This window comes from Panthera pardus, unplaced genomic scaffold (genome assembly GCF_024362965.1).
Source record: "Panthera pardus isolate Hobbes unplaced genomic scaffold, ASM2436296v1 HiC_scaffold_10, whole genome shotgun sequence".
NCBI lineage: Eukaryota > Metazoa > Chordata > Mammalia > Carnivora > Felidae > Panthera > Panthera pardus.
This window is the reverse complement of record NW_026526655.1, coordinates 102,440,697-102,584,542: the sequence shown is the minus strand read 5'-3', so window position 1 is coordinate 102,584,542 and position 143,846 is coordinate 102,440,697. Positions and strand designations below refer to the sequence as shown.

General features: G+C 45.4%; 2 protein-coding genes and 2 pseudogenes across 11 annotated transcripts; 1 reads left to right on the top strand and 3 right to left on the bottom strand.

Moving 5' to 3' along the window:
- Positions 1–801: 801 nt before the first annotated feature.
- On the bottom strand, positions 802–8,132 carry TMEM177 (transmembrane protein 177). 3 transcript variants are annotated; one of them, XM_053909678.1, is made up of 2 exons: positions 6,300–8,132; positions 802–1,416 (listed from the first exon to the last, which is right to left on the bottom strand). In XM_053909678.1, exon 1 carries the CDS (start codon positions 8,118–8,120, stop codon positions 6,990–6,992), a length of 1,131 nt encoding a protein of 376 aa, XP_053765653.1. In that variant the 5' UTR covers positions 8,121–8,132; the 3' UTR covers positions 802–1,416; positions 6,300–6,989. The 3 variants fall into 3 exon arrangements, with proteins under 3 accessions (XP_053765653.1, XP_053765655.1, XP_053765658.1); XM_053909680.1 differs by having other exon boundaries at positions 6,518–8,132; XM_053909683.1 differs by having other exon boundaries at positions 802–1,338; positions 6,518–8,132.
- A 23,003-nt stretch (positions 8,133–31,135) lies between these two features.
- CFAP221 (cilia and flagella associated protein 221) lies at positions 31,136–135,624 on the bottom strand. 8 transcript variants are annotated; one of them, XM_053909647.1, is made up of 25 exons: positions 135,300–135,621; positions 133,628–133,813; positions 129,849–129,949; positions 122,472–122,558; positions 122,228–122,326; positions 120,216–120,316; positions 100,834–100,937; positions 84,330–84,489; positions 79,928–80,048; positions 79,732–79,843; positions 79,181–79,289; positions 75,758–75,845; positions 71,119–71,208; positions 69,009–69,107; positions 66,684–66,789; positions 63,540–63,673; positions 61,088–61,168; positions 60,321–60,428; positions 59,884–60,018; positions 46,871–47,029; positions 45,216–45,307; positions 39,449–39,541; positions 36,240–36,335; positions 31,283–31,394; positions 31,136–31,247 (listed from the first exon to the last, which is right to left on the bottom strand). In XM_053909647.1, exons 2-24 carry the CDS (start codon positions 133,764–133,766, stop codon positions 31,286–31,288), a joined length of 2,523 nt encoding a protein of 840 aa, XP_053765622.1. In that variant the 5' UTR covers positions 133,767–133,813; positions 135,300–135,621; the 3' UTR covers positions 31,136–31,247; positions 31,283–31,285. The 8 variants fall into 8 exon arrangements, with proteins under 8 accessions (XP_053765622.1, XP_053765626.1, XP_053765634.1 ...); XM_053909651.1 differs by having other exon boundaries at positions 135,206–135,338; XM_053909659.1 differs by lacking the exon at positions 135,300–135,621 and adding an exon at positions 135,192–135,281.
- On the top strand, positions 53,325–53,865 carry LOC128772526 (60S ribosomal protein L12-like; annotated as a pseudogene).
- Positions 90,328–90,421, bottom strand: LOC128772701 (U6 spliceosomal RNA; annotated as a pseudogene).
- Positions 135,625–143,846: the final 8,222 nt, after the last annotated feature.

Sequence of the window (143,846 nt, the reverse complement as noted above, 5' to 3'; positions counted from 1 at the left end):
ACAGCCAAAAGCAGTGATGCCAGAATCTGTCACCTTGATGCAGGGAGAGGGAGAGGGCCCATGGACCCCTCTGAATAAGCCTTCATACACAAGTATAAACATATACAGCAGTAAATCCTTACATATATTGAATGCATAGTCATTCCAAACTCCACGGGAACAGATTTACTTTCAACTTTGTGAATTTCTTTTTTTTTTTTTTTTTAACGTTTATTTATTTTTGAGACAGAGAGAGACAGAGCATGAACAGGGGAGGGGCAGAGAGAGAGGGAGACACAGAATCTGAAACAGGCTCCAGGCTCTGAGCGGTCAGCACAGAGCCCGACGCGGGGCTCGAACTCACGGACCGTGAAATCATGACCTGAGCCGAAGTCGGACGCTTAACCGACCGAGCCACCCAGGCGCCCCAACTTTGTGAATTTCTTTCCAGGTCCTACCCATGGGACATTATTACAATCATCATTGCAAGTAGCACTTCCTATTTTCTAAAGACTTGCTATTTGTAACTAATATTTGTACATTTCTATCATAACCTTCACAATTATGCTTTTTGGTGACCAAACAACATTCAACAGATGGATGTGCCATAATTTCCTAAGTCATTGCTGTTCAACATTTCTATTATTTTGATTTTTTTTTTTAATGATCACCGCTAATGTTCTTATGTACATCTTTGGGCATATACTATTTAGTTTCTGTTAGGTCGTAGCTTTCGGATAAGTTTCTAGGTTTCAAGTCACTGGCTCAAAAGATACAGTTTTGTGGTCATATCAAATTTTGCCAAATTGCTTTCTAAAATCATTATGTCAATTATGTTTATTATTTTGAGAGAGAAAGAGAGAGAGAGCATGCAAACAGAGGAAGGTAAGAGAGTGAGGGAGAGACAATCCCAAGCAGGCTCTGCGCTGTCAGCGCAAAGCTCAGTGCAGGGCTCAATCCCAAGAGCCGTCGAGATCATGACCTGAGCAGAAATCAAGAGTTGGATGTTCAACTGAGCCACCCAGCACCCCAAACCATTGTTAATTAATCATGTGCATTAGTTAGCTGTTGTTGCACAAAAAATCACCATAAAACTAAGTGGTTCATACAACCCACACTTATTGTCTCACTGCTTCTGTGGGTCAAGGATCCAAGCATAACTTAGCTGTGTCCTCTGCTTCAGAGTCTGTCACAGGTTACAGCGAAGGTGCTGGCTGAGGCTGTTGTCTCTTCTGAAAGCTCGACTGGGGACAGATTATCTTCCAAGCCTACTCAGTTGTTGTCAGAATTCAGTTCCAGCTGTTGTCAGAATTTAGTTCCTCATGCGCTGTTGGATTGAGGGCCTCAGTTCTTAGCCAGCTGTTGATCAGAGATGGCCCTTAGTTCCGTGCTATGGCAAGGCTCCAATATGGCAACTTGCTTTATCAAAGCATGCATCTGAGAAGACAATAGAGTCTGCTAGGAAGACAGAAGTCACAATCTTTTGTGACTTGATTACAGAAGTGATACCCCCTTAATGTTGCTGTATTCTGTTTTGAACCAGGGGAGTAAAGACAGAGGATGACACAAGGCCAAGAGCACCAGGAGTGGGGATCACCGGGGCCATTTTGGAGGCTGTTTACTACAAATGTCACCAAGAACATACGTTTGTACCAATTTCACAGCAACCACCCTAAAAGTGAATGGTCTAGGATTTTAAAATTACCAGTATAGTAGGTGTAAGACTATCTCCCATTTTAATGGCCTCTTCTCTGGCCTGGTATCTACACCAAAGGGACATGGGTCCTTTGCTCTCAGCTGCTGCCACGTAATTTCCAAAAAGTTGTCAACTGATAGCAACTCAGCAAAGGTACCGACCTACCTGGGACTTTGAAAAGCTCTAAGCACAGACTTGTAGTAGGCAGCAGTGAGTTCCCTGGGAGGGTTCCAGCCTCAAGGAATTGCTGGTATTTGGGCAGCAACTCCAAGCTCTGAATACCCTAGTACCTGTATCACTTAAAAAGCAGGGAAATTTAGGAAACCAATATTCTTTTAATTTTTTTTTTAACATCTTTTATTTTATTTTTGAGAGATAGAGAGACAGAGCATGGGTGGGGGAGAGGTAGAGAGGGGGAGACTCAGAGTCCAAAGCAGTCTCCAGGCTCTGAGTGTCAGCACAGAGCCTGATGTGGGGCTCGAACTCATGAACCGTGGGAACATGACCTGAGCCAAAGTCGGCACTCAACCGATTGAGCCACCCAGGTGCCCCAAAACCAATCTTCTTTAAAAAACATTTTTTAAATGTTTATTGATTTTTGAGAGGGAGAGAGAGAGAGACAGAGAGCGAGAGAGAGAGAGAGCGAGAGAGAGAGAGAATGAGTGGAGGAGGGGTGGAAAGAGAGGGACACACAGAATCTGAATCAGGCCCCAGGCTCTGAGCTGTCAGCACAGAGCCCGATGCAGAGGTTGAACTCATGAACTGTGGTATCTTGGCCTGAGCCGAAGTTGGACGCTCAACCGCCTGAGCCACCCAGGTGCCCCCAAACCAATCTTCTTTTAAAGCTTACTATATACTCTCACTGGGCTTCACATTTTGCAAACTTTATTTCACTTTCATTATCAAAATAATACTGTAAGCTATATATCAATATCCCCATTTAATAGAAAACTTGGGGACCAAGATGTGACATCACTTGTTCAAGGTCACTCTGCTAAAGTGGCAGGACCAGCATTTGAACCCACAGCAGGCTATCCTGTCTGTGTCCTCTCTCTGCTTCCTAAGGTAACCTTGTCCTCAGCTGGAGCCTCTGAGGGCTCCTAATGCTTGGTCCCTCCACTCCATTCTCACCTCAGCACCAAATATGACAAATCGGGTGTCCTTTCCTCTTCAGTTAGCTGAAAGGGTCTCCCCTGGAAGTTCCAGAAAGCTCTGCTCAATGACCATTTTCTCCTGATGAGAGGTGAGGCTAGAGAGTCACCTCTAACCAGCAGGGGAGAAAGGCTATAGAGGTTACAGTACAAGTTTATACCACAAAACCCTCAGGATAAATAGGACAGTGTAAACAAAGGGTTTGCAAAGGGGATCCGGACCCAGGCTCCTGACTTCAAATCCTTGTTCTGTTATTTTCAAAGCTTTGTGGTTTGGGGCCCATTTCTTCACCTTTCTGTGCTATTTCCTTGCCTGTAAAATTGAAATAACATTGGGGCGCCTGGGTGGCTCAGTCGGTTAGGCAGCCGACTTCGGCTCAGGTCATGATCTTGCGGTCCGTGAGTTCTAGCCCCGCGTCGGGCTCTGTGCTGACAGCTCAGAGCCTGGAGTCTGCTTCAGATTCTGTGTCTCCCTCTCTCTGCCCCTCCCCTGTTCATGCTCTGTCTCTCCCTGTCTCAAAAATAAATAAACGTTAAAAAAAAAAAATTAAAAAAAAGAAAATCGAAATAACATTATCAACTACCTGTTCCAATTTGGGGATCAATGAAAACAGACTCTAAGAGCCTAGCAGAGTGTCTGCTACATACTAAAGGCGCTATAAACAATACTGTAGGGATGGAGTGGGCAGGAGGACTCACTGGGTGAGGATCCACACAGGTCTCTTTCAGCCCCAGACTGTGATATACGCACACCTGGGGATGGGGGTGCCAGGCATGGCCACATGGGGCATGGCACTGTGGATACTGGCTGCTGGGGATGAGTCAGGCTGCTAGGGTCAGGAATGGGCAGAGCCGATGATGGCATGATGGCTCTGGGGCTCCCTTTCCTATATTCCGGCTGTGTGTGTGTGTGTGTGTGTGTGTGTGTGTGTGTGCGCGCGCGCTGCGCGCGCCTGCATGCGTGTGTGCACATGGGGTGGGGGGGATCTGTGTGCGTTGACAGAGCCTTGTCGGTCAGCCTACTTCGGAGTCTGAGCAGGGCTGTTGTTCTGGGTGGGGGGGTTGGGTATCTCTGCACATTCACACTCAGAACCAGGGTCATGTGGGAGGGGGGCACGACTCAACAGGACAATGTTCTCTTGGGATCAGGGGCAGAGTGCTGACAGCTGAGGTGTGCTGCAGGCATCTGAGAAGGAAAGACGCAGGGCCGCATTTACAGGGTACCTTCCTGCCACCTGGTCTGTTACAGAGCTCTGGAGCATGCTTTTTCATCTTTCTAGGATCAACACCCAAATCTGTGTGCGAGGGCACAATATATCACAAAATTTGGGGGGGGGGGGTGTGTGACCTATTTCCTAAAGCCTCTTGGAGGCCCTGGTGGCCTGAGTGGTAATCTGTGCTCTATAGAAAGTGACCAGAAGTGTCCTGGTTTCCCCACAGAACAACAATCACAGAAGATCCGGGCCAGGCCCTGCCCTTGGAAAGTCCCAAGTTGGGAAGACAGGACAGGGTCACCTATGATTCATATGGCCTCACCCATGTGTGCAGCCAGCCCTACAGTAAATGCTCTGACTCTAGGGAGCCAGGCCTGCCTGTTGTAGCTTAAAAGTTCCATTCATTTATTCAAAAATGTTATGGAAAGCCTCAGTGCACAGCAGTATACAAGACATAAACACTGTTCTTATAGACAGTACGTTTCAGTAGAGGAGATGGTAAGCCATTAGCTTCACGGTAACTTAATGTAGTTACAGCTTGCACTAAGGGCTCGGGACGGGTACAGGGTGCATGATGGGCGTGAATGGGGAAGGTTCCCAGGGTCAGGTCACTGGGTATTCCTGCAGAAAGAGCACTAAATAACAGAGACAAGGGCAAAATGGGAGAAAGCACCCCAGATCAAGGCACTGTGTGGGGAAGGAAGAGGAAAGCAGTGAGGGAACCAAAGTGCTCCTGAGTTTAGGATCCACAGAACCAGGAGAAGGGGACACAAGATGGTTAGAGAGGCCATTAGGTCCAGGCTCAGAGATGCAGCTCTAGCAGAAAGCAAGGGGATGTCCACAAAACGGGTTTTTTTTTTAATGTTTATTTTTGAGAGAGACAGAGACAGAGCACAAGTGGGGAAGGGGCAGAGAGAGAGGGAGACACAGAATCTGAAGCAGACTCCAGGCTCTGAACTGTCAGCACAGAGCTGGATGTGGGGCTCGAACTCATGAGCTGTGAGATCATGACCTGAGCTGAAGTCGGATGCTCAACCGGCTGAGCCACCCAGGCGCCCCTAGCAGAAAGCAAGGGGATGTCTGCAAACAGTTTTAAGCAGAATGGAACCCAGACACACCTGATTTTCCAAGAGCTGGGAGGGGTAGGAGGCTGGAGGGAGGAACTATCTGGGGACGGCAAGGACAGAGCTGAGGGTTGCCTGGGCCTGGGCGATGTGCAGAATGCAGCAGGGAGGAAGGGGAGGGGCAGCTCACAGGGTGGAGGCTCTGGGCCAAGGTCTGGAAATTGGGCCACACGAGGCATGCGTGGGGACCGGGAGCAGCTGAGGAGTGCAAAGTTTGTGACATGGACTAGAGGGAGCCAAAGCAGCAGCCATCTCAGGGGATCACTTCCCTTACCACGGGGGCTCCCTTTCCTTCCCTTTTGGGCAAGTCAGCAGGAATGCCTGGCGTGGCCATCCTGCTGCTCCTCTAGTATTGAACGCAGTGGGGCGGGGAGTGGTAAGTGGATGGAGCTCACCGAATCCAGACCCCAAACCACGTTTCTCCAGCCGAGATCACACAGTCATACATGGGGGCAGCAGCCGGGGGGACAGCCTGAGGGGCCCCCTGAAGTGGTACTTTCCAGAGCGGACATGCGTTCTACCACTCACTAACTCATCCACCTGCCTATGCATCCACCAAGTGTGTGCCCAGTGCCATCCCGGAGACCGGAGAGATGGGGTGTGTGGCCAGGCCGGACTTTGGGACCCACAGGCTGGCCCCATGGAGCCAGAGCACAGATCTGCAGCCACCGTGAAGGACCCAGAAGGAAGACATGCCACTCCCCCACCCCCCTCACTCTCCATTCAGCCTCCTGCAGGAACTGTCTGCCACTGAGTGTGCTTCCTGGCTCCCTGGGTGTGGCCTGATCTCTTTGCCCTGAGTTACCTTGGCAACGGGCTTGAATTCTTCCACTGTTCCGGGGAAAACATAATCGACAATGAAAAATAAAAATAAAAAAGGGAACCTGGCTTGCTGGCCACAACTGTCCCCACCTTTCCTGGGAAGGGGTCTCCTGTCCAAGGACCAAAAGTGGGGTCTGCTCCATCTGCCACTAGAAGGCCCAAGGGAAACAGAGCAAGGGTGCAGCATATCCTCCTGGGCCGAGTGTGACACCAGGCCCAGTCCATCGCTCTCCTCCATCCTGCTTCCTCCTGGCCCCTGAAAACCAAGCTCCCTCTGCCCCCACCCCTGGCCCTCTCCTCCCCAGGCACTGACCATGCATCAGCAGGCTCCCTCCCTGCAGAGCCTCAGTTCTGCAATGGCTTGTTCCTTCCTCTTCGGCCACAGGTCTCGCCAGGTTCCAGCAACACCTCCACTCCCCGTCAGGCCCAGGGGCTCTCTCTGAGCATGCCGTCTTCACTGGACACATCGCCCTTGAAGCTCTCCCTCAAGCTCCCACTTCCCAGCCTCTCAGGGAGACACTAGCTTCTCACCTGGGCCTCGAAGGTTTTCAATGTCTGCCACAGCAGAAGGAAATTGGGATTAGACCACCAGGTAAACTACACGGTGGTTGTTCACGTCGTGCAAGCACCTCCAGGGGGGAGAAGCGGCCTGACTCCCACAGCCGGCTGGTATTCAAACACCAAGGAGGGACATCCCATTTCTTCGAGGGATGTCCTCTCGGCCAAGCCCTTTCGTTCACAGCTCACACTGCCCCACAATCCTGCCAGGTAATTTACATCGTCCCCATCTGACAGCTGAGGAAACCGAGGCTTAGATTCAACAGACACTTGCCCAAGCTCCCCGGGATCATGAGTGGTGGACTGGGATAGAACCCAGGCTGTTTAATTCCAAAGTCTGACTTATCTGACAATGGGCTGCGGGTCCAGAGGCACCAAGAGAGCCCCCAGAGTCAACGGCAGGGTGGTGCCTGCAGGAGCCGCATCTGTCCTTGTGATGAGTCCCTCAGGAGCGGCCCGAGTTGAGCGTGGCCCTCCACATCTGCAGCACAGAATCCCGGCGGGTCGTGAAGGGTAAATGTTTGATGCGGAACCAGTGTCTGGGAACGATGTTCCCACTAGGTGTATACAGCTTCGCTCCGTGTGTGCCCAAGAGGCTGCGCAGGGCTACGTTGCCGGATAAAACCTTCTCATAGAACTCCACTCCACCCCGGGCATAAGCTGCAGACAGGGAGGCCGTGCGGCGGTCCAGCCAGGCTTCCAGGGCATGAGTGAGAGAGTCTGTGGAGAAGGCATAGGCCACAAAGCCCACCACCGCTGCGACCAGGTTGAAGGCAGCCCGTATGTTCATGGGGCCCCCATAGAGCCCCAGTGCATGCTTGGCACCCACGCCCAGTGCCCACGTTCCTGCCAGGCAAGCTGGGGCCGGCAGAGCCTGTAGGGCGGCGGCACTGCTCTCCAGGTACACCACTTCCTTGGCCAAGGCAAACTTCTGGGCGTCGCGGGACAGGGTCAGGGCATCTCTCAGCCGGGCACCTGCTGGGCTCTGCCAGTTCACTCTTTGCCCATGTACAACCACTGGATGATCAGTGTTGGTCAATGAGCCACCCAGGAAGCTGGCTGGGATGCCCACTACCGCCCCGGCGGGGAGTCTCGGGAAGCCAGCACTCACAGGCTGGAAGGTGAAGGTGGTGAAAGCCTCATAGCTATGGCCTGCGGGGACACCAATGTCCTGTAGCACCTCTTGGAAGAGCCTCTGCAGCTCTGGGGAGAGTGGGGCTGGCTGGCCCTGAGGCCAGTACTGGTATAGCCATTGGATCACGGGATCTGGGAAGACGTGGTATGAGATCTGGGCCCCAAATAGGCCTGCACAGGAACCCACCACCAGGCCTGTCCTGTGTCTCTGCACAAACGCTGCGGCCCGCCACAGGGGACCTGCCATGAGCGCTGCCACCGTTGTAAACCTGAGCCAAGAGAAAGAGAAGTCAGCCAACAGTTCCCTGGGTCTGCCTGCAGGCTGACCTATCCCAGGGCCACATCCTCTGTAACTGAGGCAATACAGCAAGGTGGGTAAGAGCATGAGCTCTACAGCCAGAGCTCCAATCCAAACTCCCTCTCTGTGCATCACCTTACCCATCTGCCAAACAGGCAAGGGACAAGGGCATCACTAGGGTGGCGGTGACGGGCATATGAATAAACATATGAATACGTAAAATAATCGGTCTGGCACAGCAGCTGACTCCTCTTGTGATAATGCATGATTATTACGTTTAATAAGCACCAAGTCCCCAACTGCCTCATGACACTAGTCATCCCATAGTGAGGCCCTATGTTCAACGTATGAAGTACTTCTTAGATGCTAGACACAACTCTTAGAGCTTTATATATATTATCCAACAATTGAATCCTCACAACTCTATGCCCAATTACTCTTGCCCCTATTTGTTTATTTAAAAAAAAATGTTTAATGTTTATTTACTTTTGAGAGGGAGAGAGACACAGAGTGTGAGCAGGGGAGGAACAGAGAGAGAGGGAGACACAGAATCCAAAGCAGGCTCCAGGCTCTGAGCTGTCAGCACAGAGCCCGATGCGGGGCTGGAACCCTCGAGCTTTGAGATCATGACCTGAACCGAAGTCAGACGCCCAACCGACTGAGCCGCCCAGGAGCTCCTACTGCCCCTTTTTTAAAGCATTGGAAACTGAGGCACGATAGGCTAAGTAAATTGATCAAAATCCCAGACTACCAAAGTGGCAGTATTAAAGGTTGAGTTGTGTTCCCTCCAAATTCACATGCTGAAGTCTTAACCCCTGCCAACCCCCCCCCCCCAAGAATGTAACTGTATTTAAGGATATAACTGTATTTAGAGATAATTAAGTGAGGTCATGAGGGTAGGTCCTCATCTAATATGACTGCTGTCCTTAAGAGAACACCTTAGGACACCCACACGGAGGAAAGACCATGAGAGGACACAAGCCACAGGTGACTATTTACAAGCCAATGGGAGCAGTCTCAGAAGACGCGTCATGCTGACGCCTTAATCTTGGACTTTCAGCTTCCAGATCCTGAGAAAACCAATTTCTGCCACCTAGTACTTGTCCTGGCAGCCCCAGCTGTGACTAACACAGGCACAGTATTTGAACACAGGCTATCAGGGGTCCACAGAAAAATTTTCATCTCAGAACAAAATTTAATGCTAAATTACAAATATATACAAAAGTAGAGAAAAGAGCACTTAGCCACTTAGCACTTCAACCAACTCATGGCCAATCTTGTTTCCTCTCTCGCCCACCCACATTCCTCCTCCAACTGGTTTATTTTGAAACACGTCCTGGGCGTCCTCTTATTTCATTCGTAAATATTTCAACAAGAATTCACAATTATTTTACTTTGGTTGAGGCTTACTGTCTTCCTGCCTCTGAAACGTGTTTAATTAGCAAGTAAGTTGCTACAAACAAGAACGTGGGGGTACCGGCTGGCCTATTTTAACAAAAAACTCCCAAAGGGGCACATCACTTGGGCCTATTTTCCCAATGGAGAAACTAAGGCTAGGAAAGCAAGGGTCCTGGCCAGGGTCCCAACGCTCCCAGGCCCACCAGCGCCAAGGCCACGCTCCAGGCTGGGCGAGGAGGGGCCGCGGGACCCTCGCGGAGGGCTCGTCGCCGGGCGTCCATCCCGGGCCCCAGGCTGCGCACCGCGGCTCGAAATCGCTGCTGGAGTGGACCCTAGGGAGGGGGCCCGTCCCCGGCTCCGCGAACCTGCCGTCCCCTCCTTGCGCTCACCTTTTTCCGCAACCGCCACCTAGCACACGGCGACACGTGCGCGGGGCGGGCCCAGCTCAGGGCGCGGCCGGCCTGGGCTCCGGGGGCGGGGACTACAGGGGGCCTGGCGCAGAGCAGGCTCTGGAGGCGGGACAGGGGGGCGGGACGTCCGGGGCGGGGCCTGGGGCGGGGACTAGCTCGCTGGCGGTCGGGGTTGGAGCTGGAGGCTCCTCCCTGACTGAGTGCCTTGGGGCGGGGCTGAGGCCTGCGGGGTCCTCGCCTTCGGCTGTGCTGCGTGGGCGGGGGCTTCCTTCTCTGTCCCTGAAAGGCGGCCTTGGTCGCCTGTTTAGCCCTCTAAGAAACGGCGGCCCCACGTGGGTTAGGAGGTGACCTGTGGTTGCGTTGCCTTCGGAGCCCAAGCGCACCTGACTGCCAGGTCCGTGGCCTTTCCTGTCTGGAAGCGTTCACCGCCAGTGGTCTGCTCTGGGCTTTAGTTTACCGTAGCAGCTGCCCCCTGGCCCATGCCCCTCAAGTGATCCATGCTGTACAGCCCACAGAGCAGCGTCACACCTGTCACTTCATCTTCCCAGCAGCGCTGCTCGCCACCTGTTTTTTGTAAATAAAGTTTTATTGGAGGACAGCCATACCTATTTCTTTACAAGTTGCGTATGGCTGCTTTCTCCCAGAAGGGCACAGTTGACTAACCAAGACAGAGACCGTCTGACCCAGAAAGCCTAAAATTTTAGCTATCTGGCCCTTATGGAAAAAGTCTGTGGACACATGAAGTACATTATTCCCATCTTACAGATGGAGAAACAGAGGCATTTAGCTTGCACAGGATGCCCAGCTCATATGCACCTAGCATGCACCAGAATGGCACAGGACTCCTGTCCCTGTACATTTCCCATTACATCTCCTGCCTTCATACAATTCAACCTAGTTGCTCTTGTCCATTCTCCCAAGTGGGTCTGGCCTCTGTGTCTGACTTTCTCTTCCATCCAAGCCCTTTTCTGCCACCCCCAAGGAGAGAGGAGGGCTTAGGTCCTGGGTGGAAAGGTGAGGCTGCCAGGGAAGATAAAGATGTAAGGAGACCCAGAAGCCTGTGGGCATTGGGGTGGGGTTTTGGATGGTTAGCAGGCTATGGGCCACTGTCTCTCCACACAAACCATCAGCTCTCTGCAGGGGTCTTGACCACGAAAGGGCTAGCAGCAATCTCAGTCAGGACCATACCTGATTCCTAGCTAACCCTCTGTGTGTAGTATCCCATGGAGACACCTTGGGGTTGGTGTTTCCCGTCTCAGGCTTGTCCCAGCAGCCCCTTCTGGAGCCATAGGCTGGCCTGGCAGAGATAACCCTACTGACACTAGGGAAGAACCTAGATCTGGTGTGGCTGCCCCTGGGGCAGACGTGGGTTGGTCCCTCAGCCCAGAAGCAGTGTTTACAGAGACTGAAAAAGAACTTTCTTAGGAGGCAGGGGGCTCTTGCCTAAAGGATGTCACCTGCCCTGGACCTCAGTTTCCTCATCTCTAGAGTGAGGATAATATCTACCTCAAAGGACCATGTTACCTCCTAATCCTAGAAGTTTCCTAGATACTCTCATCCCCATAACTAAAGAGGGGTCACTTCAAGTCACATGCTCCTGAACAGGACTTGGGGGTCTCCCTTCAATCTTGGCCTTGAAAGTCTGTCGTAAAAGGTTCTGTGACCAGATGTAAATCTAGAAATAGTGCAGCGCACAGAGGCTGACGCTAGACTGCTGGGGGTACATCCTGGCTCTACCCCTTACTAGCCATGTGACTTTGGGCAAGTTAACCTTTCTGGGCCTAGTGTTCTCATCAATAACACGGGATGAGAGTACCATCTAGCTCCTAGGATTACTGTGAGGATTCAATGGGTTCATGTACGTATGATGTCCTGCATAGTTTGTACCAAATAGCTATTAGCTATTATTACTGGGATCTGTTCTGATTCTGACGCCAACTCTGGCTGCTCATTTGTTTGTGTGTAAATGATGCTATAACACGCTTCAATATGTGACCTCAGCTAGATTCCGAAGGTGGGATAGTCTACAGGGCAGATGATGTGGTCTTTCTAACAAATCAATGGCCTAAAAAACAAGGGAAAGGAGACATTCACAAAATAAGAGATGTGAAAGACAGAGCAGTTAAACGCAAGATGTGGCTTTTGTTGGGATCCTGAATCAATAGTTTAAGTGTAAAAAAAAGACACCTTTGAGACAGCTGGGGAGATCTGAATATGGAGTGAACGTTAGGTAACATTAATGAATTGTTTATTTTGTTAGGTGGGATGAAGGAAGATATTTATGTAAACCAAAAAGTCCTTGTCAGTTAGAGATGCATATTGAAGTATCTAGAGGTGCAACGACATGATGTCTGCTATTTAGTTCAAAATATTACAACCAAAACAAAACCACCGCCATGAAAACAAAAACCAGGGGCATAGATGAAACAGCAACGAAATGTCGGTAGTTGTTGAAGCTTCGTGAAGAGTTTAGGAGGGAGTTCGTTATCCTGTGCTCTACATACGTTTGGAAATTTCCAAATAAAATGTGTTTTGTTAAATGTGTATTTGAAAGTACGCTGATCTGGGGCGCCTGGGTGGCTCAGTCGGTTAAGCGTCCGACTTCGGCTCAGGTCACGATCTCACGGTATGTGAGTTCGAGCCCCACGTCAGGCTCTGTGCTGACTGCTCAGAGCCTGGAGCCTGTTTCAGATTCTGTGTCTCCCTCTCTCTGACCCTCCCCCGTTCATGCTCTGTCTCTCTCTGTCTCAAAAATAAATAAACGTTAAAAAAAAAAAATTAAGAAAGTACGCTGATCAATTGAACTTCATCAAATTAAAAACTTTTGGGCATCAAAGAACATTATCGAGAAAGTGAAAAAACAGTCCACAGAATGGGAGAAAATATTGGGAAATCATAGATATAATAAGGGCCTAGTTTCCAGAATATATAAGAACTTGTAACAACTCAGCAACAAAAAGACAACCTAATTTATTTTTTTTTAACATTTATTTATTTTTGAGACAGAGAGAGACAGAGCATGAATGGGGGAGGGGCAGAGAGAGAGGGAGACACAGAATGGGAAGCAGGCTCCAGGCTCTGAGCCGTCAGCCCAGAGCCCGACGCGGGGCTCGAACCCACGGACCGCGAGATCGTGACCTGAGTTGAAGTTGGATGCTTAACCGACTGAGCCACCCAGGCACCCCAAAGACAACCTAATTTAAAAGTGGGCAAATTGGGGCACCTGGATGGCTTGGTTGGTTAAGTGTCTGACTTTCATCAGGTCGTGATCTCATGGTTTGTGGGTTCGAGCCCTGCTTCGGGCTCTGTGCTGACAGCTCAGAGCCTGGAGCCTGCTTCAGATTCTGTGTCTCTCTCTGTCTCTCTCTCTGTCCCTCCCTGCTTGTACTCTGTTTCTCTCTTAAAAATAAACATTGAAAAATTTAAAAGAAAAAAAAAGTGGGCAAATGACTTGAATAGACACTTCTCCAAAGAAGATTCACAAATGGCCAACGAGCACATAAAAAGATGCTCAGCATCCTTCATCATTAGGAAAATACAAGTCAAATCCACATTGAGATACTATTTCACCCACTGGGACGGCCATAAAAACAAAACAAACCAACAGAAAATAACAAGTGCGAGGATGCGGAGAGACTGAAGCTCTCATACGTTACTGGTGGGAATGTAAAACGGGTCAGCCACTAGAGAACACGGTCTGGCGGTTCCTCATAAAGTTAAGCGTAGAATTACTGTATGATCTGGCAATTCTACTCCTAGGAACACAGACAACCCTCTTAGCTGTGAAGGATGGGGTCTAAGAGGCTTTGTTTTGTTCGCCATGTTTATATGATAATGATCTCACTGAGAAATAGTGTATTGAGAGTATCTCATTGAGAGAGACAAATTGATGATGCCAGAGAGAGGGGACCCCTGTGGGAAAGAATTCCTTGGGTAGGTGAGAGGGGTTGGGTTCCAGGGCATGAGTGGGAGAGGGAGTGGGATCAGGAACAATTCTTCACCGTAACAAGATAAAGCTGCTAACGAATCAACACATTGTAACTTTAAACTTACAAAATTCTTTAAAAAGATTTATTTATTTATTTTTGAGAGAGAGAGAGAGAGAGAGAAAGCGTGAGTGGAGGAGGGGCAGAGAGAAAGCAAGAGAGAGAGAATCCCTCTTCACTTATAGGGTGGAGCCTGACACAGGGCTCGAACCCAGGGTGAGAGCATGACCTCAGCTGAAGTCGGATGCTTAACCAACTGAGCCACCCAGGCGCCCCAAACTTACATAATGTTATATGTCAGTTATATTTCAATAAAGCAGGTGGCGGGGGGGGGGGGGGGGGGAAGGGGGAAGCTGTGGTCAATGGGCCCAGGCTAGTGATTTCACAGGGGGAAGGTGAGGCTGTTCTTACCTGATTGCTTCTTTGTTTTCTCGGTGTAGGGACAGGGTGGGGAATGTATGAAGAAAGCAGAAAAGATGTGAAATTTCCACATGAAGAGGAGGAAGGAGCCCACCTGGACCCTGTAATGATTGTTGAGTGCCCATTTGGGATCTGGGTCAAAAACACAGCGTGAGGGCAGTTAATATGGTTGTGTGATTTTCTACAATAATGTTCAGATGCTTAGGTGCAGGGATGCGTGGATGGATAGTTGAGGGGTTTAGCCAGAGGTAGAGTTTGCCAGTCAGGTGTAGGTGGGGAGAAATGAACGAGGGAGGTGAGGGCGTTTGCAAAGAAGTGGTTATATAGTGATGGACCATGAACTCTAGGCTAGAGAAGAGGACAGTGAGGGCCCATGGGGATGATTTATGTGCTAACCACGGAAATGGTGGATACCACATGCACTTAGCACTGTTTCTAGGCCCTTTGCAGAAGGAAGGAGTGGCAAGATCATCGTCCCAGTGGAATGTAAGGATTGTTGGAATGGGGTCACCATAGTAAGGTGTGTAGAAGTATAAGGAGGTGGTGATTAGAAGGGGGGAGGTTGGAAATGGACACTTCAGAAGTGGTGTCAATATTGGTGATGGCAAGGTCAAGAGTATGACTGTGAAGGGCGCCTGGGTGGCTCAGTCGGGTAAGTGTCTGACTTCGGCTCAGGTCATGATCTCACGACTCGTGGGTTCGAGCCCCACATCGGGCTCTGTGCTGACAGCTCAGAGCCTGGGGCCTGCAGCCTGCTTCTGATTCTGTGTCTCCCTCTCTCTCTGGCCCTCCCCTGCTCACACTCTGTCTCTCTCTCCCTCTCAAAAATAAATAAACATTAAAAAAAATTTTCTGAATAAAAAAAAGTATGACTGTGGGAGTCAATGGCTATGGTGAGGCGAAAGATTACAGAGAATTGAGGAGGTGTATGACTTGTGTTTTTTTAAAAATTTTCCATATTTAACGATATTTTGACAATTTAGGGGTCTCGCTAATGCTGGAAAGACTGCCCCTCCCAGGACTAGCTAATTCCTAGAGAGAACAAGTGACTCCCTCTACTTTGCCCATAAACATACCTTTCACATGGGAAACCAACCGTACCCCCGACCATTTCCTTCAGCTCTCACACACCATGCCAGTATTTCCCCTGCCCTAAATGAATGACCCTTGAGTCAGGTACTGGACAACTAGAGACCATCCCTGTCATCCTGGAGGCGGCCAAAATTATTCAAGCTATCCAATCCTTAACTTCTTTAAACTTCCCTACGCTGCCTCACCATTCCTTCCCATGGAAACCACGGTAGAGGTTCTGGGCCATGCCTTCTACCTGCTCCTTTTGCTTCTGGACTGACCCCGCTACTTCCCATGTTGCCCCACGTGGCATGATGTGCTCCCTCCTCTCAGGAAATGTAAATAATAAATACTTCTTTCAATGGCGTTGACCTTTCCATGTTGCCCCTCAGTCACCTCTATACATTACATCTGAGGTACAATCAAATGTAAGGAGGCTCAGTTGCAAGAGGCCGAGGTCTTGGGTGGATTGTCTCTGCCAATGTTGAAGTTGGCAAGAATGGTGAAAAGGAGAGTGTTAAAGAATGCAAGGGTCCAGGTGCTAAAATAATTCAAGAAGGAGACAGAGAGTGACTAGGAGGTGGGTGGATCACGGTAGCAAGGCTGGCGGTGTATTGGAATGGTCTGACGGCACGGATGTCACAGGTTTGTGAAGGAAATGGCCATGGGGGCAAAGAGGACACCTGTTCTATCCTGACTTCCGCCTGGTGTGGGGAGAAGTTATGGTATCCTCACAAAAGAGAGCCAAGCTTTGGTGAAAGCAAGCAAGAGAAACAAATGTTCAGAGAAGGAGGTGAAGGTATGTGGAATTTGCTGATGGCGGACCAAGCATCCTAAAGGTTGCAGTGATGTCTGGGAGGCTTGCAAGGGGTGCATGATTGGGACTAGATTAGGGTAGAAAGAGGAAATAAATATATGGGGATAAGCACCCAGGGAATGACAGATTACAGGGCATCTGGTGGTTGGTATTTTTCGATGGTGGTAAAACACACATATTTTTAAGTTGTACAGTTCAGTGGTCTTTATACATACATTCATCATGTTGTACAAGCATCACCACTATACATCTCCATAATTCATCTTGTGAAACCAAAGCTCTATACCTAAAAACTCCCCATCTCCCCTACCCCCTAGTCCCTGACAACCACCCTCGTAATTTCTGTCTCTATAATTTTTACTAAGTATCTCATATAAGTGGAAACATACAGTATTCGTCTCCCTGTGACTGGGTAATGTAATGTAGCACAATGTCCTCAAGTTTTGTCCGTGTTAAAGCGTGTGACAGGATTTCCTTTCTTTTTAAGGCTGAAAAAGATTCGATTGTATGTATGCACCACAATGTGTTTATCCATTCATCAGCTGATAGGCAATTGAGTTGCTTCCACCTTTTGGCTATTGTGAATAGTGCGGTTATGAACATGAGGGTACAAATATCTCTCTAAGACCCTGCTTTCAAATCTTTTATATAGACCTAGAAGTGAATTGCTAGATGAAATGGCAATTCTATTTTTTCTCTTTGAGGGACCACCGTACTGTTTCTCACAAAGGCTATACCATTTACATTCATCAACAGTGCACAAGGGCTCCAATTTCTCTACATCCTCTCCAACAATTGCTGTTTTCTGGGATTTTTTGATAGAGGCCATCATAATTAGTGTGAGATAGTTATCTCATAGTTTTGATTTGCACTTTCCTAATAATTAGTGATATTGAGCATCTTTTCCTGTGCTTATTGGTCATTCACATATCTTCTTTGGAGAAATGTCTATTCAAGTGCTTTGCCCATTTTTTAATTGGGTTGTTTTTTGTTGTTGTTGTTGTTGAGTTTTAGGAGTTCTCAATAGACTCTGGATGTTGATCCCTTATGAGATATATGATTTGCAAATATTTTCTCTCATTCTGTTGGTTCCCTTTTTAGTCTGTGGACATTGTCATTTGATGTTTTTGTTTTTGTTTTTGTTTTTGTTTTTGTTTTTTTATAGAGTTTGAAAATTGTCACGAAGTCCAATTTGTCTATTTTCTCTTGTTGGCTATGCCTCTGGTGTCATATCCAAAAAATCATTGCCAAGTCCAGCACCAGGAAGCCCTATCACCATAGGACAACTGTGTTTTCTTCTAAAAGTTTTTATCATTTAAGTCTTACATTTAGGTCTTTGATCTGGTTTGAATTAATTTTTTGCATACAGTGTTAGGTAAGGGTCCAATTTCATTCTTTTGCATGTGGATATTCAGTTTCCCCAGCACCATTTGTTGAAAAGATTGTTCTGTCCTCATTGAATGGTCTTGGCATCCTTGTCAAAAATCATTTGGCTATATATATGAGGGTTTACTTCCAGATTCTCTCTTTTGTTGTATTGGTCTGTCATTATGCTAGTACCATACTGTTTTGATTGTTGCAGCTTTGTAGTAAGTTTTGAAATCAGGATGTGTGAGTCCTTCAACTTTGTTCTTCTTTGGCAACATTGTTTTGGCTATTTGGGATCCCTTGAGATTCCATATAAATTTTAGGATGGGTTTTCCTATTTCTATTAAAAATGTCATTGGGATTTTGATACATTGCATTTGTAGTTTTCTTTGAATAGTACTGACATCTTAACAATATGAAATCTTCCAATTCATGAACATGGGATGTGTTTCCATTTATTTATGTCTTTAATTTCTTTCAGCAATATTTTGTAGTTTTTATCATTATATAAGCCTTTCACCTTTTTAGTTAATTCCTAAGTATTTTGTTCTTTTTCTTGATATTATAAATGGACTTATTTTCATAATTTCCTTTTCAGATTGTTTATTGTTAGTGGATAGCAATTGAATTTTGTGTTGACTTAGTATCTTGCTACTTTGCTAAATTTCATTTATTAACTGTGTGTGTGTGTGTGTGTGTGTGTGTGTAATCTTTAGGGTTTTCTACATATAAGACCATATATCATCTGTAAACAGAGATAACTTTACTTCTTCCTTTCCAGTTGGATGCCTTTTCTTTCTGCTCCTTGCCTAACTGAATTGCTCTGGCTAGGACTTTTAGTACTATGTTAAATGCAACTGGTGAAAGCAGGCATCCTTGTCTTGTTCCAGATCTTAGAGGAAAAGCCTTTGGTCCTTCACCATTGTGGATGATGTTTGCTGTGGGTTTTTCATATGGCTTTTTATTATGTGGAGGCAGTTTACTTCTACTCCTAGTTTGTTGAGTGCAGGCGTGCTAACAACACTGACTCCATCTTTGGCTTTCCATCTTGCTCGTGACTCCACTTTAGATGACTAGTAGCACTCCTCTCAGGTGCACAGGTGGCACTATTTTAGATAACTACCTTGGGACCTCACCACCAGGCGTCTCCATTTATACAAGCTGTGGTTGCAGTCAGGGCTTGGTGGAAAATGGGCAGAGAATAACTGCCTAGCACCACTTGGATTGGCAGCCCTCCGGATTGCCCCCATCAGTAAACTGTGCAACCAGTATGAAGTGGCTTGCTTTGTGTTTCAGTATTAAAGTGAAACACTTTCTCCTTCTGGAGGACACGTACTTACTGACCCTCCTCTACCATCTAACAATTGTGTGTCAAATTTTATAGAAGTTGAGATGATCAATTGGCTTTTTTTCTTTATTTTGTTAATGTGGTGTATTATGTCGATCTGTTATGTTGATATGTTGAGCCATCCTTGCATTGCAGGAATAAATCCCACGTGGTTGTGGTGCATAGTCCTTTTAATGTGCTGAATCCGTTTACTAGAATTTTGTTGAGGGCTCTTGCATCAGTATTCACAAGGGATATTTGTTGAATTTTTCTTGTAGTATCTTTGTCTGGCTTTGGAATTGGGGTAATCCTGACCCACAGAATGAGTTACGAAGTGTTCCCCCTTTGGAAAACATTTGAGAAAAGAAAGATTGGTATTATCTCTTAAAAAAATTTTTTTAATGTTTGTTTATTTTTGAGAGAGAGAGACAGAGCGTGAGCAGGGGAGGGGCAGAGAGAGAGGGGGAGACACAGAATCCAAAGCAGGCTCCAGTCTCCGAGCTGTCAGCACAGAGCCTGACTCAGGGCTCAAACCCATGAACTGGAAGATCATGACCTGAGCCAAAGTCAGGAGCTTAATCGATTGAGCCACCCAGGCACCCCCTTGGTAGAATATTGAAAACCAAATAGACTAGTGAGACCATCAGCTCCAGAGCTTTTCTTTGTGGGGAGATTTTATATTTTCATTTTTTTTAAGTTTATTTATTTTGGGAGAGGGAGAGAGAGAATCCCAAGTGTGGAGCTGGATGTGCGGCTTGAATTCACAAACTGTGAGATCATGACTTGAGCTGAAACCAAGAGTCAGATGCTTACCCTACTGAGCCAACCAGGTGCCCCTTTTGTGGGGAGATGTTAAATCACTGATTCAATCTCCTTTCTTGTTATTGGTCTACTCAGGTCTTCTATTTCTTCATTAAAAAAAATTCTGAAAAAAAAAATTCTGAGGGGGCTTTTGGGCACGATAGAAATATTTAAAAGTTCATTGTACTTTGATTATTATTTAGTTGATTAAAATAGCAAGCTCCAGAGGTGCCTGGGTGGCTCAGTCGGTTGAGCGTCCGACTTTGGCTCAGGTCATGATCTCGCGGTCCGTGAGTTCTAGCCCCGTGTCAGGCTCTGTGCTGACAGCTCAGAGCCTGGAGCCTGTTTCAGATTCTGTGTCTCCCTCTCTCTCTGACCCTCCCCCGTTCATGCTCTCTCTCTGTCTCAAAAATAAATAAGTGTAAAAAAAAAATTTAAAATAGCAAGCTCCAATATCCCATGTCTTCTAAGCCGAGAACCTCAATTTACAAACAGAATCTTAGTAAGAAATCTAGTATTTTTTTTAAATAAAATAAGAATTTTTTTCTACTTGTTCTGTGATTACCTTTTAATTAAGTATGGGCTTTACAGATTAAATCTTCCTTAATTATATCACATCCCTCCTGTACTTAATTGATCAAATTCCCTTAGACATTTCCAACCATACTTTCAAATTTAATTGAGCTGATTCTTTTAAATACACTCTCCTCAGACTGCAGCCTTTCAAATCCAGTAAGCAAAATCTTTCAAACAGTGGAATGAAACTCCTTATTACAGATAGCCTAACCGGCACCGAAGTACCAATTCAGGTAGATTTCTTTATTCATCCTGACATTACAAATGTCGTCTCCCAACCCAGGTGTCCAGAACCATCCTCTCAAGGCACTTCACACTGCAGTGCTCTGGGTCAAACTTTCAGTGGTATGTTCTTGCCCAGGACGGGTCCAGAATGATTTCCGGGGTGATTCCTCATGAGTTCGTTTATTAGGTTGAGTATCGGTGGGGATAATTGGACTTCCCAAACCTCTGTGGGGTTTTTTTTTTTTTTTTTTTAACAGTAAATCTTCCACAACTTTTCATTGCCTGAGGAGAATTGATGCGATGCTGAATCCCCTGCCAAGATTGCAATCCATCTTTTAGCTGTTTGATTTGTAATGATCAAGTTTTGATGTTATATTCAAAACCTGAATATAGTATATACATCATTTTGGCTTTGTCAACATACTGTAAACATCATTAAAAAGTTGTACCTGCCTTTTTTTCTTTTTCTTTTTTCAGTATGCCTCATAGGGTTGTGCAGAGAACTATTGCTATCTTTCTAATTGTCACAATTTGCTCAGTGGGAGCCCTTTCAACTGGCTCCTTTATCCTTTAAATTGCGTTGGATCACTTTGGAGGCATACTTTCTTTCTGGCAACAAAGTGATACCCCACACCCATCTGAATGATCCTTGCTCCAGGATATAGAATCAGAAAACTTTCCAAGGCTCCTTGGTTCTTGCTGGGGAACTGTAAAGACTAAAATCTAGGTGTTTCGGGCACAGGTTAGACCGCTCTACTCGATATTAGGGGTGGACTACAGCATAGCAGACTATTTTAGAGGCAGACCCAGAAAAAATATCATGGAAGGGGCGCCTGGGTGGCTCAGTCATTTAAACGTCCGACTCTTGATTTCTGCCCAGGTCATAATGTCGCGGTCATGAGTTTGAGCCCCGAGTTCAGCTCTCTGGTGGGCATGAGGCCTGCTTAAGATTCTCTGCCTCTTGGGGTGCCTGGGTGGCTCAGTCGGTTGAGCGTCTGACTTAGCTCAGGTCATGATCTCGCGGTCTGTGAGTTCGAGCCCCGCGTCGGGCTCAGAGCCTGGAGCCTGCTTCGAATTCTGTGTCTCCCTCTCTCTCTGACCCTCCCCTGCTCATGCTCTGTCTCTCTATCTCTGTCAAAAATAAATAAAACATTAAAAAAAAAAGATTCTCTGCCTCTCCCCCAGTTGCATGGGTGTGCGTGCTCTCTCTCTCTCTCTCTCTCTCTCTCTCAAAAATAAAAAACAAAAAAAAAATCCCCCCCAAATAACAACAAAAAGGAAAAACATCACGGAATCCTATTATTTTCAACTCCAACTTAACTGAGAACCTAAACAAATCATGCTTTAGTATAAAAGATTTTTCCAGAGATACCAGCTTCCCTTATTGCCACAATAATACAACATTGTTTTCCTAACTTTAACATGTCAAGCTGTATATTGTAATTCTGACCCGCAGAGACCAAATTAGATCCTGTATCCCTCTCCTTAGGCTGCACTGAACACCCTCCCTTCCACTTTCATGATCCCATGTGCCCACTGACTATCATTCCTCTCTATGAGTCACAAGCTGGGACTTGGGGTGGTGACTATAGTGTGGATAGTTTGATTGAGTAATATATCAGCTCATTGAGGCATAGACGAAATAACTTTATTGTTCAGGTAATTACTACCAACTGTATTTAAACATGTGCTTTCCTGCCTACTGGTGGGCTCCCTTAATGATACACAGTCCAAACCTATAGTTTGTCGGTCGATGTCCGTTACTAAGACAGTATCCTTTTGGTGAAGACTCGGTTTCATTGTGTGTTTTAAAACTTCAGTCCCGTATTTGACACAAGGCTGCCCCTACCATGTCAGCACGCCACCCCCAGTGTAGACCAGACTTCTATCTCCAACAGCTTGGAGCGCGGAAGTACGGTCTGCTCTCGTTCCCATAGCTCCTGGGGCTTCCTCTTTTGGTAGGAAGGATGGAAAGAGAAACAAAGATGTTTGCCTACACGGCTGCTCACTGGTGGTCTTCCTGGTGGGTCGTAATGTGAACAGCTGATGTTATAGTGACCAAGTTCCTGTTGCCTTCTATTAGCCCCTCTGCTAATCTAGCTTGGTTGGTGGTGATGGTGGCGGTAAACACTGAGTCAAGATGAGATTGGCCTTGGTAAGTACTCTAGACTTTGAATCTAGGGCAAGGTGGGTAAAAACCATTTAAAGGTCCAGAGTAATTCGCCGGAAGTTGCAGGAGAGGCTCGGGGCTTCGTTGTTCAGGCTTGCCATTGGAGGTAGATGCATCAGCCTGAAGCAGAGGCAAGAGCTTCTGGAACTTCAGAGTGGGAGGAGGAGCAGCAGAAGCCATTGGTGCCCCCAGGATGGCCAACTTGGAGCTCCGGGCATTGGGGACTTTGAAGAGTAGCCTGTCCTTGGCTTCAGCCTCCACCCCGGTCAACTTCCACCTTCAGGGACAGTAAGCACATAAAAAAGGGCTCTACCTTTTGCAGGTATCTAGTTGTTGAGATATTGACAGCTGGACCCCAGGCAGGGTGTGTATGTATGTGTGTGTGTGTGTGTGTGTGTGCGTATGGGCTTGCACTGTTGGTTACTGAGGGAGTAAGCATCATCTGACAACCTTCTCTATACATCTCAAGGTCTTTCTTTTGCATTGCTTTCTCTAAAGTCTTCTCCCAATGGCTTTAACACACTTCCTGCAAACAGTATCTGAAATGAAACGTTTTTTTTTTAATACACTGCTATTGGAGAACGTGACACCAGACCTCTGTGCCCATGCCTTGGCCGAGTCTCGAGATCGGATTAGCCTCTTTGGTGTTAGGGAGTAGATTCTCCTAAGCTTCTGAAGAAAGAGAGGGCTTGTTACAGGGTGGGGTCCCAGGACTGGGGCTGGCTGAGATTGGGGCTGCTCAGGGAGAGGCATGCTTGGGTTCCATCCTGACTTGCCTCTTGTCTCTTGGTGCATCTTGGTGCATCTTGGTGCATCTGCTTTATTTCTTGTGTTTACCAAACCAAGAAACCTGCTTCTTCACTGCTTCCTAACTTCAGCTGCTCAGGGCCTATCATAGCTGCCCCACATAACTTCTCTGTTTCATAACCATCCAGTTTCTGTCCCTGTTACCAGGTTGCTCAATCTCTCTCTCTCTCTCTTTTTTAATGTTTATTTATTTTAGAGAGAGAGAGAAAGCATGAGAGTGTGGGGGGGGGTGCAGAGAGAAAGGGGGGCACAGAGGATCTAAAGCGGGCTCTGTGCTGACAGCAGAAAGCACAATGCAGGGCTCAAACTCACAAACCATGAGATCATGACCCGAGCTGAAGTTGGACGTTTAACCGACTGAGCCACCCAGGTGCCCCAGTTGCCCAGTCTCTTTTGAACTTCCTGGTTCAAATTCCTGATAGAAGGGATCAGATTAGTTCAGTCTACCTTTTTTAAAAAAAATTTTTTTTTTAACATTTTATTTATTTTTGAGAGACAGAGCACAAACGGGAGGGGCAGAGAGAGAGGGAGACACAGAATCCGAAGCAGGCTCCAGGCTCTGAGCTGTCAGCACAGAGCCCAACGCAAGACTTGAACCCATGGATGCGAGATCATGACCTGAGGTGAAGTCAGATGCTTAACCAACTGAGCTACCCGGGTGCCCCTCTATCTTTTAATGACAGACTATTGGTCCCCATCTCCCATAGACCAAAAACCTTTGGGTAAGGTGCTTGCTTGCTCTGATTGAATCAACTGTAAGAAGGAAGGGGAAGGGCACCTGGGTGGCTCAGTTGGTTGAGGAGGATCTGACTCATGATTTCAGCTCAGGTCGTGATCTCATGGTCGCTGAGCATGGGGCCTGCTTGGAATTCTCTCCCTCCCTCTCTCCCTGCCCCTCCCCCACTGTGCTTTCTCTCTCAAAAATATCAACGCTATTAAAAAGATAAAAAAAATTTAAAAAGGAGCGGGAGGGGTGCTATGGGCTCTCTACCCTGGAAGTAAGTGGCTGCCCCCTGGATAAAAGGCCCTTCTGGATGTCCTCTAGGAGAGGTAGTTCTCCTTGCCTTCATAATGAACCTCTCTCCATGATGCCATCTGCTGGGCAAAGGGGGAAAGGCCTGTGATGTGACTGGGAAGGGGAAGGTGGCGAGGTCTGGACAGAGACCCAAGATGAAGTCCTCCATCTTTGGAAGGCACATGAGAGACCACTGAGTCGATCAGTCCGCTCCCCACCTTCAAAGAGGTCCACATCCCAACCGTTCCATTCCCAATCTTTAGCATTTACGTGAACTCCTGTTCCCAAACCCTGCTTGAAGAGAGAGACTTCGTGTTCTTCATTGCACTAAAGTGCAATGTTTCATCCCCACACCTTCTGGAAGGTTCTCTTTTGTGTGCAGTTCTCAGCTTAGCCATTGGAGCATGGGAGACAGATGGTAGAGGGTGGCAAGGGGAATTGCGGAAGGTGGGGCGGCAGGTAAGGAGTCAGCTTCACTCCCTCAACAAATAAACAGTGAGACGCTCATAACAGCTAATCTCTATTGTGTAATGTGCTGCCATATCATCTCACTTAACTCCATAGCCATCCCGTAAAGTTATTATTGTTATTTCCCTGTTTAATAAAAGGCAAGGAGATTGCATAAACTTGCTGTGTTTGCTGAGAGTACACCCTTATTTACCAGGGATTCAGAATTCATTTATTACCTTCAGCTCCTATTTCTCCTATAACAAATATTCTCCATAAACATACACGTTCATGAAAATGTAAATGGATATTAGACACATAGTTTTCATATTTCTTTCATATTCTTTGATTCAACAAACATTTATTGAGAGCCCATATTGTGCCAAACCTCTTGCTGTGTGCTGGGGACACATAAATGTGGCCAATGCCCTGGTGGGGTAACATACTATCTGATTTCTTTAAATCCAAACGGATCGATTTTAGAGCTAGGAGATTTGCTAATTCGTGCTTTTTCTACATTACATATTTTAAAGAACAAATAATTAAGTAAAATGTAAGTATTATTCTGTGACACGTAGAAACCCAGAAGCTGAGATTTTAAATTAAAAGTAAAGAAATATAAAGCAGTAAAATTTCCATTGACTTTCATTTGGTAGAAGGAAGAGTGGATGCAGAATCAGGCAGCCTGGGTTCTGCCCAAACCTGGCTGTTCTGTTAATTGGGCAAGTCCCTAGAGAACCTGGCTGACTGATTCCGTAGGAAGCCCCCAAACTTCACGTGGTCAATGATTCCACTGAAGAAACTTTATGGGATTGATTGTGGAAGACAACACGTATAAGGGTTCCTTGCCTTTTCTCATCTAAGGGTGGTCTGAAAAGAAGGAAGAAAAGCACAGACCATAGTCCCTCTTTGGAAGCTGGTTTGTTTCATGGGGGATATCTGAGGCTACGGTGTACTTGGGAGGCAGATGAGGCCTTTCTTGTGGCATCCAGCAGGTGGCACCAGATCCCCAACACAGTCCATTCTTTCAGAGGGCCCATAGGACGCGTTTGGAAGGCAAGGAGAGAAACAAAAGAAGTTGGCCCTTGTTTATGTGGGGCAACAGAGCTGGATGTAAACACATGCACTGACATGAGCCCAGGTTCCAAGCCCTTGGAACAAGCCCTGAGCAGGAAAGTTCACACAAATAATATAATGCTGGGCACCCAGGAAGAAAGGGGGAAGGGGCGGGTGGAGTCAGCCAGGGGCTCACTAATGGTGGGCTGGGTGTGCTAAAGGAAGCAAAGTAGACAAAGTGGTGTTGAATGTGGACGTCGAGGGAAGCAATTCCCTGAACAGGCAACGATGCCCTGCCACCTTCCTCAGTAGTGGAGGTACTGAGTACTAGGTACCCAGAGATGACAGACCTAGTCCCTTCCTTCGAGGTAGTGTGGTCCTGCAGAACCAGGGGCCGAGGGAAGCCTGACCTGGGAACAGGAGGCAGGAAGGTGGTGGAACCTTAGGAACAGTAGGGGCCCAGGTGCGGGGTGTGCATGCGTGGGCTGTGTCTAGGGAACTTCTTTCTGAGCAAAGGTGGAGGCGGGATATGGATCTCAAGACCAGCCCGTGAGAGATTTACGAAAACTACCGATTCAGAGGATAAACCACAAACCAAAGGGACTGGTTACCTACAGGGTGCGTATGAAGAGGAGGGAGAGACCTTTCCCTGAGTCTTTTTGTGGAGCTCTGGCTCTTAGAACCGTGGTAATGCTCCACAAACCAACCCCTCCCCCCGCCCACCCCAAATATGAGCAAATAATTAAACCCAGAGATGGAAGATAAACAGTAACACATGGGCCTAACTGTATCCCAAATGCACGGCACAACCACAGTGGTAGAAGCAGAGAAGAAAAGGAAAAGAACTGACTTTGGAAAACTGTATTTTAATTGGACTCTATAACACTAACGACAAAAAGAACCCAAGCAATATAATCTAGTTAAAAGATATGTTTCTTGGGGCGCCTGGGTGGCTCAGTTGGCTAAGCGACCGAGTTCGGCTCAGGTCGTGATCTCACTCACGGTTTGTGAGTTCGAGCCCCGCATCGGGCTCACTTCTGTCAGCGCAGAGCCCGCTTCAGATGCTCTGTTCTCCTCTCTCTCTGTCCCTCCCTCACTCCTGCTCGTGCTCTCTCTCAAAAATAAATAACATGTTTTAAAACAAAACAAAAGAAAAGCAAACCAGAAAACACCTGTTGTTGCTGGAGTCCTACCCCAGCTGGTCCGTGCTGGGTCTGAGCTATGGCTCAGGCGTCCTTTCTTATGCAGTGCTTATCAAGTGCTTCTGACGCACAGCCGGGTGGAGGTCTCTCAATCCAAGAAGAGCAGGTGTATCATTTCGCAGAATAAAACCTGGCCAACTGTCCACCCCGTGTCCGAGCCCTAGAGCATGACCCTTACCCTGTAGACACTTGGCTTAGGGCAGCAGGCAGGGGAGATGTGTCCCAGGGCTTCCCCTTCCCACCTATTTTCCACGGCTCCAGCAGGAGCCCCCACATTGGTTGTCCTTTGTTGGTGTAACAAGATGCCTGACCCTGAGATGAGCCCCACCCCGAAGAGCTCACCTTCAAAAAAAAGGCCCTGGTGCCAGACAGCAGGAGTTCTGACTGGGACAGACTGGTGCCGGCTTCCTCTCATGGTCGTCTTTGCGCCCCCACCCCCTATGGCTAGTTCTCCACGCAGGCCCGTAAAGTGTGTTTATTTTTGTGGTTTTTTTTAATTTATTTTTTTTATTAACGTTTATTTATTTTTGAGACAGAGAGAGACAGAGCATGAACGGGGGAGGGGCAGAGAGAGAGGGAGACACAGAATCGGAAGCAGGCTCCAGGCTCTGAGCCATCAGCCCAGAGCCCGACGCGGGGCTCAAACTCACGGACTGCGAGATCGTGTCCTGAGCTGAAGTCGGACGCTTAACCGACTGAGCCACCCAGGCGCCCCTATTTTTGTGTTTTTTTAAGTTTATTTATTTATTTTGAGAGAGAGAGAGAGCACAGCGAAGGGCAGAGAGAGGGGGAAAGGGGGAATCCCAAGCAAGCTCTGCGCTGTCAGCACCGAACCAGATGTGGGGCTCAAACCCACAAACCGTAGGATCATGACCTGAGCCAAAACCAAGAGTTGGACGCTTAACCGACTGAGCCACCCAGTAAAGTGTGTTTAAAACAGAACATGGCTCCTGTTACTCCCCTGCTCAAGACTCTCCAAGGACTCCCTGACCTAGGATGAAACTCCAAATCCAAAGTCCATGCCCTAGCTGCAAGATCCCATGTGACCAGCCTCCTGGCCACATCTGTGTTCTTTCCCTGTCCCTTTCCCTGCAGCCCCCACTGTTCTAGCTATCTGAGCCTTGTCCCTGGTCCTCCAGCTGGCCAAGCACACTTCCTCTGAGGGCCTCTGAATGTGGCGTCCCAAGTGTCTGGAAGTGTCTGTCCCCAAATGACAGCCGGCTTGCGCCTTCCTACAGTCAGGTCTCTGTTCCATGACAAGTCCTCCGGGTGGCTCTTGGGCCACTCCCTCTCCCCTTGGCCAAACGTCAGTCTTCCTTTGTAGCACTTCTCCTGCCCTGGCTTTATAGTGCATATGTAAATTCTGGCTTTTGTTGATGACGTGTGCCCTTTGCCACGGGGCAAGCTCGGGGTTACATCCCTTGCTGGGCCCAGCAAGGCCCAGCTCCGAGACGGCACTCAGCAACTCTTCTGAATTGTGTGTCTATTTGTGTACATCTTCGTGTGTGTGGGCGGGGGGTGCGTGCACACGCATGCCCTCTTCCAGGCCACTCTTCCCTTCTCCACCCAGAGAACCACTGCCTGGCCAGCAATGGTGGCATGAGCCTGTGTCCCCACAGCAGATGGGCATCCATCCGACACCAGCCTGCAGAGACCCCTGAGCTGGGCAGCCAAAGGTCCAGGCTCCTCAGAGGTCATCAGGACCAGCCTCTTGGGCTGCGCGGGACTCCCCAGGGTGCTTCCACTTATCCTGGAAACGGAGTGTGGCATTTTAGGTGGGAAGGGAGATACAAATTGTGAACTCTGATTAGTCCAAGTACTGTGACCTCATTTTATCCTTGAAGCTGATGAGGCAGGACAAACGGGTAGCTTAAAAAAGGGGCAGTTGGGGAGTCTGGGTGGCTCCGTCGGTTAAGCGTCCGACTTCAGCTCAGGTCACGATCTCGCGGTCCGTGAGTTTGAGCCCCGCGTCGGGCTCTGTGCTGACAGCTCAGAGCCTGGAGCCTGCTTCCGATTCTGCGTCTCCCTCTCTCTCTGCCCCTCCCCCCGTTCATGCTCTGTCTCTCTCTGTCTCAAAAATAAATAAACGTTAAAAAAAATTTTTTTTAAAAAGGGGCAGGAGGTGGCGGTGGTAGAGAAGGAAAACAGAGCCTGTTGTATGTGACTCGGGAATGAAGAGTCTGGTGTCCTCGGGCAGAGGCAGGCAGTGTCCCCATCTCCGACTGCCCCTCTTGCCCAGCACAGGCGACCCAGCTGGAGTTCTAGCTGCCTGAAGAGTCCCTCTCTGATTCTGCCCGACCTCGTAGTCACAGAGGCCTTGTGAGTCGTCACCAGCCTGAAGCGTCACCTGGCTTCTGGGACCTTTGGACTTCTCTGTGCGGGAGGGTGTGAGGACTCAAAGAGCAGTCCCCCCTTATGGGCCAGCACAGGGCCTGACACATGGGGGACGCCAGGGAAAAGGAACCGGTGTTCTTGTTCAGAAAGCCTGTCCCCTGCCTTACATGCGACTCCCATGTGAACCACTGACTCTGTGTCGTTCGGCCATCCCATCTTTCATTCACCCGGGATCTCTCACGAGGCTGTTGGGTGTCGAATGGGGTCGGCGGATTCAGCAAATAAAAATGTAGGATGCCCAGTTAAATATGAATTTCAGAGAAACAATGAATTTTTTTTTTTAGCGTATTATGTCCCAGAAAGTGCATGCCCTATTGGGACATACGTACAGTAAAATATTATTTGTTGATATCTGAAATTCAATTTCAAGTGGGCGCCGTTGTATCTGGTAACCCCAGTTCTGAGGAGGGGCCGTGGCCTCTGCCTAGTGCTGTTGGTGTCTCCCTCTCTCTGGGACATTCCCAGAGGGACTTGGTTGCATAAATGAGTGATGCGAAGATCTGTCTTGCACGTGGGCTGGGTTAGCCTTTAAGAATACTAAAGGGGGCGCCTGGGTGGCCCAGGTGGTTGAGCGTCCGACTTGGGCTCAGGTCATGACCTCATGGCTGGTGGGTTCGAGCCCCGCGTCGGGCTCTGTGCTGACAGCTCGGAGCCTGGAGCCTGCTTCAGATTGTGTCTCCCTCTCTCTCTGTCCCTCCCCCATTTGTGCTCTGTCTCTCTCTCTCTCAAAAATAAATAAACATTTAAAAAATATATATTTAAAAAAAAAAAATATATATATATATTTTTTAAGAACACTAAAGAAATGACTTCACAGACCCAAGCTCACTTGTGTACCTATTATACTGACAGCAAGGAAACGGTCATTGACAACATTTAATTGTCTAACGTATGTGAATTGCCTCAAACACACTGTAGGTCCTGCCCCTAAAGAGTTTTGGTTTCATGATGGAAAGACAAATCCCAGAAAAAATGTCAGAATCAATGAGCTAATGAAGAGCTCTTTTAAAACGGTACATAGAGTCTGATAACAGCTTCGCACAGAAAGAGGAATGTAGGGAATACATCCAAATATACTTGGATAATGATGGGTTGTTATAACCCAAATGTCATCAGTCTTACCAGCTTCTGCAAATGAATGGCGTCATGTTAACAAACACAAGCAAAACCAAAGACCCACACAATCAAAAGGTTTTCGCTGATGCCTTCACAGAGCCTCCCGACCCCTTGGCAGTGACCTTTTGCCTCAGGTGTTTCTTAGCGTTTCCAGAGGGATAGTTTCCAGTTGCTTCCAAACCAGTCTGCACGCTTGGGTGGCTCACTGTGTCCCCTCCGTTTTCCAGCCCCTGCTCGCTAGTGTGTGCCGTCCCACAGATGCTTGGGGAGCGAGGGTCCTCACCAAGGCTGTGACACTCAGGGGCCGCGGAGGTGAGCAAGCAGCTCTGCTCTGAACCCTCCTACCTCTGGCCCCAGGCACCACACCTCCAAAAACGCTCTCAGGAACACCGGATAGCCCCGGCTCTTGGTCTCGGCATGGTGGCCCACGACTTAGGAAGTCTGTGCCAGCACGAAATCTCGCACCGAGAAGCTTCCGACACCGCCATCCCACCAGTGACATTTTATTTTTGAAAGGAAAGATCATTATTTAAAAATATATACACCATCCACATTCCGATTTTATCCTCTAGGAAGTTTAATTCCAAAGATGGCTGGGATGCAAGTGGACACAGAGGACCACGGTGACGGGCGGAAAGCCGACGGAAGGAACTGACCTCCTGGAGGTTTTATCCTAGAATCAGGAACTGACCTCCTGGAGGTTTTATCCTAGAATCAGGTACGAGTTGAGAGCTTTGTTCTGCAGAAGCTTCATCTCCTCCAGCACCTTTTCTCCCGCCTTCTCCTCTGGCTGTGCTTGTTCTTTGGCCTCTCTGCATATCAAACACCCAACAAGGACACATCAGGGCATTTGGTAACAGCTCCAGTCACCACCTCCCATCCCCCCACGCCCTTCTGCTGGCTCGGGGATAGTGCGGTGAAGGCTGGATGACTTGTTTTACATGTTTTTATACACGATTGATAGCATATATGTATATATGTACACACACATCTCAATGTACATAAATGTGTATGTATAACTACATGTATATATAAAAAACTATATTTAGCGATAATTTAGTTACCAGTGAAAACACTTGGCCGATAAGTGATGCAAACCTGGCTTCCGATCTTAGCTACACGCGTTTCTTAGCATGGCCAAGTTCCCTAATTCAGGCTCCGTTTCCAGACATACAGACAGTGGGAATTCCCACCTCCCAATATTGTCGAGGTGAAATGAGAAATTACTCCTAGACATCTTAGTATGATGTCTTCTGAATGCTCAGGAAGTGTTAGACGCTTCCTCACGTTTGTGAATGAAGCAGACACATAATATCTCCGACTCTGATGACGGCTCCAGAACCGGGGGAATCAAGAGGGAGGGTTCTGCATCTGGATCAAGTGATGGCTCGTGTGGAGCCCAGACTTTGGCTGGGCATGGCAAGGGGGTTGCTGGGTAGAAGTTTCCAAATGTCTGGCAAGGAAAGATCCAAGTGCATTTGGTTGAAAGGACAGATGTCTGAGGATGGTGAGCTCAGCTAGATGATGTGCCTAGTTAGGAGAATACGATATAAACTCAAGTGTTTCTGGAACGTTTTCTAAGCAGGGTGAAATGTAAAGTTCTGACAAATGCCTGGCAGTTTTGAGAAAGCAGAAATATCTGAAAATGAGGAATTAAAATGTTCCCTGATGCATGTCATAAAAATATTAATTGGTATCATTTAATGGAATCAATCTCAGGGGCGGTGCCTGGGTGGCTCAGTTGGTTGAGTGTCCAACTCTTGATTCGGCTCAGGTCATGATCCTAGGGTTGTGGGATCAAGCCCCACATTGGGTTCCGTGCTGAGCGTGGAGCCTGCTTGAGATTCTCTCTCTCTGTCTCTCTCTCTCTCTCTGTCTCTCTCTCTCTCTCTCTCTCTCTCTCTTGCTCCCTCTGCCCCTCTCCCCTGCTCATGCTCTCTCTCTAATAAAAAAATTAAAACATTTAAATATATAGGTCTGTCTCCCTATCTTTATTAGTAAAGATACTAATGGTCGAATGATACTATGAAAATCTCAGAAGTGTCAAATGATGTGTCAGCAACTGAAGTCACCCTCACAGTTTCTTGGACATTTTGCATGATTCCCCTTAGGGGGGTCCTGAGCAGGCTGAGATCACCACGAGGGCAGCAAAGAACCTCTCAGGGTAATTACAGCTGTTGAGGGAGAACACATGATTCTTTGCATCCCTGAAAACAGAATTTTCCAGAGACCAAACAGATAGCAGTCCTTATGGGAAATTATACACCACGGATGTGTTCTTTTCATTCTGTCTACCTCCTGGTTGTGTGTGTGTGTGACAGTGGGGACGCTGGCAGCTTCTGCCTGAGGTTGAAGAGGTGAGGAAAAGGAACAAGCAGGGACAGAGAAGACAAAACAGCACAGGATAATGCTTGATACGAGCTGAAGAGAACCTGTGAACCAATGAACTTTCTAAAACCGTCTATGGGCTATCAACCTGTTGGAATAGTCTTCAGCCAATAAAATGATGATCACGTTGATAATTTTGCCATGGGAAAACATGTACATACAATAATGTAAACAGAAAAATAGGTGAATTGAAAATGCCATGATATGTCTATTGAAAGTGGGTCGAATGTTCTTGTATTTTTTAAGGTCTTTTTTGAAGTTTATTCATTTATTTTTGAGAGAGAGAGAAAACGTCTCTCACCCCTACATCTGTGTTTTTTGAAAAAAATTAGAAGCTAATGTGATGTGCAGAAATGTTTAGAGGTCACTCTTAGTTTATTTTTGTGGTAAAGCAGCTGAAATATGTAAAAAAAATACCACTGGGTGAATATATAAAGTAATAACTTCTGTTTCATTTAATAATAATTTGATAATCAGGTGGCATTCAACATTTGCTCTGTAGTATAAAGGGTGAAAAACCACATTTAAGAGCACATGAGCAGAGAGGTATTACATATTACTCCATTCGTGTGGCAAGTCATTATTTGTCCAGGGGCAAGTTTTTTAAAATAGAAAAAAAGGGGCGCCTAGGTGGCTCAGTGGGCTGAATGTCTGACTTCCGCTCAGATCATGATCTCGCGGTCTCTAAGTTCAAGCCTGCATCGGGTGCTGTGCTGACAGCTCAGAGCCTGGAGCCTGCTTTGGATTCTGTGTCTCCCTCTCCCCCACTCTCACTCTGTCTTTCTCTCTCTCAAAAATAAATAAATACTAAAAAAAAAAAAAAGAAGAGTCTCTTAAAAAAATAATAAAATAGAAAAAAAAAAGGTTTTATTTAAAACCCTCAGTCAATTGTTTGAAACCTGAAACAAATGCAGTGCAAAGAGCATCTGTTTGTTGAGGTACATGAGGTTTGACATGTTGTGTTGTGTAAGATGATATTTCATTGGTAATTGACCAAAGCAGGCTCACTGAAATTCTATTTAACATTTTTCTACCTTAAATTTCCTTTTCCTAGAAACTGCTAAAAAATTTTCCGAGGAGTGTTGGTTTCTGTAGGCCTCTGAAACCATCACAAACAGGCCAAAGGAACCCCATACTAAGACATGTGGGGGGCGGGGAAGGGGTTAGTTCCTTTAAAAAAAGGCAAGGCCTCCCAAAACATTCCAAACAAAGTTCCAAGACAAACTGAGAAACTTATAACGTATCTAAGAAAGGGTAATTATCCTTAATGTACAAGAGACACAGAAATAAACGACAAACAGATAAATGCTTCTGGCAAAAAAGGCAAAGCGAGCCCCTAGTTAAAGAAGAAAAATAAGGTGATAATAACCTGGAAAACTATGTAACATCACTTGTACACACAGAAGTTAAAATGAAGACAATGAGAAGGTCTTTTTTAAATCTATCCTATTGCTAAAGAAGAAAAGAAAAATGATAGTTTTCCATGTTATTCAGGGCATTTGAATGTGGGCAGTCCTGACCTCTGCTGATGGAACTCTGAATGACAATTAGACTATATACAGTGATTCTCAATATGCAGTATGGAGTAAGCATGGAAATTTACTACAGCACAATCGCTAACAGCAGAACACTGACAACTCAGAAGACAGTTAAATAACTTATGGTGGAATACAATGTCTACCTATATTTATAAATATATGTTTATGGTAGATTGATAAATAAAAGTGCAGAAGATGAAACATTATGAATAATATGTTAAATGTTATTAAAACATAAGTATATAATCAATATAATTATGTTAATATATATTAACATATATAATGAATAATATAGATATTAAATAAGTAAATATTTGGAAGACCGTACATCAGAATGTACAAGTTACTGTCTCTGGTGGTATTATTGTTTTGATTTTTTGTATTTTCTGATTTTTTAATAACAAAAAGGCATTTTTAAATTATTTATTTTTATCTTTATTATTCTTTTTTTAAATCTGTTTTTATTTTTGAGAGAGAGACAGAGCACGAGAAGCAGAGGAGCAGAGAGAGAGGGAGACGCAGATTCTGAAGCAGGTTCCAGGCTCTGAGCTGTCAGCACAGAGCCCAACGCAGGGCTTGAACTCACGGAAGCGAGTTCATGACCTGAGCCGAAGTCAGACGCTTAACTGAGCCACCCAGGCGCCCCTATTTTTATTTTTTAATGTTTATTTATTTATTGAGAGAGAGGGAGAAAGAAACCACATTTGAGAGAGCAGGGGAGAGGCAGGGAGAGAGAAAGAATCCCAGGCAGGCTCTGCGCTGTCAGCACAGAGCCTGACATGGGACTCGAACCCACAGACTGTGAGATTGTGACTGGAGCCAAAATCAAGAGTCAGATGTCTGACTGAGCCATCCATACACCCCAAAAAGGCATTTTTTAAAAGAAAAAAGACATTTTAAACAATATTTTTATGTTTATTTATTTTTGACAGAGAAAGAGAGTGAGAGAGAGCGGGGGAGGGGCAGAGAGAGAGGGAGACACAGAATCTGAAGCAGGCTTCAGGCTCTGAGCCGTCAGCACAAAGCCCAACTCCGGGCTTGAACTTGCACATGGTGAAAGCATGACCTGAGCTGAAGTCGGACGCGCAACCGACTGAGCCACCCAGGTGCCCCAAAAGAAAAACATTTTAAAAGCATACTTGGAATTTCAAACTTATAAACCATATGAACTATATCAGGTTATTTCCATTACAAAACTGTTCACCGAAACTAATGTTTTGAGGGATGACGATGTTTGCTTAGCTCTTTGGCCCCTGATGGGAGAGGCGAAGGGAAACATTAACGTTTGCTGAGCATATTAGCTCCCATCAAGCAACTGGCGAGACGTCCTCTCGTTGGTGTCTCACTTAATCCTCACGCCGTCTGGGAGGGACACTATGTTCCGCACGGTATAAACGAGGAACCCGAAGCTCAGTTACTGAGGTTAAGTGACATGGCTGGAGATCTCACGTGTAACACATGGTGGGGCTGAGATGTGGCTACAGGTGCCCCCCCCCAAACACACCTGTGAAATGAGATGATAAGCAAATGGAAAAACTGGATTCAGTTCTTAAATGTTCACTTACCAACCACATTTGAGGGCACATAATTGTGCATAAACTAAGATATGTGCAAATCTCTCTTTTTTAAGCCTGAGGTATTTCGATTCGGACAACGTGACAATCATGCACTTCATATAGGACACATTCGATCGGAAGGCTGCCCCTTCCTAAGCATAAATCATCTACTTACTTCTCTTTTTTGGTGACCTTGTGGTCCAAGATAGGGAATTCTGCTTCAATTATTTCTGGAGTCAGTATAACTTCTACATTCTGTTCGCAGAGCTCACTGAAAAGGGAGAAGACGCTTAGCTGGCATGGATTTTCCTTCCCAAAATAAAATAGAGAAATATTCTGATCGTTTAAGAGTTACGTAATTCTTGTGGCTTTCAAGGTTAGTTCTACCCACTTTTGTTGAGTGTATGTTAAGAGAAGCATAAGGCTGGGGCACCTGGCTGGCTCAATCAGTTGAGCATCCGACTCTTGATTTCAGCTCTGGCCATGATCTTGACGGTCATGAAACTGAGCCGTGGAGCTTGCCTGAGATTCTCTCTCCCTCTCTCTCTGCCCCTCCCCTGCTTGCCTGTGTACTCTCTCTCTCTTTCTCAAAATAAATAAAGTTTAAAAAAAAAGAGTAGCATATAGCTGATAAATTGCTTTCCACCCAAAAACAATGGTAGGAATCATTATTTATAAGCAGAGAATAAAAGGGAATTTTTATTTTTTTTATTTTTTTTATTTTTTATTTAAAAAAAAATTTTTTTAATGTTTATTTATTTTTGAGACAGAGAGAGACAGAGCATGAACAGGGGAGGGGCAGAGAGAGAGGGAGAAACAGAATCTGAAACAAGCTCCAGGCTCTGAGGGGTTAGCACAGAGCCCGATGTGGGGCTCGAACTCACGGACCGTGAGATCATGACCTGAGCCGAAGTCGGACGCTTAACCAACCGAGCCACCCAGGCGCCCCAAAAGGGAATTTTTAAAGTGAGGTTACAGAATTCATATTCTTTTCAAGTGCACGTTTGAAAATGTGTACCAGTCTTGACCATATCTTACACCAAAATGAAAGCCTGAATGATTTCAATCTTCTGATATTATTCACAGTATGTTCTCTGGCCACCATGGAATTCAAGTAGAAACCAGTGAGAAGATAACTAAAAAATCCACAATTGCTTTAAAAAAGAAATAATATAGGGATGCCTGGGTGGCTCAGTTGGTTGGGTATCCAATTTTGGCTCAGGTCATGGTGTCCCAGTTCGTAAGTTCAAGCCCCATGTCAAGCTCTGTGATGACAGCTCAGAGCCTGGAGCCTGCTTCAGATTCTGTGTCTCCCTCTCTCTCTGCACCTCCCGAGCTCGTGCTCTGCTTCTCTCTCTCTCTCTCTCTCAAAAATAAATAAACATTAAAATTTTTTTAAATGAAATAATATATGGGAAGGCAAGCTGGTGCAGCCATTCTGGAAAACAGTATGGAGGTTCTTCAAAAAACTAAACAGAGAACTACCCTACGACCCAGCAATTGCACTATTAGGCATTTATCCACGGGATACAGCTGTGCTGTTTCGAAGGGACACATGCACCCCCATGTTTATAGCAGCACTATCAACAGTAGCCAAAGTATGGAAAGAGCCCAACTGTCCATCGATGGATGAATGGATAGAGAAGATGTGGTATATATATACAATGGAGTATTACTCAGCAATCAAAAAGAATGAAATCTTGCCATTTGCAACTACATGGATGGAATTGGAGGGTATTATGCTAAGTGAAATTAGTTAGAGAAAGACAAATATCATCTGACTTCACTCATATGAGGACTTTAAAACACAGAACAGATGAACACAAGGGAAGGGAAACAAAAATAACATAAAAACAGGGAGGGGGACAAAACAGAAAGGTTACAGGAAGGGTTGTGGGGGGGGGGATGGGCTAAATGGGTAAGGGGCACTAAGGAATCTACTCCTGAAATCATTGTTGCACTATATGCTAACTAATTTGGATGTAAATTTAGAAAAATAAAAAATAAAACAAGTTAAAAAAAAACAACAACAGAAACGTCATTCAGCAGTAGTAGACAGAAGTGTCATAGCAAGTTTCTGTTGTGGAAAGTACCCTCGAAAGCCACAAAAGCTGTTCCAGTCCCACATGATTGAAAACTCACGATTCCTAAGCAGCCACAGGCGGGTGCTCTGCAAACATCAACTTCTTGTGAGCAGTTTCCTGTCTCTAAGATGGGGATGACGGCGAGACCTCATCGTGGGGGGTAGATGAGACTGCGTGCAAAGTGCTGTGCCTGATACACAGGTAGTGCTTTAAATGTTTGTTATAATTACCACCCTCGTCATCGGCATCGGCATTATCGCCTGTAATTTTGACAACTTGCGTGAAATAGATACTCTTATTCTCATTTCACAGATGCGGACACTGGGTCACGACAGTCCCCGCATCAGTGCTGAGTGGAGGGACAGCTAAGTTTTGGCCTGCTGGGCATCTCCCCGTGGCCTCTGAACCTCGGGCAGATGCGTGCCATCCCGCCCTGGCTGCAGCGTCCTCACCGATGCCCACAGGCAGTGGTTTGAATGGACAAGACTTCAACCTTCCCATTCAGACCTGGGTTCAGTTTCAAATGCTCAGGTACTGCCAAATGTCACTGCGTGTGGGCAGGTCTGAGAACTAGATGCGCGCCTCAGATATTTAGGATTTCACTAATGGATTATTTACATGTAAGAATGTTGACATGGGCACGATGACAGAAGATTCAAGGATGTATTTCTACCGGCTGTTGGACGCTCACCAGTAAAATCAAACTTAAGCGCCTTGGTTTGGGGCCTATAGTTGTATTTTTTTAATTAATTTTTTTTTTTTTTTAACTTTAGAGTGAGAGTGTGAGGTGGGGGAGGAGGGGTAGAGAGAAAGACAGAGAGAGAATCTTAAACAGGCTTCACGCTCAGCGTGGAGGCTGATGCAGGGCTCAGCTCGATCCCACAACCCTGGGATCATGACCTGGGCAGAACTCAGGAGTTGGATGCTTAACCAACTGAGCCACCCAGGCACCCCCTTTTCTTTATTTTAGAGGAGCCTATTGTTTTTTATGCCTCTCCAAATCCTACCCTTTTTCAAGTACTAACCCAAGTTCACATGACCACTGAAGCCTTCCAAGCCCACTTAGCACCACCTCTACTCTCTGGCTCCTTTGAGCTCCAGGGGCACCTAAAGATCAGCAAATGTGAGGCCGCAGAGACTGTCCATTCCCGACCATGAATTCAGCATGTTATCCCCTAGGGAGGCCTGAACTCCTCTGGGTTGCAAGCTCGGACACCGTGTGCTCTTCTGAAATCTCTCACGGCACCTGGCGTATTTTTGTGACACAGACCACATGAGAAGCCAAAGGCAAAAAAAGTACCGTTCTGCTGTTTCCAATCTGTCTTCTTCTGGTAGGGCCTCAAGAACGCCGGGGGCATTTATAGGAAGCATAACGGAATTGAAGGGATCACATCTGTGGAGGAATCACACAGGCAGCCAGGATAAATGCTCGCATTCACAGTCTTGGAATGCCGACATAACTTTCTAAAGCACTTTTACTTTGCCACAGGGGAGGACTTTACCCTTCTGTCCTTCGCTCCTGAACACCCCCCATGTTTCCCTACAGACAAAGGCAGCAGGTGCAACAGGTAAGTAAAATCCGTGAGAATGCGGCCCAACAAGCCATTTCCCAGAGTTTAGAAACAGAACTTTCAAGCTGGTAGTGTCTAAAATAATGTCATTTCCTGGGGGGCCTGGGGTGAAATTTAGATAGCTCACTTTTCAATTCCTAATATTTCCCCCCATCTTTACAGTCTCCCTTTATTGTTCTATTCAATTTCAGACCTTCCGCCAACCCCCTTATATATTGCTTGGTATTATATACTTAGAGCTTTATATAAAAATTCCCGGGTATCGAGCACATTAAAATATTTAAAAAAGGGAGAAAAAATATTGTTATTTTAGAGGTTGGCAACAGAATTCTGTTTCAAGATGGTAGAGGCATTTGCTTTTTTTCTTTCCTTTGGTCTCAATTACTTAAAAACCTTTAAAAATTAATTGAACGCACAACAAAGAGGAAGAGAAAAAACATACGTGGGGTAAACGTTTTCAACAGTTTTCTGGAGTAAGTTTCTGGAGGCTGGGAAGAGTGTTGTCTCATGAAAAAGTACACAGTGACAGAGCGTAGAAAACGCAGGAAGGAAACCGGCCTCCTACAAACCCTAGAGAGGTTGTGGGCTGATGGTGAGACAGGAGGCAGGCACGGAAAAACAGGGGATTAACTGAAGCCTCCTTGGCATGTGCACCTATGTCTTTGAAATAAGCTTTTTTCTCTTCGTTTTTTTTTTTCCTGTGCAAAAATACACCTGCTTGCCAAGTGTAGAGAATGAATCAAACTAGGGCATATAGCTTTGCAGCTGTATAAAAGAGTGAGGAAGAGATCTATAAACTAATATGCAGCAATTTTCAGGAGATATTTTTTATAAGCAAAAAAAGCAACGTGCAGTAGAGCATATCTAGTGTGGCACTTTTTGTATAAGGCAGAAGGGGAAATGAGAAAAAAATATATATTCTGCTTAGCATTAGAATATATTAGAAAAAACTGCAAGAATGAGTCAGAAGACAGAGCTGGTTACTGACAAGGATGGGAGGGAGGTGGCCAGCATGGATACTTCTCTAAGTGTGCCTTTTTGTGTAGTTTTGAATTTGGAAAGCATGTCATTATTCTACATATTAAAAAAAAAAATTAGATTAAATCTATCACAGAGGGAAGTGGGAAAACCCCAAAGTGAAAGCAAACTGAAGCAAATAATATTTCACATGAATTCCACAATCACAGTGGAGGGAAAGAAAGAGAGAAAGAAAGAGGAAGAGGGAAGGAAAAAAGAAAGAAAAAAGAAGAAGGAAAGGAAGGAAGGAAGGAAGGGGAAAAAGGAAAAGAAAGAACTAATCTAAGAAACTTAGAAATGTAGTAGTTGACTGTCCGGTCACAGTTTTGGTGGGATGTGGGTATAGGGGAAACTGAAGATAAACCTGAACTCTATTTATGATGCTTGTTTATTGAAATGGTTATCGGTGAAGCAATTCTGAAACTATTTTGGACGTACTAGGGAACAGAGTAATGAGTAAATATGTTGGGAGCCAAGGTTCTCACAGCAGAAGGGACATACAAATACAGAATGGGGGACAGCAGGCAATAACTTTCTGGGTAGGACTGGAGTTACAAGCATTGCTGCGAATCCATAATTTCTAAAATGTGTGTACGTGTGTGTGTGCATGTGTGTATTTCCCCACCTACACTCCCTGGCGAGTCTGCTGAGAAGGCCAAGGAACAAACCCTCCGAGTAGCAATGTGAACCCCCAGCCCCCAGGTGTTGGGTTTTAACACCATTTCTTACTAAAGGGAACCTGGGTGCTACCACCAGGGATTAGTCCTATCTACTGACTTCATGACAAAGGTCCTAACTGACAAGCCCACTGACTGCCAGTGTCGCAGGGGATTCCAGACGGGAAGAGGTGCTGAGAAGTGGAGAGCCCAGATGCCTCTCTCCAGAGTGCGAGCCGGTCAGGGAACACAGCCAGGCAAGCATTTCTCATAAGACCAAACGTACCTGATTTTTAAATTCTGAGACTGTGTTTCTTTAACTTTTTTGTGTGTATTAATATGTTCTTCTGGAATTGAAATGGTGGAGACAGTAGATGGTGGTTGGGCTCTTTGTTTTGCTTTGCTTGTTTTTTTTTTTTTTTTTAAATTTTTTTTTTTAACGTTTTTTATTTTTGAGACAGAGAGAGACAGAGCATGAACGGGGGAGGGGCAGAGAGAGAGGGAGACACAGAATCGGAAGCAGGCTCCAGGCTCTGAGCCATCAGCCCAGAGCCCGACGTGGGGCTCGAACTCACGGACCGCGAGATCGTGACCCGGGCTGAAGTCGGACACTTAACCGACTGAGCCACCCAGGCGCCCGCTTTGCTTGGTTTTAATGCCTTTCTTGGCAAAGCAAAACTCGGATGGCTCTAAAAACGGTTCTCAGAATTCTTCTGGACGTTTCACTCGTCTATAAAGTCCGAAAGTTGGGGGCTCCTGGGTGGCTCATTTGGTTAAGCAACCAACTTCGGCTCAGGTCATGATCTCACGGTTCATGAGTCTGAACCCTATGCGGGACTCTGTGTGGACAGCTCAGAGCCTGGAGCCTGCTTCGGATTCTGTGTGTGTGTGTCTCTCTCTCTGCCCCTCCCCGCTCATGCTTTGTCTCTCTTTCTCAAAAATAAATAAACATTAAAAAGAATTTTTAAAAAATCCAAAAGTTGGGGTGCTACTGAATTAGGTAATTTCTTCTGTTGCTGCTGACTCTCGAGATGTGTATGGAAGTCCTAGAGACTCAACAAATTCGCACTGAATTTATTAAAGAGCAGAGAAGCCAAGCAAGCTTGTTTTGATTAGTATGAATACAAAAATGACTTGAAATAAATAAACAGTAAATAACCATATCGCATGGTCTGACAACAAACAGATAATTCTCAGGGGCAAAAGAAACATCTCATAAGTAATAGGTCATTTATCGAAGCAAAATGACTACAAAGTTGAAGTATCATTAATGGATTTGTAGAAACTTAAAAAAGAATACCATTATTATTTTGTAACTGCCTTTAAAAATAAAAACACGGGGGGCGCCGGGGTGGCTCAGTCGGTTGAGCGTCCGACTTCAGCTCAGGTCACGATCTCGCGGTCCGTGAGTTCTGAGCCCCGCGTCGGGCTCTGGGCTGATGGCTCAGAGCCTGGAGCCTGCTTCCGATTCTGTGTCTCCCTCTCTCTCTGCCCCTCCCCCATTCATGCTCTGTCTCTCTCTGTCTCAAAAATAAATAAACGTTAAAAAAAAAATTTTTTTTTAAAAATAAATAAAAACATGGTCTAGAATCTGACATCATGGAAATCCATGATAAGGAAACGTAGAATCCCCTCTTGATTTTATAATCTGTTACACAATTACGGTTTATTTTGAAACAAACTGGCCCCACAGAGCACCCAGGCACAGAAGTTGAAACCAACAACTCATAGTTGGAGAGTTTTCTTTAATTCATGTAGAGTTCATGTTTAATTCATGGTTAATTCAAGCCCAAGGTAACTGCACTCTGACTGCTTTTTGAAAGAACAGCGTCTGGAAATTTTTCCAAGGACATGGGTTTGGAAGAAAAAAAAAATAGGATTTTTTTTTTCCCCCTTAATTCTTGAGACTTCTGCGTGCCGAAAGCTGGTGGACACTTCTTACGATCTATCCATGGGTCATTTTGCTTATTCGGTCTCCTGATGGTACTCCACAGCCAGCTATGCCTGGTTGACTGGTTACCTGGGTGAAGCGTCCCTACCCTACACCAAATGTGTGTCAAGGTGGTGGCAGACCATCGCCATCTGGTGGCAGGAGAGCCACTGCAAGATTTAGTGGCTGGGGGGAGGGCAGGGGGGAGGGTAGAAGGGCCGGGAAGAGTTATTATCAAGGATTGTGCTAGACGCTTCACATCATGGTTTTACTTTGATCCACACAACAGTCCGGGTAGGACACCACTGCTGTCCCCGTTCACAGGTGAGGAAATTATTGCTCAAAGGGCTTCAGTAATAAGTAACTCGCCCAAGGACACAGAGTAGGTGACCCGCTAATGAGTTACAAAGGCAGGTCTCCAAGGGCTCCTCCAAGGCGTTCATTCTCTCTACAGTGCCATCGCTTCTCCTAATTCTGGAAATTTCAGATTTTAAAAACACGCTGAGGTGAAGAACAAAGATGTGGAGTTTATTTTGAGATGGCTCCAGGATGGATGAAGTACGGAGGAACCCACAGAAAAGGAACTAATATCTTTGAGCCCCAACCAGGTCGCAAGTCCTAGGCTGGGTGTTTTTTTTTTTTTTTGCTTGTTTCCTGTTCATCTCCAGGCAGAGGAGAGTAGCTGAGAAGTGCTAATGAAATAATACAAAAGAAAGAGCATGTGGAAATGCCTGGGGAAGTGTGGCTGAATGTTGCTTAATTCTGAACCAGCCTTTCCTCTGGCAATGAAGGAAGAAGTAAAACTCAGTGGTCTAGAGTCACAAACTGGCTTTCACCGATCCCCTCAAATACCTGGGGAAGGCCGGTGGACAGGGAGTCTATCAGGGTCACTGCACATCCAGTGACTCCCTGGTGGGAGTCAAGGGGCATAGTGCTCACCTGTGGATCCTGGATAGTGGCAAAGCTCAGGTTTCCCCCGGGGGGTGGGCCTCATTTTGGATCAAAGGACTTGAACGAAAGGTGACTGCCTGCCGATGGCCATCATTGTGGATACTAGTCACATTCACTCACCAATAACCGATTTAACTATGCTTGTAAGAACAGTGGACTAAAGAAGCAAATTCAGGGGCTCAGGAATGGGGTACTGACCAGCCAGAGTCCCAGAGAAAAGGCACCGGACTCCTCGTTTGAGATCTTAGGGCTCTGAAGAGGTGTTAAGTAAGCAAACTAGCAAAAAAACGTGGCTACTCTAGATTTCTTCTTTCTTTGGCCCAACAATATTCTCATCTACCCATTCTGTTTCTGCAGCTGTGGCACCTCGCAGGGAATGCCAGGCTGCGGCAGAGAGAGGAGTACATGCTCTAGAATCGGATAGGGAGGGTGTTGAAGGCTCATCTTGGCAATTCAAAAATGTTAAAACCTGGCCATGAATATTTCAGCTGAATTATATGGATTGGTTGTCCACGTTTATTGAAATATGGCCAATCAAAGCATAAGAGACTCTTAAAAACTGAGAACAAACTGAGGGTTGATGGGGGGTGGGAGGGAGGGAAGGGTGGGTGATGGTTATTGAGGAGGGCACCTTTTGGGATGAGCACTGGGTGTTGTATGGAAACCAATTTGACAATAAATTTCATATATTGAAAAAAAAAAGAAATATGGCCAATCAACCACTTGGGACGTTCATTTTTTTAACAAGTAGACCTCAATGATGATAATTAAAATACGTGAATCAGTTATACACATCATCATATTTCTCTAACTAGCAAACTTCCCTCACACACTTCAAGTAGGATTTGATACATTATTGGCATTTAACTTTGAGGATCTTAACCTCTGTGATCCGTGGGGCAAACATGCCCCTGGGAGGCACACAGATGAGTTGTGGCTTACCTCTGTGTAGTCGCCATCTTCGAGGTTTCCGGCAGGAATGAGAGGGCCAGGGGCTGGAACTTACGCCAGTTCATTATTCCAGGAATAATGTCCTGTAGGGAGAGCCGGCACAGGATCTGACATGTAAGGGAACTGTGTGGTGAGGTTAAAGTCTAGGAAGGACTTCCGTTTCACTCAACTGGCTTTTTTTGCAGCCTTAGAAGTTAAGTTCCAAAATGTATTTATTTATGCATTTATTTTAAATGTTTATTTTTGAGAGAGACAGCGTGTGAGCAGGGGAGGGGTGGAGAGAGAGGGGGACAGAGGATCCGAAGTGGGCTCTGTGCTGACAGCAGGGAACCTGACATGGGGCTTGGTGCTTGAAATCACAAACCAAGAGATCGTGACCTCAGCTGAAGTCAGATGCTCAACCAACTGAGTCACCCAGGCGCCCCAAGCCCCAAAATGTATAATTTCATGAAGTTTGACTGAAGTGTTCCGAGGTAAAAGACAATTTCTCTAGCAAAGGGCACTACACAATGCTGTATGGAACTTAAGTAGGGGTGAAGGAGACCTTTTCTCCCCCCTGATTCATCAGGCACACAAGAAAATTCTCCTGGTGATGGAGGATGGATCGGACCTTTCAATCTGTTTGGTGAATGTGATGATAAAGCAATATTCAAAGTGATGGGGGTTCATCAAATGGCATTCTGGGCAGGGCAAAGTGCCTGCAAATGCACAGAGATGCAAAGGAGAGCACTGTCAGGGGACCAACAGCTTGGCTGAGTGCAGGTCTAGATGGGGCCTGGTGGGAAGTGAGTCTGGACAGGCAGGCTGGGCAGGAAGGGCCTAGCCAATGATCGGGGCTCATTGGGGCCGAGCCAATGAGCTCCAGCCGCGCCCTCGGGCAGCAGGGACCACTGAAGGTTATTAAACTGGAAAACAAGACCCAATTTGTGTCAAGGGAAGGTTTCCAGGGAGGGCTGACCGCACAGTCAGTCCGTGGGGTGAAGTAGAAGGAGACTTGCCTGTTGTGTGGGGCACACTGGGGGATCTGGTGATGGGCAGATATGGGGCAGGAAGGAGAGGGAGTGATCAAGGACCACATGGGTCACTGCACAAGAGCATGGAGAACAGAAAGGCAAGTGGGCAGCCCAGGAAGGCGAGGCGGTATGAGGTCTGACTGGCAGAAGCAGGGCAGAGACAATGATTTGAGTTAGGGACTTCTTGACTTTGAAGGGCCTGAGGGCCCCCTTTAAGAGATGTCTCTGGACATTCAGGTCAGGTTGGTCATCTCAGGGGAGAAGGAGTTCTCTGGAGCCTCTCCTGTACTGTGCACTGGTCACATTGCCACCTTGTCCATTCTGATGTTTCTGTACTTGATGAAAGAGGAGGTCAGGTCGTGAGGTTACACCAGGCACATGACCATCTTCTACATGGTTGAAATAGGAAGAAAATGAATAGTAGTCACAGCTTTCACGGGTAAAAGAGAGTGATAACGTTGAAACAATCGGCCACATGCTGCCTGAGACGTGGGCATGGAGGGGACAAGAGCAGCGCCGGGGCTGTGGCTGCAAACCTTCTTCTTGACTCCAGCTGCGACCCTCTATCCTTGTCCCCTGCCCTTCCCTGCAGCCCAGGGCCAGCCGCGACAGTGAGCCCACAGTTGGCATTACCGTGTGATGAAGAAACTGCTTTTGGGTGAGAGGAATGCTGGACCCCCTGTGGGACTCCTTGATGAACTTGTACTTGGGGTGAGGGCACAGATGGTAATCTATCAAGGTTTCTGCGTAGGTCAGAGGGTGCATCACAGGAAATAATCCTGGGTTGGGATTCTGCAGGAGAGAGACAGAGAGAAAGAGAGAAAAAAATCTCTTTTGTTTACCAGTTTCTAAGACAGGCACAGGCCAGGCGACAGCGAGTGTTGTCCATGGCTCCTGCTAGCACTAACACTCTGGGTCCTCGTCAGCTCGTCTGGGAAAGAGAAGCAGCGGAAGAGACACGTCTTCAAATTGGTAGCAGCCACAGTCATTCATAAATGCCACTTTTCTGGTTTAAGAGCCTCAGTACATGCCATGTAGATTTACTAAGTTCTCGTGGAAACAAGTACAACTGAAATCATAGCTTAAGACAGCTTAAAGTTCTGTATTTATTTCTAAATTTGATGAATTAGGGGACTCTATTAGATAAGCAAACTGGCTTTAAAAAGCAAATAAGCTTCTGGGTTTGAAAACAAAAATAGCTTCTTGAAGACTACTTTAAAGACAAGACAAAGAAGAGGATGACATTTGATAGATCAGGAAATGTCAACATTTAACATTGTTTTGGTAATGTTTTTAATTCAGGAAGGCTCCATTTGGAAGCAGTATCTGGTTTTAAGGGAGATCCTGTTTTTTCCTAATTTTCCAACAGAACTAATGGAGGCCCAGAGCAATTATATCACAATAGGAAAATAGAGAGCCTTTTAATGTCCCTTCTGGGGCTTGTCCAACAAACCCTGCTCTTGTCCCACACAACAATGGAGCTTTTGTCCCTCACGGTTGTTTAATTTCAGATGTTTAAGAACCACTAACTTGACACTTGGTTCTTTTTGTATGCTCATCTGGTTTTTATTTTTTCTTTATTACGTCTATTTTTTATAATTTTTTAATGTTTATTTATTTTTGAGACAGAGGAGCGGAGGAGGGGTGGAGAGAGAGAGGGAGACACATAATCTGAGGCAGGCTCCAGGCTCTGAGCTGTCAGCACAGAGCCTGACGTGGGGCTCGAACTCACAAGCTGTGAGATCATGACCTGAGCCGAAGTCGGACGCCCAACCGACTGAGCCACTCAGGAGCCCCTCATGTTTATTTATTTTTGAGAGGGAGAGTGTCTGCACAAGCAGGGGAGGGGCAGAGAGAGAGGGAGACACAGAATCCGAGGCAGGTTCCAGGCTCTGAGCTGTCCGCACAGAGCCCGATGCGGGGCTTGAACCCATAAACTGTGAGATCTCATGACCTGAGCCGGAGTCGGACAGTTGACCGACTGAGCCACCCAGCTGCCCTCTGTTCGTGTGATTTTTAAGGACATTTTTTTTTTTTTTTTTTTTTTTACAAAACAACAAAATTCCACATGGCTTACAGAAACCCAGTCTCACTGCCAAGCAACAAATGTCTCCCACAAAGAAGAAAATGTAGCTAGCCAGGTGGGGAGGAGGGGGGGAGCCCCAGAGCACCCAGATGTCAGGGGTAGGAGAGCTGGCATCCTCGGTGGTGTACTAATCAAATGTGGCCCAGCCATGAGCACTGCCAAGAGTATATGCTGTTGGTGCAGACGCTGACCTGCAGCTAGAGCCAGGGAGAGAGATGCAGAGAGGACCCCTGCCTGAACTGGAGGGTACAAAGGAAGGTGCAGGGCAGGGAGAGGGAAGGTGCCCCCTGGTGGAATCCGCAACACCCACAGCCTTGTAGAAACAAGCAAACCCCTCAGTGAGCAGTTGCGGTTGAAAGAAGAGTTAGGGGGCGCCTGGGTGGCGCAGTCGGTTAAGCGTCCGACTTCAGCCAGGTCACGATCTCGCGGTCCGTGAGTTCGAGCCCCGCGTCAGGCTCTGGGCTGATGGCTCGGAGCCTGGAGCCTGTTTCCGATTCTGTGTCTCCCTCTCTCTCTGCCCCTCCCCCGTTCATGCTCTGTCTCTCTCTGTCCCAAAAATAAATAAAAAACGTTGAAAAAAAAAAATTAAAAAAAAAAAAAAAAAAAAAGAAAGAAGAGTTAGGGTACACATCTACATGTATTTTTTTGACAGCAGCAGGTTCTTTTCAGGTCCCTCAAAGCACTGCATGGGGTGGGGGCAGAGACAGAAGAGAATGGGCTCCCGTGGAGCCCAAGGGAAGACCCCTTACCCAGTTAGGGGCCGGAGGGTTGGAAGGGAACAAGGTGAAAGTGGGGGCCCTGGCGGGACAAAGCAGGGGAGGTCTGAGAACATAGAGAAAGGTGGGTGAGGAGGAAGGATAGTAAGGAGGGGGGTGGTGGAGGAAGTGGGGGACATTTCGTGTTCCATTCAGTGCATTTCAGAAGGAGAACCCAAGGACAGAAGACAGAACGAGCCCCCCAGTCCTCATTGGGCGAACCAGGTCGTCTGTATATTACACCACAGAGATGCCCAAGGAGCAAGGAGGACTTTGGCCACCCCCAGCCAGGAAGCGGGGGAGACCAGCAGGACTGGAGAAGGGACAAAGGAACACAGCCCCACCTCAGGGGTAAAGAGAGCGATTGGAGGGTAACAGTCTGATAACTGCTGACTCCCACCACCAGGAGTCACCCCTGAGGTGACCGAAGGCCAATCGGGAAAGTGCCTGGGAAGGGACTCTAAGGGGAATTGGGGCAGGAGTGACGGAGACCTCAGTGGGGCTGGGTCACAGTGAGACTAGGAGACGCGTGATGGCGGACAGGCCGGCTGCACCCTAGTCAGGTGGTGAGGAAGGCAACAGTGCACAACACCAGGGAGGTGAAATTAGCTGCATGGCCTTCAGGCTCCTCTCCTACCCTGCTTGATTGAGGGCCAGTGAAGTTGTGTGGCCGACTCTCTGGATGTGCCTTGGGGCCAAGGGTGATTAATGAAGGAAATGCTTTTGGAAACGGCAATATCACTATCTTTAATAGTTGTCATACTTCAGATTCCCCTGGGTGGCCATTGCCACCAGAGTAAGCGGCCTGAGTGGTCATCCCATAATTATTTTAATTCTCATTTTCCTCAGACTAATGCACGCATGTGGCAGCAACTCGTCCAGGCTGGAAGGGTTTGTGATGAAAAGCGATGGGGCTCCTGAAGACCATTCCTGTCCCCAGGCCCATATCCCAGAGGCTGTTTCTTTCCATTATGTCTGAGTTTTGTGCCTCCAATGGCCATTACTCTAAACATTATGCTTATTCTTCCAGCTCTCTATTACCAACCTCAGCCAGTAGCCATTGACTCATTCCTATGCGAATGGGGATTTTGCTCATGTACACCAATGCTCCTTCCAATTTTGAAAATCACATTGTTATTTTTAGTGCTGCTGTGAGTTATCTTTGTGACTTGGAAGGATGCACTTATACCCCTATTTGTTGTTTCAATATCTTTGGCTGAGTATTTCAACTCCCCCCTCACATGCGATGAAAACATTACCATTCCTATGCTTTCTTGTAACCCTCCTGCCCTCTTCCACAGTCTTGCTTTTATGTCATGGAGATGGTTAACATCTGCCTTCTGGAACCACAGTCAAGACCTCCATACTTTGTTCATTAGTTGTCTTTGAAAGTTGGCAACTAATAAAGAGCATTTCTTTTGTCTTAACTGTGGAAATATGTTTCTCTGCCAGGCCAAGTGGAGGCTCAGATTATAGTTCTTTTTTTGTGTGTGTGAAGGTTCACTATCAGGTCACTGACAGAAAAAGAGTCCCAGTAGCAAGGCTAACTGGATTCCACTTTTTCTTTTATTTACCAGTAACTCTTAAAAATGACATCGAATTTTAGTTCGGTTTCCTATTTGGAACAAATATCGATTTTTAGTTGATTCTTTTCCCCCCTAAAGTTTATCTTATTATTATTTTTTTAATGTGTATTTACTTATTTTGAGAGGGAGGCAGAGAGCTAGCAGGGAAGGGGCAGAGAGAGAGGGAGATAGAGAATCCCAAGCAGGCCCCACGCTGTCAGTACAGAACCTGACATGGGATTCGAACTTACCAATGGTGAGATCATGACCTGAGCTGAAACATAGAGTCGGATGCTTAACTGACTGAGACACCCAGGCACCCCATCAATTCTTTAAAAAAAAATTTTTTTTTAACATTTTATTTATTTTTGATAGACAGAGAAAGACAGAGCACAAGTGGAGGAGGGGCAGAGAGAGAGGGAGACACAGAATCTGAAGCAGGCTCCAGGTTCTGAGCTGTCAGCACAGAGCCTGACACGGGGCTCGAACTCACAAACCGGGAGATCATGACCTGAGCCGAAGTCGGACGCTTAACCCACTGAGACACCCAGGCGCCCCTCCCCTCTAGAATTTATAATGGCTTTTTCTTTTGCCTGGATGATGTACCTTTCTCAGGTCCTCGAATGTTTCCATCCTTTCGACTGCACTGTTAGTGTGTGGGGCCCACCCTTCCCTCTACACCTCTTTCCCAGAGCCCTTTACCTTTCCTCCTGCAGGCTGAATGCAGCAGGACTTCTCGATAATGCTTTCCAACTGGTATTTCTTCCCTTTGGTTTTTGTTTCTTTTCTTAGGGTTTCCAAATTTCTTCTTTTATAGCTATACTGATATAGAACTGACACACAATAAACTACACATATTAAAAGTATGTAATTTGATGTCTTGATGTATGTTACATCTGCAAAACCACCAGAAAAATTACAAACATCTCAGGAGCGCTTGGGTGACTCAGTCTGTTAAGCGACCGACTTCCGGCTCAGGTCATGATCTTGTGATTCACGAGTTCGAGCCCCACATCGGGCTCTGTGCTGACAGCTTAGAGCCTGGAGCCTGCTTCAGATTCTGTGTCTCCCTCTCTCTCTGCTCTTCTCCTGCTCATGCTCTGACTCTCTCTCTCAAAAACAAAAACATTAAAAAAATTAAATTAAAAAAATTTAAATTAAATTAAAAAAAAGATCAAGATTTTTCTTGATCACCCTCCAAAGTTTTCTCTTGTCCCTTTGTAAGCTCTCTGTCCTTCTTCCCTGCTCCGCCATACCAATCCATCCAACTCATCACTACACAGTCAGTAATCTGCTTTCTGTCTCTATAGATTACTTTAGATGTTCTAGACTTTTACACAAATTGAATCATACAGCCTGTATTTGTTTTTTGGTCTGATTTCTTTTACTCGGCATAATTATTCTGAGAATCATCCATGTTGCTACATGTATCAAGAGCTCACTTTTTCTAGGTTACTCAAAAAAAAAAAAAAAAAAAAGAAAGAAAGAAAAAGAAAAAAGAGAAAGAAATACCATATGACCCAGCAATTCTACTTCTGGGTATTTATCCAAAGAAAATGAATACATTAATTTTAAAAGATATATGCACCCCTGTGTTCACTGCAGCATTTTTCACAACAGCCACCATATGGGAGCAGCCCATGTCCATCAATAGGTGAATGGATAAAGAAGATATGGTACAGGGGCGCCTGGGTGGCTCAGTCGGTTAAGCGTCCGACTTCAGCTCAGGTCACGATCTCACACTCCGTGAGTTCGAGCACCGCGTCGGGCTCTGGGCCGATGGCTCGGAGCCTGGAGCCTGCTTCCGATTCTATGTCTCCCTCTCTCTCTGCCCCTCCCCCGTTCATGCTCTGTCTCTCTCTGTCTCAAAAATAAATAAAACGTTAAAAAAAAAAAGGAAGATACGGTACATATATACAAAGGAATATTAATCATAGAAAGAATGAAATATGGCCATTTGCAACAATATGGATGGACCTAGAAGGCATTATGAAAAATGAAGTAAGTCAGACAGAGAAAGACAAATATGGAATGATTTCACTTACATGTGGAATCTGAAAACAAAACAAACAAGAAACCAGACTCTAAATACAGGAAGCAAACTGGTAGTTGCCAGAGGGAGGTGGGTGGGGAGATGGGTGAAACAGATAAAGGGGATTCAGAGACATAAATTTCCTGTTATAAAATAAATAGGGGGCGCCTGGGTGGCTCAGTCAGTTAAGCTTTCGACTTAGGCTCAGGTCATGATCTCAGGGCTCATGAGTTCGAGCCCCGTGTCAGGCTCTGTGAGGACAGCTTGGAGCCTGGAGCCTGCTTCAAATTCTGTGTCTCCCTCTCTCTCTCTGCCCCTCCCCTGCTCATGGTCTGTCTGTCTCTCAAAAATAAATAAACATTAAAAAAAATTTTAAATAAATAAATAAGTTATGGGGGTGCAAAGTACAGCATAGGGAATATAGTCGATAATACTGTGATAACACTATACAGTGACAGATAGTGACTATACTTCTTGCGGTGGGCACTAAGTCATAAATTAATGTTGAATCACTATGTTACACACCTGAAACTAATATAAAATTGCATCTCAACTATACTTCAGTTTTTAAAAAAGGAGTTTGGCTTTCAGCTCAGAGGAGGCAAAGGTACAACTGTCTTCCATTGTCCCAAATCCAGGTTCATCTAACACCAGCCGCCTCCACCATGTGGCCCAAGTTCGACCCCAACAAGATCAAAGTCATATACCTGAGGCGCACTGGTGGGGAAGTTGGTGTTACACATGCCCTGGGCCTGAGGATTGGCCCCCTGTGTCCTTCTCCTAAGGCAAATGGTAACTAGAACAGTCTATGGATTACGGTGAAACTGACCATTCAGAACAGACAGCCCCAGATTGAAGTGGCACCTTCCTGCCTCTGCCCTGATTATCAAAGCCCTCAAGGAACCACCAAGAGACAGAAAGAAGCAGAAAAACAGTAAGCACGGTGGAAATATCACTTTTGATGAGAGCGTCAACATTGCCCAACAGATGCGGCACCGATCTTTAGCCAGAGAACTCTCTGGAACCATTAAAGAGATCCCGGGGACTGCCCAGTCCGTGGGCTGCCATGCTGATGGCCGCCACCCTCATGACACATCATAGATGACATCAATAGTGATGCGGTGAATGCCCAGCTAGTGAAAAATAACAACAACGGAAAATATCGCAATAAAGGATCATTTGGCAAATGATCGCCACCATCGCCACCAGTAACAACAAAAAAGGGTTCATTGCTTTCTATTACTGAGGAGTAGTCTACTGGATAGTAATACTACAGTCTGTTTATCCATTAACCTATTGGTGGTCGCTCTTTTCCAGGTTGGGGAACATATAAAGCTGCTATTAGTATTCTTACTCAAGCCTCATGCTTCCATCTGTCTTGGGTAAATACCTAGAACCAGAACAGCTGGATCATATGATAGGTATATGTTTACTACTAACTTTTTACCTCTGTAAGAGACTGTCACACTGTTGTTCAAAGTAGTTGTACCATTTTACATTCTCACCAGCAGTCTTTTTAATTTTAGATATTCTAACGAGGTATCTCACTGTGGTTTTAATCTGTATTTTGCTAATAACGCATTATTTTGAGCACCTTTTCATGTACATATTTGTCACCTGTGTATTTCTGGTGGAGATCTTTCGTCCATTTTAAAATTGGGTTGTTGAGGGGCGCCTGGGTGGCTCAGTCAGTTAAGCATCCGACTTCGGCTCAGGTCATGATCTCACGGTTCGTGAGTTCGAGCCCCGCGTCGGGCTCTGTGCCGACAGCTCAGAACCTGGAGCCTGTTTCAGATTCTGTGTCTCCCTCTCTCTCTCTGACCCTCCCCCGTTCATGCTCTGTCTCTGTCTCAAAAGTAAATAAACATTAAAAAAAAAATTTAAAATTTGGTTGTTGAGGCATGTGGGTGGCTCAGTCAGTTAAGCATCTGACTTTTGATTTCAGCTCAGGTCATGATCTCATGGTCGTGAAATCAAGCCCTGAATCGGGCTCTGTGCTGGGCAGGGAGCCTGCTTAAGATTCTCTCTCTCTCCCTCTGTCCCTACCCTGCTCTATGGCATGCATGTGCTCTCTCACTCTCTCTCTCTCAAAAAATAAAAAATAAAATTGAGTTGTTTTCTTAGTATTGAGTTTTGAGAGTTCTTTCTATATTCTGGATATAAGTCTTTTACCAGATATTGTGATTTCAAAGTGTTTTCTCCAAATCTGTGATTTATCTTTTCATTTTCTTAACAGTGTCTTTAGAAATGCAGGAATTCTTACTTTGGACAAAGTCTTATTAATCCATTTCCCCCCCATTCATGGATTGTCGTTTTGGTGTTCTAAGAAATCTTTGTCTAACCCAAGTACACACAAATGTTCTTCTATGTGTTTTCTAGAACTTTTCTAGTTTTTGGTTTTATATTTAGGTCTATGTTCCACTAATTTTTGTAAACAGTGTGAGGTACAGATTAAAGTTCTTTTATTTTTATTTTTGGTAAATAGATACCCAAATATCCTAGCAGTATTTCTTGAAAAGACTATCTTTTCTCCAATGAATTGTCTTTGAGCTTTGTCAAAAATTAACTGGCCATGTATGTACGAACACATTTATTTCTTGATTCTCAATTCTGTTCCATTGATCTGTTTGTCTGTTTTTATGCAGATACCATACTGTTGTGGTCAGTGTAGCTTTACAATACCCACTGAAGTCAGGTAATGTAGATCCTTCAACTTTGTTTTTCAAAGTTGTTTTGGATATATTTGCATTCCAAATAAATTTTAGAGTAAGCTTGTCAATTTCTTTAAAAGTGGGGTGGGGGTGGGCTGCAAGCTTTCGAGTGGATTGTGTTAAATACTTTTACGTTACTTTGTACATGTGATGTCTTAGCAATATTAAATCTCCCAATCCATCAATATGGTGTTATTTCACCATTTATTTAGATCTTTCTTGATTTCTCTCAGCAATTTTTCTTAATTTCGGTGTATTAGTCTTACACGCTCTTGTCAGGTTTATCCCTAAGTGTTTCATATTTTTTGGAGCTATTGTTCAGTGAAATGAATTTTAAAAATTTCAGTTTTGGACTGTTTGTTGCCAGTATATAGAAATATAGCTGATTTTTGTGTCTTGATCTTATATCCTGCAATTTTGGTAAATTTACTTATTGGTTGTATCAGATTTTTGGATAGATTCAATTGTATGTTTTGAATAGACAATAATTTTGTTTCTGAATACAGATAGTTTTGCTTTTTCCTGTCAAATATAGAGGACTTTTATTTCTTTTTTCTTGACTTGTTACACTGGCTATAGTTACAATCTTAATAGAATTAGTAAGAGCAGACATCCTTGCCTTATTCCTGATCTTAGGGGGAAAGGATTCAATCATTTACCATTCAGTATTGTGCTAGCTCCAGGTTGGATTTTTTTTTTTTTAATGTTTATTTATTTATTTTGAGAGATAGAAAGAGCATGAGTGGGGGAGAAGAGAGAGAGGAAGAGACGATCACAAGCAGGCTCTGTACTGTCAGCACAAAGCCTGATGCATGGCTCGAATTCGTGAGCCATGAGATCATGGCCAGAGCAGAAATCAAGAGGTGGATGCTTAGCTGCCTGAACCACCCAGGTGCCCCTCCAGGTGTTTATCTGTCCGTCACTTACTGAGACTATCAGGAATGACAGACTGCTCCTCTGTACCTATAGAGATGCTCATGTTGTTTTTCTTTTTTAGTCTGTTAAAATGGTGAAGTACCCTGAGTTTTGAACATTAAACTAATTTTGTGTTTCTTGCATAAGCCCCTATTTGCTCATGATACATTATTCTTTTTGTATGATGAATACGATTTGTTAAAATTTTATTTGCTTGTATTTTATTTGCATGTATTTATTTATTTGCATCTATGCTCATGAAGGATATTTGTTGATCCTTTTCCTGTAATGTCTCTGTCTAGCTTTGGCATTAGAGTAATACTGACTTCTAGAATGAGTTGAGAAGTAATCTCCTCTTCCCTTTTCTGGAAGAGTTTTTGTGGATTTGGTATCATTTCTTCCTTAAAAGGATTGCTGAATTCTGCAGTGAAGGCATCTGTACCTACAGTTTTCTTTGTGGGAAAGCTTTTAATCACCAATTCAATTTTTAAAATAGATACAGAGCTAGCAGAGTTATCTACCTCTTCTTGAATAAGATTTAATATTTTGTACCTTTTAAGGAATTTGTCCATTTAACTTGTTGAACTTACTGGCATGAAGTTTTTCATAACATTAACTTATTATCTTTTTAATATCTATAGAATCTGTAGTGATGTCACTTCTCTCAGTCCTGATATTGATAATTTATGTCTTTTAACCATTTTTTCCCTAATCAGTTAGATTACAGGTTTATCCAGTTTACGGATCTTCTCAAAGAACTAGTTTTTCTCTATTGTTTTTCTTTTTTCTGTTTCACTGGTTTTCAATCTAATCTTTGTTATTTCTCTTCTCTGATTAGTTTGGATTTCATCTGCTCTTCTTTTTTGAATTTCTAAAAGAGTAGCTGAGGACATTAATTTAAGTCCCACCCTTACTTTCTAATGTAGGTGTACAGCATTATAAAATTCCCACAAATTTTTTTTGTTTTCATTTTCACTAAGTTAAAAATACTTTCCAATTTCTCTTTTGATTTCTTCCTTGGACTATAGACCATTTAAAATTCTTTTTAATGTTTATTTATTTTTGGGGGAGAGAGAGAGAGAGAGCGTGAGCAGGAGAGGGGCAGAGAGAGAGGGAGACACAGAATCTGAAGCAAGCTCCAGGCTCCGAACTGTCAGCATGGAGCCCAATGCGGGACTCGAACCCATGAACTGTGCGATCATGACCTGAGCAGAAGTCAGATGCTTAACTGACTGAGCCACTCAGGTGCCCCAATATAGGCTATTTTATAGTATTTAATTCAGCTTCCGAATTTTGAGGGGAGGTTTGTAGATATCTTTAGGCTCTTCTTTTCTGATTCAAGTTCTTCAAAACCAAAAAAAAATACTTCATATGATCGGAGTATTTTCAATTTTATTGAGACTTATTTTATGGTCCCAAATATGGTCTATCTTGGCAAACTTTCTGTATACACTTGAAGAGAATCTTCATTCTATTACTTTTGGGTAGAGTATTCTAGCAATGTCAATTAGGTGAAGTTGATTGATAGTGGTATTTAAATATTTTATACCCTTACTGATTTTCTGCTTACTTCTTCTATCAACTATTGACAGGGGGGTGGTATTGAAATCACCAACTATAATTGTGGATTTGTCTCTTTTTTCCTTTGCATTTCAATGGGTTTTTGTTTCATGTATTTTGAAGCTCTGGTTATTAGGTGGATAAATATTTAGAATTGTTGTGTCCCTCTGATGAACTGCCCCTAACCTTAGGTTCCTAACCTAAGGCATGCTCTTAGTATTTGTGGAATTAATGAGTTAATAAGTAACTACTGATATTTTCCAAGGAAGTATGAGTGTGACTATGGAAAATTCCGGTAACTCCTTTAGACCAATTTCCTGTCTTTTAGAACGGGGAGGGGGTGGTAATGGGTGAATCTGGGGGACAAAAGATTGAAGAGTGTTTTTCAAATCTTGCTGTGGGGAGCCCCACAGTTTTGCAGGGACATCTTCCTCAGGAGAGCCTTCTACCCCACTGCCATCCCAGCAAGTAAGTAGGATTCTAGGTCATTTTACCTATTGCCTTCTGATGTAAAATTTCAGCTGATGTGAGGACTGTAGTTCTAAATGAAGTTTGAAAATCTGTGAGTTAAACATCCTGTGAGTTTATCCCAGCTCCAAGATTCTAAGTCTCCAAGGAACACTCCTCTCAACCAATGTGGCTATGAAAAAATGCCCATAATGGCTAATGTAGGAAAGCAACACAGTTCGGAGGAAGAGCCCTGAGGCAAACAACCAGGAAATAGGCAGGTTTCTGTCCTACGTCTCCCACTAGCTGACTGAGAGACGTTTGGTGTTGAGTATCAGCATCTCTGCCCACCTTAGAGATGGAGATTCCCATTTGGAGATTCTCCAAAGAGACTTTCTCAAATAGTATCTAAGGTTGTTCTTGGTTGTATGTATGTGTGTGTCTGTCTTTAAAACATAAACCATAACTTGGGCGACTACTGTGGCATCTCACTGATGATCCCATCATTACATAGAACCTCATCAGATTTCCTGTCAGCGTTTCATTCACTCAGGACTTGGGTAGAAAGAAATATAAGGGTAGGAGAAGGGACCCCACGAGGGCAGATCAGCAGAAGTGGAGGCCTGGTGAGGGAGGAAAGTGCACCAAGTTTGGCAGGGAACTACGCAGGGACGCAGAGAAGGGGGTGTGGTCTTGTTGTTGGTCTCACATAGGCTTGGACTTAATTTGGAAGAAAATGGGGAGTCAGTGAAGAATGTGGAGCAGGACAGTAGCATGGTTAGGGTGTGCTTCAGGGAAGTTAATCAAGTGTGGCTACAGAAACAAAGTGGAACAGAAATCTGGGAGACAGAGGTAGAAGTATGGAAGGGATGCCCAAGGAAGAAATAAGGCATCCAGAGAGCTCTGAGTGATGAGGTTTGGGTTGATTTGACTTTCTCTTTCTGCTGTTTTTCTTTCTTTTTCTTTTTCTTTTTCTTTTTCTTTCTTTCTTTCTTTCTTTCTTTCTTTCTTTCTTTCTTTTCTTCTTCTTCTTCTTCTTCTTCTTCTTCTTCTTCTTCTTCTTCTTCTTCCTCTTCTTCTTCCTCTTTTTTTTGAGAGAGAGGGAGAGAGTGGGGAGACTGCAAGCAGGGGAGGGGCAGGGAGAGAGAGAATCTTAAGCAGGCTCCATGCCTAGCATAGAGTGCTGACTCGGGGCTCGATCTAACAACTGTGAGATAACAACCTGAGCTGAAAACAAGAGTCAGATGCTTAACTGAGTGAGCCACCTACGTACCCTCTTCTTTTTTTTTTAACCATCCACATATATATATATATATTATATAATTATATGAAATTAGAAAAGACCATAAAGGTATTTTCATAAACATAAATAAATTCTGGAATTGCTAGAAGACAGGAACATTGACATTCTTCAAACAATAAATGCTGGCAATTGATTTCAAAGGTGAGATATCGCTTAACACTTGAAACTCCAAAGACAGAAAAATATTCCCAAGTAATGCTTCTGTTTTCTTACAGAGTAACTTTTGAAACAGAGGAACATAAAACCTGAGACTTCTGCCAGTTGTCACTTACAAAAATATAAAGCGGGTCATAATCTGGAGACCTGGCTAAGGCCTCAGGTGGTTTCATGCCCAAGACTGAGGTCTTGCCAGGGAGCTGAGTTGTGGCGTCCTGCTTGGGCAGAGTTATGATGGTAGTGGCTTCATCCTGTGAAGGGACCAAGCAGCGTGTTAGTCTTGACACCAGGACAAGAGCGGAAACATAAGAGCACTTCTTTTTATTTTTCATGTTTATTTATTTATTTTTGAGACAGAGAGTGAGAGCGCGCAAGGGTGCTAGTGGAGGAGGAGCAGAGAGAGAGAGAGACAGAGAGAATCCCAAGCCTGACTCAGGGCTCCATCTCATGAACCGTGAGATCGTGACCTGAGCCCAAATCAAAAGCTGATGCTCAACCAACGGAGACACCCAGGCCCCCCGAGAGAAATTCTTAAAGGTGGGGGTTGTGTTACCTCAGCCCCTTGCTTCAGGGTTCGAGCAAGCTTTTGAGGTCTGTAGCTCGTTGACGATCTCTGGACACAGAATGGCTGATACCCTTTAATTTTGTAAAGCTGAGGAACCTGAGGTCAAAGAAGACAACTGACTAAATGCTCTTAAAACGCCCGTTACCAATGAATGGGATCTCATTCTCAATAACAGCACTTCTGAGCTGCCCAACGGTAAAAGGAACATGAGTACCGGCTTGCAGCCATCACCTTATGCAGCCAAGCACTGGTTTGGCCCAGCACTGGGGGACATTAGCGTAAGTCCCAAGCCCTGTTCCAGGTCCCTGCTCTGGGTCCCAGGACACATGTGCATTTGCCATTACTCTTCTGTACCACAGGGCTTATCCGTAGAAATACACCGAACACTGGTTAACAAACCAGTGATTTAAAATACTTAGATTTTCGAAACCAGAAGTGGCTGTATACCTCAAGAAAGGCTGACTAACTTCTGTTCACTTCACCTTGTGCTTTTTCTTAAAGTTTATAATATATGTAGTTCGGATAGCTTCACGCACGCGATATATACCAGATATATACCATATATCCCCAGGGTAAAGAGAAACCACGGTATGTTACACCTCGCACATACCATCAAATGATAGCAGAAAAACACACACGGTATGCTCTAGTGTATCAACTATAAAAGAACAAAACCAGTAATGCAATTCAAATTCAAGAATATTTTGTACACTTCATAAGAAACCCATTAGCTAATCCCGTATGACAGGTCTGACCTGCAGATTGAAGAAAGAGTAACTCTGCTTGATTTGAATTTCCGAAGATTTAATTGGGACTGGTCCAAGGCCATCAGGAGCCTAAAACGTGGAAATTCAAAAGACAAGGGCACATAATCAACGCTGGGCGAAAGCGGCTACGCTTCTATTCCTCTACCTCCCATCACCTTTCCCGTGACCACAGTTGCTACCTGATGTGTGAGGCATGGAGGCAGTGCTGACCAACCTCCCCTCGTCTCATAGTGTCTGTGATCCTTCTTCCTTTCCTATTGTTGTGGGTGCTGCAATATGCCACCCAGAATCCCCTTCAGGCTTAACGGACTCAGTCCTCCTACTTCAAGGAGTCCTCTCGACAGAAACAACTCTCAGGGGTCAGCCCTCTTCAGGGTTGCTTTGGTTGAAGGGAGCTGCCTCCTTCAAGGTCCTGTGCCCCACCCAGGGAGGCCTGCCTACAACCTCAAGTTGAAACAAAGGTATAAATGCCGGGTGGCTTCACGCTGCCCCAGCTTCAGAGCCCCTCGCGAGTTCAGCTGAGGCCTCTGCCCAGGAGGGCGGTTCTCCTCTCTCTGTCCTATGCCAGCTCCCGCTGCTTCCCTTCCCCAGGGGCTGATCCCCAAAGCATTACCTTCCTGCATGCTGTCTGCCTCCGTCACCCAGAGAACCTGGAACACTGCCTGACATACTATGGACATTCGATAAATACTGTACTTCACCCAATCTGAGACACCATCATGAAATGAATCCGATGCAATGCTAACATGCCATCCATTATGAGACATTTCCCAATTTCAAAGATGGTAATAAAAAAGAATTGATGAGATAAAGTATCTATGGAATCAATTATACAATTCTTTATAAACTGGGGTGCTGAGCACTCTTTCATCAACCCTGAGCGGCAGAGAAGTCTTTGTAGGACTAAGATGCCAGATGGAATGTGTGAGATGGAAACTACTGAAAAATAATGAGATGCGCCCCACAGCACAGTGATCTCTTCATCCCTCTCACCCTTTGCACCCCACTAATTATTAAGTGTGCTTATTAATGCTTGAAAATCACCGATTTATTATTCCCTAGGAATTCTGTAGTCTGATCTTTTAGGTCATTTAATTATCTAATGCAGAAAACACATGGAATTTCTAAACTCAGTCCTGCAATTCTTGAGTAGATGAACCGGCAATGTGTAAAATACATCATAGGATGTGAATGGCAAGCTTATTCTTTAAAAGTAAAAAATTAGGGGTGCCTGGGTGGCTCAGTCAGCTGAGCATCTGACTTCGGCTCAGGTCATGATCTCGTGGTTCGTGAGTTCGAGCCCCGCATCGGGCTCTGTGCTGACAGCTCAGAGCCTGGAGCCTGCTTCGGATTCTCTGTCTCCCTCACTCTCTGCCTCTCCCCTGCTCACGCTCTGTCTCTCCTTCTCTCTCAAAAATAAATAAACATAAAAAACATTTAAATTTAAAAATAAATAAATAATTTGCCTGTGCACTTTCAACATCAATTTATTTAAAAAAATTTTTTTTTAATGTTTATTTTTGAGAGAGACAGGGTGTGAGCAGGGAGGGGCTGCAGGACAGGGAGACACAGAATCCGAAGCAGACTCCAGGCTCTGAGCTGTCAGCACAGAGCCCGACGTGGGGCTCAAACCCATGAATCATGAGATCATGACCTGGGCCGAAGTTGTCCGCTTAACCAACTGAGCCACCCAGGTGTCCCTCAGCATCAAATTAAAGATGCCTTTTATTGCTAAGGACATGAACTTAGGCTACATTTTATTACCGGCCATATGACCTTGTGTCTCAGTTTCCTCCTCCTCTGTAAAACAGTAAGCCTATCACATAGATTCGTTGAAGATTAAATGAACTGTTACAAGTGAGGCATTTCAGGCACTGCCTGATTCATGGTAAGTGCAATGTAAGAGTCAGCTATTATTTTTATTTTAATGCATCATCATGCCCATAAGGCAAGAAAATGAACTGTCGCACCTCTTTCCAGAGAGAGTGAGAGAGAAGGAGAGAGAGAGAGAGAGACAGAGAGAATTGAGAGTCTCATGGCTTAGAGTGTTAGATCCCAGGGCCACCCGTCCCTGGCTGCCCCATTGCCCATGCAGTGGGGCCCACCTCCCCAGGCCTGGCCTTCTCGGATTCTCCACCTGCCCTTCTGCTCTCAGGCCCGGTTCCCCGGGCTGTCCGGAGGGGTTCTTGCTGGCTTCCAGGCTGGAAACCACCCAGTGCAGATTACCAGGGAGCTCTGCACATGTGTGTTAGGGGCCGGGCAGGCGGCAGTAGATGATCCCTGGTTTCCCACTGGTCACAAGTCCCTGGGCACAGGTGTCCCCTGGGAGCTTCTCAAGGGGAGGTGAAGGGACAGAGACTGAGGTACGGCTTGCCTTGGTATCTGCCCAACAAGCATCTGCTCGAGCCCCGTCCCCACCCCACAGCCCGACAGCACCTACCAACTCGTTGGAGCTCTGAGGAGGACTGTAGGATGGGAAGGCGAAGGGCAGCACTTTCTTGGGTGAGACAAAGAACGAGCTGGAATAATCATCTCGACTGATCTGGGACAGGAGGTGTCTGGACGAATTCTTATCTGTGGGTGAAAAACAAAAGAGCACTTTGGGGGAGTTCTTGGGGTATTTTTACGTGAAACTACCATCTTCAGTTTCTTATTTGCCACCCACCAATTAGTGGATATGTGCTGCATGCCATTGTGGAAAAGAATAGAGGTCTGGGGCGCCTGGGTGGCTCAGTCAGTTAAGCATCCGACTTCTGCTCAGGTCATAATCTCACGGTTAATGAGTTCGAGCCCCACATCGGGCTCTGTGCTGACAGCTCAGAGCCTGGAGCCTGCTTCTGATTCTGTTTCCCTCTCTTTCCTCTCTGCCCCTCCCTTACTCTCACTCTGTCTCTCTTTCTCTCTTAAAAATAAACATTAAAAAATAAAAATTAAAAAAATTAAAAAAAAAGAAAAGAATAGAAGCCTATGCATACGGTCCCATTTGTAGTTTTCTTTAGTTCTTTATCTCACCCCTTTTCCAATTTTTAGAAATTTCATTTTTTTACCTCCAAAAAAAACTATAATTCCTAACGAAAGGACTGCTAATGAATACTCTTTGTCCTTGTCAGCAAAGAAAAAGATCATATTAAAAAAAGACATATGAAGGGGCGTTTGGGTGGCTCAGTTGCTTGAGCGTCCGACTTTGGCTCAGGTCATGATCTCACAGTTTGCGAGTTCGAGCCCTGAAATCTGGCTCTCTACTGTCATCGTAGAGCCCCCTTCAGATCCTCTGTCGCCCTCTCTCTCTGCTTCTCCCCCACTCATGTTCTCTCTCTCTCTTTCTCAAAAATATATAAACATTAAAAAAAAACTAAAAAAAAAAAACCATGAAGACATTTTACATGGGCCCATATATAATTAACAGGTAAACTTTACAATACTTTAAAAAAGGGGGTGTCTGGATGGCTCAGTTAGTTGAGTGTCCGACTTCGGTTCAGGTCATGATCTAATGGTTCACGAGTTTGGGCCCTGTTTCGGATTCTGCGTCTCCCTCTCTCTCTGCTCCTCCTCCACTGGAGTTCTTGTCTCTCTCTCTCTCAAGAATAAACATTTAAAAAAATTAAAAAACAAAACAAAACAATACTTGAAGAGTTCCTTTATTAGAAACATCAATATCAGACATCAAAATAATATAGGAGGGGAAAAAAGCATAATTAAAAAAAATGTTTTATTTATTTTTGAGAGAGAGAGAGAGAGCACATGCACACATGAGTGGGGAAGGGGCAAAGAAAGAGGGGGACAAAGGATCCCAAGCAGGCTCTGCACTGACAGCAGTGAGCCTGATGCGAGACTCAAACTCACAAACTGTGAGATCATGACCTGAGCCAAAGTCTGATGCCCAACTGACTGAGCCACCCAGGTGCCCCAAAAACATAATTTCTTTTTAAAGTTTATTTATGTATTTACTTGAGAGAGACAGACAACGCGAGTGGGGGAGGGACAGAGAGGGAGAGAGAGAATTTCAAGCAAGCTCTGCGATGTCAGAGCAGAGTCCGATGTGGGGCTCGAACTCATGAAACCCTGAGATCATGACCTGAGCCCAAACCAAGAGCTGGATGCTTAACTGACGCAGCCACCCGGGGGCCCCAGAAAAAAGCATAATTAAAGTGCAATAAAATGTTATGAAAAACAAAATACCCATCTGGATCTTGAAGGGGAGGAAGAACCAGGGCTTCTCCCTCCCTTGGGGCTGTGTGGGTCTCTCCCTGGCTCTGATTTGGGGGCCCTGCCTGCGACAAGTGATGGGATACTGCTGGGGACATGCCCAATGGTGAAGGTCTGGACAGGCTGCTTGTCCTCTGTAGGACTCCAAGCCTCACACCTGCTGCCCCCCAGACCACACCCTCCTGTGGTGAAGCCCAGCCCACTATTTTGTGATAAATGGCAAGTATTTTCTTCCTCTGATAATGGACTCAATAAACAGCACTGGATGAAGAAAAAAAAAAAGGATTAAAATGCGATAAAATATTTTGAAAAAAACACCTATCCAGATCTTGAAGGAGAGGAAGAACAAAGAGCCAGGCTCGGAGGCCTCAGGCTAGGGAGGGCGGGAAGGGTCTGGAAGGATAGGGGCCTGCCTGTGGGGCTGCAAACAAGCCGCAAATGGAGAAGACGGTGACACAGCTTTTGGACTCCCAGAAGCCACTGAGAGCGTGGCTCCAACAGCCCAGTCAACTCGGGTATCCAAGGACTGGAATGCCTTTAAGTAGCAAAGATGATATGAGATAAAAAGCTTTTTGTGCAAATGGTAGGTTGAGACAGCACCAGATGCAGCCACTCAGTCAGCAAGTAGGAATATGGACTACCCCGGTCTCTCTGATGACCCGACAGAACAGAGGGCACACAAAACAAGAGATCAAGCCATGCCCAGCCTTTGTGGACGTTACAACTTGACCCGATTGGTCGGACTTGCTAACTCTCAGTTGGGCATTTCAACCAAACCTGGTGGGGAAGTCTGATTCATGTCCTGGGTAGGCTGAAAGGTGGTCTCCTTAAAAGATGTGCACGTTCAGTTCCCCGGGGAGCTGTGACTCCATCACCTTACACGATAAAAGGGACTTTGCAGGTGTGATTGAGTTAAGGATCTTGAGATGCGGAGAGTGTCCTGAGTGATCCAGGTGGGCCCAATGTTGTCACAGGATCCATGTAAGAGGGAGGCAGAAGGGTCACAGTCAGAGGAGATGTCACGACTGAAGCAAGAGGTCAGAGTGGTATGAGGAAAGGGCCTCTGGAAGCTGGAAAGACCAGAACAGACTCTCGGCTGGAACCTCCAGAAGGAGCCAGCACCACTGACACCTTGATTTTAGACTGCTGACCTCCAGCAATGTGCGATAATACATTTATGTTTGTTTTCAGCCATTAAGTTTGTGTCACTTTGTTACGGTGGCCATAAAAAACAAAACAAAACAAAACAAAACAAAACCCTAATGGGTGTGATTTATGAAACTGTTTTACCTCTATGCAGCTAACCTCATTACACAGAAGAATCATGTTCAGAGAACTTATGGCCGAAGCATCGTTGCACCTGACAGCTGTGCTTTACCTGATGTTATTGTCTGTCTTCCTTGGCTGAGCTTTCTGATTATGGTCTCTCTGTCCATGTTATGAATAGCACTCAGCATAACGAGTAACCTCCGATGAACCATGATCTGGAGTGAGAAGGGACAGCTTCAGATTATTAAATTGGTACATGCTCATTTTGACGTACGAGTTAATTCATTTTCCCCAACCACGCTAAGGGCTGAGGCCTCGGCTCTAAGTCAGACTTCACAGGGAAAATGGCACGCTGCCCCAGGGACTTCAAGGTCTCGGCCATGTTGACTTGCCTGAACACAAACAAAGACCAAGTTGTCATCTGGCCTTGTCCCACCCAATTTATGAGCCCTGTTTTTCTATTTCCAGAGTGGAAAGAATGACTAGTCCCACATTCCTTCTTTTTAGTGTATCTGAATAATAATGCTCCCGCCGTGTTATTTTCAGAGTGGAGGGAGCAAATAAATAGACGATTGTGTGGGAACAGGGCTGTGGATTTTGGGCAATGCTAACTGTCTATCACTGTGCTTTGCACCCAGAGCACCTGCTACTGGAGGTTGAGTGCTACCTGTGCACAAAGCTGTGGCTGAAAGGACCATTCCTTCCATGATTAATACCCCTTTCCATCCTGTAAAGGACTCTATTTAACAAATAAATAGTACGACGTGCCAGTGCTGTGGCCGGTTCTGTTCAAGGTATTGCAGATACCATGAGATCAAACAATTGTCCTGCCTGCACAGAACTGATGTTCTAGGTGTGTGTGTGTGTGTGTGTGTGTGTGTGTGTGTGTGTGTGTTGGTGTGTGTGTGTGGGGGGGTGATAACAATAAACATTTAAATGAATCTACAGGATAAATACCATGAAGATGATAAAAGAGTAAATGCACAAGGGCATGACCGAGGGACTGGAAAGGGGGTTCGTCTGGCCACTGGTGCAAGAATAATTAAGCAAGACCTCCCTGAGGAGGTGAGGCTTGATCTCAGACTTGATGAGGAGGAGAGAATGAACTGGGAAGAGAATTCAGAGCAGAGGAACCAGCGAGTATGAAGATCCTGTTTCAGGAACAAAGGAGACCTATTTAAGGGACAGAGAGAAGTCCAGTGTGGCCTTGGCCTGGACAACAGTTGTGCACTTCATTCCGATTGCAATGGGAAGGCTCTGGAGGGTTTTACCAGGGGAGAGGTGTCGTCACCTTTAAGTTTTGGGAATGCTAGTCTGGCTGCCATGGGGGCACTGGACGCAGGGAGAGCTGTTGCCCTGGTCCAGGCAGGGGATGACGGGGCTGTGGCCGATCCAGGGAGATGGCAAGAAGTCATCAAACTGGGTGCATATTTGTACATTGAGCTGACAGTCTTGCTGAGGAGTGAGGGAAAGACTGAGCCATCACTTAGAGCAAAGTACATGACTACTGACAATACTTTTTCACACTGGAGGGCTCACCCCAGAAAGGCCGTGTGGTCCCGCTGCTGGGGAAGCCAGCCTGGCCAGTCTCACTGTTGTTTGCCCATTGTCAACACCTGTGCCCTCGTCCCTTGACAGTTTTGTGCTGCCTCTTTCCACCACTTTCTTCCCCACACTGGAGCATCTTGGGGCCACCTCTGTTCACACATGCAGAGCCCTACAGGGCCCTGGAGGTTGACGCACAGGTCACCCATCAGCGGGCTCTGCCTCTCTCCCCCTAGATTGTCATCAGTCCACACTGAAAACACTGCTCGAGGGGCACCTGGGTGGCTCAGTCGGTTGAGGGTTCGACTTCGGTTCAGGTCATGATCTCGCAATCTGTGGGTTCGAGCCCCGCGTCAGGCTCTGTGCTGACAGCTCGGAGCCTGGAGCCTGCTTCGGATTCTGTGTCTCCCTCTCTCTCTGACCCTCCCCCACTCACACTCTGTCTCTGTCTCTCTCTCTCCAAAATAAATAAACATTAAAAAAAAATGTCCAGAAGAGGTGAATCCATAGAGACAGAAACAGACCAGTGGTTGCCAGGGACTGGGGGATGGAGAGGGGCTCCTAATGGGAACCAGGTTTCTCTTTGAGGTGATAAAAAATGTTCTAAAATTAATTGTCGATTGCCAAATCGTACACCTGAAACTAATAAAACATTGTATTTCAGCTATACTTCAATAAACTTTTAAAAAAATGTTCTTGAGTTTGGATGGTGATGGCTGTACCACTCTGTAAATATATTAAAACCCACCAAACTGTCTACTTTACCAAGAGTGAGTTTTATGGTATGTGAATTATCCCTCAATAAAGCTGTTATAAAAAAATTCACTGCTTGATTTCCTTGTGCTGAGGGCTACACGAATTGAAATTTCCGTCTGGTGCTGGGACTCACCTTGCGGGCTGCTTGTTGAAACCGCCTTTGCGCCCTGAACCTGTTGACCCAAGTATTATTAATAAGTGGGTCAAAATTAGGATGCAATTCCTTGATTTTCTGTGAACACAGAACACAGGCACATCTTAGACTTAAAATTTAACTCCAGGCATGAGAATTTAATAAAAACGTTTATTTAACTCCAGGCATGAGCATTTAATAAAGACTTCGATCCCAAATCAAGTTATTATTTATTTGTTCTGCTACTGAATGAGCATTTATTCAGCACTTTAAGTGTATGTAGCAATAAAGAGACTTCTTGCAGGGGGTGGGGGCAGCAAATGTGGGATTTGCGATTTGGGTTTTAAGAAATTTACGGTCTAGGGGCGCCTGGGTGGCTCAGTCGGTTAAGCATCCGACTTCGGCTCGGGTCATGATCTCACAGTTGGTGAGTCTGAGCCCTACATTGGGCTCTGTGCTGACAGTTCAGAGCCTGGAGCCTGCTTCGGATTCTGTGTGTCTCTCTCTGTCTGTCTTCTGCTCACGATGTCTCTCAAAATAAATAAATGTTTGTTTTTTTTTTTAAAGGAAATTTTAGAGTCTAGAGAAGCTCAGGCAAATACATGCAACCCTGAAGAGGAAGAGACTTGCAGAGCAATCAGTCCCATGTGGTGGGTGCTGGCACTGCCACATTGAGAGGCACAGACTCTATGACCCCCCCCAACCCCCCCCACCCCAGTGCAGAAGGAGGAGTGCTCTGCTCAGCCCCGTCCTCAAGCACCACACAGTGCTTGCATGTCGTGGCACAGAGTGTGTAGACTGGGAGGAATGGGTGTCTGGGGGTGCACTGAGGCCAGCCAGAACCTCAGGCACTGTGGGTTCTTGAGCAGGGAAACGCTATGAAGAAAAAGGCATCAAACGTGAATCAGTCTCAGGGCATCTGGCTGCCTCAGTTGGCAGTGTGTGTGAGACTCCTGATCTCGGAGCTGTGGGCTCGAGCCCCAGGCTGGGTATAAAGATTACTTAGATAAACTTAAAAACAGTGAATCAGCCTCACACTGGCATATGCAGTGGGCTGCAGGGGGCAGGGAGGACGGGCAGATATATGAACGAACAATCTGTTGGAATAGTTGAGGGTAAGACACGAAGGCTTGAGCTCACGTGTGCTTTCGTGGAAGAGCTATGGGCAAGACTTTGTGGCCAGATTAAATGTAGGGAGAAGAAAAGAGGTAAGAAAATCCAGAGGTGGCAAACCCAGGAATAAAAATCGAGAATGATGGGGGTGGGGAACATTAAGAATTGTTTTCATTTTCAAAATTAAAAATCAGGGTTTTAAAAAAATAAATAAAATAAAATAAATAAAAATTGGGGGTTTTAACCAGACACTATCACATGACAGAGGACTCTCAGGGGGAGGGGCCACTGTCCCCTTTTTATGTTTGAGGACACTGAGGCACAGAGGCTAAGAGGGCTTTTCCCTGGTCCCAACTCTGTGGTAGAGCTGGGACCACAACTCTGGCTTCTGGCTTCCTGTCATGCAGGAGGCAAGGAACGAGGCCCTGGGACCCACCTCGAGGACCTGCAGAGGGGCTTAGAGAGCAAAGGGAAACAACACCAAAAAAAAGATCCAAAAAGGAGAAAGTAGAGAGGCAGAGAAGAGCCAAAGAATTTAAAGCCGTTCATTTCAAGGGTAACATTAATGAATGACTTTTGATGCTTCGCTTGCAAAAATGTAGTGAAAAAAACACTCTGAAAATGTACGTTAAAATGTAAATGTAAATTAAAAGTTAGCAAGCCTCTCTTAGTGGAAGTGTTTCTATAAAATTATTCAGTGTTTTAAAAATAAGCATTATAGGCCCCTGGGTGCCTCAGTCGGTTGAGCATCTGACTTCGGCTCAGGTCATGATCTCATGGTTCGTGGGTTCGAGCCCCACGTTGGGCTCTGTGCCGACAGCTCAGAGCCTGAAGCCTACTTCGGATTCTGTGTCTCCCTCGCTCTCTGTCCCTAACCCACTCGCATTCTGTCTCTGTCTCTCTCAAAAATAAATAAACATTTAAAAATAAATAAATAAAAATAAGCATCATAAAGGGCTACCAAAAATTAGGTCCCAAATAAAGGAAAGTTACCTACTTCTTCCAGATTATGAACAACCCGTTTGTGGCTGACTTCTGTCTTGAGGCGCTGAAATTCCTCATCCAAAATGGGATCTCCTCTATCTAGCTGGGTTTTTTAATCAACAAAAATATTAAAATTGAATACAAATGCACACAATGTTGCATCTCTTTCAAACTGACAGCAACTCATCAAGTGATCGGCCACACCCACCATGAGGTCTGGCTGGGAGCCTGACAGAAGTTTCAAGTGACCATTATAATTACACTCACTGTTTCAACACAGGGGTTAGTTACAGACGCACGGACCCAGCACTTTGTTTTCATAACCAGGGGACAGTGGCTCTGGCAATCATTTCCAAGACATTTAAAATTCACAGAAAGGATTTTAGAAAACTGTGTAACTACGGGAGTGCAGAGATTTCATTTAAAAGAAATTTAATGTCTCAGTAAAGTTTCAAGCTCTTCAGAGTGGATTATCTCAGCATCAGGTTCAACAAAGACCCCATAATTCCTCCCCCTCTCCTGGGCGGTGCAGGTGGATGGGGATCTGCCCCTTCCCTGGAGGAAGTGTCTCCCCAGGCTGCTCCCCTCCCTCACCTCCTTCTTCCCCTGAACCAGGAGCCCCGGGACACTGGGACACTCCCAGGAAGGCTGGCTGGCTGGGCTTGGATTGATATCCCCACATACACCTGCTTTCGGGGAAAAGGGGACTGTGCACACTGCAAAAACTTACTGGTTTTTACCTGGGTTTTTATTATTTAAGTGACTTCTAAATCTAGCTTGGTTTGTGCATACGCTGTTTGCAATCATTTAAAAAAATTTCCTTTTAAATATTTATTTTTGAGAGAGTGAGACAGCATGTGAGTGGGGCAGGGGCAGAGAGAGAGGGAGACACAGAATCCGAGGCAGGCTCCAGGCTCTGAGCTGTCAGCACAGAGCCTGACTCGGGGCTCAAACTCACAGTCCAAGAGATGATGACCTGAGCCGAAGTCAGATGCTTAACTGACTGAACCACCCAGACGCCCCTGTTTGCAATCATTTCCAAAGACCTAACTGAAAGAAAGGTACTCTGATCACCACACTAACAAGAGAAACGAGAGAACTGTATTATTGTCACCAGGGGGTAAGCTGTGTAGCTCTGATGTGAACCTATCTGGGAGCTGACTGTGGACCTTAGCTTCAAAATACAGATTTTGTGGGGGAGACACCAGACCCCCACCATGACTAAAAATAAAATAAAATAAGCACCTTAAAGAAGGGAATGGTGAACAGGTTGGTAGCCAGAAGAGAGAGGAGGGTGATGTATTATACGTTTATCAAGACTCTACTTATTTCCAATGCGCATTTTGGAATTCACTATCATTGATCATCTCCCGAGGAAAAGCCCATCATCCTGCTCCCTCCATGCCTACTCCCTCCGCTCCCTCCACACCTCCCTCCAGCTCTCTTTCATTCGCCTTTCTGCCACCTGCCTTGGGCCTCCAGGTGTTCCTTGCTGCTGGGTCACCTGCCAGGATTCGGCTGCCAGATGAAATCTCCCGGACACAACAGAATAGGGTCTCTGCAACAGTCCCCCTGCACTGGGGCTCAGGGTCCTGGTGGGTGTTGTTAAGGGTGTGACGGCTCCTTTCCTGCTCTACTCGGGCACCTTTGCGGACGCTCACTACTCTCTGCAGGCCTCTCTCCAGCCCCTGCTCATGGCTGTCTCTGCTTCCTGGACCAGAGAAGCCTTTTCTTCTGGGATTGCTCTTTGCTCTCCGTGTACAAACACGCCCGAGTCTGCCAACTCAGAAACCAACCTCCTAGACACCTCATCCCCCTCTAATGGTCCAGGCCCTGACTCCTCGCCCCTGCTCATCTCAACTTTTCAAGAAACCATCTACTCGCTTCCATACATTCTTCGGGCAATTGCAATTTGGCTTTTTACCTCCGCATGTCTCCCAGGATTGCCGACGCTAAGGCAAACAAAGGCCTCCGAATGGCCAAACGCCATGGGTTCTTCTCAGGCCCTGCCATCCTGGATCTCTCCCCCATCAGTTTTCTCAGCGTTGTCCGTTTCTCCTGACCTCCCTGACCACTTCCCTTCTGTCTTCTCCATCGTCCGCTGCTCTTCCCTCAAATCAGGAGCTTCTCTAGATGTCTGGTCTTGAGTTACCAGCTTCTCACACCATTCACTTTCCCCAGGTCACCAGGCTCCTCTGTGGTCTAGTGGCTACCTCTCTGCTGAGTCAGACTTGTTCCTTCAGCCACCACCTGGATGCCCTCCAGTCCCCCCAACATGCCCCAAACTGAACTTTTCATCTTCTCCCTTCTTTGGTATTTGGGATCTCATTTAAAATCGCCAGCAAGCATCGAGCTGGATACCTAGGAATCATCCTATCTTCTCCCTTTCTTTACCCTTTAATTACTGCAGTTGGTACATTTTTAAATCATCCCTTCATGTTTCTCTGCCCCTTCTGGACTGTGCCCTTCTTGAGGGCAGGAAAAGTGGCTAAGTGGCTTATTCTCCAGCAGAATCTTACAGACAGTGAGTATTCACTAAGCACACTTGCCATGCGAATGCACAGTTGGGTTGGCCCGTCCACCAAATGCTGGCAATTCCAGCCCTAACGGTCACATTGACCTGGTCATGCCATGTCTGTATCACCTTCATCTCTAAAACAGTTAGAGGGGTGCCTGGGTGGCTCAGTTGGTTGAGCGTCCGACTTTGACTCAGGTCACGGTCTCGTGGTTTGTGAGTTCGAGCCTCGCGTCGGGTTCTGTGCTGACAGCTCAGAGCCTGGAGCCTGCTTCCGATTCTGTGTCGCCTCCTCTCTCTCTGCCCCTCCCATGCTCATGCTCTGTCTCTGTCTCTCAATAATAAATAAATGTTAAAAAAAATACAAAAAATAAAAGTTAGAAAATACCATCAAAAAAATAAATAAGGGGCACCTGGGTGGCTGAGTTGGTTAAACGCTGGACTTCGGCTCAGGTTATGATCTCACCGTTCATGGCTTTGAGGCCCACATCAGGTTCTGTGCTGACAGCTCAGAGCCTAGAGCCTGCTTCAGATTCTATGTCTCCCTCTCTCTCTGCCCCTCCCCTGCTCATGCTCTGTCTCTCTCTCTCTCTCTCAAAAATAAATAAACATTAAAAAAATTCTTTAACGAAAACATCACCCACTGTAGGGTGGACAGAAAACTTGGTATTTTGTTTTGAAAATCACATATGGAGAAACTGATCTACTCATCAACCTAAATTTAAATGCCAATCTAATATGTGCCTTCCCCCAATGCTAAGATTTACTAATGCAATGATTTTACATTCTTTTGTCTATCTCATGAAAAATAAAGAAAAGTAAGATAAATTTATTCAGATATTTGACTTAGACTCTAATCAAGAAGAAAACGGAGGAAGAAAAATGTATTCTATACGAGAAAAATATTCCTATCTGACAACATACCTATTTTTCCGCAGTCCCTCCTACCCAATGCTGCCACTGTGTGCGGCTCTGACTGTGGGAAGCACACACTCCCAGGCTGAAATATATGTGTTATGGCTGAATTATGTCCCCAAAAGTCATATGTTGCGATCTTAACCCCTAGTCACATCAGAATATGAATGTATTGGGAGATACAGTCTTTGAAGATGTAATCAAGTTAAAATGAGGTCATGGCGTGGGCCCTACTCCAGTGTGACTGGTGTCCTTTATAAGAGGGAATCTGGACACAGAAACTATGAAGTCACAGGGAAAAGACGATCATCTACAAGCCAACGAGAGGGATCATTCCCTCATGTCCCTTACAAGGAGCCAACCTTGCCAACACCTTGATCTTGGGCTTTCAGAATGGCGAGAAAATACATTTCCGTTGATCACACCACCCACTCTGTGGTACTTGGCTATGGCAGCCCTGGCAGGCCAACAGGACATGTGGTGATTCTGCAAGTCCTACCACCAAAGTCCGAGCCCCTGAGACAGGAGGTGCAAGCGAAGCCCTATCTCCTCTGGCCCGTGTGTGTCCTGTGCTTCGGCCATTACAGGCCTGTCCCCGGTGTCCCCTGCACCTGTCCTCAGGGAACAACATCTCTCATGCCATGACAAGCCCAGGGGTGTGATCCAGCCCTGCCATTCCCGTCTCCACCCCCCACTCCCTGAATCCACAGGTGCCGCCTTGGCGACCTAGCCGTGGCTCCCTCCCCTCAACCGGTTTCCTGCTCTCTGCTTAGCCCCCTTGAGCATCTCTGACTTGGACCTTTTGTCTGGCTCTGGCATGGCTCCTGGCCACTGTCTTTGTGTCCTTACTTTCATGCCCTGCAGAATACAGGACAGATGCACCTAATGTCCAGAATTCCAACCTGAATTTGAGGCATTTCCCTCCCTCTGAATTGAATGCCTCTGTCCTCTCTATTGCTTTTCAAAATCATACCGTGTCTTCCAGGAAGCTTTTCAATTAAATGAGTTCTCTCATCTCTCTGGCTTCGAAATCCCCACAATACTTAGTAGAGGTCTCTTGTGACATTTACGGCCGGCCTTGATTTATGGTTAACAATGAACTTGTCATCAGCTTCCTCCCCCCAACTTTAAGTTTTCTTTCTCCTGATGTGGCATCTTGCATATAGCCGGAATTCGACCTATTGAGTGCAATCAGCGACATCAAACTAACAGTGATTCTGACCTTGTATTTGGCGTATTCTCTTTGCCGCTCTTCAATAAGGTCTTTTTTAAATTTTAAAGACACATGATCTTTACCAAGGTGCACCTGCCTGGGGAGAAAAAAAACAACAACAAAAAAAACAGCTTCCAGAACCGATCAGAATACCATGGTCGGCTTGGGGATGGAATGTCTTAGCTATACTCTACAACGGAAGAGGAGTGCTGAGACATTGGAGCAGGGCCATGGGGGGGCAGACACTGTGGAGACTACAGCAACACAGCTGAGATGAAGAATGTGTTCTACAAAATGAAGCTTCTCTTCTAGCAACACATGCTGGATCTTTATAAATAAATGAAACAAAAATCCGGACGCTCAACATCTCTAGTCATTAGGGAAATGGAAATCAGGACCAGAGTGACTCGTGTACTGGTACGCCACACCCACGAAGATGTCAGTGACGATGATGACGGCAGCAACAAAGCAGGCACTGCCAAGGATGTGGGCAAACTGGAACCTTTGTTACACCACTGACAGGAACGTTCAGTGGGGCAGCCACTGCGGAAAACGGTGTGGCGGTGGCACAAAAAGTTGAACATCGAGTTCCCACACGACCAAGCAATTCCACTCCTAGGCATATACCCAAGAGGACTGAAAAGATGCGCTCACACAAAAACTTGTGTGTGAATGTTCACAGCAGCGTTATTCACGACGGCCAAAAAATGAAGACCACCCAATGCCCATCAACTGAGAAACAGATAAACAAAACACCGCATGGCCATACAATGGAATAGTATGCAGCCATAAAAAGCAACAAAGCCCTGATAGATGCTATGATGTAGATGAACCCTTAAACTGTGTTAAATGAAAGAAGCCAGTTACAAAAGGCCATATGGGTGTGTATGATTCCATTTATTTTTTTTTAATGTTTCTTTATTTTTGACAGGGAGAGAGTGTGAGCTGGGGAGGGGCAGAGAAAGAGAGAGAAAGACAGGGAGACACAGAATCCGGGCTCTGACCTGTCAGCACAGAGCCCATCACAGGGCTCGAACTCATGAACCGTGAGATCACGACCTGAGCCAAAGGTGGGTGTTTAAACAACTGAGCCGCCCAGGCGCCCCTGTATGATTCCATTTATTTTTTATTTATTTTTTTTTTTTAAATTTTTTTTTCAACGTTTTTTATTTATTTTTGGGACAGAGAGAGACAGAGCATGAACGGGGGAGGGGCAGAGAGAGAGGGAGACACAGAATCGGAAACAGGCTCCAGGCTCCGAGCCATCAGCCCAGAGCCTGACGCGGGGCTCGAACTCACGGACCGCGAGATCGTGACCTGGCTGAAGTCGGACGCTTAACCGACTGCGCCACCCAGGCGCCCCTGTATGATTCCATTTAAATGAAATATCCAGGGGCGCCTGGGTGGCTCAGTCGGTTAAGCGTCCGACTTCGGCTCAGGTCACGATCTTGCGGTCCGTGAGTTCGAGCCCCGCGTCGGGCTCTGTGCTGACAGCTTGGAGCCTGGAGCCTGTTTCCGATTCTGTGTCTCCCTCTCCCTGACCTTCCCCCGTTCATGCTTTGTCTCTCTCTGTCTCAAAAATAAATAAATGTTAAGAAAAATTTTTTTTTAAATAAAAAATAAATGAAATGTCCGGAATACGTGAATCTACAGAGATACAATAGTGGTCACCAAGTGCTGGGGGAGGGGAGAGGGGACTGGGGAGCGACTGCCTAATGGGTATGGGGTTTCTTTCTGGAGTGATGCAAATATTCTGGAGTCGAGTAATGGTGATGGCTGCACAGCCCCGTGAATACACGAAAAACTTCTGCATTGTACACTTGAAAATGGCTAAGATGGTGAACTTTGCGTTTGGTGAATTTTACCACGGTTTAGAAAACTCTGGTATGGAGTGTATTGACTGTGGAGGCTGGCACATGTTCAAAAATAAATAGCAGCTACGATGAGAAGGAGAGTGAAGAGACCTAGAAGCTAAATACATATTGTATGACCTTTGGATGCTGGATTCTTCCTCTCCAAAAACAAACAAAAAGCCAGATAGAAAGGACATTATTGAGACAACCGGGTAAATCTGCATATAGGCTGGAGATGATAATATTACGGTATCAATGTCAGCGTTCTTGGAATTGATTATGGTAATGTTGGAGAATGTCCTTGTTCTTAGGAACTACACGCTCAAGTCCCTAAGAGTGAAGCCTCATGACATCTGCAACTTACTTTCCCATGGTTCAAAGAAAGACGCGTGTGAAGCGTGTGTATGTGGAGAGGGAGGAGTAGATACGGCATAATGTCAGCAACCGGTGACATGTCAAGTGTCAAGTGTGAAGAACCCATGTCAAGTGTCTACGGGTGTTACTGGCAGGTTTAAAAAGCTTTCAACAAAAACAGCCGGGGGAAAACATGAAGTGAAGAACACAGCATACAAAACTGAATTTAGGATGTGACTTCAGGTATGCTGCGAAGAAGCACGGGAGGAAGGAAATACACCAGGGCTAATGGTGGTCATTAGCACATTATAGAGATTTTTTTTTCCCTTCTCTACACTTAAAAAATATGTATTTTTCAGGTTTTCGACAATGACAACATGATCATTTCTTATAATAGGGAAAGAGCATTTTAAAAAATGATCTGAAGGGACTTGGCGTTCTTCCCATTTAACGGAGGGCAGCCCGTGGATACAGACTGCCGCGGAAGCAGAGGTGCTTCCGTGAGAAACTAAGGGTGGTCCTCTGTGCAAGCAGGGGGGCCGCAGGGGGCATCTGCGAGGGCCCTGGGGCTCAGCGCACCTTCCTTCTGTCCAGGAAGTGTGGAGGTGGGGCGTGGACGAGGCGGCCTCTCAAAGACTCTTAAATGGACTCTCAAAGACTTTTTAGCTCAATTCAAGAGTTCCTAAAGTTGACGTTAGTGGAGTCTGTGCACACGGATGCATCTGGTATGAACTCGTAACAAATTGTGGAAAGGGCTCTATTTTGACTGCCGGAGCACAAGACAGAAGTCTCACGGCTGAGTTTTAGAACCCCCCCCCCCCACCAAGGGCCTCTCCTAACCCCTAGCCCGCACTGCTGGGCTCCCCGCAAGGCCCCTGGGGCACACTGCCCAGGGCACAGGGGGCTAATGCTGGGGCAAGAGTTGGGGCACCTGCGGAGAGAGAGATGGGACGCTGGCAGCAGTGGCCGGGGGGAGCAGGGTCCTGGTTCTGCCACTGTCTGCTCACACTGAGGAAAGAACATGTTTGCTCGCAATAATTTAGTCCTAATGGAAACTTCGGAGGTCCAGTGGAGGAGAGGGAATAATCAAACTTCTAAAAGGGCACAAAAAGCTGTTACATTTCATCATGTCTCATGTATAAAAAGCCATTACTAAAAAAAAAAAAAAAGCCATTACTAAAAACACTGTATTTTCATTTGATATAAATAATTGCTCGGTATTTACCACTTAAGGTGATTTTCCATCTCTTCATAAGTGTCCTGTCTGACTTTCTGTTCAAACAGTGCTTCCTTCATCTGTCTTGTTTTTGAAATCTCATTGCCTTGGTCCAAAACTGAGGGGAGAAGAAAACGATGATTATACCAGAGTCAAATCAGAATCATTTGCTAAGACAAAAACACATTTCTAATGGCTAAACACAACAGCAATCTCAGCTTCGTTGCTGCTGTTATTAACAGTAAATGTGGCAAGCAGTGGGGCGCCTGGGGGGCTCAGTCGGTTGAGCGTCCAACTTCGGCTCAGGTCAGGATCTCGCGGTTCATGAGTTCGAGCCCCACGTCGGGCTCTGTGCTGACAGCTCGGAGCCTGGAGCCTGCCTCGGATTCTGTGTCTCCCTCTCTCTCTGCCCCTCCCCCACTCTCACTTTGTCTCACTCTGTCTCTTAAAAATAAATAAATGTAAAAATAAAATTAAAAAAAATTTTTTTAAAAAATGCGACAAGCAATAATTCTTTCCTGTTCCGCCAGGGGCTGATTTATAATGAATCGACCAGTTACCTTCTCTTAATTCTTTAATCTTCAATTTCCCTGGTTCTTGGTTTAAAACAGTTGCCACAGCAAACGGATTTGATAAATCCACTGGAAATCTCAAGTCGTGATATTCAATTTCCTGAGACCAAATCAGGAGGGAAAAGTCACTTATTTTGCTTCTCTATCATTCCTTCCAGCGTGTTGAGTGTAATGCGCACGTTACCTTAATCTTTGGGGGCTTTATTTTTGGTGGCAGGCGGTGAAAATTTATGTGTGTCATCGCCTTTTCTGGAGGAACATCCACTCTCTTAGAAGGAGCATTTAATCTTTCAAATTCTTCTAATCTATAGTTTAAAACAGGTATTAAATTAGTATATGATCCAACAACGCAAAGTTCCTATTTTTTAAAGGATTTTTTTAGGTAATCACTACACCCAATGTGGGGGCTCGGATTTACAACCCCGAGATCAGGAGTCACATGCTTTACTGACTGAGTCAGCCAGGTGCCCCACAAGCTTTCTATTTTTAGTGTTCCTCCTGGTAATACCATGGCTTTTGGTCAATTAATGACTATATCTGCACTGAAAATAAATTTATGTGCTAAAACAGTGGTCTACTAGGACGCCTGGCTGGCTCAGTCGGTAGGGCACGGAACTCTTGATCTCAGGGTCGGGAGTTCAAGCCCCACGTTGGACATGAAACCTACTGAAAGAAAGGAAGAAAGAAAGAAAGAAAGAAAAAAAGAAAGAAAGAAAGCTTTATATTAAAAAAAAAGTAAAACAGTGGTCTACTAAAATAAATGCAATGTTAGTATACCAGCGTATAATCATGTGTCAAAATAGTCTACCAATGGGTGCTTTTCTTTACCTTCTCGAAGAATATAACAAGAGGACAATGTGACACACTGAAAAATGCTCTCACAGTCTAGTGTGATTCATTTCTAGGCTGTTGGTTTTCAATAGCTAAATCTACTACATTAAAAAAAAATCTTATACTGATTTATCTTCCTAGTAAAAGAATGATTATGGCCACTGTTTACAGTGTTGTTTTTTTTTTAGAGAGATAGAGTGCATGGGTGCACACACACACACACACACGTGTACGTGAGGGGGAGGGGCAGAGGGTGGGAGAGAGAAGAGAATCTCAAGCAAGCTCCACGCTCCGCTTGGAGCCCAATGTGGGGCTTGATCCCAGGACCCTGGGATCATGACCTGTGCCAAAATCGAGAGTCAGATTCTCAATCAACTGAGTCACCCAGGCACTGCCAGGAAGATCTTTTAAAAAGCAACTCGGACTAATATTTGAGATCTTTTCTGCAACTGAAAACTGTCTTGGACACGTGTAGGTATAGGCAGTGCTATTACCGTGCCTACAGAAGCTACCGGACTTATTTATTACGAGATGTAGTAGAACTGCATCACGTTCAATACTGTGAGGCATTTCTTCAAGCTACAATATGTGAACACTTGTTTTGCAAAATGACTTATGTCCATGATATTACAGAAAAAGGAATACCCTAACGTTTACTCATTCTTAATTTTTTTTAATGTTTATTTTTTTGAAAGAGAGAGATGGAGTACGAGCGGGGTGGGGTGGGGGGGAGCAGAGAGCGAGGGAGACACAGACTCCGAAGCAGGCTCCAGGCTCCGAGCTGTCAGCACAGAGCCCGACGCGGGGCTCGAACCCACGAACTGTGAGATTATGACCTGAGCCAAAGTCGGACGCTCAACGGACGGAGCCACCCAGGCACCCCTAACATTTACTCACTCTGACAATCACAATACACGTGCTGAACCCCTACCCCCACTGCACAACATGGGACACACCAGCAATCTCAAACTTAACATTGCCTTCATAAGAGTATCTTGAAAGGTCGATAGCCTGAGAGAACATGCCCTTTGGCAAGACACACACTGACTGACGGGCTGCGACGTGCAGGGCAGAGGCAGCGGGTCAGGGGGTGAGTTGTGGCCCAGTGTCCACATCTCATCAGAGCGTTGACACCACCTCTGCTATAAAGATTGGGAAACATTTTTGTTTCCACATCTTTGAAGGCGTGGAAAAACAGTCTCCTCACGCAATCTAACGGCTGACGATGGAAACGAAGGGGTCGAAGAAAATGGTAAATTTTAACAAGGAGTTACTCGGGGAACTTGAGGAATTCCATCATACACCATATTCTGCCATGACAAAAACCAAACAAGACCCAGCAACCTATGAATCTTTCAGAGAGCACTGAGGCCAGGACAATTTTCTTCCTTCATGGTGGAATTTATATGTTCTAGTACTATCTACAGTCTGGGGAGATACGTAGGTCTTGAGGCACAGTCCTTGAAAACATCAAGTGTGTACTAAATGAGATATTAAATTCCAGCTGGGTGACCAAAACATAGTAGTTTAAAAACAGGTATGTCTGCATTTGCATGGTGCTTCTACCGTACAACGCCCTCGTATATTTAAGAACATGTCTTGCGGGGGCTCAGTCGGTTAAGCATCCGACTCCGGCTCAGGTCAGGATCTCGCGGTCCATGAGTTTGAGCCCCACGTCGGGCTCTGTGCTGACAGCGCTGAGCCTGGAGCCTGTTTCGGATTCTGTGTCTCCCTCTCTCTCTGACCCTCCCCCCGTTCATGCTCTGTCTCTCTCTGTCTCAAAAATAAATAAACGTTATAAAAAAAATTCAATAAAAAAAAAGAAAAAAAAAAAGAACATGTCTTGGGAAGCAACAGTCCACTCAAGCGAGGTCTTTAAGAAAGCCATTTGTACATCACAGCATACGACATGAGACGACAAATAGCATTTTGTGTGGCCAGTTACCTAATACCAGAAAAATTACTACGGTCTTTCCCTCATATCCAATGCTACTCGTTCATTGCCAGGATGATTTTATTTCTACCGTGGTTACTTGCGGGATTCGGGTTCAGCAGGCCACGCTAACATCCTACAATTGATTTAGTCTGCTTTGAATTTTTAGGAAGAAAGTCATGACATAAATATATAATCATGGAGTTCATTCATATTTTGATATGGGCATGTTACTCTACTTTCAATATGCTTAATGATGTCAACGTGGGATGTGTATCTCTATGTGAAAAGGAAACTCCAGATATTTCTTTATCCTTTTCAAAACATCTGTAAGGATTTTCCTTATGCTGTGACAAGTTTTCCTTTAGCTTTTATACAAATCACGCATATTAGGAAAAATGTGTAACTTTAACCAGATATATTGGGATATAAAAATACAAGCTCACAGTCAAATAGAAATAGAAGTTCAGAAAAAATTTGTTACAAAGTAAAACTTAATCTCATTTCACACTTTTACTCTGTGAATGCTGATGAGTTAAAAAAAAAAAAAAAACAACCTCCCATGTGGCACATTTTCATTTTTGCCTTATGTTGAAGTCACTTGTTACACCTGACTTCTTTTAGCTCCTCTGCTGTGAGTGTCTTCAGAGTGTAGACTGTGTCCCATAGGGCTTTGCAATGGACACTGCGCACAGCAGGCACTCAACTAATTATAGCGTCATATTGAGGCACCTGGGTGGCTCAATCGGTGTCCGACTTTGGCTCAGGTCATGATTTCACAGTTCATGAGTTCGAGCCCCACGTCGGGCTCTGTGCTGACAGCTTAGAGCTGGAGCCTACTTTGGATTCTGTGTCTCCCTTTCTCTCTGTCCCTCCTCCTCCTTGTGACCCTCCCCCACTTGTGTTCTTTTTCTCTCTCAAAAATAAATAAACATTAAGAAAAATGATGTCATGTTGAAAATTTGAAAATAGTTATGCTGTTCCTGTCTTATGATTTACATTTAAAATAGAGTGTAGGGGGGCGCCTGGGTGGCTCAGTCGGTTAAAGCGTCCGACTTCAGCTCAGGTCACGATCTCGCGGTCCGTGAGTTCGAGCCCCGCGTCGGGCTCTGGGCTGATGGCTCAGAGCCTGGAGCCTGCTTCTGATTCTGTGTCTCCCTCTCTTTCTGCCCCTGCCCCGTTCATGCTCTGTCTCTCTCTGTCTCAAAAATAAATTTAAAAAAAGCGTTAAAAAAAAGATTTAAAATAGAGTGTAGGGGTACCTGGGTGGCTCAGTCAGTTAAACATCTGACTTTGGCTCAGGTCACGAGCTCGCAGTGTGGGAGTTCAAGCCCTGCATCGGGCTCTGCACTGATAGCTCAGAGCCTACTTGGGATTCTCTCTCAATCCCTCCCTCTCTGTCCCTCCCCCACTCTCTCTCTCTCTCAATAAATAAATAAACTTAAAAAAATAAAAAATAAAATAGAGTGTAATACATACATATGATCATGTATGTAATGTGTAATGTACATACGTGAAATACATGCATAAGGTCAAAACTCAACCAGCCCAGCAGTAGTAATCAGTAAAAGCAAGTATCCCTCAAACCACCTTTTCTTGGTCATCTCTTCCCCTCTCAGTAGGACCAACTACCACTACAAGCCTAGAGCTATTCTGTGCATTATTATTTACTTTAAAGAGTATTTTATGAAAGCTCATCATCTTACGTACGGTTGTGATGGCATTCTGCTACAAGAAAGAAAGAATGGGAAGAAATGGCGACTTAGGAATTACTTTAAACAAATTTTAGGAAGAAACAAAAGACATTCCAAAGCAGCCATACGGTAAAGCCACGTTGGGACAGCATGTTCCGGTGAAGACACATTCGTATGGTTGAGAGTTGAACTGTGAGATCCATAGCTGCATTTTTATTTGTGCAATCCCATAGTGAAATGGTGTGAACTTCACGGTCACGTTCATCTTCCCGTTAGCCGGGATTAGTCCTGAGGGGAAAGAAAAGAGACGATTCTTCCTTGTCTTGCAAAGTCCAGTCAAAGAGGCTGATACACACACAAATATGTTCTTCCCATGGTAAGTACAAGTATTTCCATGCTCTTTTCATTAAATCCATGTGAATCGACTTCTACATGTTTACACTGATCTTATTTACCAACTGCTACGTTAATCCTTCATAATAATTGACTGTCACTTATATAAATAGATATATGTCCATCAGCATTAGTGAGTCAGACGTGAACTCCCAGAACTATCATCTTTAAGCCAACTACCACTCGTCGATGTTAATGCTGTAAGCAACAAAGAATAGCTAGGAACACGCATAAAAGTTTCTGTCCAGGTAATTCAGTTTCCCGCATTTTGGTGTAATTGGATTCTCTCCTTCCAAATCTTTGGGACGGACTACTGCTCTCTCTGAAGTCAAATATCCCAGCTTACCTTATTATTTTTCTGTTCTATCTCTGGTGCCAAAAGGGCTTAGTAAGTCCTCAATAACAGGGAAAGGGAAAGAAAAGGGAGAAAGAAAAGGAGGGAGAAAGGGAGGAAGGATCAATGTAGTAGATACAAGAAGGGTTAATGTTCTCTCTGATTTCCACTGAAGGCTCTTTGGTTTGCCTTCTAGATGATTCCTTATGCCCTCATGTGTCTGGTCTTTGCACTATCCCTGCAGAGGCCTTATACTTTCCCTCCAAATTGCTTGGCATACCCTCCTTCTCATCTATGCCGTCCTCTCAATCTTGTCCCGCTGTCTTCCTTGTTCTCTATGCACAACCACATGGACCTTTTATGTGCCTATCCAAGCATTCACTAACCATTTACTGTGTTCCAGGCAACGTTTTAGGCACCTGAGAAACAGCAATAAACAAAACAAAGTCCCAGATCTCACAGACTTTACATTCTAGCTGGGGACTGAAAGCAAACAAACAAATAGATGACTATAAAATATAAAGTCATGTTACGAATACCAGCAAGAAAAGTAAAGCAGGGTATGGGGGAAGCAAGTGAAATGAAATGCTCCATTTGAGACAGAATGAACAGGAGGCTTCTCTAGTGAGGAGATGTTGCAGCTGAGACCTGAAGGAAGGTCATACACATTGGGCTCCTGCTGCCTCAGGGCCTTGGCACGTGCTATTCCCTTTCTCTAGATCTTCTTTTAGTTTTTGTTTTTGTTTTTGTTTTTTTTTTAGAGAGAGCAAGTAGAAGGGGGAAGAGGGAGAGAGAATCGTAAGCAGACCCACGCTCAGCACAGAGCCCGACATGGGGCTCGATCCCACAACCCTGGGATCATGACCTGAGCCAAAATCGAGAGTTGGATGCTCAACCGACTGAGCCACCCAGGTGCCCCCTCTTTAAGTTTTTTAATCCTACTCTCTGAAATGACCTCTTTTTGCCATCTGCCTTCTCCTAGACTCAAACGTAGTTTTACAAAAGTAGGAACCTGCTCATTACTGTGTTCCCAGCTCAATAAATACTAGTTGAGTGAGTGAATGAACCAAGTTTCATTCACTCACTCAACCTCTGTATCACGTGAAACTCCTCCTGACTCCTCATCCCTAGCAGCCTTCACTCCCTTAAACTTGTATCAGCCCAAGGGCCACCTGAACGGTTGCCTGCTCAAGTTTACAGCTCTCCCCCTGGACTGCACACCCCTAAGGCTGGCAGCAGGCCCCAAAGCTCATTTACCATCCCAGACCCTTAGCTCAGTGCTTCAGAAATAGGTATGGGTCAACTTCCTGAGAGCAGAAGTCTACACCTTTAAATGACATCCACTAGTGACCCAAGAACTCCCTGCAGGGCAGAGTGAATCAGCAGAAGAGCTCGGTTCTACAGGCCAACCTAGGATCAGCTGAATACAAACCCATGTGCTACAGGTCCATACCTTGACCACCCACCCGGTCAGAAAATAAAACATCCTTTGACCCGCAGTTCACTGGGGGGCTTTAGACTGCTTCTGCTCCGGCTCATTAACTTAAAATAATAAGAACAAGCTCTGGAGCAAGGATTAATGTTTGCCTTGACCCGGCTGATTTATTTTTAAGTGCTCCCGGCCCACACCTAATACATAAAACACACTGGAGGCGTAACCTGGGCAACCAGAGTGGACAATGCTTTTTCCATCAACGGGGACACCAGTTAGCACAGCTCCGTTAACGGAACTTGGTTGCGGCTGATTGTCAAATGTTAACAGCTCTTAAAGGTGTGCCTAGCAGTCCTGGCTTACTGCTTGGCAAAAACTAATGGTGGGAGGAAGGAGAGCAAGTTTCATGGTTTAACAGTAAGAAACACCCCCCCCCCCATTACTACTTTATTTTAAAAAGCCCAGACCAAGATTTTATGGGTTCCGTCCACTCTGGGGGCAATTTCAGATCACTGCCCTTAGATCAGCAGGGATAATGTTAAATTGCAGGGCAGTGAGGGTGTAGGGTGGAGAGAGAGAGGAGAGAAAAACTGAGAAATGAACTAGAGGCTAAGAAAATCCTAGTCTATCAGTAAAATGGCTGTAACGAAGAAAACATAGCAACACTGAAAAATACTATAATGATTCATGAAGTGACCAGAAAATACCACTGGATCTTTGCCTTGATTTTTGTTTTTTTATATATTTTTGAGAGAGATAGAGAGTGCGAGCAGGGGACGGGCAGAGAGAGAGGGGGACAGAGGATCCAAAGCAGGCTCCATGCTGACAGCAGCAAGCTTGAAGCGGGACGCAAATTCGCAAACTCTGACCTGAGCCGAAGTCAGATGCTCAACCAACTGAGCCACCCAGGCGCCCTGACCTTGATTATAATTATGTAAAGTATGCATAAACATGGCCAGCCACCCACAGGAGATTTGTTAGGGTGGTTAGGCCCAGGATGGGGATCATTTTTTATTTTTATTTATTTATTATTTTTTGGGGGGGGGATCATTTTTTAAACATTTCTTCTTTCACGTCCATATAGTGTCATTACAATATTGTTATCCTTTTTAAGTCACTTTTTATTTCAAATTCTCAGAAGCCACAGATCATCCTCCTTAAATTATCACAAAGCCCTCATGCTTGAAGTGTTAGTAAGTATTGGTTTTAATCTTCCAGGATTTAGGGTTTTACAAGCTGTGCGATGTGGGGTAAAGCTTCGGGCAGGGATTTAATAGCGCATAGTTTAAAAACTGTCCACAAACAAGCCGTTGACAAATTCGGTGTCTTGGATTCACTGGATCACAGAAGGGAGGGCTTCGAGACTCACCACCATGAACCACATGCCGCCCACAGGGACACTCACAGATCACTGCCACTGCCCAGGGTGTGTGGACAACAGAGACCCTGGCTCACTGGGCCCCATACGAGCTCTGCGACTTGGCTTGTTATGTTACCCGAGGCTCAATTTTCTCAGCTGTAGGATGGGACAAGGTTTAAAGGAGACAACAGTGTACAAAGTCTGGGATAATGCTTACTTAGGAGGGAGAGTGTGTCCTATAAATGTGTCCTTCCCAACATTTGTGCCAAATATAATGAGTAATGACTTATTCTGTATTATATTATCGTTACAATGTCGGGAGGAGGGGGCCCCCGGCTGGCTCAGTTGGTGGAGTGTGCGACTCTTGATGTCGGGGTTTTGAGTTCCAGCCCCACGATGGGCATGGAGACTATTTTTGTTGTTGTTAAAGTTAAAAAACAAAAAAACAAAAAAACAAGATGTCAAGAAGAAGTATTTTTTGGAAAAACTTACACAGTTGATTGTGGAACAACATGAGGGGGAAGAGCACTCACCCCCTGTGAAGTTGAACACCTACATACAACTTTTTTTTTTTTTTTTTAAATTTTTTTTTTCAACATTTTTTATTTATTTTTGGGACAGAGAGAGACAGAGCATGAACGGGGGAGGGGCAGAGAGAGAGGGAGACACAGAATCGGAAACAGGCTCCAGGCTCCGAGCCATCAGCCCAGAGCCTGACGCGGGGCTCGAACTCACGGACCGCGAGATCGTGACCTGGCTGAAGTCGGACGCTTAACCGACTGCGCCACCCAGGCGCCCCACAACTTTTTTTTTTAAGTTTATTTATTTATTTTGAGAGAGAGAGACAGAGACAGCACGAGTGGGGGAGGGGCAGAGAGAGGGAGTCAGAGGATCCCAAGCAGACTCCGTACCTTCAGTGCAGAGCCCAATGAGGGGCTCAAATCCACGAAACCGTGAGATCATAACTCCAGCCGAAGCCAAGGGTCAGACGCTTAACCGACTGAGCTGCCCAGGCGCCCCTCCTACATATAATTTTTAACACCCCCAAAACATAATGACTCATAGCCTACTGTTGACCAGAAGCCTTACCAATAACATAAACAATTAACACATATTTATAAGTTCTATGTGTTTCATTTTATCTATTTTTTAATTAATTAATTTTTAAATTTTTAAATTTACATCCAAGTTACTGAGCATATAGTGCAACAACGGTTTCAGGAGTAGATTCCTTAATGCCCTTTCCCCATTTAGCCCATCCCCTCCTCCAAAGTTCTATGTATTTTATACTGTATTCTTACCATAATGCAAGTTAGAGAAAAGAAAATGTTATGGAGAAAATCATAAGGAAGAGAAAATATATTTACAGTTGTGCTGTACTTACTGGAAAAAAATCTGCGTTGAAGTGGACCCAGACAGTTAAAATCGGTGTTGCTTAAGGGACAACTGTATCAGTACCTAAAAAAGGAAGAGGCAACAGCCTCACGGTGCCAAGCCACTGGGATGGGTTTCCGAAAGCACCGGGTCTTTCTTTTTGCTTTTTTTTTCTTTTTGCTGCCAAACTCAGGCTATTCTACAGGTCATGAGATAAGGACTGGGCTGCCCCTGGGAATGTCTACTTAAAAAATTTTTTTTTACATTTATTTTATTTATCTGAGAGGCAGAGAGAGTCAGAGCACAAGTGGGGGAGGGGCAGAGAGAGAAGGAGACACAGAATCCGAAGCAGGCTCCGGGCTCCGAGCTGTCAGCACAGAGCCAGACGCGGGGCTCGAACCCACACACCGTGAGATCATGACCTGAGCCGAAGTCGGATGTTCAACTGACTGAGCCACCCAGGTGCCCCTGGGAAGGTCTACTTTAAATTTTAGGCCTGTGGACTTTCTGTAAAGGGGTGAAATATGAGCCCTGAGGCTTTCAGTTATCAGTTCATTTCTAAGCTTCCTGGGAAGAGCCAACGCTTGCTCAGCCGCAGCAGGTGCGGGACGGATGCTAACAGCCAATTACCCCGGATCTTCCTTTAATCTTTCATTCTCTTCTCCCTCCAGCAAGCCTTTGTGACAGAAACTAGAAATAATCAGTAAAGTGAGAGTTTGGGGGGATCTTCCTTTTCCTCCCTGTCTACCAAGTACCCAAAATGCAGGCCATGGGAGCAGGATCAGAACAGCTTGGGGACCCTACCTGTGCTGATGGGAAGCTGAGGGGCAGTCTGAGCAGGAGGATGCTGGGAGAGGCAAGCCAGGCCACCAATTCATTTTCTGTCAAGCCTGTAACCTGCTGGCAGGGAGCAGTGAGTGTAGCACACATATGTTACATGGCCACGGTCCTGGGCGCTGTCCAGCACGCAAAGACAGCTCCGGGGAGGCCAGAGAGACTGTATGGGAATGCTTATAGATGAACTCAAGAGCTGCACGAAGCACCACGCACAGCACCTGCACTCCCCATCACTCACGGGGACACAGGGAGCCACCCCCTGAGCACGCCCCCAGTTCACCGACGCCTCAGCAAAGCCCAACTGTGCCACCACCCACCCTTCGCCATTTTCACAGCCAGTACCCATCCAGGCCAACCTGGCTTCCTTCCTTCCTTCCTTCCTTTTTTTTTTTTTTTTTAAATATGGAATGCTTCACAAATTTGCGAGCCATCCTTGTGCAGGGGCCATGCTGATCTTCCCTGTGTCGTTCCCAGAGGCGAGCCCTGGGCTTCCTTCCTGAGGACAACCTGCTCCCTACTTGTGCTACTCCAACCCACTCTCCCCTCAGGAGCGTCATGAGACCCCACCTCCTGCTGAGAGCCCTCCACTGGACTCCCTCCCAGCTCAGAACCAAACCCTAACTCCTACCACCCTCAGCTCCCCGGGGCCTCTCCAACCTGGTCTCCCCTTGGGCACATCCTCCAGACATGCTGGGCTTCCAACCTTCTAGCGATGGTGGCTCCTGTGCTTAAAGCCCCCTTCCCCAGTTCCTGACCACCGAAGAAAGCAGTCACCTGGTCACATCCCCTTATTCTGTTTTTCTTCACAACCACTTCCACTCCCTGGACAATGTCCTCCTTATGTACCTGTGTCTCTCCCCTGAACTGGGACATCAGAGAGGGAAGCAGGACTGTCTTGTTCCCTGAGGCAGCCCAGGGCCTATCAGTACCTGATGCACAAGTAGTGAGTGCTTAGTTCTGGAACAAATGCAAATGGGGGGGCCACAGGGCAGGAAGCAAACCCAGCAGCAGGAGGAATGAAGCCCAGCAGCATTTCTGGTACAAGACGGTGAAGCGAAGCTATTCTAACTAGAACACCCTGCTGGAAAACTCACCAAAACTCCAAGAAGCAAATGCATAAAATGGAAGAGAAGGAAAGTCTTCCATTAAACAATCCCAAAGCCTGAAAAAGCAGCACGCTTACCAAATACAGTAAAACCTCCGATTTCAAGTAACTTGCTCTATAAGCGTTCCGCAAGAGGAGCAAACATTTCTAATAAATTTCAACTTGACACACGAGCCACGTCTTGCAATGCGAGTAGTGTGTGATGCCGAATGTCACGTGATCACAAATGAGCCCATGGTTCTAGAAATTCTCTTTGACACATGAGTGCTTTGGAAGACAAGCATGTTTCCGGAATGAATTATGCTAGCAAACCAAGGTTTTACTAGTGTAAAGTAAGGCATGGGAGTGTGCCGGGAGCTGGGAGGGCAACAAATTTCCCCGAGGATAAGGGGAATGGCCCTGGAAAAAAAAACCACTCACTAGTCTTTGATCAAAGAGATAAAACGTGGTATGTGGCTGGGCCCTGGAGAAGCAGGGATCAGGACAGAAGAGACATGACCTCAGCATCCTAGAATAGCGGGGGAGGCAGCTGAAGAAGTAACTACATTGCCCTGACATTTCTATGGCGTTAGACCTGGGACTGGGAGGCTGGAGGTGACATGACGGGGACAGAGCAGAGCAAGTGACCACAGAATGACAGCACACAGCACAGAGGATGCACCCTGCCCTCGTGAGCCTGAGGCAGTGATGGGAGATGTCCTCCCAGGATGCCTGAGCCCACGGACTGTGGGCCAGACCCTGGTTCCAATCCCAGCTTTGCCCTTGGGCAACTTACCTAAACACTCCATGCCTCGGATTCCTCATCTGCAAAGCGGACATAATAATAGCATCCAGTCATAAGTGTTATTGGGAGTATTAAATGAGTGAGTGAGTATTGAGGTGCTGGGGTGGCTCAGTCGGTTAAGCCTCTGACTCTTGATTTCAGCTCAGGTCATGATCTACCTCAAGGTCATGAGATCAAGCCCCACATCCAGCTCCATGCTGACAGCACAGAGCCTGCTTGGGATTCTCTCTCTCTCCCTCTCTCTGTCCCTTCCTCCACTCATGCGTGCACTTGCGTGCATTCTCTCTCTCTCAAAATAAATATTTGTTAAAAATGAGCAGCACTGATGTCTGGCACGTGGTAAGCACCATATAAGCATCAGCTGCAATTATAATTATTATCACCGCCATCATTTCTTTCCCCACGTTATCCTTCTGCTGGCAGCAGGCCCTACTCAACGCTGAGTAAAATGCTGAGTGGAACCAACATTTTGTGTTATGCACAAAAACCGAAAATTCAAAAATTAATCCACTTTGGAGGAGGAAGGGAACATAAGCAAAAGCCAGTGAAGAACACACATGCAAGGAAGGGAGAAACACAGGGAGAGCCGTGGCAGGGAGGAAGGAAGAATCCGTACAGAATTAAATTATTTTCAAGAAGATAACAGATACCAGGGGCAAAGGGGAGCCAACCCATATACATGATTTATATGCCTGAGGGAAAGAACAAAGCAAATAGAAGATTAACGTATCCAGTTTTAATAGTTGAAAAATTTCCTAAAACAGGGGCGTCTGGGCGGCTCAGTCACTTAAGGATCCGACTTTGGCTCAGGTCATGATCTCACGGTTCGTGGGTTCGAGCCCTGCGTCAGGTTCTGTGCTGACCGCTTGAAGCCTGGAGCCTGCTTCGGATTGTGTGTCTCCCTCTCTCTCTGTCTCTCCCCTGCTCGTGCTGTCTCTCTCTCTCAAAAATGAATAAAAAGGGGCACCTGGGTGGCTCAGTCGGTTAAGCGGCCGACTTCAGCTCAGGTCATGATCTCGCGGTCCATGAGTTCGAGCCCCGCGTCGGGCTCTGTGCTGACAGCTAAGAGCCTGGAGCCTGCTTCAGATTCTGTGTCTCCTTCTCTCTGACCCTCCCCCGTTCATGCTCTGTCTCTCTCTGTCTCAAAAATAAATAAACGTTAAAAAAATTAAAAAAAAAATGAATAAAAATTTAAAAAAAAAGAAAAGAAAAAAAAAAAAAGAAAAATGTCCTAAAGTAATGAAAGTTCTTTCTCTCCAGACCAAAAGGACATGCGACGTTCAAGGAAAACAAATGATACGGAGCAACACCAATACATATCTTGGCAAATTACTTAACCTCAAGGTTGAAACAAAAACAAAAAGAAAAAGAATTCTAAGGGCATCCAGAATTCACCTTGGGTGGGTAAAGATTCCGACCAGCCTCCGAATTCTAGCAAGTTCAAAGCAAAGGGCAATCGAGCAACGTCTACAAAGTTCTGAGGTGACCAAAGCTGTACACCAAGACTTTTAGACCCAGTCAAGTTGTCCTTCAAGATGACAGGCTGCAGGGACGTTGTCAAACAGGCAGGCACTCTCGGTATGTTGCCTCCAGGAAACTTTGGTTAACAAGCCGCTGGATTACACAGTCCAGACAAGCCAGGAGAAAGGACGGACGTGAAGAACTTAGAGTGGAGAAAACATGGAACAAGAATGGAGGGGACACCCTGGTTCCATTTAAATAGAAACTAAGCAACTGTGGCATTTATGGTCACAAGGCAGAATGCAAAGGCTGTAAACCCAGATAAGGTAAGATAATATCACAGAACAGGAAGCCATAAGGGGGGCGGGGGGGGAGAGACAGTGCATGGATGCTACTTCCCCTTTCTGCACCACCAAGACTCTAGCTGAACTTGAAGCATGCAGCTGAAGGAAGCAGTGGCTCTGACCTCTTAATCTCTCTCTTTTTTTTAAATTATTTTAATGTTCCTTTATTATTTTGAGAGAGAGACAGAGTGTGAGACATGGAGGGGCAGAGAGAGGGAGACACAGAATCCCAAGATGGCTCCAGGCTCTGAGCTGTCAGCACAGAGCCCGACGCGGGGCTCAAACCCACGAACTGTGAGATCATGACCTGAGCCGAAGTTGCATGCTTAACCGACTGAGCCACCCAGGTGACCTTTCATAATCTCATTTCTTAATTTTTAGCAGTAAATTTTAGGAATATCACGTTTTTAAAGTTTTTATTTATTTAATTTGAAAGAGAGAGGGAGAGAGCACATGAGTGGGGGAGGGAAAGAGAGAAGGAGCAGAGAATCCCAAGCAGGCTCCACACTGTCAGTGCAGAGTCTGATGCAGGGCTCGATCCCACGAGCCATGAGATTATGACCTGAGTCAAAATCAAGAGTCGGATGCTTAACTGACTGAACCACCCAGTCAGGGTATAAGGTACCCTTAGGAGTATCACTTATATCAAGGAAGTTCATTAATTCCTTTGGCTTCACCTGTTGTTGTTGTTGTTTTTAATCAATATCAAGTAATGAAACATATTTTCATAACAAACATATTTCATTTTTATAAAGCCATTTCTTAAAGAAATTCTTACGTTTGCTCAGCCCACTATCTCCCACACTTATTTACACCCAGAGCTTTTCTTGTTTCCCTCTGTCGTTGCTGTTGCCTGGTTTTGGGCAAGTCGCCTTTCCCATACCAGCCCCTTGGGACCCCCAGAAGGGCCTGTTCTGTAAGCAAAGCTGGCGTTCCCTTCCAGTCTCTTGGAAGACAGGCTTTTCCAGCAGGATAAAGGGTTGGGTCATGCTATCCTTGGCCTCTCCCTGGACCTCCCTGGGGCTGGCACTTCTGCACGGGCAGTAGGGGTACACAGTTTGGTCAAAGTACAGGAGTTGGTCTCTGGGCAAAGTCCACTGAATGGTGTTGGTCAACTGAGCTCAAACCAGCCCAGACTGACATGCCACCAAATGATCATCTTGAGCAAGAGATACCTAAGGACCCTGAAGCCAAGGAGAATACACAAGGCCTGGTTGAGAGCTATTATTTATCTCCCTAACTTTTCTCTCCCAAAAGAGAACGTTCCTAAACTCTTAGTCTTGTGATACAATTCTATTTGGCTTTCTCTCCTATTTCAAGGATCCTATATCGTTACTCTTCCAGCTTAAGGGAGTGGTTGAGAGCTCGGGGTCTGGAGTCAGACAGACCTTGCTGCCTTGGGCAAGACATCTGGCCTCCCCGAGTCTGGGTGTGGTTGGCTGTAAAAAGGGGTGATGCTAAGAGTTCTCATCGGGTTGTAGAATGCAATGTAGTAGAGCATCCAGTGTGCTTAGGACAGCGCCTGTCACGTGCTTAACAATTAGCAAATGGAAGCGATTATTAACGTTACGCCAGCTACTCTATGTACAACCACTGTCACCCATCAAGGAGATACCAACTGCCAGGTAAAATGTAGCATTGCTGGGGCGCCTGGGTGGCGCAGTCGGTTAAGCGTCCGACTTCGGCTCAGGTCACGATCTCATGGTCCGTGAGTTCGAGCCCCGCGTCAGGCTCTGGGCTGATGGCTCAGAGCCTGGAGCCTGTTTCCGATTCTGTGTCTCCCTCTCTCTCTGCCCCTCCCCCGTTCATGCTCTGTCTCTCTCTGTCCCAAAAATAAAATAAAACGTTGAAAAAAAAAAAATGTAGCATTGCTACAACGTGACAGAACGGCCTCAGGGCTGTGCATAAAGAATTGCTACCTGCCTGTCCAGCTTTTCCTGCTTCCATTAGTTACTGCTATAAATTAGTTACATATATCCTTAAATAAGGGGCTTTGGGAACTCATTTGCATTTGATATATTACCTGTCCCCAGTTGTTCTCATTTCCTCACCCTTAAGTCTGGTGCTCTAGAAAGTCATAGAAACGTTTGATCTCTTGACTTTACTTCCCATAAGTGTTCTATTCTGACCTGGCATATGGGCCCTGGCTTTTCTCCAGTTTGCTGACCTGAAAGGTAATCAGAAGCATTTGGCTGGTGTATCTCGCTCATTTCTATCACTTGCCAAAGATATATCTGTGTGTCTCCATTTCGCTATGTAGCCGTATAATAAGCATTATTTTCTGGGATGAGGCTATTCACGATGGACCTAACTACCAATAAGAAACATTTTATGGGAGCCTCCTTTAAAGGTCTTACCATCCTCCTGACAATCCTGATCTGTCCCCTACTCAGTCTGTGCTGGGATTGGGGATCTTCTGTCTCACCCACCAACAGGTGTATAGTGAGGTGGGGAGAAGCAGGGGCAACCTTCCCTATTCATACTCTTGTCTGGAAGGAAGGGGTTCACCTGCCGGTGAGGCTTGTTATATGATAAAATACCTCAGCCAGTGGGGAAGGAGCCTTTGGAGAAAAAACACGCAAAAAAATGAGTTAACCCTCACTTCCTGTTGAAACTTAAATGGGTAAATGCTAGGGTATGGCCAGCACCATGGCAGGTGCTGCAGGAGTATGAATGAATCCAACGGAGATCACATGATTGGACTAGGGGTCAAGTCCCTCTGGCCCACCCAGAGTAAGAGGTGCATAGAGGTGCCTTGGACTTTGATACGTAGGGTGCACACTCTTTATGGCATCCTAGTGCTCATCCAGGGGTAAGGGAAATTATTATTTGCCAAGATGTGCTCCGGGCTGGGTTGCTTATAATCAAAAAGTAGTCTGGGTCCAAAGCGAGGGCAGAGGCTCTGGGATTACTCCCAAATCAGTATCACATTGTCATAAATTTGCATTTCATAAGAAAATGCAAAATATAAAATTATTTCCAAATGACTGCTCTATGCCTCATCACTGGGGAAAAAAGAGAACAAAAGTATTAAAACTTTCTATAAGAACTCTGGGCAATAGTCCTCAGGAACTCTTGCTTAACTAGCCATTGTATGCTACAATTTACTATTTATATGAATTGCATGCATTCGTCTGAGGGTATGGGACACCAAGTGAATGCCCAGGATCTCCAAGTGTTCAAAAGTGAACGAATTCAACAATTTTTTGTGTGTGTGGCATTTGGCTGTTCTCCAACACTAATAAAATGTATTGCTGCCTCTTCCAAAATTATCAACAGAGTGAGCGTTCTTGATGCTTTAATTGTATATGATTTCTTGTCAGCACTGTAAAGAAGGTCACAAAATCCTTCACTCCTTTCCCCCAGTCTCAGGAAGATCTTGGCACAGTCAACAGATCCAGCTTCTGATAGCTATAGCACACACATGCATCTTAAGGACGCCCAGTGGACAAATGGCCAGTTGAGTTAAAGTCAGGGGCACTATGTCAGATTCGTATCTTGTAAATGGAATTAGCTTTATTCAAATTTTTTTCATTTGGCAAGCCTGAGCACGAAATGCCTGGAAGGCATGGATAAATGATGCTTCTAGTTCCTAGAGGAGAACTTGCTTTATAACCCCATGGACCATGGATGTCTCCACCGCCTCTAAAGATGTGCCTAAAACAGTGTCTATAACTATACACCCTAACTGTGTAAAATCAGCCCATGGTTCTTAGCCTATCTGGGTCCTATTTATAAAATGGGGGCAATAAGGACTTAACTGGCCGAAATGTGATCCCTGACTGTCCAACTGTATAAGACCTAGGAGTCAGGTCAGATGCCTGGCAAGTCAGAAAAGCCCAGCACCTGCCTGGGCTACATGCACCTGACCTGCAGTCACCGTCCTCGCAGACAGAGCTTTTTTATTCCAGGTGAGTAAAAGTCATCAGCAAATTCCATAGCCTCGAAGATGTATAACAGACGCATCAGTACATTAACAAAGTGGGAAACCAAAGCAAGAAAATGCCAGAGAGACCAGTGGGCCAAGGAATGCACCAGGCCTCACAAAATGGCTACTGAGGAGGCTGAGCGGTCCAGCCTAGGAGACCTGCTTGTGTACAAGCACATCAGTCACATCAGCAACACCATCCATATGACGCAGAACATTTGAAATCGTATAGGTGGATCCCCAAAGCTCAGGAGCCCTGGCTCGCTCACTCACCCACTCACTCCCTCACTCACAGCTTTGCTTGCCTCACACTCTCCAGATTTTCCTCCTGGTCTCTGTCCTGCACCCACTCCCCCCCCCCCCCCCCCCCCGGTGTCCTCTGAGTGCCTGTGTGCTCAGGTCTCAGTTCTCCATCCACTTCTCCTCTCTGGCCACCCCTGCTCCCCGGGTGATGTCATCTCCAGACCCCCAGCAGTATGTTCCATCAGTACCTAGGTGACATCAAAACATATGTCCCTAGCTCCCACCTCTCTCTCGACTTCAAACTGGTATATCCAACTTAATTTCACTTAAGGGAAGAATTTAAAAGATAAGCAACAAACAAAGCACCAGAGCAACGAAAGCTTATCAGGTGGATCAAAGAACTCATGGCCCCATTTGTCTGAATTATGTGGCTGTGCAATTTATAATCTGAATGCTCAAGGACACACCTGCATGATTTTTAAGTACAGTTGTCGTTCATCGATGCTCAGCACTTACCTGCATAATTTTTAAGTACAGTTGTCATTCATCGATGCTCAGCACTTAATTGCTTATGTATGTAGTCCACTGGTTTTACGAATAGGCCGTGTTTCAAAACCCTTCTCATCGATTAATATTCTGTGTCTTGGGACAACAGTTCTTGGCAGAAGTATGACTTGGCCACAAGAACCTCTAGCTTTCTTCCAGATTCTCCCTTTCTTTTCCTTGCCATTGGTAACCGGCTTAGTTTAGGCTCTCAAGGCCTACTCGATTTCATTCCCGATACAATGATTTCCTGGTTTCCTGCCTGCTCCCACCTCAGTCACACCTGCACACTGCAGCTACACTGGCTTCCCTAAAAAACCGCTCCTATCACAACTGCTCGGAAATCTCGGTGGTTCCCTCTCTTCCCTTAACAGCTTTATAGACCATCAGGTGGGACAGGATCTTACTGGTGAACCTTGTCCAGTGATTACCAAGAACCACTGAGGAATGCCTATATCAGAATCACCTGGAGGTGCCTGTTACCAGTACAGAAAACCAGACCCTTCCCAGAGCTACTAAATGCAAATCACCAGGGATGGCTCCCTTGGCTTCATAGCTGTCCTAAGTGTTCAACATCTTGGGGCACTGCCCTACTCTAAGCCCCATCTGCCGTCTGAGCCTTTGGTGAAGGTGAACTGGCTGCTTGATAAGAAACCGATTTCATATTTTAGCGTCTCTGGTGATGTACTGGGAGCCACCCGGGCCAAGGCCATTCCTTTCTACACCACGGTGATTCCTGTTACTGACACAGCTAGCCTGCCTCCAATACCTTTCTCTTCTTGAGGCTCCCCCATCCCTGTTCCTGCCGTGACCTGATGCCCTCTCACTGGGATTTATCTGGATCTGTTTTAGCACGTGGCTTTCAGGGACAGTCCCAGAGGTCCAGTATGGTCTGATGGCCCAGGCCGGAAGAGGAACCCCTCCTCTTTCTTGCCATAATCTCTAAGCAGAGCCTGGACTAAGATCGCAGGAGCTAGCTCACTTTACCAACTTACCTCGCGGGTCAAATTTTTATAACCTTTTGGAGTTAAGGCAAAAATTCAGTTTGTATTTCATGAGGCAGGTGCACAGGCTTTGGAACCAGAATGACTGCTTTTAAGTCCCACCTCGGCCACTTACTACTGAGTGTCCCTGGATAAGTTATTTAAACACTTGGCACCTCATTTCTATGTCTATCAAATGGAAATAATAATTGTACCAATCTTACCTGGTTGTAGTGCAGATTAAATATATAGGTACATAGGGGCGCCTGGGTGGCTCAGTCGGTAAGCGTCTGACTTCAGCTCAGGTCATGATCTCACGGTTCGTGAGTTAGAGCCTCGCATTGGGCTCTGTGCTGACAGCTCAGAGCCTGGAGCCTGCTTCAGATTCTGTTGTCTCCCTCTCTCTCTGCCCCTCCCCCACTCACACTGTGTCTCTCTCTCAAAAATAAATAAACATTAAAAAAAATTTTTTTAATGTATATATGTGTATGTACACATATATAAAATGTATCTATATCTATCACTTAGAATAGTGCCTGGCATATAATAGTTACTAAGTGTTACTATTATTACTCTACCAAAAAGCTTAGAGTGAGAACATCAACTATAATTAAAAGCAGAAATATAATATTATTTAGTACAATTTTGGTAACCACTTATTCTCTCTTCTTTTTAAAGCCTAAAAATAATAAACCTTCTCTCTGGAAAGAGAATCAAGTCCTGTTTTATGCAGTATAAATGGTAAAGCTACACTGAATTTCCAAAATCTCAGAATGGCTCCTGGTTCCCTAGGAAATAATCTATATACATTTCATAATTTAGAAGTAATTCAAAATTTCTGCTTTGAACACTCATCTATGCACTTGCAATCAGGAAATTAATGGATTCCTACCCAGACATTCAAAAACAAAACTATTTTAGTGTTCGCAGCAGACTGCTGTGGACAGATATTTAAAGCCCAAACCCAAACATCAAGAGACAGAAACTGGGAAGCAGAAATCACTTCAGATGGAGACAGCATTTCCAAAAGTCCTGAGCAGTGTCAGGATCTATGTCCTTTAGGGCAGGCAAAGACGGACTGGCCACACCACGTGCAGCAAATTCACAAGAGCTTTCAATAACATTCCAAACGCTTGGTAAGAAATAATGTTCCCATGTTATTTGAAATTGAATGAAAAGATGAATGCAAATCCAAGGATATACCAAGAGCCAAAATTAGAGTAGGAATGGATTAGTTTCCAACTTCAAGTGTTGGTCGTGAAAGAGATTTACCTGGATGCTATTATAAATTATCTGCATGACCCAAATGATCCCAAAGTGGCCTCATTCTCTAGTATCCAATCCCAATTTACAATATGTCAGGTACGTCAAATTTGCTATTGTTACACATGTGAAAAAACCATATTCAAATGAAGTTTATTCTCTTTCATAACTTGAGGCCTACTCTCCAAATCCTCTCTGATCTGAGAACTCTGAGGAAATTGGAAACTTGAAACCTTGATTCTCCTTACCTGATAACGGGTCAACAGTAAAGGCTTCATGAGACTGAACCAAAGTGATATGAAACTCGAAATCTATAGGGCAGCTGCACTGTAAAGGGATAACATATTTTTTGCTGCAAAAAAAAACAAAAAGGAAAAATTTTTTTTTCTTTATAACTAGTTCTTTTGATATCAAGGAATAGACTCAAGTTACATAATAAAGAACCACAACAGGGGCACCTGGGTGGCTCAGTTGGTTAAGCATCTGACTTCCGCTCAGGTCATGATCTCGTGGTTCATGAGTTCAACCCCCTTGTGGGGCTCCGTGCTGACACCTCAGAGCCTGAAGCCTGCTTCGGATTCTGTGTCTCCCTCTCTCTCTGCCCCTTCCCCCACTCATGCTCTCTCTCTCTCTCTCAAAAATAAACATTAAAAAAATTTAAAAGAACCGCAAGAGTGACCATAGTCAATGCGGCTGTAGTAATTCCTGGGTGCCAGCTACTGTATACATTTCCCAGATATTAACTCTTCTAATCCCATGAGGTGGTACTGTGATCGATCATCCCCACTTACAGACAAGGCAACCAAGGCACGAGAGAACATAAGTGTCCTGTCTGAGGTGACACGGCTAGTTAATGGCAGAACTGGGATTCAAGGCAGGTCAACTGTGCCCAGTTTCCACACCCCAAATACCTTGGTCCTCACTGCCTCTTGAGTACCAGTGGGTTTATCCTGTGGACACTCAGTCACAGGGAAAGGGCTTCTCTGCCACACAACGGGCCCCAGGGAACCTAGGGAACACTGAATGGGCAGGCTTTACACAAAGAAGCCTGGGAAGCTCCTGGCTCTAACAGAGCTTATAACTAGACCGTGTTGAAGAAACCACACTTCCGGCTGTGTGTGATGGAAATATGCCAGAGACTGTTTGGTAAGAAGGGCAAACAAGCAGTAGAGGACCTGGAGAGGGTCTGTGAATTCGGAAATGCTCCCTCAGCCAAGACCAGCCCAACTTCTAACTGGGCCTGCGGTGGTCCCTTAGGGCACTACAGGAGTCATTACAGCTGTGACATCTCTCAGAGAGGCCTGAGCTTCTCCTCATGTCCTCTCCTTCTATGAGGTGGGTCAGAGTTTGTGGGATGAGCGAGGCATGGAGAAGCCGAGTTCTCTACTTGTCCCCTGGCATCCTACAGACACAGAGCTGGGGAGGGTTATCTGGGCCCCTTTCAGCAGCTGGACATTGAGCTCCTCCACTAAGAGACTCAGCCCTGCCCTCTCTCCCTGGCCTTTCTGCCTCCTCCCTTCTCTACCTCGTAACTCCCATGCCCTCACAGCCCATCTTGCCCTCCTGCCCAGTGGTCGGTCCTTACTCCTTAAGCTTTCGACGATGAGCCTTCCTGCCCACTACACTTCTCCCTCACATCTCCCAGTCCTGGGGGAATATGACTGTAAGCAGAGCGGCCAGAGCAGCTAGCGTGCTGCCTTCTGGGTGATGCCCATCCCGACCTAGTCTGTGTGGGGACCTTTCCCATCAGGACCCTCTTCTTTACCTGCCCAGCGCCTGTCTACCTGGGAGCCTCTAAGTCCTATGAGGGCAGAACTGAGTCTACTTACTTCTCTAGCATAACCTCAACAAAATTCCAGAGTCCTGCACAGGCCAAACATTCAACAAACATTTGTTGGAGCAAAGTAGAGTCACTCTTTTTTAGTAGTAATTCTGAGGATATAGTATAGCTCAAATGTGGTCTTAAAAATTATGCCACGGGGCAGCTGGGTGGTTCAGTCGGTTAAGCGTCCGACTTTGGCTCAGGTCATGATCTCGCGGTCCGTGAGTTCGAGCCCCGCGTCGGGCTCTGTGCTGACAGCTCAGAGCCTGGAGCCTGCTTCGGATTCTGTGTCTCCCTCTCCCTCTGCCCCTCCCCCACTCACACTCTGTCTCTCTGTCTCTCTGTCTCAATAATAAATAAACATTAAAAAAAAATTATGCCACGAGGGGCACCTGGGTAGCTCAGTCAACACTTGATTTTGGCTCAGGTCATGATCTCACGGTTCGGAGATTCGAGCCCCATGTCAGGCTCTACATTACAGAGCGGAGCCTGCTTGGGATTCTGTCTCCCTCTCTTTCTGCCCCTCCCCTGCTTGGTATCTCTCAAAATAAATAAAAATAAACTTAAAAAAATTATGCCACGAGCATTTTTACTTGGGTTTAATTAAGTTCATTACCTTTTTTAAATTTCTGGAGTATCTCAAATGTAAAGAAAAATACAGAGGATAATATAATCGAGGTCCCTCAGGGTGCCTGAGTGACTCAGTCGATGAACCAAGGTCATGATCTTGCAGTGTGTGGGTTCGAGCCCCGCGTCAGGCTCTGTGCTGACAGCTCACAGCCTGGAGCCTGCTTCGGATTCTCTGTCTCCCTCTCTGTCTGCCCCTCCTCTGTTCTCTCTCCGTCTCTCTCTCTCAAAAATAAATAAACATTAAAAAAAAGTAGAGGTCCCTTTATCCACCATCGAGCTCTCAAATCTTCCGCTTTGGATAAATCAGTGTTTTATTTTGAAAGAAATAAAACACTGCAGAACACTTGAAGCTCCCTGTACACCTCTCCACCCCCCTCTACTTCTTTTCTCTCCAGGAGTGATCCCTACCTCGTCTCTGCTGTCTACCTTCCTCATGCATTTTCATAACACTGCCACATGTGTATGTGCTCACGAAATATATAATATGGTATTACTTGTTTTCAACAATGTCATTCCAAAACTTGCTAATGTTGCTCAACACTCTGCAGATTTATCCCTGATACACAATTTCGAATCATGATACACGAAGTACTGTTCGTTCATTTCACTGGGGATGAATATTCTAGTACATGACTATGTCACCCCTGTCCACCTACTCTCTTGCTGGGGGCATTTAGGTTGTTTGCACTTTTTTCACTATTGCAACGTGGCGGTGACAATCCTTGTGTGTGACTCACGCATCTATACCAGAAGTACTCCAGGTATAACTGACAAGTAGAATTGCTTGTTACGAGCAAAGTAAAATTAGCAACTTTACTAGACATAGCCCAAATGCTCTTCAAAGCCCTTTTACTCATGTCTACCTCCATGAGCAGCCTCTGAGAGCCTCTCTTGCTTACCAACACAGGATTTTCAGACATTTTAACTCCTTCTGGCCCAATGGGGGTAAAGTGCTATCTCATTTTATTTTCATGTTCATTTCTTCGACGTTGACCTTCTATTCAGAGGGAGACGTTTGGGTTTCCTCGTCTATGGACTATCGGTACATATCCTTTGCCTATTTTCCTATGAAGTTGTTCTGCTCTCTTGTCAATCTGTAAATTCTAGAAATTAATTCTGTCAATTATATCTAGTGATATAAATTCAAGTCAAGGATCATTATACACAGTAATCTCTTCAGCCAGCAGTGAGATGAATGCTTCATAGTTTTGTTTTGTTTTTTTTTTACCAAACTCATAAACTCTGTCCTTGGTCAGACTCTCTAGAAGCAGCCAGTCCATCTTAACTCTCTGAGGTGCTTCCTAATTCTGAAACACAGGGCACATAAAGGTCATTACATTTTCAAGACACTGGGGTCCCACTGAACATCAGCTGCTCCACAGCACTGGGGAGATAAAACTAACTGTACAAGTTACATATGCCCCTCAAGAAGTGAGCAGCCTTGGGGCGCCTGGGTGGCTCGGTTGGTTGAGCATCCGATTCTTGATTTCGGCTCAGGTCATGATCTCACTGTTCGTGGGATCGAGCCCCGCATGGGGCTCTGTGCTGATAGTGCGGAGCCTGCTTGGAATTCTCTCTCTCCCTCCCTCTGCCTCTCCTCTGCTCATGTTCTCTCTCAAAATAAATAAATAAACATTACAAAAAAAAAAAAAAAAGAATGAGTAGCCATGGGTGATGGTCAATGTGAAGTCTAAACTACTCAGACGTGGTCTCTGAAGACCAGGCTGGGGACTCCCACAGCCACATGAGTTGGATGGTGCTTGAGGCGTTAACCCCAGCCATCGGCTCAGAGCCACCCAGTGAGGTAAAGCTGGCTGCTCAAGAATCTTCTGCTAAAAGCTGCATGTTTGCATTTTCTGAACTAAAACAAAACAAAAAAAAAAAAACAAAAAAAAAACAAAAAACCCTGCCGGAGCTTTTATATATGCCCAATTTAAAACTAATTTTAGACCTCCGATAATTCCCATAGAAAAGGTGTAAGGGTATTTGTTTAGTGATGATTACGTGAAACCAAGTTCCTGATGCATTAACCAGTCTGGAAAAACAAACAATTCCTTAAGGGCAAAGAATTCCAAGTACCCTGATTCTGAAGGAGATATTGCAGTGCAAGTAATACAGAATACAAATTTGTGTTCCTTACTGCAGCTCATATTATGGCTGTCGAATTCGCACAGATGACCACCAAAATCATAAATCAAGGACAGTCTGGATGACTTTGGGTCACAAAGAATTTTGACAAATATAAAGTTTAGTTTATTCAGAAATGTTTCCTGTTTGAAAAAAACAGAGTCCCATTAGATTCTAAGGGGACTTAGAAATTCTACACTAAATTCCTATGCTAAATACCATTAAAACCATAAAACAGACTCTTGACTACAGAAAACAAATTGAGGGTTGCTGGAGGGGAGGCAGGCAGGGGATGGGCTAACTGGATGGGTATGGGTGATGGGTATTAAGGAGGGCACTTGTGATGAGCACTGGGTTTTGTTTGTAAGTGATGAATCACTAAATTCTACTCCTGAAACGAATATTACACTGTATGTTAACTAACTGGAATTTAAATAAAAACATGAAATAAACAAAAACAAAAAACTGATCTACACTGAAGAAACATGAATAAATACATGTATCTTATGCCTATGGTTTCACAGGCACAAACAGGACCCTGAGTTCTTCTGTAACTTATAGAAAGCGGCCAGTTAAAAATCTCAAAGCAGATAGAAGTTAGTTAACTTTTGAAGTTAACCACAACTTTTATACCTGTTACTTTATTATTTAAACATTTTATTGGTTATGCTAAGGCTCTGTATAAATATCTATTAAGTACGTTAAAAGGATATACAAAAACATACTAAGTACTTCAAAAGAATTGTTCCCTATTTTGCGGCACCTGGGTGGCTCAGTCTGTTAAGCACCTGACTCTTGATTCGAGCTCGGGTCATGATCTCATGGTTTGTGGGTTCAAGCCCTGTATCAGGTTCACACTGATAGTGTGGAGCCTGCTTGGGATTCTCTCTCTCTCTCTCTCTCTCTCTCTCTCTGCCCCTCCCCCATTCACACTCTGTCTCTTTTTCAAAAATAAATAAAAATTAAAAAAAAAAAAAACTTTTAGAAGCCATTTCCTTTCATTATCCCATCAGCAAGATAAGCCTAGAAAATCCCAAGACCTTTCCTCAAATGTTACTGGCCTCCTCTCAAGCACTGCTATGCACACAGAGACAAAGGAAGAAATTTGGGGGCTGGCTAGTTATTTTTCTTTAAGCTTTAGATGTAAATTTTTGTATTCAGAGTGTGACCCCCAAAACAGAAAGAAAGCAGACATAATGGTTAGTTGCCTGATAAACCAGACCCCACCCCCCACAAACAGGCAACAATTTGAAAAGACATAGAGTTGAGGGTAAATTACGTTTCAAATTTCAAAGTATGTCTTTTCATCTAAGATAATTTATGTTTGTATGAACTTTCATTTGCTGCTTATCTTATTTTCAAAGACACAATTAATCTCACCAGGATTGGAGCCTCAAACCAGAAGCAGAGTGGACCGGTGGTCCTTAATGATATAGTCAAATAAAGAAAAACACAAATTTACATGTTCAAGTAGCAGGCATTTTTTTTTTTATTTTTATTTAAAAAAAATTTTTTTTTTTAACGTTTATTTATTTTTGAGACAGAGAGAGACAGAGTATGAACGGGGGGAAGGGCAGAGAGAGAGGGACACAGAATCGGAAGCAGGCTCCAGGCTCTGAGCCATCAGCCCAGAGCCCGACGTGGGGCTTGAACTCACAGACCGCGAGATCGTGACCTGAGCTGAAGTGGGACGCTTAACCGACCGAGCCACCCAGGCGCCCCTCAAGTAGCAGGCATTTAATTATTTTTTACACCTAGAGAATTAAACACCACCCTCCTTTTTAGCCTAAGCTTAGACCAAAATTGGAGGCAAAGAACAAGAAAAAGTCAAAGAATCAGGGAGATTCGATGTCTTTGTCTTGCTGGCCTGGCCTTTGAGCTCCTTTCTTGCCTTTGGTTCAACTCTTTTCTCAACCTAATTACTTAGTCCTCCCTGTTGGTAAAATCCCCCGTTCCCTGCTCTCATTCATGCCTCTGTAGTTTAGAAAAAGGTGCAACACTAGGGAAAAATCAGAATTAAATGAGGTCACTTCTGCCTTCTTGGTAAAAGAAGTTAAGGCATTTCTCTAGGGGCTGGAATGGAACGGAATTCGGAAAAAGTTCGAGGTGACCATGACATGTTATCTGCCATCCGCAGAGATAATATGTGCCCTATTCATATTTTTTTTAAAAAAACACTTAAAAAACGGTAAGGCATACATAACATAAAATGTACCATTTTAACTATTTTTAAGTATACAGTTCGGTGGCATTAGGCACATTCACACTGTTGTGTGACTATCACCACCATCCTTCTCCAGAACTCTTTTCATCCTGCAAAACTGATACGCTGTTCCCATTAAACACTAACTGCCCCTTCCTCCACACCCCCAGCCCCTGGCAGCCTCCACTCCTTCTACCTTCTGTCTCTGAATATGCCTGCTCTAAGCACCTCCTGTCAGCGGTCTCATACAATAATATATAATACCTTTTAAAAATTAAACATTAACTTCATTTTAAAATGAGAGTATTCAGATAAATAATAAATATTAGAGAAAACTGCACCTTGCAACTCCCCAGAGGGATAATATGGGGCAAGGAAGGAAATTCAGGGGGTGCTCCTTTGAGTCGGAGCAGGGCTTGTGGCTGAAGACCAGAGAACAGGGACATCTGGCATCAAGCAAGACAGTCACATTCAAGGGAAAGGAAGCAACTAAATCGAGACATGAAGGGAGATGAAAAGCCTCCTGCAGACTGCTTTTTCCTTTTGTTGAGAAAAATATAGCGTTTATTCGGAAAAGATAAGAGGATACACTAAAAACTACTGCTAGGCCTCTTCTTCTTTTAGAACAGAGGGCAGAAGGAACCTCACGCCAACTGTGTTCCAAACATACTTCCTCAGAGCTAAGTGCCCTATAATGTCTGGCCTGACACAGCCAGCAGGGCGCCCAGCTGCCAGCTTCTAGTCTTATGGCTTACCCACCAGCAATTACTAGAACTAAAAGCTCACTTGGAAGAGGAGCAAGAAATGAATTTTTAAAGCCAAGCAACTTAAATTCAAGTAATTCTGGTCTTGAAATGGTATTAGGATTTTTCATAAGAAATTTGGGGCATATTCAAGAGAAAGCAACTACTTAAGAAAAAAAGAGTCACAATTCAGTGGGCTGGTAGCTAGTGACTCTGTTCTAAGTGTTTTGACAGGCATTAAATCATCACATTCTAGAAACCACATTAAAAGTGTGTGTATGCGGGGCGCCTGGGTGGCTCAGTCAGTTGAGCGGCCGACTTCAGCTCAGGTCATGATCTCGCGGTCCGTGAGTTCGAGCCCCGCGTCGGGCTCTGTGCTGACAGCTCAGAGCCTGGAGCCTGTTTCAGATTCTGTGTCTCCCTCTCTCTGACCCTCCCCCGTTCATGCTCTGTCTCTCTCTGTCTCAAAAATAAATAAACGTTAAAAAAAATTTTAAAAAAAGTGTGTATGCACATGCGTGTGTAGGTTCTACCTTTGAGGTAGAACATGGAGTGCAACAACAGTGGTGACCAGATGTGGCTGCTTGGATAGTGTTTGGTGTGAGATGTAATAGCTGTATAAACCAAGCGAGGAGGAGGAGTGCCCAGAATCATGGAAACATGCCACCTTTAATTACCGCCCCCGATGCACACGTTCATTTTTCAATTTAGCGGTATCTCTCCAGGACCGAAAACTATCCACAGGAACGTGCTTTGGGTGGACTTATGAAAACTCCCTGTGTTGTATTCTTGAATATCAGAATTAGGAACTGACCCATGAATATTTTTTGCAGCATTTAAAATGTAGAACATCTGGGGTGCCTGGGTGGCTCAGTTGGCTGGGCGTCCAACTCTTGATATACGCTCAGGTCCTGAGCTGGCGGTCGTGGGATCGGACCCAGGCCGGGCTCCTCGCTGAGCATGGAGGTTGCTTAGGATTCTCCCTCTCTTCCTCTCCCCTCTCTCAACTCCTGTGCGCGGGTGCATGCATGTGCCCTCACTCTCAAAATAAATAAGTAAACATTAAAATAAATAAAACGTAGGGGTGCCTGGGTGGCTCAGTCAGTTGAGCGTCTGCCTTCAGCTCAGGTCATGATCTCACGGTTCATGAGTTTAAGCCCCTCATCGGGCTCGCTGCTGTCAGCACAAAGCCTGCTTCTTCAGATCCTCTATCCCCCTCTCTCTCTCAAAAATAAAAAATAAACATTAAAAAGATTAAAATGTTCTACATTTTACTTATTTATTTTTTTTTAAGTAGGCTTCATACCCAGTGCTAGGCTTGAACTCCCGACCCTGAAATCAAGACCTGAGCTGACATCAAGAATTGGACACTTGGGGCGCCTGGGTGGCTCAGTCGGTTAAGCGGCCGACTTCGGCTCAGGTCATGATCTCGAGGTCCGTGAGTTTGAGCCCTGCATCAGGCTCTGTGCTGACAGCTCAGAGCCTGGAGCCTGTTTCAGATTCTGTGTCTCCCTCTCTCTGACCCTCCCCCATTCATGCTCTGTCTCTCTCTGTATCAAAAATAAATAAACATTAAAAAAAAAATTAAAAAAAAAAAAAAAGAATCGGACACTTAACTGACTGAGCCACCCAGGCGACCCTAAAAAGTAAAACATTTACAAGTTCTTACTGCTTGGTCCGTGATACTAGCTTGGTAGTTTCACGTAAGTCACAACATTTATATACTGTTGAGTTTAAGGAATCATTTGAAAGACTAGAGGACCCTAAACCACGGAAACATGCCACCTTTAATTACTGCCCCCGATGCACACGTTCATTTGCTCTAGATGCCGGCTATACATTTGTGCCGCTCCTTTCCTGAGCCCCACGCAAACCAAGTGAGCAGTTTTCCAAATAAATCTGTACAGAAACTAAGGGAGGAAAGCAGAGTATGAAAGCCAGGCTTCAATAGGGTCAATAGTGTTTTCCCCATTTTCAGTTTTCTAGACTTGCCATCACTTTCTCCAAGAGTCAAAAGTCTAGATTTCAACATTTTGTGAGACAAACTTGAAAAAAAAAATAATTTAGGCCTTCCGTTGAAAGTTCCCTTTGTTGGGGCGCCTGGGTGGCTCAGTCGGTTAAGCATCCGACTTCGGCTCAGGTCATGATCTCGCGGTCTGTGGGTTCGAGCCCCGCGTCGGGCTCTGTGCTGACAGCTCAAAGCCTGGAGCCTGTTTCAGATTCTGTGTCTCCCTCTCTCTCTGGCCCTCCCCCGTTCATCCTCTGTCTCTCTCTGTCACAAAAATAAATAAATGTTAAAAAAAAAAATTAAAAAAAAAGATATTTAAAAAAAAAAAAAGAAAGAAAAGAAAGTTCCCTTTGTTGATGGTACCCACGTCTGCCGACTGAAAGGGGAAAGCAGGGGCGCCTGGGTGGCTCAGTAGGTTAAGCGGCCGACTTCGGCTCAGGTCATGATCTCGCGGTCTGTGGGTTCGAGCCCCGCGTTGGGCTCTGTGCTAACAGCTCAGAGCCTGGAGCCTGTTTCAGATTCTGTGTCTCCCTCTCTCTCTGGCCCTCCCCCGTTCATCCTCTGTCTCTCTCTGTCTCAAAAATAAATAAACGTTAAAAAAAAATTAAAAAAAAAGAAAGGGGAAAGCATTTATACCCTTTCATTATTAATATAGATCCCTATGGTTTAGGGGTGGGATGATTTTCTTTCCTGCTAAAATTCATAGAGACTGGGTCAAGATATTAGCTCAACAAAGGGATATTAAATCAAAGCAATTTTAACTATAAAATGTGGTAGAATTTTTCATATAGTAAACATTTAGGCTGTTAAGTGACAGCAATTTTTTAAGTCAGCTTTGAAGCAATTTTGAAATGCAAGTTCACGACGGCTCAATAATCCCAAGTAGGGGCCAAAATGAATTAAAGCACAAGTGTGTTGATGAGCTCAAGTTGCCTTTGTTAGAAAGTTTCCACAAAATGCTGCTGCTCCTTCAAGTCAACTCTGACTTTGGGATATGAGAAATGAGTCTCTAGAATGAATAAGGAACGTGTTTCCCTGGATGAGCTAAGAAATGGGAATTATTCTCTTTGGGTAGCGAGGGCTCCCAAAAACCCCTCTAAAGATCAATTTTGTAGTCATTCTGGTACCTTCTTTCTAACTCAGGTATAGCTGGTCTCTTCACACAGAGACTCTTTCCTGGCACAGTTCAAAAAAGGACCTGGTTGCTGTCTATGCTGGGCATCTGCGCTGTCGATCTTTCCCTCCAGTGCTAGTTTAAGGATGCACCTTCTCCCATGGCCCACATGCTTTCAACTGTAGGACAGTGAGAGAACTGAGTTTTATTCAGACATCCTACTCTGACTTTGGCCATTCCCACACTTTCTAAAATGAGGCATGAGGTTCAGTTCCTAAGGAAAAGAATCCTTTGGTAAATTCTTAAACTTGTGTAAAAGTTCCAGAGGCTAAAATATCCTGGCTTTGGAATGGTGCAGCCAGGGACAGGTTCTACTGGTGTTGTTAATGTGACCCTGTGGTCTACACAGCATCTGTATCCCTGAGATAAACTCAAGAGTTCCACTTGCTTTAGATCAACATGGCTGCTTTGTCTATGGCACAGCCCAGAGTGAAAAATGGGAAGTGACAGGGAATCCAGGGGAGGACCCAGGTGACTTTCACATACGCTTGTCTAAAGCACACTAACCAAACAGTCAACAGAGTCAGCTTGGGGCAAGGAAGATCAGTTGATGCTCCATGGAGAGAACAACCGGTCAACTGACTGGGTTTGTTCCAGATTTCAACCAGTTATTTGGTAGCAGGTTGGCACCACTAGAGAAACCACAGAGTATGATGAATTAATATGAATTGTTTAGAACCACACAAATGGAAAGATACCGAATTTCAGTACCTAAAAGCAGCAAGTTCTTCTTCACTTGCGCATATAGGAAGGGGAAAATCGTATTTTATCGACAGCACTCTCTAAGATATCACGTGATCACGGAATTTAATCAGCCAGGGTGGTGAGACTAATTATAAAGCAGAATTTCAAACTACAAAAGGGAAAGAGAGTTGAAAGTCCTCTGCACCCCAGTGTTTGATTTAGAGATGTTGGACAGAAACCAGAATGCAACTTTTGGTTATTTACAGAAGCTGTCAAAAATACATTTTACCAGATCTCGAGCCACCATGGTTGTTTATGGGTAGCTGGCAAATGTCCACGTGGGATTTTATCTCAGTAAGGAAAATTTACAACCGTCAAATGCAGCCAGTGGAAATAGGGTTGATGAATATATGTGAGTCTACTTCATGACCTTGTGGAAAATGTGTGAGGACTATCCCGTCCTCAGAGAGGCACTATCCAGGCCAGACTTGCTTCTCTCCAGAAGCAACCTCAAAGTAAGAAAGCAAACTTGGTGGTATTAAATGCAGGCCCTGTGATTTCTAGCCATTTTGTCTAAATTGATTCTATAGGCAAAGGGAAAATATACCCTCTGAATCTACCTTCTGTTTGGATTTATATTTTCCCATCACCTTTGTCTTTGTAATTTTTCTTTAGCTGTAGAAATGGCTGCTTTACTCTAACATTTACAAATCTAAGTGCCCATTGGAACTCTCATACATTGGCAGTAGAAATTAAAAATGGTGCAGCCACTTTGGAAATTAGTTCCACAGTTCCTTGAAACACTACACATAGAGTCCCATATTCCCTAGCAATTGCACTCCTAGGTATACACCCAACACAACTGAGCACATGTAGCCACATAAAAACATGCACACAAATGTTGCATTATCCAAGGTGGCCCAAAAGTGGAAACAATCAACATCCATCAACCGATGAAGGGATAAATAAAATGTGGTACCGGCACACAGTGGAATATTACTTGGCAACAAAAAGGAATGAAGTGTTGATACATGTTGTAAGTTAGATGAACCTGGGACACATGATGCTAAGTGAAAGAAGTCAGTCACAGAAGACCACGTAATGTATGCTGCCATCATATGAACGTCCAGGATAGGCAAATTTATAGAGACAGAAAGTCGGAGTCTGCTTGAGACTAGGAAGTTTGAGGGGAAAAATGAAGAGTGGATAATGGGTTTCCTTTTGGGGTAATGAAAATGTTCTAAAATTGATTGTGGTTATGGCTGCATATACTAAAATCCATTGAACCATACGTATTATTTTATTATTTATTTTTTTTTGAATGTTTATTTATTTTGAGAGAGAGAGAGATAGAGAGTGAGCAGGAGAGGGACAGAGAGAGACAGAGAGAGAGAGGAGACAGAGAGAGAAGGAGACGAGAATCTCAAGCAGGCTCCTCACTGTCAGTATGGAGCCTGACACAGGGCTTGAACTCACGAACTGGGAGATCATGACCTGAGCTGAAACCAAGAGCCAGACGCTTAACCAATTGAGCCTTCAGACGACCTGAACTGCACATTTTAAATTAGTAAGTTTTATGACATGTGAATTATATCTCAACAAAACTTGTTTTTTTGTTTATTTTTTTTAAGTATAAATGCCAAGACAAAAGAGCTCCTGATCCTGGACTTACAGCCACACCCTCCTCCCTGCCCTGCCCCTCTGTGCACTTGCCACTGGGCCACTCTCCCCAGCTGGGGCCCAGTACCTGCCTGGCTGTTCCAGAGCTTCACACACGCCCCTTAGCTGCTAGCCCAGCTGCTCAGTGTCGGAAGGCCACCTTCAACTTGGCCGCCGCCTTCCTGCTCCAAGCTTCTCATCCCGATTTCTCTATATGCTGTCTACCTTTGCTCAAGTGTGAGCCAACCCGTCTGGGTCTCACGTGTGTGTTACTTAGGTAAAAATCTCTTGGGTGATGATGATGATGATGCTGGCGATAGCTAATATGAATCAGGAGCTACATGCTAAGCACCGTTCTGACTATTAGTAAGTATTAAAAACTTACAAATGTTGTTAACTATTAATAAGTCCTACTTTAACCTGCTTAATCCTCCAGAACAACTTTAAGAGGCAGAGACTCTTACGCACTGTATTTTACAGATGAGGATTCTAAGAGGCAGAGAGAGGCTGTCATTTTTCCGGGTCACACAGCCAGCATGCAGCAGAGGGAGCCTGGAGTAGACACACAGACAGAACGGCTCCAGAGCCATCAGTGGGTCCGTGCTGTGGAACCCGACCCTTGGCTGCCTTGTCTCCTTTTCAGTGTTTTTGCTGAAAGTCCTCAGAGGCCAGTCAAGTAACAAAAAGGAGTGAGGAGCAACTCACATACAGCCCTGTGAGGTGTTAAGGAGTGGTGGGGACTGCGGTGAGCTGGCAAAGGCACTGCCATCTAAATAGGCGGCTTCAGGTGTGCCCGGGTGGCTCAGTCGGTTAAGCGTCCGACTCCTGGTTTTGGCTCAGGTCATGATCTCATGGTTTGTGAGATCAAGACGCAAGTCGGGATCTGTGCTGATAGTGAGGAGCCCGCCTGGGATTCTCTCTCTCTCCCTCTCTGCCTTTCTCTCTCTCTCAAAATAAATACATAAACTTTAAAAAAAAAATAAAGAGGCAGCTTGTGTTTTATCTCCATTGAACTAACTGTGATCATGCAGGACCGTGGGCCCAGTATTGCTGGATCTTTTCTTTTTTTTTTTTTAATGCATTTTAAATGTTTATTTACTTTTGAGAGAGACAGACAGCATGAGCAGGGGAGGGGCAGAGAGGCGGGGGGGGGGGGGGACAGAGGTCTGAAGCGGGCTCCACGTTGACAACAGTGACCCCGTGAGGGGCTCGAACCCATGAACCGTGAGATCATGACCTGATCTGAACTTGGATGTTTAACCGACTGAGCCACCCCGGCACTTTTCTTTTAAAAAAAAAAAAGTAAAAATCTAAATTTTTATGTGAAATCTTTTGATTTTTAAATGTTGACAGCGAATTCAAGGTTTAAAAAAAAACAAAACCAAACTGTGCGGGCCACCACCATCTGAACGAAACCAAACAGGTCAGCAGTTTAATTAAATCAGAAGCTACAAATTGGGGGTCAGCAGGTCCAATTCAGAGTGGATGAATGGACGCATGAATGGATGGATGGATGGATGGATGGATGGATGAATGAATGAATGAAGCAATGACAAGGTGGGGACTAAAAACAGTCTTCAACAGACAAGCTTTGGTGGACTTCGTTCTCTTCCAACAATCTAAAATCTCCTTAGAAAACCATGCCGGGATTTAGGTTTTCCATGAGGAGGCACAAACGGAGAGGCCGAGGATGCGGAGCTAAGGTGGGAGCAGAGAGAGCCAGAAACAAGACTGCAAGCAGTCAGGCACCCCCATCTCTAAAAGACACCAAGACAGGTGGACGCAGGGCAGAAGGAGGTGCTGACTGGAGTTGCCCCGGGGCAGGGCGGGGTGGGAAGGAGAGCCGGGTGAGGCGGGCACAGAAGCAGCTGGGACAAGTGTAGAGTTCAGCATGCGACGACGTGCATCCCTGTCTAGTCCCCGCCCCAATCTCTCAAGCAGCCCCTGCAGAAACTGAAGGAGCAGTGTTGAGGGTGTTCCGTGTGCATAGAGGTGGCGGGGCGGTGGGGGGGGGGGGGGCTCACACTGAGGCAGAGAAAGAGCCAGAAGCCCACTGCCAGAGATGTCCCAATGGGCCGCACAGGTGAGGAAATACTGTGATAAGAACAAAAATGAGGCCTCAGGGAGACTGGTGGTCACGAATGAGGCGATCGCTTCTCATGGGTCTGAGCAGCAGCTGGGAACAAGTCTGCCCTTGTAGGGAGGAATATTTCATCACCGGTAATATTTAGAATTGTTGGTGTATGGCGCTATTCAAAAGGAGTCTGACTTCTAGAAGGTTTTGTCCTCTTCAAATATTTTTCCACGGGGGCGTCTGGGTGGCTCAGTCGGTTAAGCGTCAAACTTCGGCTCAGGTCATGATCTCACGCTTTGTGAGTTCGAGCCCCGCGTCGGGCTCTGTGCTGACAGCCTGGAGGCTGCTTCGGATTCTGTGTCTCCCTCTCTCTCTGCCCCTCCCCTGCTCATGCTCTGTCTCTCTGTCTCAAAAATAAACAAACACTAAAAAAAACACAAAAACAAAAAAAACAAAAACAAACAAAAAAAACCCCACAACACCTCAGTTCAGAGATATTCTCCTCTAGAAAATCCTGTCTGAGCACTTCCCACCCCCTGTCCCAAATGCCCTCACTTCCCACTGCACTGGGTTAGGTGTCCTTGCTCTGAATACACCCACATTAGACATTAGGATTGTCTGCTTAGTCATGATCTCAGCTCTTAAGCATCTCTGTGTACTCAGTACCTAACATGGTGCGTTGCACCCACTGGCATTCAGTAAACGTCTAATGAATGAATGAATCAATCCCAAATAAAGAACCCACCCAAAGGGTACCTTCAACCCTCAAGGTAGCCTAGAATGAACAGAGAACATTTAAGGTGAAAGCCATTTCAAATCCTTCCCTCCTGCCCTATAACCAGATGTTTTTAGATTGAACGAAGCAGAAGACAGTTTGGACAGTTAACAGTTGTTAAGTAAAGGGCATAAAGCCTTGGGAGGATACTGCCTGCTGCCAGTATGTGTGAAGGAAAAAAGGAGCATGCTTATCCTTTGACAGAGTTTTAAAAAATTCACACCATTATACACAGTAACTCAGTTTAATAAACTGTTTAGCTGAAATTTTCATTCTGATTATAAATGAAGGGCATTATGTACAAAATAGTTTGGGAAAAGCTTCTCAGTAAGTTGGTAGATTTATGTATAAGAATCAGACTAATGTCTGCACTATAAGCTACATTGTTTTCACCAGTTTATTAAACCATTGTTCTCAATTCCTTTTTTTTAACTTTTTTTTTAATGTTTATTTATTTTTGAGAGAGAGAGAGAGAGAAAGAGACAGAGCATGAGCAGAAGAGGGCAGAGAGAGAGGGAGACAGAGAATCCAAAGCAGGCTCCAGGCTCTGAACTGTCAGCACACAGCCTGACACAGGGCTGGCACCCATGAACCATGAGATCATGATCTGAGCCAAAGTTGGACGCTTAACCGACTGAGCCACCCAGGTGCCCCTGCCATTGTTCTCAATTCCTAAGCTTGGCTTATGACCCAAACAAAAAGTAATTTGAAATTTGTGGAGGGGAAAAAAGGAAAGAAAGAAGGAGGGAGGGAAGGAAGGAAGGAAGGAAGGAAGGAAGGAAGGAAGGAAGGAAAGAAGGAAAGAAGGATTCAAGAACTAGGAAGTTAGATAGTTCCTACTTTTCTACCACTTTGATTTTCATAAAAGTCACTATAGTCACCCATTTAAAGGAAACAGCTATATTTGGCCTCAAAATGCATAGAGTGAGTGGGTCCTGCCAGGAGGGACTCAACTTTGCAGAGCACTTAGCACTGACAAGGACTAGGTGAAGACAGGAAGGGTTGAAGAGGGGGAGAGAGGAAATACTGGGATAGAGCTCTGGCAAAATGTATTCCGGAAAATAAACAGAGGGCTGAAGAGCAAGGGGGCAAGAATATATGTCAGTGAAAATGTCAAAATCTGATAATACCCATCGTTCGGCAGTGGTATAGGCAGAGAGGAATTCTCTTGCGCTGCAGGTAGGCATGTGAATGGGCATAGCCATTCTGGAAAACAAGCTGGTGTTACAAAGTTAACAGTGAACTTGTGGTAGACCATCCACTTGTAGATGCATACCCTGGAGAAACTCTAGAACATGTGCTCCACACCACGTGCAGGGATGTACATCAGCAGTGCTGGTCAAAGCAAGGCACCTGGGTGGCTGAGCATCCGCTTTCAGGCTCGGGTCACGATCTCACTGTTCATGAGTTCATAGTTCAAGCCCCGCATCGGACTCACTGCTGTCAGCACAGAGCATGCTTCTTCAGATCCTCTGTCACCCCCACTCTCTGCCTCTCCCTCGCTCATGCTCTCTCTCAAAAATAAATAAAACGTTAAAAAAAACTAAAATAAAAAAAAATCGTGGTCAATCCATTCAGTGGACACCAACTCTAGCTATGTGAGTTAACATGGCGAAACCACAAAACCCTAATGTGGAATAGAAAAGGCAAGTTGCAGGAGAACTTACATACAGTAAGATTCCACTTATATAAAGATCCCACACTGGCAAAATGAAACAATGTGTTACTTAGGGGTGCATGCGTATGTGGCAAAACTACTAAAATACATCAAAGAAATGATTATCACAAAAGTCCAAGTAGTAGCTGCAAAGTTACTGGTAATGTGTTATGTCTTGAAGGCAGTGTTCATTATATTATTATTGTTTAAACCTTACAGAGCCCGACGCGGGGCTCGAACTCAAAGACCGCGAGATCATGACCTGAGCCGAAGTCGGCCGCTTAACCGACTGAGCCACCCAGGCTATACACATAACTATATATTCTTCTGTGTGTATTATTTATTTGTAATTCTTAAAGAATTTGAGAAAAAAAGTATAGACGGATGGAGAGTCAGAGGTCATGGGAAGGTGTGTGGGCTGGGGGGCGGGTACAAGGAGAAGGTTACACGTCGGCTGAACTAAGGCCACTATTTCAGAATTGATTTGGGGGTTTCGCTCAAGGATGCCAAATGGTACTACAAAGGAAGGGCCATGAAGCTATACATATTAGTCTATAAGCTCTCCCTCATCCCAAAGGGTTCAGCTGGCTCTCTCTCTATCTAACCCTGCTATCTGGTCATTAGCAATTTGTACACACCCTGCTCAGTGCTGCTGCAGGCACTTGAACTTGCTTTCACCCCCAAAGCATGCTGAAACCCAGTCTTTGTTCACCATCCGGACCTATAGCAAGAGACATCTAGTATCTGCCAGCTACTGGGTGGATTAACACCCTCCAGTGGCTAAATCACCTATAAGATATAGTCCAGGCTCTCTGCTGCCACCATGCCTTTGTACGTGCTATTTCCCCGCCTCAAATGTCATCCTCATATTCTACCACCCTATGGAGTCCTCTTAGGACAACCAGATGTCACCCCCAGAGAAGTGAGGAGTAATCACTCCCATTTCTCCAGTCAGCTTCATCTTCTGGGCCTATATAGGACCCCAAACGTGTCTCTAATACATATAGCACTTAGCGATCGATGTAATTAACCGATGCCATGATTCTATCCCCATTAGACTCTGAGACATTCAGAATCAGAACCTTTGTCGATTTACCTTTTTGCCATGGGTGATATTCAAAGTGTCAATCAATCGGGACTTCTGGGCAGCACTCAAGTAGAGTGGCTATAAGGCTGAGGCCATGTCCTGCAGATGTCTCCCCCCGACCCCCAAATTGCCAGGTATCAACAACTTAGTGGCTGAATCATTAAAAGGTGGCACGGAGGGCAGGAAAGGGGCCAGGCAGCTGGGATGGAGGGACGGGAGCTCAGGACAGTATATATTTCCCAACCAGTATAGAAGTATTAACAACTGGCATGGCCATTATATAGCTTTATCTAACAGCTCAGTATCCATCTTTTTATATCTTTAGGGACAGGTAGAGATATTTAGGTATGAGTAGTAAATATTTAATAAATATTTACTGGAAAAAAACAACAACAGGTACATGACACGGGAGACTATTTTCCCAATAAGACAGGGTCGAGGAATCTGAGACGTGGCTTGGACAGTAACTTTCTGTTCTTTTTGCTTTCCCATCCAAAGCAGAGTTTGGTTAATGGATGGGCACAAAATCCAAGTTGGTCCAATAAGACTCAATCCTGGGACTTTTGCTTGAACACCCCCAACCCCTCCAGTCCCTCCAACCCGTTGCCAACAGTGTTTAAAGCTTCTGGCAGCTTTCTTACCCCTGTGAAGGGGAAGCCTCTTGTGAAAGAAGCCTGCAGAGAGAGAAGCAGAACCAAGAAATGGAGAGAGGCAGGTTCCTGAAAGCTGATTTAAACCCCTAGAACCAGCCATGCCTGAAGATCCACCTTGCAGCTTTCAGTTAAATGGCCCAATAAATTCCCTTCCTTGCTCACGATATTGTGACATGGGCTTTTGTTTTTGTTTTATCTTTCTGACTATTAAGTCCAGGCTAACTCAGCTAGAAAAATACAAATCTAGGAAAAATACAAATCTCAGTTTCTGTTATGCGTATCTCTTAACTTTTCATGACCTATGACATTTTGGTAGGTCATCTTGGTAACTCACCTTTCACCAAGGAGAACATTTGATAGATTTATAAATGAGGGAAAGTCCAGTGTGTTCATGACAGGATAGGCATGGATAGGAATGAGCAAAGTGTCATCTCCCTAAAATTAATGGGAAAAAAAGTCAAGTTTATCATACTGGAGGCTATAATTTTCAAAGGTGAACTTGTAGGCACTTTATTGCTTATGTTGTTTTCTATCGTTAAAAATATTTCCTTAAGAAAGCTGAGTGCTTAAACAGAACATTAGACATACTGAGCTTTCTTAGCTATAACCAAAATGTAGGCGATTCTAAGCACATTTCATTGAAGCGATATTCACTATTACCCAGGGGAGATGATGCCTTTGTGTAGACACAAAGACAGTAATCTATCGGCTTCTATTTCAGAAAATTAGAAGAAAACACAATCGGCAGTAGCCTGAGAGGAACAGAAACCATGATGGCAGCAGCTGATCCAGATGGCATCGAACAGTAAACAATGAACTGGTATAGGGCACATCTACTTCCAGCCCTGCCTAACGTATGACCTTGAACAAGACCGTTAACCTCTCCAGGCCTCGATTCTTCCTTTGCAAAATGGGAATAATTTCGCCTTAACTTTAAAGGTATTTTTTTTTAATTTTTTTTTTAATGTTTATTTATTTTTGAGACAGAGAGAGACAGAGCATGAACAGGGGAGGGGCAGAGAGAGAGGGAGACACAGAATCGGAAGCAGGCTCCAGGCTCTGAGCCATCAGCCCAGAGCCGACGCGGGGCTCGAACTCACGGACCGCGAGATCATGGCCTGAGCTGAAGTCGGACGCTTAACCGACTGAGCCACCCAGGCGCCCCTAAAGGTATTTTTAAGAATGAAAGCCGGTGCTGGCCTGGAAGAGTTAAGAGCACTGAATAAATGCAAGTATCATTATTAGCGCTACCATTAAGTAGCAGCAGACGTGCTGTGGCGCTCTGTACGCCTGCCCTCGAGATTGTATTCTTGGTACAGATACTCCTTCTGAAAGCAATACTCTAATTTTTAGTTGAGCTTTTTTATTTTCTGTTTAAAAACTGAAACTCACTGGGGCGCCTGGGTGGCTCAGTAGGTTAAAGCGTCTGACTTCGGCTCAGGTCATGATCTCCCAGTAAGTGAGTTCGGGCCCCACGCTGGGCTCTGTGCTGACAGCTCGGGACCTGGAGCCTGCTTCGGATTCTGTGTCTCCCTTTCTCTCCGTGCCCCTCCCTCACTCGTGCTCTGTCTCTCTCTCTGTCTCTCAAACATGAATAAATGTCTCAAAAATTTTTTAAAAATGAAAAAAAAAACTGAAACTCATTGATCACTAAAACATACTCTTCCAGTTTTAGTTATGAAAAACTAAATTTAGTTCACCCGAAGCCTTCTTGACTTGCAAGAGCCGGACGTGGAAGAGCAAAGGGAAGTGTCGGGGTGGGGGTGGGGGGGACAGTCTGAAGAGAGGGATTGACAGCACGTGGAGCTGGGCTCCGGCTGGAGGCCACGGGACGAATTCACTGGCTTAGAAGAGGCTCACAGGGACTCACATGGCGCAGCCATCTGGGGTCAGGCCACACAGGCGCCCACCTCCCTGCAGACCCCCAGGGCTGCCTCTGAGGGCCTTCCCACAGGACACCATCCGGTCCCTGGGGTTTATAATCACAAATTAGGGGTGTTGCTAATTTTGTAACCTAGCACTTAAAGGAGTATGTCGAAGCTACTTGAAAAAAGTCCTTATCAACTCCTAGCGCTACACGATAAATGAGGTTTCTAGGCCAGGGCAGGCAGGAAACCTACAGCAAATGATGTCTCACGGCTCTGCCCTGGTTCTTTGTGGCTCTCACACCTGGGGCCCATGTCACTGGACAAGGACCCTCGTGCCACTCACGCCAACTGCCCAAGGAACACACGCACTGGGTGAGAACTTCACTTACCGTATCATTTCTTCATTCTTCCCTCAGGATGGAAGTCTTGACATCCTTCTGCCCCTTACCCCAAAAACACCAATTTTAAGAAAACTTACCTTACAGTGAACCCGAATGCAGTCGTAATAGTATCGCCACTCATCCGGAGAAAATGTAATGGTGATTGTGAGGGACAAGCCGGGGACAAGGTGGTGTTCCTAGAACACAAGTAGGCTGTCATGGGGACAGGCCCCAGAGCACACAGACAGCAGGGCTGTACCCCGTCCCAAGCCGACCTACCACCCAGAAAGCCACAACCTAACAAAGAACACAGTGGAGAATAGGTAACCGGACCACACTTACCTTTTTCACATACTTGATCTGAAAGTATTTGGTTTGAGGGGGTAAAATATGCACATGTGTGTCTTCATTGGAAATATTGACCAGATGCTGCGAGAAACAGAGAAGCATTCAGAGAAAACACGGTCTTATGTATCTGCGTACTTACCTCCGCATTTATTTAGACCTTACCTTGTTCCTGAAGGAATTTGAGGAGATAGAATTTATTGTTTAACTTTCAAAAAGATTTGAAATGCATCACACCCCTTTTAAAGAATAATAAAATAAACATAACCCCATTTAAAGGACAATAAAGCACACCCACGTGCCTTCTGCCCAGATTAGGGGCTTTACGAGAGCCTATAGCCCCCAGGAAGCTATCTGCTTAGGCACATGTCCCTCCTCCCCAGTCCTGACCAGTTACCTTGTGTGCCTTTTTGTTGAACTCTGTTAACCTCAAAAACAAAACTGCCAGGGGATGCCTGGTGGCTCAGTCAGTTGAGCATCTGATTTTGGCTCAGGTCATGATCTCACCATTTGTGAGTTCAAGCCCTACATCAGGCTCGCTGCTGTCAGCCTGTCAGCAGAGCCCGCTTTGGATCCTCTGTCCCCTCCTCTCTACTCCTCCCCTGCTTGCAATCTCCCATAAATAAACAAAAATTTAAAAAACAAAACCAAACCTGCCAGTCATCTTGCCAGCAAAAATGGGTTTATTCAGAAGCAGCAGAGAACTGCAAACCAGGACGTGCAGGCTACCGAAAAACCCATACACAAGTGCCCAGACTAAAGGAGAGGACTGCTCTCTTATAGAGGAAAGGGGGAAAGGGGGAGAGCAGTTATAAACAAAAAGTCCATTGGGGTAAACTCCACTGGAGTTTGAAGTATAGGAGTTTTTCACTGGTTGAGCTGTGCCGGTCTCTCATTGGCTGGGCTGTTGCTAGGGCAGGAGGAAAACCTTCCTTTTTCCTGCTGAGATAGTAGCACAGTACCTAAGGTACATCTCTTCCTATTGGGTGTGCAATTGCAGAGTGGTGGGGGCTGAGAGCTCCCCCTGTTGGCCACCCGACTCCTCTCAGAACCAGGTTGCCTTTCATTATGGAATTTTCACAACAACTCCATTTAGGCCTGTGACTCAACTAAGAAGAAGCCAGCCACCCGGTCATCTCCCACAGTTTCTGGAATTACATGCCACTGGTGCTGGGGGCCCAGCAACACTTAGGTGGTCAAAAAAATCAGGAAAAAGGCCTGTGGCTAGGACAGCCTCCAATCCATCCCTGGGGCAAATGGGAAAGATGTCCAGGTCGGGAATTCTCTGCCCATGAGGTAGGACAATATGATGGACAAATTAACTCGGTCTCCAAGTACAGGTGTCTTTCCTCCTTCTGCTTGAGATGGGACCAAGAACTTTGGAATCTGGGGGTTTGGGCTTCACCTGGGCAAGGAACAGTTAAGAGGAGTTTGGTTTCCAAAGTCTAGGCCAGAGGCTGGGCCTGTCACGGGGCCCATTGTCCAACACTGAAGCCCTAAATTAAAATTTAGATATTACTTCCTGATGACGTTACAGTAGTGTTTGCATTTGTTAAAAGTTATTCTTTGTCACCTCTGAACATGCCTAAACTGACCCTGTGTTTTGGCATATCTTTTCTTTTTTTTAATATGCTAAAAGCCTTAAAAAAACAAAAAACAAAAAACAAAAAAAGTTCTCCAGGCCACTCCTGACCTCCAAGGAGCCTGCAGAGGGGCAGTTTTGGTGAAGGTGTGGGCTCCTGGGGCCCTGCTCTTGAGAGGGGGTCTTTCAACAGAGATTGGGGGGACAGGTATGCTGGGACCCAGGATGCCTGGGGCCTGTGTTCATCACACCCAGAACCCTGGGGTGGTGGGACCTGCCTGGAGGTGGAGAGGTAGCCATGCAGCCCCAGGACCTGGAAGCCTTGACAAAGAACTCGGCCCCCTGGGGCACCTGGGTGGCTCAGTGGGTTGAGCATCTGACTTAGGCTCACGTCATGATCTTGCAGTTCATGAGTTTGAGCCCCACGTCGGGCTCACTGCTGTCAGAGCAAAGCCCACTTGGGATCCGCTATCCCCCTCTCTCTGCCCCTCCCCTGCTTACATTCACTCAAAAATAAACAAACATTTAAAAAAAAAAAATGAACTCTATGCCCATGCTTGTCATCAAAGGAAGCCCTCGCGTTGCAGTCCAAGAATTGGGAGTAGAGGTGGTTTATATTGTCTGTCACTTAAAAAAAAAAAAATCCAGTATGAGGATAGGGCAACAAACAAGGGTGGTAGGGACTGCTTTTACTGTGTATTCTAGGTATGTATTTCTTAGAAGAAATCAGTAATCTGCACTCTAGGAGTACTTAGTGTACACTGCAAGATCCTAACCCAGAGTCCATACTCCAGAGGTGGCTACTAAAAGCACTTCAATCCTGTTCACCTAAACTGACACTAGAGGGTCTTCAATGTAAGCATAAGGGATGTTCAGGGTGTACGTACTAGCTAGGAACATCATACAGGCATTCCTGCTCTTAAACGAAAGGCACAGGAGAACCTGGTGAGCCCAGAGCCCAGTGTCCTTTACAGTGACCTCCAAAGACCCAGGACTCCTTTAGGTCTTGCGTTTTGCACAGCACAAAACATGTTGTTAGCCCGTTGGAAGGGTGGCCAATCTTACCCACAGATGCTCCTGCATCTGCTGCCAGCAAAGCTTCCTTGCAAGGAGCTAATGGCTGGGCCTTCCTGGAGACTGCGAGTATGGAAATTCCTTGTTGCCTGCTTGCTAGTAAGTGTCTTATGCGTTGCACAATTTCTTCTTGGGCCTGTTTGCATTGCGGCAGATAAACCTGGTAGTGAGGCTGCTGGGAGGGGACCGGTGGCTCCCATCTCCCATCGGGGTCAGATTATCAATATGCACCTGGCAATGAGACATAACTTCATGGACTTAGGTCAGTTTGCAATCAGCAGCATCACGGGCTATAGAGAGGTCTGTCCTCAAAGCTCCTGAGGTGGCTCAGCTGTTCCAGTCTTCCTGAATGGGAGGAGACAGAAGCTGGCTCTCTCGAGACTGGAGATGCGGCCAGCACCTGTGGGTGAGGGCCCAGCCACAACTTGATTTTAAAAAATACAGAAGGGGCGGGCGCCTGGGTGGCTCAGTCGGTTGAGCGTCTGACTCTTGATTTCGGCTCAGGTCATGATCTCGCAGTTCGTGGGATCAAGCCCCCTATCAGGCTCTGCACTGACAGAGTGGAGCCTGCTTGGGATTCTCTCTCCCTCTCTGTCTCTACCCCTGCCCTACTCGCGCTCTGGGTCTCTCTCTCAAAATAAATAAATAAACATTTTTAAAAAAGTAGAAACCTGATGCTTCCTCCAACCTGAGTGTGGCAGAGCAAATTCAAACACGCCCACTACTCATTTGTAGGTGAAGCCTATGCTTTGGAACTCAGGAGATAATATCTACATTGTCAAATGAATAAAAAAATAGCAATACGAAAATACTGAATTAATTTCTTAAATAATTAAACAACATAGATCCCATTTATGATCATAAAAGATGTATTCTTTGGCTATACATTGCAGGGGGGTGGGGAGGATCTTAAAGGCTGCAATAGGGAATTGAAAACTAAAACTTTTATTTCAGAAAGCCTGAAGCAACTGTTAATTTATGTAAGATAAGTCTGTATAGGCTAACAACTTTGTTTTGGGCTGGCCGCGGCAACACTGCTTGTCTCATGAGAAAATGCAGTAATGATTTATTTAATAAATATAGTTTCCCAAACAAAATCTTTCTTCCAAGGGGGTAAAAAGAATTTAAGAGGTCTTTGTTTTGAGAAACACTATTTCCAATTTTGAAGTAAGTTGAAGCATTGATCTCAATATGAATCCAAGCGAAATGCTTTCAATCCTTTAACCAGATCTGGATCAATCTCAAATGTTAATGAACAATTTATTGTGGTTTTAAACCCACATTCAATCATTCCATTCTTGGGAAATTTGCATAGTTTCCTGTAGCAACACCAAGATAAAAACAGAGCTGGATTTTCCCCGTGTTTGGCAAGAATCTCAAGGTAATTGCCTTAGGCTTCCGCTTAACTCTGCTGGTGGAAACAGGAGGCTTGGCTCTCCCAAGATCTCCCAGAAGGCTATTAAGATGAAATCATTTTTCACATGTATCTATTCCTGTTTGTACAAAAGAGATGATTTCTATTCTTCAACAGAATGAAGCTTTCACCTCCCTCCCCAAACCCTACAGTCTAAGTAAACCAGATTGCACGCTAGTATCCAAATTTGCAGCATGGACCCTGAACCTCTCAACGTCTTCCTTTATGCCCTGAATATCTTTTTCCTACTTCTCTTTCCTTCTGGGCTATATCAAGTGGCTTCTCCTCCTCATGCTTATCTTTTTGTTTTTAAGATTTTCTTTTTTACGTAATCTCTACACCCAGTGTGGGGCTCAAACTTATAACTCCAAGATCAAGAGTCACATGTTCTGGGGTGCCTGGGTAGCTCAGTCGGTTAAGCTTCCGACTCTTGACTTCAGCTCAGGTCATGATCTCACAGTCCGTGAGTTCAAGCCTCACGTTGGGCTCTCCACTGACAGTGTGGAGCCTACTTGAGATTCTCAATCTCTTTCTCTCTCTGCCCCTCCATCCCCCTCAAAAATAAATAAACAAACAAACAAAAAAAAAAAAAAGAGTCACCTGCTTTACCAACTGAGCCAGCCAGATGCCCCCACAAGATTTTTTTTTAAATCATGACCATCCTGGCCTAAATATCTTCAACATCATTAGTCCTTAGGGAGATGCAAATAAAATGTGCAAATACGCAAAAATACAAATAAAGTAGTGAGTTGAACGGTGGCCTCAGGAAGGCATGTTCATATCCTAACACCTGGAGCCTGTGAATGTGACCTTATTTGACAAAAGGATCATTGTGGGTGTTATTAAGGACCTTGAGATTCAATCATCCTGAATTACCCAGGTAGGCCTCAGTCCAATAACCTGTCTGTGTACGAGAAGAGAAGACAGAGAGTCAGAGAGGGCCATGGGAAGGCAGAGGCAGAGAGTGGAATCATGTAGCCACAAGCCAAGCAACACCTGCCAGAAGCTGCCAGAGGCGAAACTACATTCTCCCCAAGAACCTCTGGAGGGAGCACAGCTCTGCCGACACCTTGATTTCAGACTCTGACCTCCAGAATAAATCTCTGGCTTACTAAGATCCTCAATTTGTGGTTATTTGTTAGAGCAGCCACAGAAAACTAACATACCATATAACCCAACGATTCTACTCCTTGGTATACATCCAGGAGGACTGAAAATAAGTCCACGCAAAAACACGTACACAAGTGTCCCTAAGAGTGCTATTCATAGGAGGCTCAAAGTTGAAACCCAAACGTCCATCGGATGAATGGCTAAACAAAACATGGGATAGGCATACAATGGAACAGTATTCAGTCACGGAAAGGAAGGAAGTACTGATAGATGCCACAAGTCGGATGAGCCTGGGAAACATTAGGCCAAATGACAGAAGCCAGTCACACAAGACTACATGTTATATGATCCCACTTATATGAAATGTCCAGAGTAGTTAAATCTATACCAATGCAAAGCAGATTAGTGGGCGCCTGGGGTAAAGGTAGACTGGGTGAAGGAATAAGGAGAGTGAGGGTGCTGGGGGGGGGTAGGGAGTGAATTGTTTATTCATTAATTATTATAAACAGCGAAGAACTATGAAAGATAATTATTTTAATTCTACCCTACCACCGTTGAGGCATCAAACCTAATTATCAGGAAAAGTAAGCTTCAAAATCAATTATTAACCTGGGTCGGTCTTTGATGCTGTGTTCTAAGAAATGTGTCCTCATTAGTTGGGGGGGGGGGGGATTTCCTATTCACCATTTTAAATTCTAACCCTTTTACCGAGGGGAAACACTTGGCACCTAACAGATTTCTCTCCGGATTCATTCTCTCTACCCACTTTGAGGCACGAGGACTCACGGAAATGGCGTTGTTTATTGGGGACTGCCTGATAGAAACCTGACTTCACTTCCTGACGGCTTGGCCATGTGTCAGCTTCTTCTCCTTGCCCTGAGCAATCCAACACAATACTTGGAGTTCTTTCTTAAAATGACCTACTCTAGGGGTGCCTGGGTGGCTCAGTCGGTTAAGCGTCCGACTTCGGCTCAGGTCACGATCTCACGGTCTGTGAGTTCGAGCCCCGCGTTGGGCTCTGGGCTGATGGCTCAGAGCCTGGAGCCTGCTTCTGATTCTGTGTCTCCCTCTCTCTCTGCCCCTCCCCCATTCATGCTCTGTCTCTCTCTGTCTCATAAATAAATAAAAACGTTAAAAAAAAAATTAAAAAAAAAAATGACCTACTCTAAGACATGGCTTCTAAGAATGCATCACGTCTAAAAGTAGAGACTCTTGAGGCATCTGGTGACAGAGCCAGAGGGGGGAACATCGTGTACAAAGCCAGAGTCTCAGAGGGCCCGTGTGAAGAGAGCCCACCTATGCCCCACTCCCAACACATGCACAGATGCCATTGTAGCTCAGATCCAGAACCCAGTGGGAGTAGTTCTAAGATGTCCTGCTCAGTGTGACTTTAGGGGGTCGATGTGAGGTCATTGAGGTTGTAGAGGTGACTTAAATGTTCAGGTCCCTAGAAGCATAGAAGTTAGGGATGCTGTGGCCACCCAGAGCCCACCCCAGTTTGAACATGCCGTCGATGAAGGGCACCCACGAAGCTCTGTGGTAGACTGAAGTCCGTCCTTTCAACTGTCCCTTCTGGAGCCTGTCCAGTGGAGCTGACCCTTGCCATCAGACCCAGCTAGAATCTCTCTGGTCAGAATGGATGAATTAGGCATGGGCATCAGACCTGAACAGGTGGAACAGAACCCTCACCAGAGCCTTTTAGGAAAGGGATACCCCTTTCCCTGGTGGTGTAGGCTTGGAGCAAGCAGGCACTGGTTTAGAGGAAGGCAGCCGAAAAGTCGAAGTCAGTCTCTATCACTTCCTAGCTGTGTGTTCTTGAGTCAGCTATTTAACCTCCTGGAATCCTGGTTTCCTCGTCTATAGACTGAGAGTAATAGTACAACCTCCACAGAGCGAGTGTAAGGACGAAATTGAATCATGGGTGGCACAGGGCACCCAGCTCCTAGCCCCTAAGAGCTAGTTAGCAATGACACACATTCAAAAAGAATGCTGTGAGGAGCCTTTGGTAGGAGAAAGTAGCTTGTCCAAGGACACTGGTACAACTTTAAAATTTCTCATCCCAGAACCATCTTTCTGGCCCAATGGACATTCGTGCTTCTGCAGATTACGCTGCTGTTTAAATGAATAATATAGATGCAGAACATTCACGTCATTTCATTACTGTGATTAGTTATCCCACTTAAAAAATACCTACCAGAATCTGTTGGTGTTGTTCTCCTACTTGATAGCCTCCAAAATGCACTACGCCAGGTTTTGCCTGTATGACCTTATTATTCAGAAGTTTTGCATAAACCTCTATAAAAGCAATGTAAACAAGTACATCAGGAGATGAGACATAAAAGAAAATCTTAAATAAAAGAAAATCCTGTTAAGGTGGGCTCTCTTTAGGATATTTTAAGCCTATGAAAGTTTCAGACAGAGGATACAGATGTGAACCAGATTAATGATCTATTCCAAATGAACTGTACTGCTTCTCCCTATTTTTACACATTGTTTGGGAGATATTATCATCACAATACAAACTCACATGTACTGTTGACCACTTAGTGAAATAATCTGCTCTTCACGTTTTGTGCAAGTCTTCAAAATAAAATGCGAGCTTGTAAAAAGCACGCGCCTTATCTTTGCTGCTCGGTATAACACCAAGATTACCTAGCATGCGATGAATATCCAAACACCAAGTGTTAGTTTTCTAATGTGTGTTTACCTGTTATTATTTCATTTCCTCTGGATAGAATTACAATGTGATAGAATAATTGTAAAACTCTGAATAGTTACCGCTCTGGACAGAAAAGTCTCCAACTGTTATTACTATAATGTGAATGTCTTGTCTTTTTTCTTTTCTTTTCTTTTCTTTTCTTTTCTTTTCTTTTCTTTTCTTTTCTTTTCTTTTCTTTTCTTTTCTTTTTTTCAGTTTTGAGAACAAGGTTGAAACAGCTGATCTCTTTTACAAAAGGGTACAGGCTCAGTCCCTTAAGTGTCTAACTATTGATTTGGGCTCAGGTCATGATCTCACAGTTTGTGAGTTCCAGCCCCACGTCGGGTTCTGCGCTGACAGTGTGGAGCCTGCTTGGGATTCCCTCTCTCTGCTCCTCCCCCGCTTGCTCTCTAGCTCTTTCTCAAAATAAATAAAAATTAAAAAAAAAAAAAGTGTCACTGTTTCAAAGAAGACATCCAGATGGCCAACAGACACATGAAAACATACTCAACGTCACTCATCATCAGGGAAATACAAATCAAAACCACACAGATACCACCTCACGCCGGTCAGAGTGGCTGAAATTAACAACTCAGGAAACAACAGATGCTGGCGAGGATGTGGAGAAACGGGAACCCTCTTGCACTGTTGGTGGGAATGCAACCTGGTGCAGCCACTCTGGAAAACCGTGTGGAGGTTCCTCAAAAAAATTAAAAGTAGAACTACCCTATGACCCAGCAATAGCACTGCTAGGAATTTATCCAAAGGATACAGGAGTGCTGATGCATGGGGGCACATGTACCCCAATGTTTATAGCAGCACTTTCAAAAATAGCCAAATTATGGAAAGAGCCTAAATGTCCATCAACTGATGAGTGGATAAAGAAGATGTGGTTTACGTATGCAATGGAATACTACTAGGCAATGAGAAAGAATGAAATCTGGCCATTTGTAGCAACGTGGATGGAACTGGAGGGTATTATGCTAAGTGAAATAAGTCAGGCAGAGAAAGACAGATACCATATGTTTTCATTCCTATGTGGAACCTGAGAAACTTAACAGAAGACCACGGGGGAAGGGGAGGGGGGAAAAAAGAATTACAGAGAGGGAGGGAGGCAAACCATAAGAGACTCTTAAATACAGAGAACAAACTGAGGGTTGATGGGGATGAGGAGGGGGGGGAGGGGAAATGGGTGATGGGCATGAGGAGGGCACGTGTTGGGACGAGCACTGGGTGTTGTATGTAAGCGATGAATCACGGGAATCTACTCCCGAAAACAAGCGCACACTGTATGCTCTGTATGTTAGCCAACTTGACAATAAAATATATTAAAAAAAAAAAAAAAAGCATCCAGGTCTACACAACTTTTCCCAGCTCTTCATTCAGGCAGGAACTGAGATGTGTAGGAGGCACTGGGAACCCACTACCCCATTGTCTCTGCGCCTTTAGCGCTGATGTCAGGCATTTGTTCGTAATCCTCACTCCAACCCTGTGCAGCAGGTATTATTTCCATTGTGCAGATGAAGGCGCTGAGACTCAACAAGATTAAGCAACTTGCCCACGGCTGGTAGTGGAAAATCAAGCCCAGGTCTGATTCCAGCTGCTAGACTGCCTCCTTCAATACGAATGCACCATCCAATTTCTCACCAATGGTGACTTTTCACCTTTGGCTATATCCACACCCTGTGAGCCACAGATCCCCTACCCCGCTCCTTAGCCCAGTGTGATTCTTGTAAACATCTACAGTGAGTGTGAAATGGTTGGTGTTCTTGCCTCTCACCAACAGTGAGCTGAACACTGTCATCAGCTTTGGGCCAAAGTGAAGGGCTGGAATGGGGTAAGGATGGTCTTTCTGGGGATAGATGATCTCTGTCGGTTATCTGATCATTTTTTTAAGTACTGAAATGAACATTATTTGGTAATTTTTAAAAGATTTTACTTTTAAGTAATCTCTATACCCAAGGTGGGGCTCGAATTCACGACCCTGAGATCAAGATTCGCACGCTCCTCTGAGTGAGCCAGCCAGGTGCCCCATTTGAAAAAAATTTTTTCAAGTTTATTTATTTATTTTTGAGAGAGAGAGAGAGCACACGCACAGGAGCACGAGGGATGGGCAGGGAGAGAAGGGGAGAGAGAATCCCAGGCAGGCTCCAGACTCACCTTGGAGCCCAACATGGGGCTTGATCTCCCAACTGACCATGAGATCATGGCCTGAGCTGAAATCAAGAGTCAGAAGCCTCACCGACTGAGCCACCCAGGCACCCCTATTTGGTAAATTTTTTAGATGCTGGATATTTTGCTTTTGTTTTTAGAGCCACAAACAGGTGTAAAATAGGCATTGCTCTGCTAATACCCAGAAATAGTTGAGTATATTAATCTGCATTCAATAAGTTCTACGGTAATGAAAGAGCCACACCAAATTACTGCATTTCCAGCATTTGTGATGGGCCTTGCAAGATGAATTGGAAGCCAGCTAGTGTGATGGTAGAGAGCTGGACATTGGGCTACAACGACTGAACACCACCTCCCCACTCAGCTGTGCCACCTTGGGGAATTCGTTTGACCTCTCTGATTGTCAGCTTTCCCAACAGTAAAATGAAAACAGAACGCTGATGTTGTGCAGAATGAGTGAGAATAACGTAGGCCGAATGATTAGCCTTCTACATAATCACTAGAGGATCTACCAGGCTTTCCATGTACATGGAATGGGAGAGATGTGCACGGAAAAAAGCAAGGGGGTATTAAGTGCATGTGGTCTTGAAGGAGCAGGAGTAATGGTGTGGCTGCAGCTGGGGGTGAGAGGTACAGAGCATGGTAGGCCTGGGGGGCGGGGCCAAGTAGGCAAGTTCACAGCCACAGCAGAGGAGGCCAAATGCCAAGGGAAAGAATCGCAGCTCTATTCCGTATGCAAGGGAACCGCTGAGAGCATCTGAGCAGAACAGGGGCAGGGACAGCCGTGATTCCACAAAGGAAACTGACGGGGTGTGAAGGTCGGAAGGAGGAGAGCACTACAATATCCTAGTGACCTGCTGAGGCAGTGGGGACAGATAGGTAAGATATTTGAGGAAGTGGGAGCAGCAGAACTTGGTGACTCATGTACACCACAAGGACCTATCACGTGAGTGGATGGGCCTAAATAGAACCATTGTTCTTAATAATAAAACCTATTGTAAGCCTATAAGACAATATAGAGAGATCAGCACCAAAAATTTCTTTGTGCTTTCTGGACTTTGGATCCTCTGCGATCCAACTTACTTGATTAGATTCCAACTTACTTGATTCTAGAAGGTGATTAGGTACTGGAGTTCTTTTCTTAGGCTCCTCCACAAGGCTCCTCAAAAGGAGGGGAGATACGTTAGTAAATGGTTCTTTGGCACTGTTTAGTTCTCTGCTGGGGGTTTTCACCACTGCCATTTTATCATGAAAAATTGAGTCTCCTTTTTAGAGCCAAAGGTCACTTCCTGGGAAGAAAACAGTAGCAGTATGAGAAAGCACGCACATTTTTTTTTTCTCAATCTTTAACAAACGTACCTCTGTGACTGTGCGGTTAACTGTGGCCCAGGCCCTCCCTGCCTCCCTGCCTTTGCCGGCCACTCCATTCCCACACAGGGCTGTCCCGTTAATCTGGCGTCACATATCACACCCCAATCTCCTGCCGTCGCTCAAAACCCTTCGGTGGCCCTTAATTTTCAAGAGCTTTTCCCAAACTGTAGTCCTGAGATGCTTTGGACTCCTGAAGGGAAAAATAAAGGCACTCACAATCAAAAAAATCAGAAAATGTTGAAGTAAATAGTTAAACAGGCCTCTTCTGAGATTTCTCCAAATCAGTTTCTTAGTTGCATGTGACCATGAAACCCTTTAACATTTGGAGACACTATTTATAAGACACTGGCATTTTTGAGCCACCTTCCTGGGCCCCTCTCTGGGGTGAAAAGGAGACGGGGCAGCCAATAGGCCCCCTCCACCACCAGGGGGTGCATTCCTAGGGGCTCTGTCCCAGGACCTAGGGTCCCGGTTCATGTTGACCCTTTGTCAGACTTGCTTTTCCTTAACATTCATTTTAAGTTCCACCCTCTTCATAAAGGCCACACTGACCCCAACACCCTTCAACATACTTTACAACTACTGCCTCTACTACTCATGAAGTATGAATGATTTATTGCCATGTACAAGCCTAGGCATCTTGGTATCTTCTACAGCTAAGTCTCTAAACTGGGGGTCCTTGGACAAGTAAGCTTGGGGAGGGGGGTGCTGCTCTGTGATGCCTCTGAGACTGAATGTAAAATCCGGTCTGGATCTTTATGTGCTTGCTTTTTTTTTTTTTTTTTTTTCTGGAGAAGACTCATAGGTTTAGATTCTCCAGAGTCCACAACAGCAAGCAAAATACAGTGACTATACTGAAGCAGGTGTTTACCAATAATTTTCTGAAAATTTCTCCTTTCCCCTTACCCCCAGCCCCAGCATCTCTGAAGATTCCCTACTTCTCAGCACAGCCTCTACCTCACCTGCTTCGTTCCCTTTCATCCCTTCAACACCTGCCTCAAAGTTCACTTTCCAGCCCCCTCTCCTTGGGGCCCCTCAAATTCCTCGCCTGTACTTCAGGCAGGAACAATGCCTAAACCATTTGCAGGAGAGCTCTCCTATTCCAGTTCACTCACTCCAGGGTGAACTTGTCTCTTTTCACACACCCCCATCCTTGGTCTCCTGGCCCCATCCTCTACCCGCAGGCCCTCTCATCCTAGCCAGACGCCTGCTCTCCCTCAGCGCCCCTTCACTCCATCTCCGGCTAGGGGTAGGGGTCGACCCCAGCCCCATGCACTACCCACATCCTCACTTAACCCTTTAGGTCCGACCTCTCCTCTGACCATCTGCCCGCGGTTCAAGCAGCCTCAGCAGCTCAGCGGCAGCCAAGGGGGCACTCCTAGCCCCAGGTCCCAGGCCGCTCACACAGGAGGTGGTTCCGGGGCGGGATTCGGCCGGCGCCGGCGCCAGCCACCGTCGCCATGACAACTAGGACGCGCTCCCAGGGTCGGCGGCCGGACGCGACCAAACTCCCCAGGGACGTGGGGGCGGGGCGGATACAGGCGGCAGGCGCTCGAGCTCCGGAGGCCGCTGGTGACTTCTGGGGACTCGAAGCAGTCTGTGCGGCCTGGGCAAGAACAGAGAGAACGACTTAGGAGGTGCGAGGGCAATGGATTTCCGAAGGGAAATGGGAAAGTCATAAAAGTATAAAAAAGTATAAACTGGAATCCTGCGAGAGCAGATGGCGGAGAGCGGCTGGCCTCCAAGGGGCGGGGCCTCCTGAGCTCAGTGGGTGGAGCTTCCCGCCAGACATTCATTCACCCAATCACTTAATTCTTCAATATATTTTGTTTTCCGTTTTCTGTTACGGTAAATTTCAAACATATACGAAGGTAGGCAAATAGTATGATGAAGCTTCAACACCCATCTGTAACAATGATCAAATCACGGCCAATCTTTGTTTCGTCTATACCTTCCCCCTATTCCCTGTATTCTTTTGAAAATCTCAGGCATCATTTCATCCATAAATATTTCAGAATATACCTCCAAAAGATAAACATTCTTTAAAAAAAAAAAAAGAGTACAACCACAATGCCAGTACCTTAATAAGTTACAGTGATTTAACATCTTCACTTACCCAGTACTCAATAGTTCCACAAATGACTTACCTGTCATGTTTAGAGTTGCCAGTCTGAATCAGAATTCGAATAAAACCCACACGTTACAACAGACTGATATGTCTTTAGGTGTCTTTTAACCAACATGTTCTCCCTCCATTTCTTTTTGTTGTTGTTGCAACTTATTCACTGAAGAAACTGTTTGTGTTCTGATGCTGGTACTTAGGAGTTATACACCACGAAGCTGGACCTGCCCCCCCTAGACCTCCTGCCCTGTCTACTCACCCTGCCCACCCATGGACATTATTCCATACACAGACAGCTTGGGCTTCTCTCTTCCCAGGAGTTGTCCTGGTCTCGTTTTTTCATTCTATGACTCGACACTTGCGTGATATTATTTATGGCTTCATGTCGATAAGAAATTATAGCAGGAATCCAATAAGAATACCTGCCTTTCCCACACCCACATCACTTGTTGTGCTCTATGTGGTCCCCACCTCCCCCACACACACTCACACTGGGAATATTTACTTTTCCCATCATCCTATTTTCCAATCCCTCCCCCACTGCCATCATCACTGGTTAAAAATCTGCCCATCTTTCAAGACTGGTGTTAGAGATGGTATATTTTCTACCCTCCTTGAAGCCCTCTGAACCAGAAGGACTGTTTCCTTCCTCCGGGTTCCCACACACTTTGTTCTATCATCTTTTTTGGCACTTATCTTTTTATATGTTGTACCTCTTATTACTTGTGTGTCTTAAACTGTGAAATTCTTATCAGGAGGGGACTGTGCCTTATCTTTGGATCTCCCACAGCCCTTGACACAGATCTTTGTTTATGGTGATTACCCAGTAACTGTTGGCCAAGTGGATGAAAAAAATCTATCTGCTTATACAGTAGGTTGTTTTAGTTCTTTCTGTTTTGTTGCCCCAACAAAGTTGTAGATTTTAGAACAAGTACAGTGTTTCCCACAGTCCCGGACCTTTCTACTCCAGCTTAAATCATCAAATGCTTGTTTCCATATACTTTTTAGTGGGTCTTGGGTAAGACCCATTAAAATCCTTAGTTTTTTTAATTTTTTATTTTATTTTATTTTTTAACGTTTATTTATTTTTGAGACAGAGAGACAGAGCATGAATGGGGGAGGGGCAGAGAGAGAGGGAGACAGAATCCGAAACAGGCTCCAGGCTCTGAGAGGTCAGCACAGAGCCCGACGAGGGGCTCGAACTCACGGACCGCGAGATCATGACCTGAGCCGAAGTCGGACGCTTAACCGACCAAGCCACCCAGGTGCCCCTAGTTTTTTTAAATTTTAATTTAAAAAATCCTTATTTTTTTTTTCCTTAGGTAAATTTGGCAATGTCCCTATTTCATATGTAAAGATAGACACAAACATAGATATATAGATATCGATATCGATAGAAGATGTAGGTTCTCTGCACAATTCACCAAAGTGCCTATTATAGTGTAGTGGACACTTCTGGTTGTGTACTCCCACCTTCCAGCTTTGATCAGGCTTCTACCCAGTCCCTGATCCCCAGATCCCCACTTCCAGCAGTAGATGCTGGTTAGTCTATGCTGGTCATGGAAACTTCTGTCCTCTTGCCCACCACTGATTTACGTTGAGTATGTAACCCAATTCTGGCCACAAAGACATTAGGAAAAGGCTTCCGGGAAACTTCTGGAAAATACATAAACAGATAATCTTTCATAAATACAGTATCTTTCTCTTTCTGGACATTGTAGTATCCAGAAGTGATTCCTTGGAAATGCAGCAGCCATCAGAGGCCAGGAGGGGCCTGAGCGTGAAGGTGAAGCTGGTGAGGATTAGCAGGGCAAGGAGACAGGAAGAAGATTCTGGGCCTGCATGATATCATCTCACCTCTGCTTGTCTGGTGCCCGCATCCCATTATCTCCTTTCAACTGAAATCGTTCTGACATACAATGATTTCTAGGCACTCACCACTCAAAGCGTGCACTTTAGCACAGGAACCTGTTAGAAATGCAGAATTTCAGGTCACCCAGACCTACTGAATCGGAACCTAAATATAAATAAGATCCCCCAGAGATTCACAGACACATTTTAAAGTTTGAGAATCACTAAACCAATGACCTACAATTACAGCTGTTTTCCACGATCAATTATTTAACCAATTCATTTATGTATTTCACATTTATTTCACTGAGAGTTTGCGGTGAGCAGAATACAAAGATATCCCAACCTCTGCCAAACTAAGTCAATGAAATGAGTGTAATAACAGACACAGAAGCTATAAACAATAAGCTTCAGAAGCACAGGGAACAGTTCATTTCCTTCCTTAAAACTCATCTGTGGCTTCATATTGTACGGAAAAGAAAATGCAAAACCCTTAACATAACTTTCAAGGCTTGACAGAACCTTACTTCTGGCCTTCTCTCTCCTCCTTCTCTCACCACACCCCACGGTGCATCCCCTGGTGTGCTGGGTTAAAGCTGGCTGAAAATTCTGACACTCCTCTCATGGAGAGATGGGGTCCCTGGGCCCTGCCCATGAATCTTGGTAGGTCTGCAACTGCTTTAACCCCCCGGTCCAAGCCTGCCTGAATTTGGGACCGCAACATTTGTAGGAAATAATAAAATGGTTGTTGTTTCAAGCATGCAAGCTTTGGGATAAATATAGCTGCAGCGATAAATAACCCAAAACTTGGCCAGTTCCTACTCAGCCTAAGGATCCTTAGATGGGCTTTTCCTGGCTTCCTTTTCTAAATCAGGCCCTACCCCAACCCCACCACCCTCTCTCCCAGCACTGGGTGCTCTCCCTTCAATGCACTTACTGCAGTGTGTGATTCTAGACCAATGGGCTTACCTCTCTGATGTCTGTCTTCCTGATGTCTACCTCTTCTGAAGTCAGCTGATGGCCTGACTTGTTCACTACTGTATACTCATCACCTTGCACTCTGCCTGGCACATGGGAGGACCTCCAAAATATTTGTAGGATCAGGTCATTAATGAGTCATGCCAACAGAGATCTAAATTTCTACATACGTATACATATATTATATGTATATGTACATGCATATGTATATATTTTTGGAATATTTATATATTTGGAATATATATATATATTTATATATATTTGGAATATGAATGATATACTCATACAGTTCCAAATACCCACATAATGCCTGGACTTCCTCACAAGATGGTCACTGGATTCCAAAGACAAGTGTCCCAGGACAGAGCCAGGCATAAGCTAGCCATATGACCTAGCCTTGAAAGTTGCACAATTCTGCTTTCACCTCATTCTACCCATTGAGGCCATTCTCAAAGACCCACTCTTTTATAAGAGGGAACATAGACTTGTAGGGGCCAAGGGCAGGCCACTCCAAGATGGGCCACTTTGTCAGGAAGATTATTTTGAATTAAAAAGCAATCATGGGGCCCCTGGGTGGCTCGGTCAGTTAAGCATCCTACTTCTGCTCAGGTCATGATCTCACAGTTCACAAGTTTGAGCCCCGGGTCTGGCTATGTGCTGACAGCTTGGAGCCTGGAGCCTGCTTTGGATTCTGTGTCTCCCTCTCTCTCTACCCCTCCCTCGCTCTCTCTGTCTCTCTCAAAAATAAATAAACATTAAAAAAAATTTTTTTAAGCAATCAGGGGGCACTTGGGTGGCTCAGAGGGTTAAGTGTCCTGCTCTGGATTTCAGCTCAGTTCATGATCTCACTATTCATGGGATCGAGCCCCGAGTTGGACTCTGCACTGGCAGCCCAGAACCTGCTTGGGATTCTCTCTCTCTCCCTCCTTCCCTCTCTCTGTTTCTCCCTCTGCCCTTCCCCTGCTGGTGCACCACGTGCACTCTCTCTCTCAAAACAAATAAATAAACACTTAAAAACATCAACAAATAAAAAGTAATCAATACCCAGAAGATTCAAGAAAAGTTCTTTATCTCCCCCTCAGCTCCCTGAAAAGAATGTAGCTAAAGGAATTGCTCTAGGAAGGAAGCTATCACTAAACACAACTACCTTATACTATGAACTGGGTACGACAGACAGGGAGGGACCCAGCAAGGCCTGTTTGATCAAAGTTGTCTATGCCCCCCTGTTTCTGAGGGGCCCAGCAAATGTTTGTTTACAGCAAACGTTTATTCTTTTTCATCTTCCTATGAATTTATTTTCTTCCCTTTGAAGTCCCAGGCCCCTATCCCCTCCTCCTTAGTTCAGAATGACGTACATAACTTACTTTGCCTGTCTTTGGAATTTCTTGTCTGTCTGGATTCCCTGAATGTATGTCATTACGTTTTATTTTCCCCTTTTAATCTGTCTCATGTCCATTTGATTCTTAGTCCAGCTAGTAGGACCTCAGCAGGCAGAGTAAATGCTTCCTGCCTAGCACACTCCACCTCTCAATAGAAAAGTGTCAACATCTTTGGGGTGATGGTGGGGTTGTCCGGAGCTCACAGCCAAGAAAGAATTCTTGAAGACATCTTTGGTGCAAAAAGATGATTTTATTAAAGCATGGGGACAGGAACCATTGGGCAGAAAGAGCTGCACTGGGGTCATGACGAATGACTAGTTATATACTATGAAGTTGGGGAGGTAAAGTTGAATGGGAGCCCTCCAGAGGGACTTTGATATGCTAAAGAGGAGAGGAGGAAGGGGCAAGAGAACCACGTGCAAACAGAGCCTGAACCACGCATTCGTCCACCCTGAAGGACACTCTGTCTCTGGATTCTCTGTCACATAAGCCAGCACCCAGCCTTATTGCTACGTCAGCCAGTTTGAGTTGGTTTGTCCATTGTCTGCAGCCAAATGCATCTTAACTTGTATATCCAGACAATTTAATTGTACTGATTTTTTTTCAACCTCATACTGCTGAAAGATGAGTATTATTTGGCCCATTACACAGATGAGGAAATTGAGGCCTGGAGGGTTAAAGTAACTGCCTGATAGCACATGGCTAATTGATGACTAAGTCAGGATTTGAATCCAGGTTTGTTTGTTGCCAGCATTCTTTTCTGAATGCCAGGCCAAATTGCCTAATCAGGCTGAAACGTGGGGAACCTCTGGGAGGTCGGGGCATAACTCATCATTTTTTGCTCCATCCGGAGAAGATAAGGCCTTGGGAACACTGGCAACATTGTCTTTCAGATTTGGTTTTATTTGCCCTTTTTTAATTTGATCTGTTTTAACAAGTATATTCCATAGAAATATTTAAAAGGATGCTGACAGGGGCGCCTGGGTGGCTCAGTCGGTTAAGCATCCGACTTCGGCTCAGGTTGTGATCTCACAGTTCGTGAGTTCGAGCCCCACATTGGGCTCTGTGCTAACAGCTCAGGGCCTGGAGCCTGCTTCAGATTCTGTTGTCTCCTTCTCTCTCTGCCCCTCCCCCACTTGTGCTCTGTCTCTCTCTATCAAAAATAAATAATAAAAATGTAAAAAAAAAATTAATTAAAAAATAAATAAATAAAATAAAAGGATGCTGACAAATGGAGGCAGAAAATAAGAAAAGTAAAGGAAAAACTGCTTTCCTGAGAAAGCCAGCCCACATTTCCAGAGTGTAAACAGTGAGCCTGGACCATAAAAACCTCATTAAAATGTCAGTGTTATACCTTTGTACTTCAGCACTGAATGGGAAATCATGCTTGCCCCATTATTTATGGCTCATCAATAATACATTAGCTCGGCTCCAGAAAAGCTCACATTCAAGAGAGGACAGACTTCTTTGTTTGGTTTATTGAACAGCTGAAGGGGCAGAGCAAGTTCATGTCATCGGTGTGTTCATTTGGTGAAGGCCCCCGACCTCCAGGGACAGCCAGCTCCTCACTCCTTCACAATGTCCTCCTCATCCCCTACCCCTAGTCCCTTCTGCTCACATATCACTTTCCCAGGGAGACTTCCTGAAGTATATGCCAGGGGAAATTGTTACAAGTGACAGAAATGGATTAGTGACAGAATGGATTCAAAAGTAAAACAAAGGTTAAAAACATATCTACCTGTCTATCTTCTGTCAAGGGAGGCTTTAGTCACAGTCGCCTCTAGGTGCCAGAGGATGGGGTTAGGATTTTGTCTTTCTTTGTCTCTGGGTTCTCCACTCAATGTTGACTTCATTTTCAGCCAAAATGGCTTCATGATATGGGAGGGCCGCCATCTTGCTACTGGCCTGAGTATAATGCTGATGCCTAGGTTTGGTGGCGCCACTCTTATTGGCCCAGCATCAGTCAAGAAGGTGACGGAGTATGAAGCAAGTATGAACCACCCCCTCCACCACCACCACCAGGTGGGATATGTGTGACATGCCTCAGGCACTCCTAGCTATGGAAGAACGAAAGAAAAGAAAGAAAACAAATGGTTAACTGATAGAGATCACAGTCAGGAAGGACACTAGTCTCCAATTAGTTTACAAATGTCTTAGTAAATGACAAGAAAAAGGCAATCTTATCAATAGTCTAATCTCCAGAAACCTATAGGTTTCCTGGAGCCCCAACATCACCCCTCGATAGTGATGTGGGGAAAAAAGGCAAGAAGAAAATGGCAGGGAAAATTAAATTTCCTCATAACCTGCAGCCCGTTGACAAATACTGGAGGCAAATACAGAGTATAACATTTCTCCAGGAACCTTCTACCGTGCTAATGTTAATGCCTTCCTAGAGGGAAAACAACCTTAGCTTGACCATAGCAAGGCCTCAAGTAGCTTAGGAGTCCTCTTTAGCATCTCAAAGCCCTCTGGAGGCTTGCCAGTTGACTTTACCTCTCCAACTTCATAGTATATAACTATATAACCAGTGCAGGTCTTTCTGCCCATGGGTCCTATCCCTGTGCTTTAATAAAATCACCTTTTTGCACCAAAGAGGTCTCCAGAATTCTTTCTTGGTCGGCAGCTCCAAACCCCCATCACTCCACAACCCCATCAATGAGCCCAACCCTGAAAGCCGTCATTGTGGTTAGTTGCTCGTGGTGCCTCTCCTTGCCGAGGTCTGGGTCATATGCTCACCTCTGGGCTGCTGTTGATGGAAGTCCCACCCAAGCCACAAGGTCTGAGAGTAGGGGAGGGGAAGGGAGATCCTTATACCAGAAGAAGAGGGATTAGAGGCTGGCCAGATACAGCAGGTGTCTGTTAGGTTGAACCTTATAAAATGATCGATATTCAAATATATTTTACGTGCAAGAATGGTGACTGATATGGCTCAACCTCATACATTAACCCACGAGGCTTGGTTCGGTCCTTAGTACATGGTCCCACGGAATGGATCACAGTTCACAGTACCATCCACTGTACATTCTGGAGTTGCTCACTTCAGCTGACCGACTGGTTTGTGAACTGTGTGGTTATGCAGGCCTCTCAAGTCTTGACCACCAGCCTCCATCATCTTGCCAGCACCCCCCCCCCCCCCCCCCCCCCGCCCCAGGAGGGGTTGCAACTGAGTACCACAGGCTTTGTGTACAGGGTTGAGGTTGCCACGGGCAATTTCCCCAGGCCTCTATCATTCTGGCACAGCCACCTGGAACAGAGTAGGAGCTCAATGAATATTCATCGAATGAATGTACTTAATTAGTTCTCCAACAAGTGTTTGTTGCTTTTGGAAAAATGCAAAAACAAAACAAAGCAAAACAAAACAAAACAAAACAAAACCAACCTAATTTCTTGTTGGAGAAGTAATTTTATTGAAAATAAAATCTCTAGCCAACCAGGTGAACCGTCTCCCCAAAATGAAGAAAAGAATGAATCAGTTTTATTGTTTAAAAAATTTTTTTAATGTTTGTTTATTTTTGAGAGACAGAGAGAGACAGAGTGTGAGCGAGGGAGGGGCAGAGAGAGAGAAAGACAGAGAACCTGAAGAGGCTCCAGGCCCTGAGCCGTCAGCACAGAGCCCTACGC

Coding starts and splice junctions, on each gene's coding strand:
- TMEM177 (XM_053909678.1), bottom strand. CDS start 8,120: ATGGGTAAGGTGATGCACAGAGAGGGAGTTTGGATTGGAGCTCTGGCT.
- CFAP221 (XM_053909647.1), bottom strand. CDS start 133,766: ATGGCAGTGGTGAAAACCCCCAGCAGAGAACTAAACAGTGCCAAAGAA. Junction 69,108..71,118: donor TTGTTCATAATCTGGAAGAA/GTAGGTAACTTT, acceptor CTGTGTTCACAG/AAAATCAAGGAATTGCATCC. Junction 66,790..69,008: donor TTCAACAAGCAGCCCGCAAG/GTGAGTCCCAGC, acceptor TTCTCACTCCAG/ATCATGGTTCATCGGAGGTT.